At 40.7% G+C, this 139,327-nt stretch overlaps 15 protein-coding genes, 3 non-coding genes and 1 pseudogene across 24 annotated transcripts; 15 read left to right on the top strand and 4 right to left on the bottom strand.

Moving 5' to 3' along the window:
- The first annotated feature begins 45,345 nt into the window (after positions 1–45,345).
- Positions 45,346–48,000, top strand: LOC122015078 (subtilisin-like protease SBT1.4). The gene has a single exon (XM_042571755.1). The coding sequence runs from the start codon at positions 45,423–45,425 to the stop codon at positions 47,742–47,744; it is 2,322 nt and encodes a 773-aa protein (XP_042427689.1). The 5' UTR covers positions 45,346–45,422; the 3' UTR covers positions 47,745–48,000.
- A 473-nt stretch (positions 48,001–48,473) lies between these two features.
- On the top strand, positions 48,474–50,289 carry LOC122016445. Of its 2 annotated transcripts, none has more exons than XM_042573744.1 (3): positions 48,474–48,965; positions 49,043–49,919; positions 50,018–50,289. In XM_042573744.1, exons 1-3 carry the CDS (start codon positions 48,504–48,506, stop codon positions 50,125–50,127), a joined length of 1,449 nt encoding a protein of 482 aa, XP_042429678.1. In that variant the 5' UTR covers positions 48,474–48,503; the 3' UTR covers positions 50,128–50,289. The 2 variants fall into 2 exon arrangements, with proteins under 2 accessions (XP_042429678.1, XP_042429677.1); XM_042573743.1 differs by having other exon boundaries at positions 49,040–49,919.
- Positions 50,290–50,422: 133 nt separating this feature from the next.
- Positions 50,423–55,498, bottom strand: LOC122016446 (probable ethanolamine kinase). Its single transcript, XM_042573745.1, has 11 exons — positions 55,250–55,498; positions 53,806–53,897; positions 53,396–53,502; positions 52,711–52,816; positions 52,059–52,181; positions 51,743–51,834; positions 51,468–51,552; positions 51,259–51,364; positions 51,109–51,175; positions 50,844–50,936; positions 50,423–50,753 (listed from the first exon to the last, which is right to left on the bottom strand). The coding sequence occupies exons 1-11, from the start codon at positions 55,414–55,416 to the stop codon at positions 50,625–50,627; spliced, it is 1,167 nt and encodes a 388-aa protein (XP_042429679.1). The 5' UTR covers positions 55,417–55,498; the 3' UTR covers positions 50,423–50,624.
- A 1,858-nt stretch (positions 55,499–57,356) lies between these two features.
- Positions 57,357–68,435, top strand: LOC122014842. Of its 2 annotated transcripts, none has more exons than XM_042571298.1 (19): positions 57,357–57,632; positions 57,966–58,127; positions 58,218–58,445; positions 58,679–58,765; positions 58,923–59,012; positions 59,086–59,212; positions 59,338–59,438; positions 59,551–59,719; positions 60,266–60,387; positions 63,145–63,273; positions 63,385–63,483; positions 63,708–63,765; positions 63,849–63,924; positions 64,045–64,171; positions 64,646–64,803; positions 65,595–65,667; positions 65,760–65,954; positions 66,285–66,378; positions 67,398–68,435. In XM_042571298.1, the coding sequence occupies exons 2-19, from the start codon at positions 58,053–58,055 to the stop codon at positions 68,222–68,224; spliced, it is 2,835 nt and encodes a 944-aa protein (XP_042427232.1). In that variant the 5' UTR covers positions 57,357–57,632; positions 57,966–58,052; the 3' UTR covers positions 68,225–68,435. The 2 variants fall into 2 exon arrangements, with proteins under 2 accessions (XP_042427232.1, XP_042427233.1); XM_042571299.1 differs by having other exon boundaries at positions 57,954–58,127.
- A 1,110-nt stretch (positions 68,436–69,545) lies between these two features.
- On the top strand, positions 69,546–77,495 carry LOC122015723 (annotated as a pseudogene).
- Positions 77,496–78,425: 930 nt separating this feature from the next.
- Positions 78,426–82,314, top strand: LOC122015724 (probable protein phosphatase 2C 59). The gene is made up of 9 exons (XM_042572745.1): positions 78,426–78,538; positions 78,662–78,864; positions 80,066–80,193; positions 80,373–80,471; positions 80,559–80,720; positions 81,318–81,404; positions 81,483–81,574; positions 81,655–81,729; positions 81,799–82,314. Exons 2-9 carry the CDS (start codon positions 78,791–78,793, stop codon positions 81,985–81,987), a joined length of 906 nt encoding a protein of 301 aa, XP_042428679.1. The 5' UTR covers positions 78,426–78,538; positions 78,662–78,790; the 3' UTR covers positions 81,988–82,314.
- Positions 82,315–82,876: 562 nt separating this feature from the next.
- TRNAR-UCU lies at positions 82,877–82,949 on the top strand. Its single transcript has one exon. It is a non-coding gene; the product is annotated as a tRNA-Arg (tRNA).
- A 458-nt stretch (positions 82,950–83,407) lies between these two features.
- LOC122014406 lies at positions 83,408–89,971 on the top strand. Of its 2 annotated transcripts, XM_042570633.1 has the most exons (9): positions 83,409–86,513; positions 86,600–86,710; positions 86,803–86,910; positions 86,986–87,138; positions 88,694–88,857; positions 88,972–89,119; positions 89,215–89,337; positions 89,439–89,526; positions 89,613–89,971. In XM_042570633.1, the coding sequence occupies exons 1-9, from the start codon at positions 84,249–84,251 to the stop codon at positions 89,777–89,779; spliced, it is 3,327 nt and encodes a 1,108-aa protein (XP_042426567.1). In that variant the 5' UTR covers positions 83,409–84,248; the 3' UTR covers positions 89,780–89,971. The 2 variants fall into 2 exon arrangements, with proteins under 2 accessions (XP_042426569.1, XP_042426567.1); XM_042570635.1 differs by lacking the exons at positions 89,215–89,337; positions 89,439–89,526; positions 89,613–89,971 and having other exon boundaries at positions 83,408–86,513; positions 88,694–88,882; positions 88,972–89,110.
- Positions 89,972–90,639: 668 nt separating this feature from the next.
- Positions 90,640–93,323, bottom strand: LOC122017625 (probable phospholipid hydroperoxide glutathione peroxidase). Its single transcript, XM_042575282.1, has 6 exons — positions 92,905–93,323; positions 92,331–92,407; positions 92,164–92,225; positions 91,733–91,851; positions 91,455–91,622; positions 90,640–91,002 (listed from the first exon to the last, which is right to left on the bottom strand). Exons 1-6 carry the CDS (start codon positions 93,169–93,171, stop codon positions 90,973–90,975), a joined length of 723 nt encoding a protein of 240 aa, XP_042431216.1. The 5' UTR covers positions 93,172–93,323; the 3' UTR covers positions 90,640–90,972.
- Positions 93,324–93,448: 125 nt separating this feature from the next.
- Positions 93,449–97,430, top strand: LOC122017830 (stromal cell-derived factor 2-like protein). The gene is made up of 6 exons (XM_042575535.1): positions 93,449–93,749; positions 93,855–93,995; positions 96,166–96,306; positions 96,486–96,535; positions 96,621–96,750; positions 97,188–97,430. The coding sequence occupies exons 1-6, from the start codon at positions 93,657–93,659 to the stop codon at positions 97,269–97,271; spliced, it is 639 nt and encodes a 212-aa protein (XP_042431469.1). The 5' UTR covers positions 93,449–93,656; the 3' UTR covers positions 97,272–97,430.
- Positions 97,431–98,130: 700 nt separating this feature from the next.
- LOC122014241 lies at positions 98,131–101,428 on the top strand. Of its 2 annotated transcripts, none has more exons than XM_042570416.1 (5): positions 98,131–98,390; positions 98,478–98,551; positions 100,162–100,294; positions 100,599–100,910; positions 101,012–101,428. In XM_042570416.1, the coding sequence occupies exons 1-5, from the start codon at positions 98,142–98,144 to the stop codon at positions 101,282–101,284; spliced, it is 1,041 nt and encodes a 346-aa protein (XP_042426350.1). In that variant the 5' UTR covers positions 98,131–98,141; the 3' UTR covers positions 101,285–101,428. The 2 variants fall into 2 exon arrangements, with proteins under 2 accessions (XP_042426350.1, XP_042426349.1); XM_042570415.1 differs by having other exon boundaries at positions 98,133–98,390; positions 100,159–100,294.
- Positions 101,429–101,663: 235 nt separating this feature from the next.
- TRNAR-ACG lies at positions 101,664–101,736 on the bottom strand. Its single transcript has one exon. It is a non-coding gene; the product is annotated as a tRNA-Arg (tRNA).
- Positions 101,737–102,577: 841 nt separating this feature from the next.
- On the top strand, positions 102,578–110,237 carry LOC122015540 (gamma-tubulin complex component 2-like). Of its 2 annotated transcripts, XM_042572496.1 has the most exons (21): positions 102,578–102,791; positions 103,080–103,140; positions 103,270–103,315; positions 103,421–103,555; positions 103,636–103,767; positions 104,991–105,074; positions 105,162–105,260; positions 105,936–106,027; positions 106,134–106,206; positions 106,278–106,430; positions 106,552–106,671; positions 106,759–106,812; positions 107,861–107,944; positions 108,034–108,108; positions 108,193–108,342; positions 108,415–108,540; positions 108,634–108,741; positions 109,038–109,100; positions 109,190–109,264; positions 109,484–109,686; positions 109,757–110,237. In XM_042572496.1, exons 2-21 carry the CDS (start codon positions 103,127–103,129, stop codon positions 109,881–109,883), a joined length of 2,013 nt encoding a protein of 670 aa, XP_042428430.1. In that variant the 5' UTR covers positions 102,578–102,791; positions 103,080–103,126; the 3' UTR covers positions 109,884–110,237. The 2 variants fall into 2 exon arrangements, with proteins under 2 accessions (XP_042428430.1, XP_042428431.1); XM_042572497.1 differs by lacking the exons at positions 102,578–102,791; positions 103,080–103,140; positions 103,270–103,315; positions 103,421–103,555; positions 104,991–105,074 and having other exon boundaries at positions 103,640–103,767; positions 105,075–105,260.
- A 1,131-nt stretch (positions 110,238–111,368) lies between these two features.
- On the top strand, positions 111,369–111,441 carry TRNAR-ACG. The gene has a single exon. It is a non-coding gene; the product is annotated as a tRNA-Arg (tRNA).
- A 216-nt stretch (positions 111,442–111,657) lies between these two features.
- Positions 111,658–112,962, top strand: LOC122017013 (trihelix transcription factor ASIL1-like). Its single transcript, XM_042574464.1, has one exon. The coding sequence runs from the start codon at positions 111,964–111,966 to the stop codon at positions 112,813–112,815; it is 852 nt and encodes a 283-aa protein (XP_042430398.1). The 5' UTR covers positions 111,658–111,963; the 3' UTR covers positions 112,816–112,962.
- Positions 112,963–114,358: 1,396 nt separating this feature from the next.
- On the bottom strand, positions 114,359–116,199 carry LOC122017011 (probable carboxylesterase 12). The gene has a single exon (XM_042574463.1). The coding sequence runs from the start codon at positions 116,197–116,199 to the stop codon at positions 115,204–115,206; it is 996 nt and encodes a 331-aa protein (XP_042430397.1). The 3' UTR covers positions 114,359–115,203.
- Positions 116,200–125,270: 9,071 nt separating this feature from the next.
- Positions 125,271–126,006, top strand: LOC122016477. The gene is made up of 3 exons (XM_042573776.1): positions 125,271–125,480; positions 125,564–125,645; positions 125,747–126,006. The coding sequence occupies exons 1-3, from the start codon at positions 125,403–125,405 to the stop codon at positions 125,920–125,922; spliced, it is 336 nt and encodes a 111-aa protein (XP_042429710.1). The 5' UTR covers positions 125,271–125,402; the 3' UTR covers positions 125,923–126,006.
- Positions 126,007–132,013: 6,007 nt separating this feature from the next.
- LOC122017833 (cold-responsive protein kinase 1-like) lies at positions 132,014–134,919 on the top strand. 2 transcript variants are annotated; one of them, XM_042575538.1, is made up of 5 exons: positions 132,014–132,256; positions 132,347–132,492; positions 132,613–132,826; positions 133,695–134,107; positions 134,210–134,919. In XM_042575538.1, exons 1-5 carry the CDS (start codon positions 132,196–132,198, stop codon positions 134,693–134,695), a joined length of 1,320 nt encoding a protein of 439 aa, XP_042431472.1. In that variant the 5' UTR covers positions 132,014–132,195; the 3' UTR covers positions 134,696–134,919. The 2 variants fall into 2 exon arrangements, with proteins under 2 accessions (XP_042431472.1, XP_042431473.1); XM_042575539.1 differs by having other exon boundaries at positions 132,015–132,256; positions 132,353–132,492.
- A 1,246-nt stretch (positions 134,920–136,165) lies between these two features.
- LOC122013521 (protein WEAK CHLOROPLAST MOVEMENT UNDER BLUE LIGHT 1-like) lies at positions 136,166–138,066 on the top strand. The gene is made up of 4 exons (XM_042569792.1): positions 136,166–136,232; positions 136,400–136,491; positions 136,570–136,686; positions 136,765–138,066. The coding sequence occupies exons 1-4, from the start codon at positions 136,166–136,168 to the stop codon at positions 138,064–138,066; spliced, it is 1,578 nt and encodes a 525-aa protein (XP_042425726.1).
- The last annotated feature ends 1,261 nt before the right edge of the window (positions 138,067–139,327 follow it).

Genomic DNA, 139,327 nt, shown 5'->3' with positions numbered 1-139,327 from the left:
AACTATATAACATTAAAATGCAGGAAAATGAGTCGGCTAGTCAACTCCACGCCCGGATTTAAGATCTACTCAACAGGCTTCACGCGATCGGATAGAAAGTGGAGAACCGCGATATATTGAGGTATACTTTAAACGCCTTCCCGAGAAATGTCTTGTGGGCATCCATAGTAGATGCCTACAAGGTTTCTAAAGATCTATCTTCCATTAAATTATATGAACTTTTTTTTGAATTTGAATTGCATGAGTAGACTAATGCATGCCCGGTCGAAAAGGGTATAGCTCTAGTTGCAGGTACTAGCAGAATGCGTGAACCGAGACCGAGGCGCAGAACCAAACAAGAGTCAGAAGAAGAACCTGACTCTGACGATGAAGACGACGAACTTACGACTAAGCTCGTCAACCTAGTAAGGAAACTCTACAAGAAAAAGAAAGGCTTCACCAAGAAGGATCTCAAGAAGGCAATTCAATCCAAGGAGGCTCAACCAAAGTCAAAAGTAAAATTCGAAGTGACATGCTACGGCTGCAATCAGAAGGGGCACATCAAAGCCAACTGCCCAAATCAAAAGGACGCAAAGAAGCAACAACGGAAAAAGAAGGCTCTGAAGGCGACCTGGGACGAGTCATCCTCGGAAGAGTTCGACGACGAAGAACTCGAACAGACGAGTTTTCTCGCGATGACAGCTCGGGAGTATATTCAAGAATTCGGAAGCGAGGACGAATCGAAAGCTGAGTCCGAGAGAAGCCACGGATTCGTATCCGTTTCCGAAGGGCCTGACCCCGCTGTAAGTATCCCGCGTTTACATAATTTAGTAAACTATTTAATGCGAAAATTAGCAAAATCGAACATTAGGATCAAGTCACTTCTAAAGGAGGTAACAACCCTCAAAGAAGTGACCAACTTCGAATCCTTGCCTGACCCAGTTCAGACTAGAAACTCAACTCAAGTCCAAAACTTTGAGGAAGAAAACTCCAGTCTGAAAACTCAGGTTAAGGACTTGAAGAAAATGTTGGAACGGTTTTCTTTAGGCTCCAAGAATCTTGACCTAATTCTTGGGACACAAAGAGCCATTTACAACAAATCTGGATTAGGTTTTAAGACCAAAAAGAAATATCGATCTCATCTAACCTTAGTCAATAGATCAAATAAAAAGGTAGTCCAAGCATGGGTACCTAAGTCCAACTTGGTCAATCAAGTTGGACTTGGTCGGTATTGGGTCCCCAAGGATCAAATCAATTACCTTGATAGACCTTATCGAGGCTATGATCTAGGGGGAACAAAAAGAAAAATTATCTTAAGAAATAAATAAATTAAATAAATAATTAAATCATCTTAATAAACAAACAATTAAATTGAATCATTTTAATAAATAATTAGTTAAATTAAAATCTTAAAGGAACATAATTAAAGGAAAATCAATAATGGAGGCTCCAGAATAGCTGGCACCTCCAAAAGAAATTTACCCGACAGGGTAACCGAATGCAACCTACCCGGCAGGGTAATTAGGACTAGAATAAAAAGGACTAAGTTTAACTTGGCCCACGGTACTGGTGAAGTATTGGATGATAGTACGTTAGGGAAGCTTAGTCTATGCATGTCTAAGAAGATATGGCTTCGACCTGGTGCATTTGGCTAAGTGGAACTGAGCGAAGCTACCCTTTATGGATCCTAACCAGTTAGACCAAGGTTTTGTACTAAGTTCAATGGATAGGACTATTTGGAAAACTTTGAAGCACTACAAGAAAAACGCTAATAGACAACGCTTTTAAAGCGTTGTCTTTGTGCCTAAAAAAGCGTTGTTAAAGGCACTGTTGTTAAAAGTCTGCTCAACGACAATGCTTTTAAAGCGTTGTCGTTTGTAGCAAAGACAACGCTTTAAAAGCGTTGTGTATTTTTTTTGCAAAAACATCATCTTTGCAACGCTTTAAAAGCGTTGTTGTTTTTGGCAAAGACAACACTTGTGCAACGCTTTAAAAGCGTTGTCTTTTTAAAATAAAAATAAAAAAAAAATCTATTTACAAAATCATTTTTTTTTATATTTACAAAACTATTAATTTTCTTTTACCATGCCTAGATTTGAATTTGACATATAAAATAATATTAATTAGCTCAGCTAATGATTTCAAACTCGTACCAAAACAATAGAATTCAATTACAAAGTATTAGTATTTACAGGAGAATTCAACTATACACAAAGACTAAATAGTTCTGTTTCAAAGTAGATAGTGACATTCGAATTTAAAACAAAAAAAAGCACAAAATAGCTAATCGGCCTCGAAGACAACGATCTGCATGCTTACTTCTACTAGATATACTGATCAAAAAGGATTGTCGGTTAGAGACTGGGACAAAACATCTACCACTGTGTATCTGCCACAGAAAACAATACCATCAGTATTATGCAAAAGAAATTTTCACTCTTAAAGTTGAAAACAAAGGTCACAGTTCACACCATACAGCAATGAGAAAATTTGGATTGAGAAAGACAGAAGAAAGAAATGGATCTTTGGCAGGTAAATTAGTGCACTAGAAAAAAGGTAACCAAAGCCACACATGATTCTATACATAGAACCTAGAATGATATCTTGGATTGGTTTTATATTTTACTGGCTACATTTCTTTAACAGGCATATTAATGCTATAAATCACATAGATATATTCTTCTCGCATTACTGAAATTCCTTCTCATTGTCAAATGTTTGACAAGATAATAAGTAGTCCTCGTCTATTGAAAAAGCAACAGTAAGATACATCTACAGACTATATTATTTGTCATTCATTGCATATCATTCTTTGTTTGGCAAATCATATAGCATAAAACACATTCTAGTACATTCACCAGCCATATGCTCACCAGGCATTCATCAATACAAATTGTTCTGAACATATGGTAAGGTCTCATAATTCATAAAAAAGCATTGTTTTCTTAGTAGAAGATAAGAAGTTTAAACTATTGTCTTTTAATACCAAAGACAAATAAAAGATAAATGAAAATAAGTATATTTTAATTACAGATGAGATAATCATCCAATGACAAAGTATATATGCATGTCAACAATTTGCAAGGAAAAGTAGGAAACTCACTTATTTGTAGTCTGGATTTTTTATTCAATCTAACCTAGAGCATGGAAAGTAAAAACACATCATGTAAACATCTAGTGAAACAAAAACTAGAGCATGTAACAAAACCTAAACTAATTGCATTCAAATAAAGAACAAACATCATAGGAACATAAATCACTAAACTAACAAGCATTACATGGAATTAAACTAAAGAAAATGTATCAACTAAAATCTATATAATGGAAGAGACATTTAATCAAACACTTGATGAGCATGAGTCAATGAAATCATAATGTGTGCAAATTGAAACATAGGAGGTCAAATTAATACAAGCACTTAACATTCACATAAAACATTACTCAATATGAAAGACAACATGAAGAAAAACATAGAACGAAACCTAAAGCATGAAATGAAATCTACATAAAGCTCTAAAATAGCAAAGACTCAATCAGAATCTAATGATTTTATCATTTTGAGTTCTCACTAAAAGAACTACATATGATACAAATCCAACTATCTAAACTAAAAACATCCTGCTATTGTAATTTAGAAACGTGATTTCTATTGCAGGATCAAGAAGAACAGGAGCAAATCTCCTTCATTTAAAGCCAATAAGAATACAAACTAATTTTCGAATTACCATCATAAGAAAAACTTTACACTTCTCAATGTGTACTGAGTCAATGTCTCAGCAAGCAGTCAACTCAAGCACAATAAAATGAACGTCTATGATGAACAAAGATTTCCTACGAGCACAAATGGTGTAGATAACTAACTTCCTGAGAAGCAAGATAACAAACATATCAGCATCAGGTGAACATGCATGGATTCTAATTCGCATAGCACATCTTACTATATCAAAGGAAACATTGCATAGTAGTCATTGTTATACCCCGAACACCAAAAGGTAGGGGAATTAGTTTTGACTTCACTTACCGAACAAGCAGGCATTAAAAATCATGGGTAAGATTCGCAAACACCAAAAATCAGTCTTGCTAATACCATAATTCAGAATATGTAATCACACAGACAGAGAACACACACCAAAGAAAGGAAAACAAAGGGAATGTCAAGTACCTTGCTCCATTATCACCTAGGCCATGAAGCCACACGACAGTGGCCAAATGCCTTCCCTTGGGTCGAACCACATGGGTCCTTCCGAAATCAAATGCCCTGGCAGAAGCCTTAGCAACTTGATTTCAATCCAAAAGCATAAGATCAATTAATCCCCACTGAAAACAAGAGATCGAAAGTGGAAGAAACACAGGGAAGCAAACCTGAAGAAATCGAACTGCTCCCATAGTTCATCTCCCTGACAGCCCGAAAATCCCCTCTCCCTCCAAGCACTCCCCGGATTCTATTAACAACGTCTGCACACCCAGCACGCCCTACCTGCGAAAAGTAGCACCAAACACATATATCCATTAATTAAATTCATCGGTAGGGACTAGGCACACAGAAGCTGAATAAGAATCCACTAGGAGATGTTCCTCGTATAAACCAAAATCCAACTTTGAAGGAGACGGAAAGGACGGGGAATAGCGAAAAGGAAATAGCCTTTCAGACCTGAGGCAGAGAACTCGCATGATGCATTGATGTGCTTCAACCACATGGCGTACAGGTGAGGTGGATGCTCGAAGTCGTCGTCGGTGCTTACTGCTGTCACCGCTGGAATCAAGAAGAAGGGTGGGCTATGGAGGTCCGGCCGGCGACAATGAAGAGAAGAAAGAGCTGCCGGCCGGTGGTGAGGAAGAAGAGACGACCGGCGGTGGGAGGTCGCATGCCCTAGCCACGCGAGAGGAGATGTCGCGAACAGAAAGGAATGACAGCACTGTGTCGTCGCATGGGTTTAAGGAAACGAAGTTTTCTCCTCCTTTAATCTGGACTGTCCATATTGTGATGAAGATGGATGAAGATCCAGCCGTCAGATCTTGAGATAAGTGATCTAGATCACTTAAGATTGTGATGATAACTTGACAGTAGACAACACTTTTTAAAAATCGTTGTCGTAGACACTAAAAAAAAGACTAATAGACAATGCTTTTTACGAAGTGTTGTCTTTGACCCATAAAAATCACTAATAGACAACGGTTTTTAGAAAATTGTTGTCTATTAATAACAAAATAATGAAATAGACAACGCTTTTCACTAAAAGCGTTGTTAAAAAAAAATAGACAACGCTTTTTAAAAAAAGCGTTGTCGTTTAAGTGTTGTAGAATCCCAATTTTCTTGTAGTGAAGGCATGGCTACTTTAATGATATCCAAGTGACTCACCATAGCCCAGAGGTTTATCGAAAGAATGCATGTTTGCTGAGCCCAAAGCTAAACCTGAATCTAACACAAAGTTAAATCAAACCCTATAATTGAACCTAATTCATCTCACAAAATTATAGGATCCCCTAATTAAAAAATCTAGATCGGGTGAGATGACTAAGGACAAAACTAATCAAATTAAATTCTCTTAAATTAAATTAAAATCAAATTAAATTCTTTTAAATCAATCAAATTAAATTCTTTTAAAATCAAATTAAATTCTTTTAAAAACTTATATAAAAAATTCTTTTTAAAACTCATTAAAAAAATTCTTTTTAAAAACTTATTTAAAAAATTCTTTTAAAAACCTATTTAAAAATATTTTTTTTTAAAAAATATTTAAAAATTATTTTTACCTTAACCAATTTAATCAACTTAACCAATACCTACTTAAATCCAATTAGATTAAACCAATCATCTCACTTTAATGGAGCTAACTTCAATCGAACTATCTTTTCATCAAAATGATTCCAATTCAGATACTTTATGTGTAGGAATTGGATCAATGGATGTTGGATAGTGGATGCTCCAGACACATGACTAGAGACAGATTGAAGTTCACAAAGCTCAAGTTAAAGAATCTAGGCTCAGTTGCATTCGGCAACGACGGTAAACTTAAGGTAATCGGAAGAGGTAACATCAAACTCAACTCAGACTTTATTATTCGAAAAGTCTTATTAGTTGAAAACTTTAACTTTAATTTACTCAGCATTAGCCAATTATGTGATAGTGGGTACTTAGTTAACTTTACCTAATCTGGGTGTACAATTAAAAATGCTTATAACCCTGAAATTATACTTAAGGGCATTAGAAGAAATAATGTATACACAATTAACCTACCAACATTCTCAACAAAGTGTCTCCTGACACAACAAGAAGAAACTGAGCTATGGCACAGGAGACTGTGTCACACTCACACCAGACTTATTTCAAAAATAAGCTAAAATGGTCTATTTAAAGGTCTACTTAAATTAAAAGTTGTTGAAAATTCAATTTGCAATGCTTGTCAACAGGGTAAACAAACCAAATCAACCCATAAATTAACCAACTTAAATATAACAACTTCAATACTTGAGCTCCTTCACCTAGATTTGTTTGATTCGCATGGAGCCAAGTCACTAAACAAAAACCAATATTGCCTAGTAATAATCGATGACTACTCAAGATATACTTGGGTAAAATTTTTAAAAACTAAAGATGAAACCTTTGAAACATTTAAAATATTTTGCAAATTAATAGAAAATGAAAAAGACACTCACATAAAAAGAATCAGAAGCGACCATGGGGGAGAATTTGAGAATCACAACTTTACTGAATTTTGTGAAATAAATGGGTACAAACATGAATACTCCTGCCCTAGGACCCCTCAACAAAATGGTCCAGTAGAACGGAAAAACAGAACCCTACAAGAAGCTGCTATGACCATGTTAAACGAATATAAACTATCTAATGAATTCTGGGTTGAAGCAGTTAATACAGCATGTTACATTCAAAATAGGATTTTAATTAACAAACTTCAAAATAAAACACCGTATGAAATTTATTATAATAAAATTTCCAACTTAAACTATTTAAAAGTATTTGGGTGTAAAGTCTTCATTTTGAACACTAAAGACTACTTAGGGAAATTTACATCCAAAACAACCCCTGAAATATTTTTAGGGTATTCAACAACCAGTAGGGCATATAGAGTGTATAACAAAAATATCCTAAAAGTAGAAGAAACAACAAATATAATATTTGATGAAGAAAATAAATTACCCGACATAATAAATGAAAATACAGAAAATGCTAACTCAATAAACAGAGAAGATGATGAAATTCAACCTGAACCTATTGAATCTGAAGAACAAATCACTAACTCAAATGGTATAAGACCAACAAGAACAAGCACAAATCACCCATCTGACCAAATTTTGGGTGATCCAACTTTAGGAGTCAGAACTAGGTCATCTTATAGGAACCAGAGCCAAATAGCCCTGATTTCAAAAATTGAACCCAAAACTATAGAAGAAGCCCTACTAGGCCCAGATTGGACTCTAGCAATGCAAGAAGAATTGGCCAAATTTGAAAGAAATCAGGTCTGGGAATTAGTGCCTAAACCCGTTAATAAGTCCATAATTGACACTAAATGGGTTTTTAGAAACAAATTAAATGATCAAAGTGAAATAGTTAGAAACAAAGCTAGGTTAGTAGCTAAAGGGTTCAGTCAAGTAGAAGGGTTAGACTACGATGAGACCTATGCCCCTGTAGCAAGACTTGAATCCATTAGGATGTTGCTGGCCTATCCAGCACACAAGGGATTCAAGCTATTTCAAATGGACGTAAAATCCGTATTTTTAAATGGATTTATTAAAGAAGAGGTATATGTAGGTCAACCCCCAGGATTTGAGGACTTAGAACAACCAAATTATGTCTTTAGACTAAAAAAGGCCCTATACGGACTAAAACAAGCACCTAGGGCTTGGTATGAACGCCTGTCCAATTATCTAATATCAAAAGGATTTAACCAAGGTCAAATAGACCCAACCCTTTTCGTAAAAACCTTAGAAAACAACATTTTTATAGCCCAAATTTACATCGACGATATTATTTTTGGATCAACAAACTCTAAATTTCTAAAAGAATTCACCAAACTAATGGAAAATGAATTTGAAATGAGTCTGGTAGGTGAACTTAATTTCTTCTTAGGTTTACAAATTAAGCAAACTAAAGATGAAATTTATATTTATCAAACTAAATATGCTAAGGAATTAATTAGAAAATTTGGAATGGAGAACTCAAAATCATTAATACACCAATGGCTACTAATGCTAAAATTGACTCGGACTTAGAAGGTAAACCAGTAGACTTGAAATACTATCGAAGTGCGATAAGAAGTCTACTGTACTAACTGCGAGCCGACCAGACATTATTTTCCCAGTAGGTATGTGTGCATGATACCAATCTTGTGCAAAAGAGTCTCACTTAACCCTTGTCAAAAGAATCCTTAGGTATGTTAAGGGAACCCTAAATGTAGGACTATGGTACCCTAGATCTGGTACCCTTGACCTAACCGACTACTCTGACTCAGACTATGCCGGGTGCAAGCTAGATAGAAAAATCACAAGTGGTATCTGTCAATTTCTAGGACAATGCCTAGTAAGTTGGTCAAGTAGAAAGTAACACTTTGTCGCTTTATCTACCACTGAAGCAGAATATATAGCCTTAGGTGAATGCGCATCTCAGTTGCTATGGATGATGCATACCCTTAAAGACTATCAATTGGAATATCAAAAAACAAAAATCTCAATTGATAATATAAGTTCAATAAATCTAACAAAAAACTCAATTCATCACTCAAGGACTAAACATATAGAAGTGAAACACCATTTTGTAAGGGATCACGTAGCTAAGGGTGATATTGTACTCAACTATGTTGAGTCAAAATTAAACCTAGCTGACATCTTCATAAAGCCCTTACCTGAACTTGAGTTCAGCTCACTTAGAAGACAAATAGGGATGTGCTTAGTAGAATAGAACTTATCTTTTCTTGAAAATTTTGTCTTTAAATCAGTTTGACTTTAAAATCTTAGGAAAAATGATTTTCAAAGCTCCAAATTTTTTTAGTTTTTCAAAACCTGGTTTAGCATAGGATTTCCCCCTAGAAATCTTGTACCCCTAATTTCAGCCAGAGCATCTCACAAGCACACTAGGACTACCTTGCTTGTGTTTGAAAATACTTAGAATGGTGTGAGATGCATAGGGTACTGTCTAGACTTAAGAATGATTATGTCAGTGCATCGACATAAGTCTGGGCGTTAAATACTTAAGTTATAGTAATGAAGTCAAGTCATCCAGTCCTAGTCAAATCTAACTGGACATATTGACTCAACTTGACTAACCAGGTGAAAGCTGTTGTCCTCTAGGCAATCAGCTAGTAGCTAAATGGTTAGACATGTGTGGCCAAGAAATTAAGTGTTTGATTTTTTCGGTTACTCAACTTGCACATTAGGGCTCTGATACCTCACTAAGAGAATTGAGTTAACTGGCAATCAATTTAACTCGACTCATGCTTGGACATTAAGGTTTGAACTTATTGCTCCTCCTTGGCCCTGTTAAGTATTTTGGAATTAATTATTTGCTTCAATATTTTTTTTATATTTTTCAAAGTCTTTTGAAAACTTAGTGAAGTTTATTTGTTTCTCTTTCCAAGTTATTGTTCAAAAAGCTTGTTCAAACTTAAGAAAATATTTACCAACAAAGCTTTTCGAATCTATCTAACAGAGTTTAAAAATCTATTTTTCCCCAAAGATTTCAACTAAGTTTCAAATTTGGCTAAAGAAAATTATCTCTTTAGACATTTAGCTAAGAGTCTAACAATGAATATTAATTATAAAAGTGTTTTCTTAGCTAAGTGTTTTCTTTAAAAGTTTTTCCTTTCTTTAAAAGTTTTTTTCAAACTTAATTCAAATTTCGTACTTAAGCAAATCTTAAGTTTTCAAAATTTTGGCTAAACAGAGTTGTTTTGCACTTAAACTATTTTCTTAGCAAAATTTTTCTAAGTTTTCCTACAAAGTCTTCCCTACAAAGTTTTAAAAGCCAGGTATATTAAATGTCATTGGGCTTCAACATTTTTACCAAGTTTTTTCTACAAAGTTTTTTGATGTATGGCAAAGGGGGAGAGTAGGACAAAAAATCAAATTAAGGATAAGAGTTCTTTTATTAAGGGGGAGCCTTAGCCGTACAAAGTTTAAGTTAGTTTTAGCTTAACTATGCTTGCATTCCTTTTAACTTACTTAAACTTTGAAAAATACTTATCTATTTTTCTTAACTTTGAATTTCAGTTGCCATAATAAAAAAGAGGGAGATTGTTGGTGCGGGAAGCATCCGACGATCGAACCGTTGTTTTGATAATGACAAAGAAATTCAAAGTTAAGGTTATGTTGTTATCTAACAAGGTTCATGGAGATTGCAGGAAAGTCCTAAGTGGTACTTAGGCAAAAGTCCTAACTGCGGTTAGGCGGGTGAAAAACCTTAGGGGGTGGTAACCCTAGGTCATAGGGAGTGGTAACCCAATGCAGAAAGTCTTGGCTGGTCGAGGGCTTCAGGCAAAAGTCCTAGGGGGTGGTAACCCAAGGTGGAAAGTCCTGGTGTCTCGAACCAGGTGGAAGACTGGATGAGCCGGGAAGCAGGAGTCCAGCAGAAAGTCCGGAAGCATCTAGTGCTGAGCAAAAGTCCAGTCGATCTGGAGGATCGAGCTGACATTAGGTAAACTCTCCTGAGAGGAGTAGGTGAGGACGCGTTCCCCGCAGAGGGAACAGTAGGCGTCGCGTCGACCTAGGGTCTTCCGGTCGGAAATCCGAAGTCAGACCCGGACAGTCTGGAGACTGTCAAATCTATTTTTATATCTTATCGTTTGTACTCTAACTCTGTTTTGCAGGAACCTAATATTTTTATGCAGGATTAGGTATGACCGGGATCGGTCGACCGAACATTGGGATCGGTCGATCGAACCCTCAAGCCAGCAGATCAAACTTCCAGAGATTGGACCAGGCTTGACCAGAGGATCGGTCGACCGAACCTTGGGATCGGTCGACCGAACCACGGATCAGTGCCGACTGGATCAGGCCAAGTTGATCGGGTCAGAGGAGCTGATCGGTCGACCGAACGAGGGGATCGGTCTACCGAACTGAGGATGAGACTTGACCAGATTGAAGTGGAGCGAGCGGATCGGATGGGAGAAGACCGTCTGATCGTTCGACATAACGCAGGGATTGGTCGACCGATCCGCGTCGGGTCAAGCCTGATCCCGAAACTTGGGGATCTAGATCAGCCTCACAGAACCTATAAAAAGGAGCCTCGGAAGCAGCTGAAGAACATCACGAACAGAACAACCTGTGCTCCTCCGTGCGCTGCTACAAACGCTCCAACAACGCTCTGCTACTCCAACGAATTAAAGCTCCAAATTTCTTTGTTCTCGTTTCGTTGGTATAGTTTTTCTTTTATTTGCACTTAACTGTAATTGAAATTGTAATCATCTTTTCGATACTATAGTTGTTGCCCACCGAAAGCGATCGACGATCGCGGACCTTGGAGTAGGAGTCGCCCTAGACTCCGAACCAAGTAAACTCTTGGTGTCCTTTGTCTTCTGTGTGTTTTTGCTTGTTACGCTTATCTTTCCGCTGCTTTAACTCGACACACTTTTTCTTACGATTTCGAAACGTGTGAAATACCCACGAGCGCTATTCACCCCCCCTCTAGCGCTTTCGATCCAACACTTCCCACTGAAAGGCGCAGAGGCTCTTTTAACTCCTTTAAGGGCACCTCCAGCAGCTTCGCAGCTCCCTTTCGGCTCTCTTGCTGCTCCGATTGCTTGAATGATTTCGACCAGCCGAAATAGAGCTCACCTGAACCCATTTTCCAGCCTTCTCCTTGAGCAGACTTCCTCCCCGATTTCTCGTCCCTCGGACAGCAGTGCGCTTCCTTCTCGTCTGTCGGTGTACTCTTTCACAGCACCTCGCCCCTCAGATACACCGAACCTGTCGACTTGCTTCTCGTGCCATCCTTCTCACTAGTTGCGTCTTCCGCTCGACTTCCTGTGCTCCTAAGCTCCTGCACACTTAGACACAGAGATCAAATACTAACAGGACCTAACCTGACTTGGTTGATCACATCAAAACTACCACGAGGTTCCAATAATCTTTCATTTTTTGACGTGATCAAACCCATGTTAAGTTAGGGTAAACCAAAAAAATAAATAGTTTAAAAAAATTTTCTAAGTACAAATTTGCAAGTAAGAAATTTTTTTTGCAAGTAAGACAAATTTTGCTAACTAAAATTTGCAAAAAAAATTTACATGTAAGAAAAAAAATTTCAAAGCAAAAACTTTGCAAGTACCCTAGTACCCTCCCCCTAGACTTGTTTTTCATTTCTCCCCCTTTTGATCACAATAAAAAAATGAGGTTCATTAAAAAATCTAAGGAAAAAAAATCAGAAAAATATTAAGGCGTAAGCCTAAAAATTTGAGTCAAAAGAAAATACTTTGAAAAATTTTCTAACTGTTAAAAAAATATAAGTGATGAAATAATAAAAAACTTCTAAATAATTTTTGATATAATTTTTGACAAACATTGAAAGCATTAGTTAATCTAAATGATTAATAGTTTGTCAATTAAACATTCATATCATTAATTAGCTTCCAAGCTGTGGCGAGACACTAGGCCTTCTTAGTTATTGGAGGAACAACCATTTTCTAAATAAAGTCTCTTAAAGAAATTAAACATTTAATTTTTTCTCTAAAAGCTCAAAAGAAAATTCAATCCAAATACGATTTTGGATCCCAATATAGGTTCCTTCCTACTGGGTTAATTAAAAATTTATGGGGTATATAATTTCTGGGGATTTTTCTAAGTTGACCCCTGTGAAATCGTAAATACCAGTTTAGCCTACTAATATGTCTAACATTTGAATGATTATAGGTATTTGTGCATGCAGAGTTTTGTATGAATAATTCTATTTTTTTTATTTTTAATTTTCTAACTTTAAACTATCAAATAATTCTAATGGGCATGCTTTGGCTAATTATCTTTTCAAATTAGTATTTTCATTTTCTAATTTGCATAAATTTTTAGAAAACATTTTGATAAATTGGAAAGATTGTTCGGGTGAAAGAGCACGTACCTCACTTACCTCGTGAACAGATGCTTCCCCTTCATCGGAGCTTTCCTCTGATGATCCTCCCCCTACATCGGTACTCATTTCTGAGCTACTTTCGTCTTCTTCTTGGTGGTCAATCAGTAGAGCTAGTCTAACGTAAGCTTCAATATTGGACTCGAAGGACGACGATTCATCCCATGTGGCCTTCAAATTCATATACTTTGGTATGTTGCCCTTGCCATTCTCCTTCTTCTTTAGTTTGGGGCAGTCATCCTTGATGTGTCCTTCTTCATTGCTGTTGTAGCATCAGACATTCCTTTTATTCCGATAGTCCCTTTTCGCCTGCAACTTAAATTTATTAGATCAAATAAATTTATTAAATTTCCTTACCAATACTACTGCTTTATTTGCGTCGATGGATGTTCCAGAGTCTGAATCCGGTTCGCCCTTTTGGTTGGCTTTTAGTGTTATATTGTGGGCTGTCTTTTCTCCTTTGTTTCGCAAGTCTGCACATCTTGATTCGTGAAGTTCAAAAGTGGGAAAAAGACTTTTTAATGAACTAACTTCGAGGTTTTTAGATATGTAAAATGAATCGACTATAGATGTCCACTTGGGTGTCCTAGGAAATGCGTTTAAAGCATACCTTAATGAATCTTGGTTCATTATCTTTTCTTCGAGATCCGTGAGTTCGGTGATGAGTTCTTTGATCCTCGAGTGCAGATGTGCAACTATTTCACTTTCTTCCATCCGGAGGTTCGCCAGTTGGTTTCGGATTAGGTCCCGTCTCATGAGCTTTGCTTCGGAAGTTCCTTCGTGCAACTCTAGGTGCTTCTCCCAAATTTCCTTTGTTGATTTGTAAATTCCCATCCGATTTACTTCCTGGGGTGGAAGTATGCTGAGTAGATGGAACTCGGCTCGTCCGTTTGCTACGAAATCTGCTTGCTCCTTCTTGGTTCATTGGTACTCTTTTTTTTTTTTTTCATTTCCTTGGGGTCTTTAGGAGCTATAAAATCATATTTAATTATTAATAAGATTTCAAAATTAATTTAAAAAAATACCTCCATGTGTTTCTTCTATAACATAAATTCTCCCTCGAATTTTGGTGGGAAGATTGTCGGTTCGGCCATCGTTTCAGTGCTTCAGCCAGCGGTTAGTGCTTCTGAGGCGGTTGGCCTTTGATACCAATTGTTAGTCCACTGGTGGCCGACAAGAGGGGGTGAATTGCCTATCAACAAAAATAACACCCTTCTCATTCTTTAAATTCTAATTAAAAGCAACAATAAATGTAAATTAAATTAACAACTAAAAAAGATGAGGCATAAGATTTACATGGTTACAACCTAGCTGGTTGTTAATCCAAGAACAATGAAAAAGCTCTAAAAGATCTCCTTCGGTGAAGGCAGAGAAGCCGCTTACACTCGTTAATTACTCAGACAGTTGTTAGGAAATGAATACTAGAGTTAATGTTTATTTCCTAGGTCCAGGGGTCTTTTTATAGCCCTTGAAAAATCTTATCTGGGGCTAGAAGGCGCCTCCAAAAGGCTGGAAGGTGACTCTAGCGAGACATCAAAGCATAAAGCTTTATCCTTTGACAACGACAATATTTGCCTGGTTAAAGGCGCCTTCAAGTGGTTGAAGGCACCTTCCATGGTGGGTTGAAGGCGCATTTAACTCTGTTGAAGGCGCCTTCCCACTGAAAGGCGCGGAGGTCCCTTTAACTCCTTTGAGGGCGCTTCCAACATCTCCGTAGCTCCCTTTTACCTCTCTTGCTGCTCCGATCACTTGGGTGGTTTCGGCCAACCAAAATATGACTCACCCAAACCCATTTTTCGACCTTCTCCTCGAACAGACTTCCTCCCCGGATTCTCGTCCCTCGGACCACCACACTCATCTTTTTAGTATGTTGGTGTACTCTTCCACAACATCTCTTCCCTCTGATGCACCGAGCCCCTCGACTCTCTTTCTATGTCATCCTTCTCACTAGCTGCGTCTTCCGTTTGACTTCCTGTGCTCCTAAGCTCTTGTACCCTTAGAGACAGATATCAAATACTAACATGACCTATCCTGACTTGGTTCATCACATCAAAACTATCACGGGATTCCAACAGATAAACAATCCTGTAATTTTTCAACTACTAGTCAACGCATGTCTTACCTTTTTAAGACCAACGAAGAACTTATAACTATTACAATTTCTATAAGTATAAAGGAACTAATCACAATCTTGTTTCAATCATCTATGTTCTAATCCTTATTTGATCATCTTTAAATTTTCTTACCTCAATAATTCTGCATCAAACAGATGATGAAAGACAGCACTGAAAAAAAAATTAAATCACTAGATCCATAAATAACTCCTCCAATATCCATCCAAATACTAGGGCACTGCAGCCATAGGAAAAAAAATATTAAAACTCTAAGTGATGCCTAATACCCATCTAGTACATAGATTTCCCAACAAGAAATAGAACAAATACTTGAATATACAGGACAACTGAAACTTTAAACAACAATTTGAAGCATAGTCTCCTTAACAGCTTCACAAATTTTCATTTTGAGTCACCAATAACTACCTTTTATAGCATTATTCTTGGTAATTTGTCATAAAATAACCAATATTGTCAGAAGCAATCTTAAGGGTCCGATGTGACCATGAGTTTTGATCTTTGGGCAAAGAGTTTAAGTTAGGTTTACCCTTGTATATGATATGTGTATTTAAGTTATGCAGGTTTATAGGATACACTATGACTTGGCTTGATAGCTTTGGGTCTAGTGAAGAATGAAGCATCCGAGGGACTATGGACAAAGCAGTAAGGACAAGCCGAGGGAAGCTCACTTTAAGGCATACGTGAAGGAGGCTTGAAGGCAAAAAAGAGGTCAAGGCAGTGAGAAAGAGTCAAGTGAGTCATAAGGGTCCGAGTGCGAGAGAAATGTACTCGGGAAGGGAAATCCTAGGTTTAGAATTTTATCAGTTGACTGGTAACTAGACCAGTTGACTGGGGCAAGACACAAAATGTTTTTATGTCCGACGACTGTGAAAACCAGTTGATTGGTACTATAGTAAATCGACTGGTACACTATAGCAGTTGATCCGGTGGTAAGAATCGGGGGCTCACATAGGGAGGGGTCGACAACACGGGGAGTCAAGGTCCCGATCGAGCGGGGGGAAGCCACCTGGCCGACTGGCCGGGGTAAATCCCAAGCCGACGTGTAGTTAGCTCGACCTCGGGTCGAGCTTCCGATGCTCACAAGCTCCTTTATAACGGAATCGTCATGCCGAGCTGCCGATCCGCTTGGCAAAACTATGGGGCAACCAGATCGCACGCCCGTCCGAGTATTTGACCGAGCGGCCTTCTCGCTCGGTCCGATGCGCATGCGCAGCCGAGCGCCCTGGAGGCCGAGCGGGCATCCCGTCCCAGTAAGAGACAAAAGACTTAGAAGAGGACAAAAAGGGCAGCTAGTGATATCATTCTTGAGACACCTGCCGTCGACAATCAGCATGGTCGGCGGCCAGGCTGTATCGAGGATCGTACGGTGGAAGTTTCCGTTGTCGTGGTAGAGATATGCTCGGACAGTTGCGGTATGGAGTCAGACATGCTTTTCTGACACAACCATTCTGAGGTATGCTTTGAGGAGCGTGCACGCCTCGGGAAGTGTGCGTGTGCCTCTCTGAGGTCCTATATAAAGACCTCCGGACTTCGACGTAGGTAGGTTTTTCTCTCATCTACTGTAGCCACAGTCTCGTTATTCTGCCTCTGCTTCATCTCGTCATTGCCTGACTTGAGCGTCGGATGGTCGTCGCCGGGAACCCCTTCCCGGCCCGGCTTTGTTGCAGGTTCACCGGAGGTCCACGTCATCGCGGAGATCACCCGAAGGCAGTAGAGAGCACCACGTCCCTAGCTTTCATCGACTCAGCACGCGGACAGGATCAATAGTCAACTAGTAAAGTGTCATTGGTAGAATCGCAGATTCTGTGGAGTGTCATCGGCCAGCACTAGTTGACTGGTTAATTGGTAACGGTGAAATCTGTTGGAACCCCAAGGTTGTTTTGGTGTGATCAACAAGTTAAGTTAGGTCCTGCGTTGTTTCTAACCTTGTGTCTAAGTGTGCAGGAGCTTAGGAGCACAGGTACTCGAGCGGAAGACGCAGCTAGCGAGAAGGACGGCACGCTGTGCGTCCGAGGGACGAGGTGCTGCGGAAGAGTACACCGGCGGACGAGAAGGAAGTGCGCGCGGTGGTTCCGAGGTACGAAAGCCAGAGCGGAAGATTGCTCGAGGAGCAAGAGATGCAGCTAGCGCGAAGGTCGGCACGGGGTGCGACCGAGGGACGAAGTCTGCGGATGAGTTCCCTGGTGGACGAGAAGGAACACGCGGCAATTCCGAGGGACGAGAAGCCGGAGGGAAGCACGCTCGAGAAGACCGGAAGATGGGTTCGGGTGAGCCCTATTCCGGATGGCAGAGATCACCCAAGCTAGCGGAGCCGGAGCGAACAGACCCGGACCAAGACGAGCTGAACTGAGACGAGTTGAACCGGAGTCGAAAAGTCAACTTATGTTGACCTTAGGGCTCCGGGCGCCCAGAACCGACCGGGGCGCCCGGAACCCTTCCGGGCGCCCGGAATCAACTTTTCAACAGGATCGAGTTTTGACTCGATCCGACCGTTGGGGGATAAAATTTATCCCCCCCAGGGCGCCCGGAACCCTTCCAGGCGCCCGGACCAAGACTATAAATATAGCCTTGGTCCAGAAGCTTAAATAGAACTCACTGATTGTAAATCCAGTGCTTGCACACTCTCTTTTAGTCTAAGCTTCTGTTTTCTGCACTTCAACGCTGTACGAGGCTTCTCCGCCCGAAGGAGTTTTATTGAGCTTAATCTTCCTTGGATTAACAACCACATCGGTTGTAACCAAGTAAATCTTTTGTGCCTCACTTTTCTTTATGCTTTTAATTTATCTGCTTAACTTAATTATGCAAGTGTTAGCCTAAAGAGTTCGAGGAGGGTTTGTTTTCTTTTTTGTGTTAGCAGGATATCCAACAACCCCCTCCTAGCCGGCCCAACGGTCCTACAAAATCAACAAGATCTATATTATGGAACTTGGGGTGGCTGACCTCGGTGACAAAATTAGAGATGGTTAACCCCTAATTAGAGTCTCCAATCCTTTATAGCAATCCTTGTATTCTTGATCGAATTGTGGTGAGGTTTTTCCATCGATAAGGAGGATTGTGCTAGCCAGAGTTTCCAGGGACTAATCCACCGACGGATTTTTGTCTTTGGTTTTTAGTTTAGCTTTCGTATTTGTATTTAGTTAGTATTACACTGCTATAACAAATAAATAGGAAGTGAACAATTTGGGGTGATCAACTATTCAACCTCTCTTCTAGCCGACCCAAAGATTCCCAATAAGTGGTATCAGAGCAAGGTTACTCTTTATCGGACTAACCGCCGAGGAAGCTATGGACGACCGACTTGATTGTTCCACTGAAGTATGAAGGGGGAAGTATATGGGATATCACCTTTTGGATGGTGAAAATGAAGAACTTTTTCAAGACGGATTGTGACACCATGATGATTATCAAGGAACCGTTTGAAGCTCCAAGACAAGAAAGGGAAGAGACTCCGACCACGTTATTGGACCAAGGAACACACCTCATGATCAAAGGTAAATGAGAAGGTAATATCGATTTTGATTGATATTTTGCCTAATTACGTCATGAGTGATGTAGATGAGTATGAGAACGTCCATGATTTATGGAGCAAGGTAAAGATGATTCTGAGTGAAGAACCTAAGCCTAGACATGATGAAGAAAAGTCTGAGGAAAGGGACGTAATGGCTCAAGTGGAGGAGGATCAACCGGAAGATGACGCATATTCAACTTCCGAGGAGAAGGAAGATGAGGAAGTGTCGTCCACATCTTCAAGAGTTGAAGAAGAATCCAAGACAAGTGAAGAGGAAGTCTTGGAAGTCAACCTTGCAAGCATCTCCACCGAAGTCAAGTCAAAAGACTACATCATTTGTTACAGTTACAATGAGAAGAGACACTATAAGAGTAGGTGTCCAATGGGTAAGAAGAAGATAAATCTTAAACTCACTCAAGTTGATTTAGATACTAATATGGGTTGTAAGAATGAAAAATCCGAAAGGAGGAAAATGTGCATTGTGTGCTTCACGTGTGGAAAGAAAGGTCACTACCACACCAAGTGCCCTAAGAAGAGGGAAATCAAGAAACTAGCTCATTTGAAGAAATGAGAGAAGAAGAAAAGCTCAAGTCAAGAGGGAGCTTCAAGGGTAAGGGAGGTATATCATAATTTGAATTGTAATTCAAATTGTTATTTTCCCATACATGCTAGGATTGATAATGTTTATCATCATATATCAATGAAAACTTTTAACTTTAGATATCATAATAGAAGTAGGGTAAATTTTAGAATTAACCCTAAGGTACCTATGCATGATAAATCTAAACAAGTTAGATTCTCATTACTTGAGGAGGAGAAGGTAATGGAGAACCTAGACAATAATCCCAAGAAGTGGAGACACATGCGTAAGAATGGTAGGCATAAGAATGCCCAAGGATGACAACAGGAATCTAGAATTATGAATCTAAAAAAGGAGAATCAAGCTTTGAAGGCAAAGTTTGATAGTTTAGAGAAAATCCTAGATATATTCAATGCTGGATCTAAGGCATTAGGTATGGTGTATTAGTACCCCAAGGTAGTTTTGATGTGATCAACCAAGTCAGGTTAGGTCCCGTTGGTTTTTAACCCCTGTGTCTAAGTGTGTGGGAATTTAGGAGCACAGAAAGTCGAGCGAAAGATGCAGTTAGAAAGAAGGACTGCACGGAAGAGAGCCGACGGGCTCGGTGCGTCTGAGGGGCGATGTGCTGTGGAAGAGTACGTGGGCGGACAAGAAGGAGGCGCGTAGCATTTCCAAGGGACGAGAAGCCAGAGTGGAAGATTGTTCGAAGGTCGAAAGTTGGGTTCGGGTGAACCCTATTCGGGATGGCCGAGATCACCCAAGCGAGCGCAGTTGGAGCGGAAGACCCAGACCATGGCAAGTGAAATCGGAGCAGAAGACCGAGACTGAAAGTCAATAGGATGTTGACTTTCTTGATCCGAGCACCCGAACCCAGTCTGGGTGGCCGGACTCACCGGACTCCGGGCGCCTGAAACCCTTTCGAGCGCCTGGAACCCTTCCGAGCGCTCGAACCAGGATTTTTATCCGGATGACGTCAAACACAATTTGTTGGGACGGGGATAAAGCTTTATCCCCCTTTAGGCACCTAGAACCCTTCCAGGTGGCTCAACCAGGGCTATAAATACAACCCTAGTCCCAGAATCCTAGATAGAACACTTGTTTGCCAGAAGCCTAGATAGAACATTTGTTTACAAGTGTTCTATCTAGGCTTTTAGGACTAGGGCTATATTTATAGTCCTGGTCGGGGCCCCTGGAAGGGTTCCAGGGGCCTGGAGGGTGATAAAACTTATCCCCATCGCAACGGATCATGTTTGACGTGATCCGGATAAAAATCCTTGTCCGAGCCCCCGAACCAAGAAAGTCAACATCCTATTGACTTTCAGTCTCGGTCCTCCTCTCCGATTCTGCTCGCCTTGGTCTGAGTCTTCCGCTCTGTCTCTGCTCGCTTGGATGATCTCGGTCATCCAGAATAGAGCTCACCTGAACCCAACTTCTGACCTTCGAGCAATTTTTCGCTCCAGCTTCTCATTCCTCGGAAACGTCGCGCGCCTCCTTCTCGTCCGCTCGCTACTCTTCCGCAGCACCTCGACCCTCAGATGTACCAAGCCTGTCAGCTCTCTTCCATGTCATCCTTCTCTCTAGCTACATTTTTCTTTCAACTTTCTATGTTCCTAAGTTCCTGCACACATAGACACAGAGGTTAAAAACCAACAGGACCAAACCTGACTTGGTTGATCACATCAAACCTGTCTTGGGGTACTAACATGGTGTTGGATAGACAAAGATCTAACAATGATAGATCAGGCTTGAGATACCGATTTAGTCCCTCCATTGCTTAAAGGAGATCATATGCCAAGGCGGCATATGAAAATGACAAGGGAGAAGCAACCAAGGGCAAAGGAGAGTCATCTAAGGCCAATGAGAAGGAATATGCAAGAGTTGCATATGATTATGACAAGGATGAAGTGTCTAAGGTTAAGAGATATAAGGGAAGCTCAAAGAGTTATGTTGGGATCCATGGTCAATAGATCTCAAGTGGAGCTTACTTGGATTCTAGATGAGCCATAAAATGTGTCAAGTAGTTTGAAGACGGACTAGAGTCTCAAATCCAAGGAATTGACACAAATGAGTTGAGTTGTCATGCAAGAAATATGAAATTGGATTCATATTGTACGAAAATTAGTTTTAGATGTATATATGTCATATAAACTAATACTAGGGATGTATTATGGCTTAGTATGGGTAGATACATCAAGAGGGAGCCAAGACTAGGACTTTAGGTTAAGGTTCAATTGAACCATTTAAATAGTTTTAGATTTTATGTTAATCATGTGATCCATGATAAATATATTTTTAAATATATTTTTTCTAAGTAGGCAATGGTAAAATAGACCTTTCCATAGAATTTAGGATAAAACATTTTGTAAACTTATTTTTTTTATAAAACATGATGTTTTCTATCATAATATTTTTTTTACTTTTTTAAATTTTATCTGAATTATTACAAATTATTTTTCTAAAAGATAATTTTTAATACTAAAAATTTAAGAAAATAGAAATTTAAAAAATTTGATTTTTCTAGTATTAAACTATCTATTTTACATATTCAGAAAAATTAACAGAATTTTTAGAGTTGAAAATATATTTTTCAAATTTTATTTTCAAAAATTAGGTTGCTTTGATAAAATAAATCAGTTCTATTTGATTAAATACATTTTTTTTGTGACAATATTTTTTTAAGATATAAATTATTTTGTTTAAGTTTGACAAAAGATTTAGGATTTTTCGAAATCAAGAAATAATTTTTAAAATATTTTTATCCAACCCGACCATTAATTAGAAAAAATAAAGTATTTTTGAAAAATATTTCTAAAAAAATTTGATGACTAGTAATTCTTGTAATGTACTCCTAAAAAATTATTTCAAAAATTTCTAACTATTTATTTTACTTTTTTCTTATTTTTTAATGTGGTCAAAGGGGGAGAAATAAGTATAAGTTAAAGGGAGTTAGGATAATATTTTTAAAATTTAGAATTTTTATCCTTGTACTTAATTTAGTAAATTCATTCATTGTATTGTAATTTTTTATTATAATTGCAATTTAGTTTACATAATCATGTTATTACATTATGGCATAATCATGTTATTGCATTATGTTTTAACCGTAACTTTAACTTATATTGATGCACATCAAAAAGGGGGAGATTGTAAGTATCCTGTTGTAGTTTTGATGTGGTCAACCAAGTAATTAAGTTAGGTTTTGTTGTGTTGATCCTTGTGTCTAAGTGTGCAGGAGCTTAGGAACATAAGAAGTCGAGCGGAAGACGTAGCTAGCGAGAAAGATGACACAGGAAAGGAATCGACGGGTTTGGTGCATTTGAGGGACGAGGTGCTGCGGAAGAGTACATCGATGGACGAGAAGGATGTGCATGACGTTAGAGGGATGAGAAGCCAGGGAGGAAGTCTGCTTAAGGAGAAGGTCGGAGTTGAGTTTGGGTGAGCTCAACTCTGGTTGACTAGAGTATCACCCACACGAAGAAGACCAACTGGAGGCTGATATGCCTTGTGGAAGGCGCCTTCCATAGGTCATGGAAGGTGCCTTCAATGCTTCATGGAAGGCGCCTTTAAGCATATGGAAGGCGCCTTCCATAGGTCATGGAAGGTGCCTTCAATGCTTCATGGAAGGCGCCTTCAAGCATATGGAAGGCGCCTTTACTAGTTTTTAGCCAGAGATAAAATTTTATCTTCAACGAATAAATCTTATCCTATTGAAGGTGCCTTGGACCCTCTTAAAGATGCCTTCCAATTACGAATAGAGTTTTCCATTGGCTATGATCCTGTCCGAATGCTGAATCAACGGACGCTGGGCACGTGGCGCTCTCCGGGTTGCTGATGTAGATCTCCGGCTAGTCTCACGAAACTCCGGCGAACCTGCACAGAAGTCGGGCCGGGAAGGGGTTCCCGGCGACAACCCTCCGACGCTCAAGTCAGGTAAGCAAGTGGTGGAAAAAGTAGCTCCAAAGCTTGTAGAACGCGTACCTTCGGTGAAGAATGAGGGCCTTTATATAGGGCAGCGAAGAAGTCAGTGTACACCTACCGAGGTGTACACGTGTCCATGACCCATACCCCAGTAAGGGCTTGTCAGTGAGCTTCCCTAACCCATACTGCTACAGTCTCAGCATGTCCTCGATGGGACAGCGGAATCCCCTGCCACAAGATTTGGAGCATGGCCTACACGTGAAACATACCTGCTGTCAGAAAAAGACGTCCCTTGTCCTTTTCCCCTTTGCTCCAGATCTGGCGTCCGGGCGGACAGCTCCCCCAACATCCGGCCGGACATATGCGGTGGTTTACTTGGGGAGATTCTCCCTCACGTGCTTTGTGGAGACTATTAGCAGTATGTTACCTTATCGCTTTGGCAGAGCGTGCAGTCCGCTCGGCCCTGGGACCTTTTCCACTGAGCGCCGGAACCCTGATTTCGACAAGGCGCCTTTAACCATCAGCCGAACATCGTCTGGTCGGCCAACCGATCGGACCCATCCCTCTCCGGACGTTCGATTCCACCGGACGGTCGGCCGGTCGTCCGGTCGGACCCGGCCCTTTCCGGATGGACGACTGCCACTTTGACTTCCACGTGGCGTTGACTCCACAAGGCGGGGTCCCCTGTTCTCACTACCGGATCACTTGCCTCCCCTTCAAGTCTAGTCGAAGGAGGTGAATAGTCCGACTGACTGGACTACGAATCCAGCCGAACGACTCCTCCACGCTGGTATCCTCCGCTCGACCAACCATAGAGGTAGCCTTAAGCGAATCAACAATGGCATTCACCAGATCTCCTCGTGTCCTGCGCCAATCTTCGACATTAAGGTTGAGCATGCTTTCATTAAATGCTCCGAATGATTGAATGCCACATGGAGCACTGCTATCGGCGTACGTCAGCGGTGGCATGGTGTTTTGATGTGATCGAAGCTATTAGAAATGGACGGCTCGATGCATGCTTTAATTCCCGTGACCTGGATCCAACGGTGGAGGCCGCCTGGCCTTCACCCTATAAATTCTTCGTTTCCTTCTCTCCCTCACTTGCCTCCGCGATTTCAACCATTGCCACCTGCGCTTTGGAGCTCCGGCGATCCTGTTTCTGCTCTCCGACGCTCTCCGGCGCCTTTCCCTTGATCCCTTTCCCCTCAGCAAGGTTTTATATCTTTCCTTCCTCCTTTCCGGTGTTTCCTCCGCATTTCTTTCTCAGTTTCGCTCCTTGAAACCTCCTTTCGTTTGCTGTTGTTTTTCTCCTGCCTTTTTGCCTTTTGATTCCTTCCGATCGGCCCATGGCTAGCTCTTCCAATCCCGAAGATCAGTCACTCGGCCCATGGTACACCACCATGCAGTCCCGATTCGAACAGCGGGACTTCGATATTTTGACAGACAATTTCGAAATTCGTTTAGCTGGTCCTTCCGCTCGGCCTCACAGGCCGCCGCGCGGAGCTTTCTGTGTCTTCCGAGACCAGTTTACCGCCAGTCTTCGCTTCCCTGTACATCCTTTCATCATAGATGTCTGCAATTTTTTCGGTGTGCCGCTCGGCAGTCTAGTACCCAATACCTTCCGTCTCCTTTGCGGTGTTGTCGTTTTGTTTAAGATTCACAACATCCCCCTCCGACTGGAGGTCTTCTTTTATTTCTATTACCCCAAGCAAGCCGAGCGGGGCACCTTCATGTTCCAAGCTCGGCCCGGCTTGGTCTTTTTCAACAAACTTCCTACTTCCAATAAACATTGGAAGGATTATTTTTTCTATATCCGTATGCCCGATCAGGCCACCTTCCCGACAAAGTGGCAAGTCAACTTGCCCCTACTCCCGAGCTGAAGAAATTCAAGACCGGACCGGACTACCTCCATGCTGCAAACATACTAGCCGGTCTGCGACTCGACATCAATAAGCTCCTTCATGAAGGAGTGATGTACATCTTCGGTCTGAGTCCTATACGGACTCCTCTTCCGACCGGCTTCGGTAAGAACTTTACTTGGGCATTTGCTTTGATCGCTAACTGATTTCTTTTCTTTCTTTTGCAGCGGACATCGTCATGGATTCGGTGATGGCCGGCGTATTGAAGAGAAGGGCGGCAGCGTTAGAAGTCGCGGCCGCTAAAGAAATGGAAGCACTGGGTATCCAGCCGGTCGGATCCCATGAAGGAGAGAGCGGGACTCAGGCTGAGTCGGCCGCTCAAGCTTCCCAACAAAATGTGGCTAGCGGCGCCACCCCCTCAAGAGAACGAACTGCCCCCGAGGAAGGTTCCGCTCGGGAGGAGGAGCAGCCCTTACAAAAGAGGCGTCGAGTGGAGACTCCCCTACGCTCGGCTACCTCAGCTGTCCAGCCCCCGAGCGGGCCACTGCCACCGCTCGAGGCAAGGCGCCAGAGGTCGAAGCCATTTCGTCCGACCGGACGCCTTCTGAATGGGACGAGCCGGCCGCGCCAATCGAAGCTGTTCCGGTCAGCACCCTTCCGCCCGTTCGCCAACCAGTCCAACACTCGACCATTCATTCGCAGTTTTCTGCGCCGACTTCTGATCCCCTCCCGACAGCCGGTCGGACGACCCCCGGTCATGGTCGTACCATTCGGGTCACTCTTCATCTCCCGACTGAAGAGCTGCTGCCAGAGGCCGATCAACCGACTGCGCCCGAGTACACTATCACCCTGAAGGGGCCTCTTGCTGAGATGTGGGCTGACGCTCGGGCATGCGTCGCCCTGATCCCCATCGGGAATTTGGCTAACAGCCATATGCAGCAGGCCACGGGGGTAAGTTTGTAATCTACCAAGTTTTGTCTTCCTTCCTCCCGATCAGCCACTAATAGCTTCTAACTCTTCCCGTCAGAGATGGGTAGAAGAAATTGCGGTTTCCAATCGCTTGGCCCTGGTGGATGAAGAGCTGCGACAACTGAGGGCAGCGGTTGGTCCGTCCGGCCTGTAGGGCCCTTCATATTCCGATCTGCAGAAGGAGCTGAAGAAGGCCCAAGATATGCTGGCGGCCGAACGGCAGAGAACAGCTGACCAGGCTCATCATTTGGCAGAGCTCGAGCGACAAGTCAAGTCGCTCGACCAAAAATTTACCCTGGCCACCACTCGGAAGAATACGACCGTTTCTGACTTGGAGAAGAAGAATGTGGAGGCTCGAGGCCTGGAGCTGAAGGTCAAGGAGTTGATGGAACAGCTTGACCAGGAGAAAGTAAGCCGCTCGGCCGACGCAACCAAGCACAAGGACGAGCTGACCGCTTTGCAGGAATCCCTCTCTGCAGCTCAACTGGCATTCAAAGAGTACCAAGAGGCCGAGCCGAGTCGGGTTGCAGCTCTAAGACAGGGCTATATCCGCTCGCCCGAATTCTCGGAGAAAATCTGCGAGCGGATGTACGCCGCCTTTGAGTTGGCAATAACCGCCACCATGACTTATCTGAAGTCGAAGAGCCTTCTCCCCGAGTCTGCCTCTATTCCGGCCGGCGACCAGGTGGCTCTTCTGGATAACATCCCCAAGACCCTCTATGATTATATCGAGTAGTTTCTGTAATTGGGCCACTCGACTGGATGTCATCTCTTTTTGTAATTAGGCCGCTCGGCCTAAAGTTTTAACTTTAATGCAATGTTTTCCTAGTATTTGATGCCTCTTTACATAACTAAATTGTGTGTTTATCCGCTCGCCCATTATCACTTCTCGTGCTCCCGCTCGGCGAAATATACCATGCCCCTCTTTCAAGATGTTAGATCTCGTTTTCAAGATGTCAAGTACCTTTGGATACTGAGCCAATCGGAGCGTGGAGACGGTCGAACGGTATCGAAATCGCGTAGCTCAGACGTTTATAGACGCCGGCTCGCCTCTTGATATTTAACGTCGGAGCTCGACGGTCTTCCGCTCGGAGGGTTTATAGACGCCGGTTCGTCTCTCGATATTTAACGTCGGAGCTCGACGGTCTTCCGCTCGGAGGGTTTATAGACGCTGGCTCGTCTCTCGATATTTAACGTCGGAGCTCGACGTCCGCGCCGAGGGTTTATAGACGCCGCTCTCTCGATATTTAACGTCGGAGCTCGGCGGTCTTCCGCCGGAGGGTTTATAGACGCCGCTCGTCTCTCGATATTTAACGTCGGCTCGGCGGTCTTCCGCTGAGGGTTTATAGACGCCGGCTCGCTCTCGATATTTAACGCCGGAGCTCGACGGTCTTCCGCCGGAGGGTTTATAGACGCCGCTCGACATTTAACGTCGGATCTCGACGGTCTTCCGATCGGAGGGTTTATAGACGCCTGCCCGTCTCTCGATTAGCTCGACGGTCTTCCGCTCGGAGGGTTTATAGACGCCGGCTCGTCTCTCGATATTTAACGTCAGAGCTCGACGGCCTTCCGCTCGGAGGGTTTATAGACGCCGGCTCGTCTCTCGATATTTAACGTTGGAGCTCGACGGTCTTTACGGCTAACTTCGATACTGTCGATCGGCGGAACCCTTGGCCATCCTTTGAATTAATTTCGCTTCCTGCATTACAAGGACACGGGCGACTAGCATATACACAAAAATGAGTTACATTCATGCACCTTTCATCCAGCTCGATAAGGCTGGAGATGATTTGCACTCCACGGTCGATCCAGCTGCCGCCCGTCTTCATGCTCCAAATAATATGCGCCCGAGTGGAGCTTTTCAATCACCTTAAAGGGGCCCACCCACGGTGCCTCCAGTTTGCCGACGTCGCCGACCGGCTTGACTTTCTTCCAGACAAGATCTCCGACTTGGAATGATCTGGGGATCACGCGGCGGTTGTAATTTTGCTTCATCCGTTGCCGGTACGCCATTAGCCGGACGGACGCCTTGGCTCTTTCTTCTTCGACTAGATCCAGCTCCATGTTCCTCCGCTCGGCGTTGCCCTCATCATAGCTTTGGATCCGAGCGGATTCGACTCCAACTTCAACAGGAATGACCGCTTCGCCGCCATACACCAGGTGGAAAGGCGTGACGCCCGTCCCTTCCTTTGGAGCCGTTCGGATGACCCATAAGACGCCCGGCACTTCATCTACCCAACTCCCTCCCAAATAGTCGAGCCGAGTGCGTAGAATGCGAAGAATTTCCCGATTGACTACTTCGGCTTGACCGTTGCTCTCGGGATAAGCCACGGACGTGAAGTGTTGCTCGATGCCGTAGCTTTTGCACCAATCCTCTAGCATCTTCCCTGTGAACTGCCGCCCGTTGTCGGAAACCAATCGGCGAGGGATGCCGAACCGACAGATGATATTTTGCCAGATAAATTTTTTGACCATCTGTTCGGTGATCTTGGCTAGCGGCTCGGCCTCCACCCACTTGGAAAAATAATCAACCGCCACTAGCAAAAATTTCCGCTGCCCGGTCGCCATCGGAAATGGACCAACAATATCCATTCCCCATTGATCGAACGGACATGAAACTGTTGATGCCTTCATTTCCTCTGCCGGTGGTTGAAGTTATGGTACTTCTGGCATGAAAGGCATGTCGACACGGTCCGAGCGGCGTCTTCTTGTAAAGTCGGCCAAAAGTATCCAACTAGCAAGATCTTCTTAGCTAGTGCTCGTCCGCCCGGATGTCCTCTGCACGATCCTTGATGTACTTCTTGGAGGATGTAAGCCGAGTCCTCCAAGCTCACGCATTTCAACAACGGGCGTGAGAAAGCCTTTTTGTAAAGCTGATCGCCGATGAGTGTGAACCGACCAGCTCTCCTCCTTAGCAGCTGGGCTTCATACTCCTTGGATGGTGTGGCGCCCGAGCGGAGGAACTCTATGATGGGTGTCCGCCAATCGCTTGGAAATGTGAGGCCTTCCATCCGGTCGACGTGCGCTACCAACAGTACTTTTTCAATTGGCTGCAGAATGGCGACCGACGTTATTGAGCTCGCGAGTTTGGCTAACTCATCAGCTGCTTGATTCTCTGCTCTGGGTATCTTTTGGACAATAACTTCTCTAAAATCGGCTTTGAGCTTCTCGAAGGCTTCAGCGTAGAGCTTGAGCCGAGCACTATTGATTTCGAAGGTACCAGAGAGCTGCTGAGCGGCCAGCTGCGAATCCGAGTGGAGCGTCACCCTACCGGCTCCCACATGCCGGGCAGCCTGCAAGCCAGCTATGAGGGCCTCATACTCTGCTTCATTGTTGGTAGCTTTATAATCCAGCCAGACGGACAAGTGCATCTTTTCTTCTTGAGGGGAGAGCAGCAATATTCCAATCCCGCTTCCGAGCCGAGTGGACGACCCATCCACATATATTCTCCACATAGCTTCCGGCTCCGGCCTTTGCACCTCAGTCACAAAATCGGCCAAGGATTGCGCTTTGATCGCCGAGCGGGGATGGTATTGGATGTCGAATTCACTTAACTCTGTCGTCCACTTGATGAGCCGCCCGGACGCTTCTGGGTTTAGTAACACACGACCGAGCGGGCTATTTGTTTTGACAATGATGGTATGCGCCAGGAAGTATGGACGAAGGCGCCGAGCTGCAAGGACCAGAGCGAAAGCCAGCTTCTCGAGCCCAGTGTAGCGAGATTCAGCATCTTTTAAAATGTGACTAAGGAAATACACAGGCTCTTCTCCGCTCGCCCTCACTAAAGCCGAGCCGATTGCATGCTCGGTTGAAGACAAGTACATATAAAGTGGCTCACCCGCAGTCGGCTTGGCCAATACCGGGAGAGAGTTCAGATATGCCTTCAAGTCTTCGAACGCCCGATCGCATTCTTCATCCCAGTGAAACTTAGTGGCCTTGCGCAAGATTTTGAAAAAAGGGAGGCTCCGGTCGGCCGTTTTGGAGATGAATCTGGACAAAGTAGTTATCCGACCGGTCAAACGCTGCACTTCCCTTGTATTTCTTGGAGGCGGCATGTCTTGGAGAGCTTTCACCTTGCTGGGATTTGCTTCGATTCCCCGCTCGGTCACTATGTACCCCAGAAAACGCCCTCCTTTCGCTCCGAACAAGCACTTCTGGGGATTTAGCTTGACTCCATATTTGCGCAGTGTTCGGAAGGTTTCCTCCATGTCTTTGAAGAGATTGGCCGCTCGGACGGATTTGATGAGAATGTCGTCCACATACACTTCCAGATTTCGCCCAATCTGCTCTCTGAATACTTTATTCATCAAGCGCTGATATGTGGCTCCCGCATTCTTCAATCCGAACGGCATCACATTATAGCAATAGGTGCCATCGGCCGTGACGAAGCTGACTTTTTCTTGATCTTCACGGGCGAGCGGCACTTGATGATAGCCTTGGTAAGCGTCGAGCATACATATTAATTCGCAGCCGGCCGTAGAGTCCACCAGCTGATCTATCCGGGGCAGGGGATAAAAGTCTTTCGGGCAAGCTTTGTTGAGATCCCTGAAATCTATGCATACTCTCCATTTGTTGTCCGGCTTGGAGACTAATACTACGTTCGCCAGCCAGCTCGGGAATTGCACTTCGCGTATATGGCCGGCTTCCAAAATCTTCTTCTTTACCGGCCGAGCGTCCGGTCGGACATGCAACTCGTGCTGCGCTATGCTCGGCAAAATTCCGGGCAGCTCATGTGTCGACCAGACGAAGACATCATGATTTCTTCGGAGGCATTGGATCAGCTCCTCTTTCTGCTTTTCCTCTAGATCGGACGCAATAAAAGTCGTGGCCTCCGATCGGGTTGGGTGAATCTGCACTTCCTCTTTTTCTTCATAAATTAAAGAGGGTGGCTTTTCAGTGATGGCGTTTACCTCGATCCGAGGCGCCTTCCGAGCGGAATTGGTTTATGCTCGGACCATCTCGATGTAGCATCGCCGAGCTGCTAGCTGATCTCCCCGTACTTCTCCCACTTTGTCCTCCACGGGGAACTTGATCTTCTGATGGAAGGTTGAGACGACCGCTCGGAATTCGCTGAGCGCCGGTCGTCCCAAAATGACGTTGTAGGACGAGGGAGAGTCGACCACCACGAAGTTTATTGTCCTTGTCCTCCTGAGCGGCTCTTCCCCCAGCGAGGTAGCCAGTCGGATCTGTCCGACCGGCTGAACTTCGTTACCCGTAAACCCGTAGAGCGGAGTTGTCATGGGTAACAGCTCGGCTCGATCAATTTACAGCTGATCGAACGCCTTCTTGAATATGATGTTGACTGAGCTCCCTGTGTCAACAAATACGTGGTGAATAGTGTAATTGGCTATTACCGCTTTGATGAGCAGAGCATCGTCGTGGGGTACTTCAACTCCTTCCAAGTCCCAGGGCCCGAAACTAATTTCGGGTCCTTCCGCTCGTTCTCGGCTACAGCCGACTGCATGAATCTGGAGCTGCCGGACGCTCGCCTTTCTAGCTCGGTTGGAGTCTCCTCCGGTCGGCCCGCCAGAAATAACGTTGATCTCGCCTCGGGAAGTATTGCTTCTATTTTCCTCTTCTCGAGCGGACGGTCGAGACCGCTCCTGGGCCTGACGATTCTCCCGCCTTGGAGAACGATGTCGATCGGGAGTCTGTTCTTTGTTGTGGCCTATCACCGCGTCCGATCGGCTTCATGAGTTCTCTGTCGCCGTCGATCAAGGCGAGTCCCGGCATTCGGGGGCACAGGATGAGTCACGAAGGAAGACTTCGACAATCCCTTGTGTTGTGCGATTCGTCCGGTGGAAGGAGCGAAACATCGGGTCCATCTCTTCTTTGGCTTGGGTAGAGCGGCAGCTACCCGTGGGGGGATCGGATTGCTTCGCCCTTCGTCCTCTAGGAGGTCGATGAGCGGCGTCTTCGCTTTCGGGGGGAGCCCGCCCGCTGGAGTTTTTTTTCCTGCTGCGCTTCTTCCACGTTGATGTATTCGTTAGCCCGGTGTAGCATGTGATCGTCATCTCGGGGCGGCTTTCGGATGAGTGATCGGAAAAAATCCCCATCCACTAGGCCTTGTGTGAAGTCATTCATCATGGTTTCCGAAGTGGCCGTTGGAATATCCATTGCCACTTTGTTGAATCGCTGGATGTAAACTCGGAGCGATTCACGGGCTTCTTGCTTGATGGCGAACAGGCTCACGCTCGTTTTCTGGTAGCGCCGGCTGCTCGCAAAATGGTGGAGGAAGGCCGTTCGGAAGTCCTTGAAGCTTGTGATGGATCCGTCCGGCAGCCTCCGAAACCACCGTTGAGCCGATCCCGAGAGAGTAGTAAGAAAAACTCGGCACTTTACTCCATCTGTGTATTGATGGAGAGTAGCTGTGTTATCGAACTTACCCAGATGATCATCTGGGTCGGTTGTCCCATTATACTCGCCGATCGTCGGAGGCACGTAGTGCTTCGGCAGAGGATCTCGCAGAATAGCCTCTGAAAATTGGCGATTAATCCTCTCGGGTGATGCGTCCGCTCGGGGGGCTTTCCCCTTTCTGTCATCTCGTCTAGGCATCTCATCCGAAGAAGATCCCCTATCTCTATGAGCTGGTACGGCTTCAGGGGTGCGGAATAGGGCTCGATGAAATGCAACGGTGGCCGGTGGTGCTTCCGCTCGACCACCAGACGCTGATGTTGCTTGCTGCTCCGGCCGCTCGGCTGTGGCTTTCTGTTTTTGCTCCACGAGCTTGGCGGCCCTTATCTCGATCAGAGCGTCGAGTTCCTCGTTCGAAAGCGTCACCATGTGTTGTCGTCCAGCCTCGTCCATTGTTCCCGTTCGGATGCAGGAGCGTTCCCACAGACGGCGCCAAATTGATCCTGTCTGAACGCCGACTCAACGGACGCTGGGCACGTGGCGCTCTCCGGGTGCTGACGTGGGTCTTCGACTAGTCGTACGAAGCTCCGGCGACCCTGCACAGAAGTCGGGCCGGGAAGGGGTTCCCGGCGGCGACCCTCCGACGCTCAAGTCAGGCAAGCAAGTGGTCGAAAAAGTAGCTCCAAAGCTTGTAGAACGCGTACCTCCGGCGAAGAATGAGGGCCTTTATATAGGGCAGCGAAGAAGTCAGTGTACACCTACCGAGGTGTACATGTGTCCATGGCCCATACCCCAGTAAGGGCTTGTCAGTGAGCTTCCCTAACTCATACTGCTACAGTCTCAGCATGTCCTCGATGGGACAGCGGAATCCCCTGTCACAAGATTTGGAGCATGGCCTACACGTGAAACATACCTGCTGTCAGAAAAAGACGTCCCTTGTCCTTTTCCCCTTTGCTCCAGATCTGGCGTCCGGGCGGACAGCTCCCCCAACATCCGGCGGGACATATGCGGTGGTTTACTTGGGGAGATTCTCCCTCACGTGCTTTGTGGAGACTATTAGCAGTATGTTACCTTATGGCTTTGGCTGAGCGTGCAGTCCGCTCGGCCCTGCAACCTTTTCCACTGAGCGCAGGAACCCTGATTTCGACAAGGTGCCTTTAACCATCAGCCGAACATCGTCTGGTCGGCCAGCCGATCGGACCCATCCCTCTCCGGACGTTCGATTCCACCGGACGGCCGGTCGGTCGTCCAGTCGGACCCGACCCTTTCCGGATGGACGATTGCCACTTTGACTTCCACGTGGCGTTGACTCCACAAGGCGGGGTCCCCTGTTCTCACTACCGGATCAGGCTATAAAAAATCTCTGGAGTTAGGAAATAATCAACAACTCCTGTATTTATTTCCTAGCATATTTCTGAGCATTCAACAACTGTAAGAGGATTCTTCGTCTTCAATGAAGGAGACTTTATAGTGATTTCATTTACCTTGGATTAACAACCACCTACGTTGTAACCAAGTAATTCTTCCACCTTTTTTTATTTTTAGTTGTTCAATGAATTTATTATAATTATGTTACTAATCTGAGTTGAAAGATCAGGAAAGGGCTATTTTTATTTTATAGGCAATTCACCCCTCTTGCCGACCGCATTGGGACCAATAGAGTTGTGGTGAGATTTTTTGACCGACAAGGAGAATTGTGCTAGCCAGACTTTCTGTGAACTAATCCACCTACAGATATGGATCATCCACCTTACAGACAACCATAGAGTAGAATCTTTATTTCCAAACCACGTAAATCAAAGTGTCATTGTGGTTTACATTTCTTGTCTTTGGTTTTTAGTTTAACTTTCGTATTTGTATTTGGTTAGTATTCCACTACACTAGCCAATATGTAGGAAGCAAACAATTTGGGGTAATCGATTATTCAACCCCCTTTTAGCCGGCCCAAAGATTCCCAACAAAGATGAGATGGTTGATGAACCTATAACATAACAGTAAAGCCCTATTAAGTATATACTCAACCTTAAACTATTAAAAAAAACAAGCTAAATGACTAAATGGTGTAACTTGTATGAAAAATAAATGCCAGTAGTAAACTAGGTCATCTAATCAAAGATTGTGAACTTGTATGAAAAATAAATACCTGAGAAAGTTGTGATGCCAATAATGGTGGAAATTGAGTCTCAGTTATACTCAAACTATCAACAAAGCTACCAATTATTGACACAAAATTTATAGGCTAAAACAAGAAAATAAAATATAGTCTTAGATAGTTGTAAAATAAATTATCTTAAATTGACATAAGTAAAACAAATACCAACTTGATGATTGATCCGGCCGCATTGATCGCAGGTCATATTGGAAATAGTTTGATCTACACCATGTGTTATATATAAAAAATAGAATGACTTATGTTGTTCAAATTTAACAACAAATAATATCAAATAAAAAAATTGGAAGTTATGGAGTAGAAACCATTACAATTGTTGAAGCTTGGTTTGTTTTTCTCGTTGCTTTTCTTTTCCTTGAAATTTTATTTAACCCACCTTGAAACCTCTTACCTGAGTCTGTTTTCTTCTTCGTTTTAATTCCTTTCACTCCAATATAGTTCCCTTCACCATAATCAAATTTCCAAGATTCTTGGCTCACTTTTGATTGTTGGACATTTGATTCATTAACTTGTAATTTATCATCTATCATCTTACACAAGCTCAACATAGCATCTTTAGCAACATTGTAAGTGTCATCCCTTTCCGCTGTCTTGGTAACCAATTGAACATTCAATCCACACAACTCTTTGTACCGCATGTTTTGAAGTACTTTTGAATTTAAACTATCATTGTTGGCCATTAAATCATTAACTTCAAAATATCCAATTTTTACTTTTCTTATCCACCTTTTCAATACATACTCACTAGGGATCTTCATGATATTTTTTCATATAAATATTTTTAGAATATGAGAATATGAAATTCTAGCAAATTCATATTTTCTACAACTACACTCATTTTTTTAAACTTCTTATCAAGTGTAACTATATGATGATTTCTCTTTTTGTGAGGAGTAACTTTATATTTTGTAAATGTATCAACATCCTCACAAATTTCTATATTAGAATCATGAGATAAACACAACTCCTGTTGAAAACACTTGTATACCTCAGGAGTATAAATTTCACTAGCATGCTTTAAATTCTCAATTGGAAACATTAAATATGGAATAACTGTACTTGTCTGAAATCATCTTTTAATTCCTCATATCGACGATCATCAAGGAGTATTTAGAAGTGATTGAAGAAGTCTAAAAACTTGTGTTTATAATTGACGTATTTTTCACAATACTATTCATGCTCTCACTTCTTTGAGTTGTAGTCATATCTGCGCAAAACATTTGTCGTCCATATACTAAAGCCTATTTTTCCTTTATATTATACATGAGCCTCAACCAATCATTGTTTTTAAGTGCATACTTGGCCAACAATCATGTTCTGTGCTAAAATAAAATCTTCCTCTTCATCAAAATCACATACACATGAGGCAAAATCTTTAGTAAAGTCTCTAAACTGAGAAAAAACTCCACTCAAATGTATGACGACATTTTGATAAATGTGCCAAATGCACAAACGATGATGTGTTTTTAAGTGCATACTTGGCCAACAATCATGTTCTGTGCTGAAATAAAATCTTCCTCTTCATCAAAATCACATACACATGAGGCAAAATCTTTAGTAAAGTCTCTAAACTGAGAAAAAACTCCACTCAAATGTATGACGACATTTTGATAAATGTGCTAAATGCACAAACGATGATGTGTTTTAAGCCATCTGGAAGCTAACGCCTGAGCCATTGTTGCATCTTAATCTGTAAGAATAGCAGTTAGTTTTTTTTCACCCATAGCTCTAGTTAATGTATCAAACAACCACTCAAAAGTGAAACTGATTTCATCATATAATAAAGATGCACCAAAAAATATGGATTATTGATGATGATTAACACTTACAAACAACATAATTGAGCGACCTTCATTGTTCTTTCTGTAGATTGTCAAAACAAATAACATCTCCAAAATTAATATAATCAACTCTCATCTTAGCATTAGACTAAAAAATATTAGTAAGTAAATCATCTTCATCAACTTGAATAACATAAAAAAAAATTAGGATCATCGAACTACATTTTATGTAAATACTCTAATACACCCCATGTCTCCTCAACTCTCGTATTTATTATTTTTTGGATCACAGGTAATTTTTGTAATCCTCGGGAATAAATTCTAAATTCTTCCTCCCACCTACTTGCCTCACCATAAGATTATGAGATGCTTTTGGATGATTTCAACATCAGTTGCCATCTCAATCTGTATTGCTGTAGAAAAAGATATATTCCTATGACTTCTATAGAGGTGCATTTTGTTTAGACTTCAAAGATAATGATTATGCTCTTTAACAAATTGCACCACAATAACCTTGCCTTTTTTCCGATTACTAATTGATCCTGTCCGAAAGTCGAAGAGACGGAAAGCTGGGGATACGGCGCTCACACTGACCTCCTGTGGACTCCGCTCGGACCTGCAACACAAACTACGTTAGTACCGAGCCAGGGAACGGGTCCCCAGCGTTTGCCCTCCGATGTGCAAGTTAGTCACCGACGATGAAGTATAAGGCGGAGCAACAAGAAGACTGTAGCACAAATAGTGAATATCGCATACCTCCGCCGATACTTGGAGTCACCTTTATATAGAACTCCTATAAAGCGCATGCACACTCCCCGAGGCAAGCACGCTTCTTAAAGTTTCCCCTTAAATGACTTGTCATTAAAGTGTCCCTGACACAGTACCTTAATGGGTCGAGCATATCTCTGAAGTGACAGTGGGAGCTTCCGCCGTACGATCTTCTGGCTGTGCAACTCCCAAAAGGATGTCGATTGATATTAGAGAGAGTGTACTGCTAGGCCGAGTGGGTTGGCCGCTCGGCTGGCATTTCGTCGCTCTGGTACCCCGTCCGATCGGCTAGAACCTCGCTATTCCTCGGTGTGTGTCTGCTCGACCGAAGGTCCATTTTGTCACTGTCGAGACCTACTGTCAGGCCGAGGTTGAACTCTGCCCATATCAAGCTCTATTGTTTGGCCGAGCGGGGTAGCCACTCGGCTCGGCTTCTGCACATTGTCTCCCTTGAGCGTCGGTTGTTTGATTGCTTCCCGTGTCGAAGGAGGCGGCGAGTTGGAGCCCTCCCCCCGGTCGGGGCATGCTTAGCCCGATCGATCGATGCCATCTACGCATTGGCCGCCTTGACTTTAACCTCCATCGTGGCAGTGGGGTGGGACCCCTCATTATCACTGCATCACATGTCTCCCCCTCAAGTCTAGTCGAAGGAGGCTGCAAGTCCGACTGACTGAACAATTGTCTGAGCAGTTTTCCATCCGATTGGCCTTCGACACTATGTGGTTTCTGATCAAGATGCGACCGCTCCTCGCCGATCGGCCTGTTGAAGCTTGTCGTTCGACCGTAGGTATGCTCCCTTAATTCGATCGACACAACAAAAGTTTGTACTTGTGAAATCTTTGCTTGGAATGTCTTGGGCGAGCGCGAGCCAGGCTTGTGAAATCTTTGCTTGGACTGCCTGTGAAATCTTTGCTTGGACTGTACTTGTGGGGCACATTAAGGCTAAGCGCACCTCCATGCCCTCATTAAATGCCGACCCGTGGCGACGCGCCACGTGTCACACCCACTGTCGCCGCACGCCTGACGTGATAGGTGGATATCCGCTATGATGTGACGTTTGGCGGTTCAAATTCAACGGTCAGATCCTGGCTTAGGCTTTCGTAACCTAGATCGAACGGTTCCTATCGGCCAACCCCGAAGCTTATAAGCCCGTGCGCGTCGTCGCCTTTGCGCACTTTTCCATCGAGTTCGGCGATGCTTTTGTGTTCCGACGACGTTCCTTCTTCCTGCTCCTCCGGCGACCTCTTTCCAGTAAGCTTCTTTTCCCATCGCCCCTTGCTCTCTTCTGGCGTCTGTCCTTCCTCGTCTTCCGAGTTTTTCGGCGTCTTAGTGTTCTGACGTTAACTCCGCCAGTAGGTTTCCTTTCCTTCGAATCTTCTCACCTTTCCTTGTTTTGCGATGGCAAGCTCCTCACAGCTTCTCCTCGTCATCCCTAGGCTCTAGTACACTTCTATCGAGTCTCGGTTTGACGTCGGCGATGCTGAGAGTTTGAAAGCCGCTTTTGAGCTTCCTCCCGAATACAAAGTTGTCCTTCCTTCTCCTTCCGATTGGCCAAAGTCTCTACTGCCCGGCTGTATCACCTTCTTTCGAGATCAATTTATAGTCCGTCTGCGGTTTCCCATCTACCCCTTTTTTTTCACAGTGTGTAAATATTTTTGAGTCTCCCTCCATCAACTAGTGTCGAACTCCTTTCGGCTATTGTGCGGGGTGGTGGTCCTTTTTCACCTGCACGACATTCCCCTTACTCCCCAGCTCCTTCATTACTTTTATTATCCCAAGTTGTCCGAGCCGGGGACTTTCCTTTTCCAACCCCGAGTGAGCTTGATTTTCTTTGAAAAAATACCAACCTCCAATAAATACTGGAAGGAGTACTTCTTTTTTGTGCATTTTCCCGAGCAGCCGGACTTCCCAACTTTCTGGCAGCTCGACGTGGCGACTCAGCCTCTATTAGAGAAGTACAAGAGTCGATCGGACTACCTCAACATAACTTCGATGTTGGCCGGTCAGAAGTATGACATCCATAAGTTGCTGTTGGAGGGTGTCCTGTATATTTTCGACTTGAGTCCGATCCGTACCTGGCTGCTGACCAGCCTAGGTATGAAACTTCTTCAATCCTTCTTTTGATTCTAACTGATTTCTCTTCCTCTTTTGCAACCGAAGTCATGCTACGCGCATGTCTAGCCGGCAAGGTGAAGCTCGCAGATGTCACGATCAATGCGACTGTCATAGAAGAACGACTGTCATAGAAGAATTGGCGACCCACGACCTGCAGTCGGTCGGCTCACAAGATGAGCCACAGGATGAGAGTGAAGTGGCTCCTACTCTAGCAAGTGGTGGGGCGACTGGCGGCTCCCAACCTCCTTCCGAACGACTTACAGTCGTTGAAGTTGAGGGTGCTTCGTGCTCAGCCTCCTCAGCCGAGCCACTGATCAGGCGCAAGAGGCGCCGGGCGGAGCCTTCATCGCGCTCCACCACTTCGGGGGTGCGGTCTTCCAAATGGGTGGAGATGTCGACCCCCGCTCATGTCCAAGAGTCCACTGCCCCTGAGTCATCAGATTGGTCCCTCTCCCTATCCGGTCTATCTCAAGGGACAGTTTGCGCGCCGTCGGTGGCCTTCCTACAGTCAAAATCGAAGGCCAAGATGTCAGGCATCTGGTTGGTGTCTTCATCACGACCGTCCGGGTGGGCAACTTCTGCACAATCAGCCTCGATCGACTAACGCCATATCACGGCGATCCTTCACCTGCCGACCGAGGAGTGGCGCGAATCTAGCGCCGAGTCCCGAGCTCTAGAACACCAAATTATCATTCAAGAGCTGCTTGCCCAAATATGGGCCGGTGCTAGGGCCCATGCGACGATGATGCTTCCGAGGGCGCTCACGGACAGTCATACCCAGATGTCCACTGGGGTTAATTTTGCATCTTCATAGTTTATTTCCGATCGGTGCTAATGTTCGCTTCGTTTGCAGCACTGGGTGGAGAGCCTGGCCATGTGCCAAAGGCTCTCCTTTTTGGAGGAGTAAGTGAAAAAGATGACGGCATCGAGCGGCCAATCCTCCGTCGCTCAAGAACAAACGAACGCCGAGGTGGCCAAACTGCGAGCCGATATGGCGAAGAGCACCAAACTGCTCGAGGCTGAGCAGGAAAAGAGTTTAGGGCAGGCGACTCTCTTGGCTCAGCTCAATAAGCAGGTCGCCACCTTTGATATTAAAATTGAGTCGGCCAATGCGAGGAAGAACCGGGCCATCGAAGACCTCGAATTGAAGAATAAGGAGGCCCGGGCCCTTGCCCAAAAACTCAAGGAAGCCGAAGATTTTTTGGTCGCCGAGCGGAACAGTCGGTCGACCAAAGAGGCTGCTCTTCGTGGCCAACTCACGGCCAAAAACAATGAGCTAGCCACCTCTAAGGATGAGCTGGAAGCCTCCCGAGTGGCCCTGAAGATCTACCAAGATGCCGAGCCTAACCATTTCGAGGCTATGAAGAAGAATTATCTTCGATCGGATGCTTTCAACGAGAAGATCGCCGATCGGGCTCTGCACCTTTGTGATCTGACGATCGATGGGACGATCGACCAGCTCAGAGAGGGTAGCTACCTATCGGCTGCTTTGACTAGCAGCATCATTAGCCGGGATAAACTCACTGTGTCGCTGCCTGACGACACCTTAGACTACCTTGAGTGAGGCTGAGAGCTATTGTAATTTTGAAGTTTTGTAAAATGTTGAAGTCCTAATGAATTCTTGTCCGTTCGGACAAGAACTCGTGACCTAGTCACTCCGATCGTCCATGATTAGTCTGTCCAGCCGACCGATCCTTTTGTATTCAGAGTTTCATTATTATTCTACAAACTCTCGATCAACCCTAGGAGCATTTCGAAGAATAGTACCAAACGGTCACTATAGTTTGAAGACTTTGAGCTTTTGAGTACTCGACGCTTGCCCTCTCATTGAGCCAATGGTTTAAGGTCGCCGCTTGACCGTTGAGGAATATTATGGGAACACTGGGTTTAAGGTCGCTGCTTGACCATTGAGGTGGTCCCGGGTTTAGGGTCGCCGCTCGACCGTTGATGTAGACCCAGGTTTAAGGTCACCACTCGACCGTCTATTACGACTCACGTTTAGGTCGTCACTCGACCACCGATGAAGATAAGAGTTTAAGGTCGCCGTTTGACCGTTGATGGAGACAAGAGTTTATGGTCGCCGCTCGACCGTTGATGGAGACAAGTGTTTAAGGTCGCCGCTCAACCGTTGATGGAGACAAGCGTTTAAGGTCGTCGCTTGACTGTCTATTATGACTCGCGTTTAAGGTCGCCGCTCGACCGTTGATGACGACTCGAGTTTAAGGTCGTCGCTCGACCGTTGATGGAGACAAGAGTTTAAAGTCACCGCTCGACCGTTGGTGGAGACAAGAGTTTAAAGTCGTCGCTCGACCGTTGTTGGAGACAAGCGTTTAAGGCCGCCACACGACCGTTGATGAAGACAAGTGTTTAAGGTCGCCGCTCGACCATTGATGTAGACAAGAGTTTAAGGTCGTCGCTCGACCGTTGATGGAGACAAACGTTTAAGGTCGCTGCTAGACTATTGAGGGAGACACATTTCAAGAGGCCTTTGCTTTTTATTCATATTTTGCCCTACGTTCGGAAAACATACAAAAAAATACATGTATTCACTCACGCACCTCTCATCCGACCCTGTAGGGTTGGAGATGATTCGCGCTCCATAGCCTCTCGAGTTGTCTTCCCTCTTCCTTTGCTTCATCAGCCGAGCGTTCGGTTGGTCGGTACTCGAGAGGGGTCGGTGTCATCCCTCCGCTGATTTTGGTGGTGCCACTCGAGCACCCTTCTGTCGTCCTCTCGCCGCTCAGCAGATTGATGTCTTTGTCGCCGATCAGGAGAAGGAGATCAATGGCGGTATCCGCATTGAGCCGGCTGGTTAACAATTGGTGTTAAACCGCGGTAATCACACATGTCGTGGGTCGCTGACTGGTAGAAAGAGTAGAACATTGGCGTCCATACTTTACCTTTGACGGCTTCGGCCGACCAGACGTCACATGTTGTATGACATGCACCCTGGTCTCCTGGTGTGGCCACGCTCCTTCGGCCCTCGGCCCCTTGGGCGACTGATGGTTGCTTGATGGTTGGCGTCGAGGGTTCAGTCTGTGTCTCTTTCCTTCTGGCCGCTTGGGTTTCCTCCACGTTTATATACTCATTGGCCTTCTTGATCATGTGGTCGAAGTCTCTGGACGACTTCCTGATGAGCGATCGGAAGAAGTCTCCCTCGACGAGCTCCTGGGTGAAGGCGTTCATCATTGTCTCTGATGAGACCGAGGGGATGCCCATGGATACCAAATTGAAGTGTTGTATGTACGCTAAGAGCGTTTCTTTCGATCCTTGCTTCAAGGAGAAGAGGCTGACGCTCGTCTTTTGATAGCGTCGACTGCTGGCGAAGTGATGTAAGAAGGCAGCTCGGAAATCCTTGAAGCTACGTATAGATCCGTCCGGTAATTTTCTGAAGTAACGCTGCGCTGATCCGGAGAGGGTAGTTAGAAAGACTCGGCACTTTACTCCGTCTATATACTGGTGCAACGTGACTTTATTATCGAATCGATCCAGATGATGGATCGGTCGATCCGTTGTATGTCCCGATCGCCAGCGAGGAATAGTGTTTGGGCAGAGGGTCTTGTAAGATCTCCTCAGAGAACTGCTGGTTGATCCATTCAGGCAATGCGTTGCTTCGGGGCACCTTTCCTTTTCATGCATCCCGAACGGGAGCATCATCCGAAGATGATCCCCGCTCTTGATTCGGTTAGGCTATCTTCGAGGGGGTTTGGAACAAGGCGCGATGAAAGGGGATGGGCTGCGGCGATGTTGCAGGCTGCGATGCTTGTTGATCGGCTAACGCCTGTTGTTGTTGTTGCTCGATCATCTTTGTCGCTCGGGCTTGAACGAGCATCTCGAGTTCTTCCTGGGTGAGCGTTACGGTGGTGAGTCATCCAGCGTCCTCCATCTTCTCGGCTCGGATGTAGGCTACATTCTCACAGACGACGCCAAATATGATCCTGTCCGAAAGTCTAAGAGACGGAACGCTGGGGATGTGGCACTCACGCTGACTTCCTATGAACTCCGCTCGGATCTGCAACACAAACTACGTTAGTGCCGAGCTAGGGAAGGGGTCCCCGGCGTTTGCCCTTCGACGCTCAAGTCAGTCACCAACGATGACGTATAAGGCGGAGCAACAAGAAGATTGTAGCAAAAATAATGAATATCGTATACATCCGTCGATACTTGGACTCCCCTTGATATAGAACTCCTGTAGCGTGCATGCACTCTCCTCGAGACGAGCACACTTCTAAAAGCTTTTCCTTAAAAGACTTGTCATTAAAGTGTCCCTGACACAATATCTTAATGGGCTAAGCATATCTCTGAAGTGACAGTGGAAGCTTCCGTCGTACGATCTTCAGGCTGTCCATGCCCGATGTCGGTGGCACCAACTCCTAAAAGGATGTCGATGGATATCAGAGAGAGTGTACTGCTAGGTCGAGCGGGTTGATTGCTCAGTCGGCATTTCGGCGCTCTGGTGCCCCGTCCGATCGGCTAGAACCTCGCTATTACTCAGTGTGTGTCTACTTGACCGAAAGTCCACTTTGTCACTGTCGAGACCTACTGCCAGGCTGAGTGGGGTAGCTAGCCGCTCGGCCGAGGTTGAACTCTGCCCATATCAAGCTCTACTGTATGGCTGAGCGGGGTACCCGCTCGGCTCGGCTTCTATATATTGTCTCCCTTGAGCGTCGGTTGTTTAACTGCTTCCCGTGTCGAAGGAGGCGGCGGGTCGGAGCCCTCCCCTCGATCAGTGCATGCTTAGCTCGATCCGCCGATGTCATCTACGCGTTGATCGTCTTGACTTTGACCACCACTGCGGCCGCGGGATGGAGCTCCTCATCATCGCCGCATCACTAATCTTCATTTTAGCTTCACAATCAAATCTTGTTTCACCACGACTTGCTTTGATATAAAGATCTCGTTTGTCTTTTCCTCTTTTACCTTGGGCACAACAATAAGAAAAACCTTATCAAATAATTTATTTGATTTATCATTGTGGATTTACCTCTCGTTACGCTACATCCAATCTTTTTAGCATATGCCAAATAAAATTGATATGCCTCTTCTTCTATCTCAAATTATAGTCCCTTTATGGTATATCTAAATTTGTTTCAATGTTCATGCCTATAAAATCAAACAAATAAAACAAAATGGCTAAAAAGGAAAATTTGATATAGTGAAACTCAATACATTTCCAATATGAATCTTATTACCTTCATCAATAACATCAAAGTTACTTTCCCAACTATCTTCATTTCCTTCAAAATTCAAACAATGACAACTAGTAGATTTACCCTCTATGATAATTACTTCGATCCTACAGGAAAAAAAAAATTTAGGGGTAAAAAAAATAACAACAAAAGAGGCATAAAAATAATAATTTTATATCAAATTTCTGTAGGTTCAACTTCTCTTTAATTATCAAATGTTATGGATCCTCCCAAGAAAAATAATTAATTAAGAAGAAGACCTTTTGTCTCCTAAGAACTACAAGGTGGAGCTTGGAGTTTGGGCTGTCGAGGGTCGAGGGTAGGACGGGATCTTGGAACTAACCATCGTCATAGGAGTCGAAGCCTTGGGTCGTCAACGGCGTGCTAATTGAAACTTTGGACGATTGTGTTCAGACGTTGTTAGAGGTCACGGAGAGTCCGAGATCATGGGAGAAAGATCACAGGAGGTCATAGGAAGCCGCAAGAGATCACAGATCGCGAGAGATAGACTTTATTAGGATTTTACGTTGTTGCAATCTGTATTCCTACGTGCAAGTTTTGTACATGATCTAAGTTTTATATAAGTTATGTGGTCTCAGGACAGAGGACACGGTCCAGAGGATGCATGCGGATCATTGGGCACTCCAAAAAAAATCAACTTGCCCTAATAGTCAAATAAAACAATGAAGTACTCGACAGCGGAATCAAATGATTATCGAGGCAGTAGATATTCTTTGACGAAACTTTAGTCCTACGTGGGCCAAACACTGACGCTTCCGTGGGAATCTTCGCTTCTGTTCTCCCACTGCACCTCACCCTTGATTAGGAAAAAACTACTAAATACCACTATGTGACATTGTACCCAAAGTCATTGCAATGGCAGTCAGATGCTGAATGGTTCGTCCAGTAAATAACTTCAAATTGGGACCCTAAGTATTAGTAGTTGTCATTTAACTCTACTCGTTCTCCCATTGGTCAATCGGGTCTTCCTCATCTCCTCTCTCCTCTCCTCGTCGTTTCCCGGCGCGATGCGGCGGTCGTTTCCCCTGCTTCCCACTTCCGGCGTCCTCCTCCTCCTTCTTCTCTTCTCGCCGCTGCTTTTCCCTGCGAAGGGAGCTACCGACGCACAGGCCACCTACATCGTCCACGTGGCCCCTTCCCACAAGCTGGCCCCCTCCACCTTCCGCCACTGGTACGCCCGCACGCTGCGCTCACTCCCCGGCCGCCCCGCCTCCAGCCTCCTCTACGATTACTCCCATGCCATCTCCGGCTTCTCTGCCCGCCTCACTCCATCCCAGGCGGCCGCTCTCCGCCGCCTCCCCTCCGTCCTCGCTGTCCTCCCTGACCGCCCCTGCCAGCGACACACCACCCGATCCCCGGCCTTCCTCCGCCTCTCCTCCTCCTTCGGCCTCTGGCCCTTTTCCTCCTTCGCTTCCGACGTCGTCGTCGGCATCCTCGACACCGGCGTATACCCTGATTCCCGCTCCTCCTTCGTGGATGACTCCCTCCCCCCGCCCCCTTCCTCCTGGCGCGGCTCTTGTGAAGCAGGGAAAGGATTCAACACCTCCTTCTGCAATCGCAAGCTGATCGGCGCCCGGGTCTTCTTCAAGGGCTATGAAGCGGCCCGCGGCCCCATCGATGAGACTCTGGAATCAAAATCGCCGCTCGACACCGAGGGTCACGGTTCCCACACCGCCTCTACGGCCGCGGGCTCTGCCGTCGACGAAGCCGGCTTCTACCAGTACGCCAGAGGAGAGGCCCGGGGCATGGCCACCAAGGCCCGTATCGCGGTTTACAAGATCTGCTGGAAAGACGGATGCTACAACTCGGACATACTCGCCGCCATGGACGCCGCCATCGCCGATGGAGTTGACGTCATCTCTCTTTCCGTCGGCGCCAGTTATCCTCCCGCCTTCTACCGCGATTCGATCGCCATTGGGGCGTTCGGCGCCATGCGTCACGGAGTGGTGGTCTCGTGCTCCGCTGGTAATTCCGGTCCCGGATCGCGCACCGCCGTCAACATCGCGCCGTGGATACTCACCGTGGGCGCATCTACCCTCGACCGACAGTTCCCGGCCGATGTGGTCCTCGGAGACGGAAGCACCTATGGCGGCCTCTCTCTTTACTCTGGAGATCCATTAGATTCGACCAATCTTCCTCTGGTGTATGCTGGCGATTCCGGTTCTCGCCTCTGTCTCCGGGGCTTCCTCTACCCCGAGAAGGTCGCCGGAAAAATCGTCCTCTGCGAGCGCGGTGCCAATGCGCGTGTCGAGAAAGGGCTTGCCGTGAAATTGGCTGGTGGCATCGGTTTGATCCTGGCCAACGATGCTGGGAGCGGAGAGGAGCTTGTGGCGGATTCCCATCTTGTTCCAGCCACCATGGTCAGCCACGCTTCCGGTGAACAAATCAAATACTATATCAAATCGCAGGCTTCGCCTACCGCCACCATCCTCTTCCGCGGCACCGTCATCGGTGACTCGCCTGCGGCCCCCAAGGTGGCAGCTTTCTCGAGCAGAGGTCCCAACTACCGCGCGCCGGAGATCCTCAAGCCTGATGTCATCGCCCCCGGCGTCAATATCTTGGCTGCGTGGACTGGGAGTACCAGCCCAACCGACCTCGACATCGATCCACGGCGTGTGGAGTTTAACATAATCTCCGGCACATCCATGTCCTGCCCTCATGTAAGCGGAATCGCGGCCCTGCTCCGCGGAGCCTACCCGGAGTGGAGCCCGGCCGCCATCAAATCGGCCCTGATGACCACCGCCTACAACTCCGACAACGCCGGAGAAATCATTAAGGATCTGGCAACCGGTGCCGAGTCCACCCCATTCATCCGCGGTGCCGGCCACGTGGATCCCAACCGGGCGCTCGACCCCGGCCTCGTTTACGACCTCAACACCGGCGACTACCTCGCCTTCCTCTGCGCAATCCACTACACCCCGGAGCAGATCGCGGTGTTCACCAACGACGAGATCAGCGTCAACTGCTCCGACACCGCACTCGCCAGCCCCGGCGGCCTCAACTACCCTGCCTTCGCCGTCGTCTTCTCTTCTAACAGCGACGTCATCACCTACAAAAGAGTAGTCCGCAACGTGGGAGCTTCTGCGGAGGCGGTGTACGAAGCAAACATCACCAGCCCACCGGGGGTGGCCGTCACGGTGTCGCCGAGCAAGCTCGAGTTCGATGCCGTCGGGCAGAGCTTGTCTTACGAGATAAAAATCGAGTCTTTGGAGAGTGCGGCGGAGTATGGCGCTCAAGCCTTCGGCTCCCTCGCGTGGAGCGACGGAACTCACGAAGTGAGGAGTCCTATTGCCGTTACATGGAAGCAAAGCTTCGTCTCCTCCATTTGAGCCAGAAGATGGAATTGTGGAGGAGTTCAGCCATGAATCGATGCTTCAGGATGCGGAACTGGTCTGATTAGGTGATTCTGTCAATTAATTAGACATCACATCCAATTATCTATACTCGAACTCTGTAACTAGATCTACATGTTCTATTCTGTTCTATAGTACTTGTTGAATGTAGTTCTTGCATTTCGGATAGTCGCATCAAATGGCTTATAAGTAGAAAAGAACTACGTCTACTTGACTGAATATTGATATTTTACATCCATGATTCATTGTGTTGCCGCCTAGAAATAATTGCTTATATTTGAGGGAGTGCGATTGATGTAAGTACATGTATATCGGTCCCTAAACATTTTGTTTGATATGATTCTTTATCAAATGTAAGTAACTCGGATTTATATTGTACATTCTAACTTACGCATATATAAACACGCTCATTTACTTATAAAAAAAATAAAATCCAAAAAGAAATTACTAATTTTCGGAGCCATAAGGCAATGGACACGACGCGAGCATCACGTCACGCGCTTGAAGGCGCGGTTGGAGCGGATCCCCCGACCTCAACGGTCAATAACGACCTCCTCTGTTTCCAACGTCTCTTCGAAAGCTGGGGACAGAGTGCGACCCGCGCGCGTAGTTGATGCCAACCTCAACCCACCAAAAAATTCCCCTAAAATAGAAAAGCAATCCACGGAATGAGTCAATTTTGATCTTTCCAAAGCTCCCATCCAACCTTCATCACCCGCGGTCGAAATCCAATCCATGATGCTAAACGTGCACGCAGAGCAGCACGAAGTCCGGCCGTCCATGGAGATCTTCCGCTTCCAATCGGTCAGCAGAGACGAGCGCCGGTGGCTGAACCACGAACTTCAGGCGAAGGTAGAGGAGTTGGAGAGCTTTTATGCGTCTTACAAGCTAAGCACAGCGCGAAGAAGAAACCAAACAGAGGATTTTGGTGAATCGGCGAAGTTCGACAGAGACTTGCTGCTGAAGATGGTGGACGATTTGGAGCTAAACTTGAAGCTGAGCCAGTCGGAGGTCTCGAAAGGCAGGGCCTATGAAGATTATGCTGCGAGGCGTGGCGCGAAGCTACGGGAGGAAGAGGTGGGATGGAAGGCGAGTCAGAGGAGGAAGGAGTTGGTGGCTATGGAGAACAGGTTGGAGGAGAGTTGGGTGGAGCTGAAGACAAAAGGAAGAGAGGGTTCAAGAGTAGAAAACAAGAAGGTATTTTTGAGGAGTTGTTTTTTCTTTTAAAAAAAAATTTCTAAGATTTGATCCATGGCAATGAATTGTTTTAGCAGGAAGCAATTGATGATTCCCTCAAGAACCATAACGAAGATCCCTCAACCTCAGCAAGAAGTCCTCCTAAATCCTCTTCCAAGAACATAAATCTTGATTCACCAACGGCCTCGCTGCAATCTCTTCCAAGCTTTTCCTGCCTCAGTAAAGAAAACATGAAGCCATATGCGAGATCTAACACGGCTACTAATTCTACTCCTTCACAAACAAGCAAGAGCGCGGCTAATCTCGATGAACTGAAGCAAAGAATGGAGCATAGCAAGTCGAGCACAGTCCTGGAGGTTCGAAGTTCTATAGATAAGCCAAGTGAGTTAGAAAGTGTAAGTGAGATGGCGGAGGATATGATGAATCAACAAGTATTTATTGCTGAAAATGATGGGCTTGAAAGGCAAATCGCCGAGGAAGAGGCATTCATTTCTCACATTGAGTTGGATGGCGAAGAACCAAGACCGAGCGAAGAGTCAGGAACTTGTGATTTCAGCTCGGAAAAGACTGAGATCTCCCGACACGAAGAGGAAGCAGATGGTGAATTGGTGGATGCTTCCAAGTTGAATTCTTCTTTGGATAGTGAGAGGGAATCATCCAACCCAGAAGTACAAAATGCAGGTGAGGCTGCGGATGCTGCAAGGGCGAGGAAGAAGTGGGTAATTGCTGAAAAAACTACCATTGCAACTGGTAATTCCTCCAATAAGTTGTTAAAGGATTTTGTGAAACAATTCAAGAAGCTCATAAAATTAGGGAGGAAAGGCAAAAACACACACAATGCAGTTAGTGTTGCACTGAAGCTGTCGTCAGAGCATCTGAAGAAATCGAGAAACGATTACTCGGTTCCTGATCGTATTGTCGGCCTACACGATGGCAAGATCTTCCCCAGAAAAGGTTTGCTTTTGCTCCTAGAGTCTCTGGATTCTGATATTATCATCATGGAAGAGATGTTTTAATTATTACTTCAATGCATTGTACTACGTCGCCTGCAGATATAAAGTCGATGGAGGCTGATCAACTGGAAAGATTTCCGAAATGCAAGTTCATCCACGGGTTGATGAAGGCCAAAAGAGAACCAATTTGCGGTATCTCATCTCTCTAATGCATCATTCATTTCAGACTTTTACACCACGTTTTGTGTTTCCGTTTCTGCCATTTCAAGGTAGAAGCCAATCAAGGCTCAACGATAAACTGAGAGCTCAGCTCCAACCAGTAGGTAGGGTTCTTTAAATTTTAGATTGCAAGAAATTTATGATATGGTAGATTCATAAAGAAAAAGATGCATGGCCTGGAAGTTTTCGTGTCTACATTTTATATGATACTCTTTAGTGGTTTGGCAAAAATATAATGATTCAAGCCATATGTCTGCTGGCATGATTCTACCATACAAGAAAAGGTCACACAACCAAATAGCATTTTATTGATTGCCACTAGAGGATAATAGAATCTATTTTTGGTTACAAGCAATGGCTACAAGGAATCCAATAGATGGATTAGGGTTTCATGTGGCTATAAATAGAAATGAGGAAACTTAGTACATCTAATAAGATTTGTGGCATGCTCGCTATCATTTGATTTGTTGTTGTGGTGGTGTAACTTTCAAATGCTGCTGGAACTATAGAGATACTTGCCTGCAAGAGAGAAGCATGTTTCCTTCTGTTTCTTGAACTCGTTAAATCGCCTGAAGAAGTAGCCGAGATAATCAAAATCGATTGGGGATACCTTTGCCTGCTTGCCAGAGAATTAGGAAACTTTTGTTTAGAGGACCCAACTGAAACAAGATTCTTCCTTTGATCATCAGATCAAAAAGCACCATACCTGGATAACACCCCACAGAGCCCAATAAATGTGAGATGCCAGTCTAAAGGTATTTGTTTCGACAAAAAGGGCTTCGAGATCTTTGATGGGTACCTGGGAGCATAAAGAATTTCTATCAACATAAAATCCTGACAGAGACCAAAGCTTATTTTGTATATTGGTCTAACTATATTACTTCAATCTAGATTCTAGACCATGAAACGCAATGGAATCAGCAAACATGCTGCTCAATGCTGAGGGAAATACAAGTCTAGGATTTACATACCTCATATGGTTTGTCAGAGTCTAGATAATTCCTGAAGAAGTGATACTGTGTATACTTATCCGGATATCTACATTAAAAGCATCATTTTCCACATCAATATTAGTTTAAAATCAAGAGATCCAATATATTGTTTACAGAAAGGGAACCTACAAGTTGAAGTCACATTCAAGGCCTGCAAACTCATTAAAGTGGTTTGCAATGTCGTAGCCTCTATAATTGTATGATCCATACTCAAAATCAATGAAGTATAGTATCCCTAGAATATCAAGGGATAGGACACAGAAAGGTTAGTATTTCACCAGAAAATTAAAGTCATTATCTTGATCAAGAGGGAGGCATAAGGAGAAACTAAGATTCACCTTGTTTGTCATTGAACATCAAATTCCCAGACAGCAAGTCATTGTGGGAAAAGACAACTGGGGCTATGAAACGGTCTGTCATATTCTGTTAGAAAACATCAAGAGCTAAGGATATGATTCTCTTCAATACTCAAGAATCAATAATAACATCATTAGGTCAGTGAATATCATATATTACTACTACTCAGTGGTCATTGTTTGACCAATCTCTCTCTATATATATATTGCTGCCAGAAGCAGTAGATAGACATATAACATATTCGCAAGACAATTACCTTGACTTCATCGATTGCAGCACGGATCTCATTGAATGATATTGATTCATACGTGGCTTGCTTCTCATTGTTGTCAAATTTTAGTGTCTCCGCTGCAGTGTCATATATTTATTCAGATTGATCTTGAAGTAAACATTGTTGTCCCAAGAATAAAAAAAGCAGAAGATGCCAATACAACAACAACAGCAGCAGCAGCAGCAACAACAACAACCAAGTCTAGGTGGGGAGAAGATGACAATACAATAGCTAGAAAAATATTTTTCAAGTTTGAACAACAAAGAAACCAGGATAAAATAGGAAGAGTAAGTTTTGCAACCTTCATTAAGAAACTTGAATATGTCATTCCACAATTGTGGTTCTCTAGATCCCGGTATCACCACCTGATGGAAGCCACGAAGTTGTCTAGCTATCTTCTCAGCTAGTTTAGGATTTTTCATGTCTGAAACCAAATAACTAAGTTAGCTTATGTACACAGGACAAACAACATGCAAAAGGACGAAAAACTTAGAAGTTTCAATGGCGCAAAACATTAAAAGAGCACAAACATTGCAGACAGGTGCAAGCAATCATTGAACTTTCCTCATAAAGCTACTTACCACTTCAAAGAACATCGAAGGTGCAAGTATTGGACTGCTGTTACTTCAACTGGATACCAATAAAATCTTGACCAAAATTGAAGTCTTAACATGTTCTTCTATTTTCTTGTTTTCTTTCCCCTTCTTGATGTTCGGTTTTATTTAATTCATTCTACCACCAATTACAAAACGTATGCAGCCTCCATACAACTCTAAATATTTGTGACATAAGTTCTATTGTTCTAGTTGAATACTACTAAAATTGTTCAACTTAGGTTGTGAAGCTTAAGGACAGTCTGCAAAAAGGTCCTCATCTATGATCGAGAGATAGATTGCTTGTTTAATCATCGAATAAGTCACCAAGATCTAATAGTTAATGATCATCATGCTAACCTGATGGTGAAAGTGTTCGAGCATCAATGAAAGATTGAACCATGCCATTCTGAAACCATCCTAGTAATTTTGCACCAAATCCGGCAGCCGAGATATGTGGTAGGGCCTAAACATGAGTTGCCCAAAGGTAAGCACATGCATCTAATGAATAATAACTACTAAAGTTTCATTATGGATGATAATAAAAAAATATGAAGTTTTCTTGAATTAATTTTTGATAGAAGGAAGAACAGAGGGTACAGTTATCACTTTTTCCTTAATCACCCGTGTTAATTCAGGTGCCGAAAGCCCTAACATTAGCATGAAAGAATGGAATCCATATGGAAATGTGGTCTAGTCATTGGATTCTTTGAACCGCCCTACTAATGAACAAGATAGCCTTCCGAAGCTATGTTCAGTTGAGCAATCCATCAGCAGTCTGTTTTTATTTATTTTTACCGAACCAAGCTTCCAACCAAACTGGAGTACCATCATCAAAATTGTCCATCAAGCCAATCTAATCCAGTATTTTTAGACATTTATGTAAGCCATTCATAATGGTAAGGCATGTGCAAGGCAAAACATAATAAAATAGAACACAGGAATTTATTTAGAAGAAGAAATTCATTCACCTAGAAAGTTTTGGTTACTAGTAAAGTAGTGATGTTCACAGCCAATAAGTTGTTGGATAGAGTATAGAACCCACCTGAAACTCTCGCTTGCGGTCAATCACTAAATCCGTATTGGGGCCATACAACCTAACAATCACAGTATCAATCTTGACAGTATCCTCTCTTACAGAAACCTTCAGCACTACAGGAATTGCAAGGGTTAAAATGCCAAATGAGTAACTATAATAGATGCAGATCGGATAAGTCACCCAAAGGCACACAAATTTTAAGCAATGACAAGATCAAATAATGATATGAACACGTTATTGAGGAACTAATTGAGTTGCTTTGGATATTACAAAATAATACAATATTTGGAGTTTCGAACATGCTCTTTAAGTCACCTGAATTCAGCGTAAATTTGCTCCAGCACAGTTATTAAACAGTTGAAAAAGATAGAAAGGGAATAAAAGAGAAGGCAAAAAGTTCTTTGAGCAGTGCTTACAAAGATTTGTGATGCCACCAGAAACTGTCTCTATCGAGAAAACAGATTCATCAAGAGGTGACCACTTCTTAAACAAAGCCTTGCACAAATATCTACGAAGAGAAGGACAATGAAAAACCTGTCATTCAAGGCTAAGGCAATCAAAACACGTTCATTGTAGGTCATTTCCAGAACTCAAAAGTTTTGAATCAGAAAACAAATATTTAGGTAATAAGATTGATAATTTTTAAAGATGGCACTGGAGGCAATTACGACACCAAAAAAAGGATAAAAGATAAAAAGACAAAGAGACAAACAATAATAAAAACAAACAAACCCCAAATCCTAACTATTTAGGTTCACCTAAATGAATTTTATCACGTTACTAAACTCTATATCAATAGTGTTTATAGTTTATACCAAGTCTGCGTGGCCTATCCTCAAACCAAATCCAGGTAAAAAGAAACAATATTTATGAAATCTTTGTCTGCCAGTTTTCTTGGCTTAGTATAATCGTACATCCTCATCTGAGTTTGAGACCAATATGAGTGAGATAAATAACAAATCACCAGTCACCATTAACAAAGGGGAAAAAGGGAAAAAAATAATAAACGAACAGAATGAATGGAAACATATACAAGCTTACTTGCAAAGGCACGTGCTTGTGTCATTGAGACATTAGTTTCTCTCGTTGATCCGTTGTGCTCTTAAGACGAATTAGGAATTACAAGAAATAATTTGAAGATCCAATACTTGCAATGAAAAATTCTGAATCTGTGATTAGATTTTCTAAGATATCATCATAAATATTATCAATATGGAAGTCTCCTTAGTTTACCTAACAGTTAAACTACCTACCCTTGTGCCCAGATAGAATAGGCGAGTATCTCCCAGAAAACTCTTAAGGCCACTACTTTTTGACATCACTCTTACGGCCACACTTCTCGAACAACTTGAATTAAACACAACATCGCCGAGTCGCAATAGACAAGGTGCATACTATTTATCTTGTTTATCTACCAACAAGATCGATAACCGTCGAGAAATCTAAAATGTACACATTCAGCGATTCGACCGAGGATCGGAAACTAATAGGGAAATGAAGTGAAATGAAAAAAAAAAGAAGCTACTAGCATTTCTTTTCCTTGAAAAGTGGGCTGGGTGATAAGATTAAGAAAAAGAAAGTTGTTGCATGAGAATATTGACAAACGGAGAACAGAGAAAACTTTAGCCGATAATAAGTTCAATCGAGATGGTCAAACAACTAGCTTCCTTGGGCAATTCATTGGACTCAAAAATTAAGAAACCAAAACGGAGGCAAAACGACAACTTTAGGAGCAAGAAAGCTAACGCCTTTGTTCGCCCTAAAATCTAAATACATTTAAAAAAAAAATCAAGAGGAATGGATCCAAAGATCGAAGAATCAGTTACAAAACAAAAAATCGGGGAGGGGAGTCGAGCTGACATTATATGGGGCCGCATTTGGTGGAGCGGGAGGGAGATGTCGATGGTGACAGGGGAGAACGGGATCAGGTGGTCAGCTTCCGGTTGCTTCCGCTCGTCCTTCTCCTGCTCCGAGGATTCTTCTATGGCCGATAGCGCGTCGCCATTCTTGAGCTCCGTTGCTCCCATCTCTTTCTCGTGGTGGTTCTCACTCCATCCCGATCGACTGGCTTGTCTTAAAAACGAGGAGGCACGAGACAGAAAAGGCGAGAAGAAGACACCGAGGGGCCTTCCACTTATTTGGATTGGCTGATAGAGATGAAACAGGAAAACAAAATCAAATTAAGAGAAAACATATAATAATCATTTTAGTTTTTTTTTTCAAAAAAAGGAAAACTTTTTAGTGAAATATATTTTTTCCTTCATATGCTTTCATCTGATTCTAGAAGTATTAATAACAACCATTAGATTCTTCTTCTTCAGGATTTCCTGTTCTCGCTGAAATACATACAGCATTAACACAGCCTGAAGCAGCCAATATTACGTGACCACGTTTATCAACATAATGTATCCTGTTTGATCCCGACAGCGAATGGTCGGTTTCGTGACCCAAAATATCATTGTCTTAGATTTCTTGTAAGATAATTAACATTAGATTCTGCGAAACGTGCCATTAATTCAACTGACAACCACATCGATTCGTTGTAAGATTTTGTCCGTTAATAAAAATAGCATTAGAAAAGGCAAGGCACGCTATAGGCTTCTTTCACGAAAGTGCCATTAAAATTAGATCTGATAATAAGAAAAAATTTAATTACGACGGAGACCATATTTTAATAATAAATATAAATATTAGGTTAGTAATTCATTAATTTTAAAAATAACCCTTAATATTATGGTAGATTCTCTAAAATTTATAATAAAAAAGAACAATTATTGTTATACTTTTACAAAGTCAACAACGATGTGCGCACCAAATCCCACTTGTTTGAAAACGTTGCCCCGTTTAAAATTATTATAATTATACGTTTAAAACATATGTTAAAGATTTTATTGGCCTTACATTCCTCGAGGACAATCTTTAATTCTCAAGTTGCTCCATTTTCACGACTCGTGATTAAATTATGAAAATTTCTTTCCTAAAAATTTGATAACTTAATTTTTTTAATACATTGAATCATATTTAATGCATTTTATTATTATCCTCATCACCACATTTGCCGACTAGTAAACAGTCAAAGTAATCGGTTGAAAATTAATTCAAACATTGACTTTATCTGTTTGACTCTAAACCGAACGTTTCTGACATGCACCTTGATTGATGGGTCTGTGCTCGGCCACGTCACTCGGCCCACCAACTCTGACCCTGCCGAAGTCGTTGTTCCACGGCAGCAAGTCTCGGGCCGCATGGCCCGCATAGCTAGCCCAATACACTACTCTGTTAAGAAATTAAGAAAATTTTATTGTTCGTGCCTCCGGACTTATCCGATGAACGAAACAGAAAGTCAACTGACTTTAGAATTAGTTGAGTTAGAGGATCTGACATCTCGATTAAACATATAAGTTTCTCGATTCTGCACATACTTTTTATTGTGTCTTAGAAGATAAGGTTTATTCTCCTAAAGGATGTTGTTGTATAGTGCCTATTGCGAGTTGTTTACTTGTCTAATTTGCAAAATTTTCCATTGAGCACAACAATTTTTTTATATTTAAAATATTTTTTATTTTCATAAATAAATGTCTTAAAGGGTGAGATGGTTTTTTCTCTGATTCGTCCAGAGACTAAATGGCCATGTGTACGATTTTCGGTTGGTTCGGTTGAACCGTCCAGAGGTATTCTGTGGGTGTCAAGTCAAAATAACTCATCGTCCAAAGAAAAAGGAGTCTATATTTCTCGCGCGAGAGAATATGACCCGATCGTTTACTCTCGCGTTTAGTGGACGTAATAAGGCTATCCCACGCTTGATGTTGCTGGTACGTTTTGGATCTGTCGGGAAAGTTCGGACGAGGACGTCGAAAAAGCACGGCCGAGGGGCCCGCTGAAGATATGGACGGAGGGGATGAATCCTCGTGTGAACCAATGGTTTCGATCTCATTAACTTCGTTGATTCATTTGACCGCTTGGATTTCACGCCAATGGTCTTCGTGTGTCCACGACCCGTGCTTCCTCCTTCCGTCGCCGCGAGGGCCAAATCTGAAAATCCCCTCCATCTCCGTGACCAAATCTCCAGTATCTTCGGCGAAGAATCGATTCCCTTCGGTCGTGCGTGAGGTTTCGCATTTTTGTACCGCGGCCTGTGGTTTGTTCCCTCAGATTGCCTGCGGACCTGCTGGGGTTTTTCAAGTTTCGATTGCTTCTCGTGAGGTTTAGCTTTTGCCAATTTGGGCGTTTGGATCGTTTGAAGGTAGCTTATTTTGTTGTCTTTAGCCTGAAATTAATGCGCTTGCGTATTGAGCTGCTTCTTTTGCCACCTATTGTCCACCAGATTGCTCGAGCGGGTTGTATTTCTCGTTAGATCTTTGATTCATGCTGCTATTTTTTTTTTTTGCCTCATCAACATATATATATACGAAAAATCTTCGTTACATGCTGGTTAGAATAGTTTTGTGAAGGCTAAAGTTTTACTTAAGATACCTTCTGATGGACGCCTAAGCATTGTTTGATCTTTTTTTTTTTTTGGTAGCTGATCGATGAATCTACATGATTATTGACGATTTCGAAATAGTTTGGTTTACAGAAGTGCAATAATCTTTGGTGTTCGTTCAAGTTCGTGGTTGAGGTACCAAGATCCTCTGTTCGTTCACCTTCTGTCTTACAACTCCTAATGGGATGGGGAAACATCTTGAAGCGGCGGATGAAAGTATTCACTTTAGCATTGGTGATATACTTGGACTACAAGGTGTGCTTAGCCAAACAACTATCTTGTGTGATTAATTGTTGTTGTTCACTTGTTCAGAAGAGAGGTTAGTGAGGTTTTGTAACACTGCAGGGCATGCAGAAGCGAGTTAAATGGTTTAGCAAAGTCAAAACAGACTCTATATGGGAAAAAACTCATGAAAGAAATGCTAGACGTGTTCTTAATTTGATGATTGAGCTGGAAGGTTTGTGGGTTAAACTTGGTCAATATTTATCTACCCGAGCAGATGTTCTTCCAGAGGCGTATATACGTCTTCTCAAAAAGTTGCAGGACTCTCTTCCTCCTCGGCAATTAAAAGAGGTAACTTGTACAATTTGAATGTTTCATTAATGCATTCATACCTATAGGGCATTGAGCTACGAAGATAGTTAAAGTGTAGTTAGGAGATGTTCATGCATAATGGTCTTGCTTACATGGAAACTAAAAAGAGCCTAGAAAATTTCGCATTGAATAAAACTTTTGCTTTCTTATAGCCGACGTGTGTAGCTGCGGGTACTAAATTCCATGATTCTGAAAAGTTTGTTATCATCTAGGTCTGCCAAACTGTAGAGAGGGAGCTTGGAAAATCTATGAATGACATTTTCTCTCAGTTCATTGAAGCACCACTTGCTACTGCATCAGTAAGTCACATAACCAAATATAGAAGTATTGATCCTAAAAATTTTGTGCTTGTAACTATGTGCTATCATCTCTTCCAGTCTTGGTTGAGAGGATATGTGCAATTTACTTTTTTTTTGTTAATTATTTATTTAAAAAATCCTAAGTATTGAATTGCAGATAGCGCAAGTTCATCGTGCAACTCTGAGAAATGGGCAGGAGGTGGTTGTCAAAGTTCAACATAGGGGCATCAAGGAGGTCATATTAGAGGTTTGCAGTTTTCCTCTCGACACAACTAAATTTGAGGTCATCCTGCCATTAAGTTATCAGCACTTGTCTTCAGGACCTAAAGAACGCGAAATCTATAATCGATTGGATAGCATGGGCAGAGCCACAATATGACTTCAACCCTATGATAGATGAATGGTGTAAGGAGGCACCTAAAGAACTTGATTTCAATCACGAAGCAGGTTAGTTTGTCGTGATTGCTATCTTGAAATTGATTTTACCCTAATACTCTGAAGTTGCTGTTTCCTGATTAAGGGTGATCTTTTATACATGGATTGTTGACAATCATATTTCTTTTTCTATGTAGAGAACACTAGAAGAGTTTCAGAAAACTTACGAGTCAAAAGTGAGGATGTTGGTTTAAAATATGCTAATAAAGTTGATGTGCTGATCCCTGATGTTATTCAGGTGGAATAGTTTTTTTTTCTTTATTTTTGCCTCATCATCTATCTTTTCAGGGGCAATTCTTTTACTAGTTTAGCATTTATTTCATGAATAGTTTTCAAATTCCTACTAGCAGTCAACAGAGAAGGTCCTTATTTTACAATATATGGATGGTATCCGCTTGAATGATGTCCAATCACTTGATGCACTGGGTGTGGACAAACAGAAGCTTGTTGAAGAAATTACACGTGCATATGCTCATCAAATATATGTTGACGGCTTTTTCAATGGCGATCCTCATCCAGGTACACTTGCTTGTTGCAATTTTTGTTCCAGCCTTTTTCCTAAGAACCATGAAGTAGGAATGAAAGCCAAGCTGTGTAGTAGGTATATCTACCAGTTCGATTTGTACCTACTAGTAATCTGTGTATCGAAATGTTTAAATATGTCCCATACTTTAGGAAATACTGGACTTTGCTAGTCTGGGAGAACACAAAAATTTTACAACATGCAGGCAATGGTGGTTTAGAGGCAAAAAAACTCATTCTAGTTTTGGCTATGGAATAGGCAACGGGTAAATGAGGATCCTACTTCATTTTAAACACACCTTGCCCATTGCTCCAAAATCGACAATGTGGGCCAATGATTAATGTTACTTCCCATCTTTAAATTTAATATTCATAAAGTTCCATATGGAAATTATAACTAGGAAAGGATTTTTATTTTATTGTCTACCTCAAAATGGATACTTATTTCGTTTCTTATGTTTAATTTTTTGTTTTGTTTCGTACCTTTAAATTAAAGGAACCTGAATCATTGATTGTATAATTCATTGGGGACCATATTTGCAGGAAATTTTCTTGTTAGCAGAGAACCTCCACATCGTCCTATTTTACTTGATTTTGGTCTTACCAAGTCAATTTCAAGCTCTATGAAACAAGCACTAGCAAAAATGTTTTTGGCATGTGCTGAGGTATGTCATGTAACTTCTAGTTCAGATTACTAGCATCTAGATTGTAGTTATTTGCTTCATTTATAATGATTTGCATTGGTCAGTTAGGCTGATGTGGTTGAACTTTTTTGCTCACTAACAAAGTAAGCTTGTCAAAGTATTTCTTACAACTGGTGGTTGGTTCAGGATGTAGAAACATAAAAACTAAAAAAATCAAACTAACTGTAGCTGAAATTTTTCATTATGTTGCTCCATACTCTTAAGGTTGTATATGGTACATATCAAGGTTCAAAATCTCAAGCCACAATATTGTTTTGGTATTGTGTTAGTATTTTGTCATAGGGCGCCGGTGGAGAGTTAGAGAGCCGGTGGAGAATTGAGAGGAAATAGGTATGATTAAGGAAATGAAAAAGAAGATAACAAAATTGTTTAGCTAAATTTGTACTTTTTGTCCCATTTGAAAAAGCAAAGTTTGATATTGTATTATACAAACACAAATTATAAAAAACTAACATATTATTTCAATTCATTTTGATATGTTTTTGTAGCATTTCAAAGGGTGTCAAATGTGTGAGTATGATATAATACTCATCAACATGATTGACACAATGACGCAGGATTGTGTCGAGCAATATTTGATGATTTTGCTTAACATAGTATGAGATTTGAGACCACATGAATAGAACGGAATTAGAATGGTTTGTTCCATGTATCATTCTATTCCAATGTTTGGATGGACAATTTGAGGTGGGATGTTCTATAATAAGGAATGACTCAATCCACTCAATCCATTATATACTTTAAGAGGGGAAACACTTCCTTCCACAACTACCAAATATAGTATTTAAGTTGGTTAGTAGTGTGGATGGATTAAATCAGGTAGACTAGTTGAATTGAAAAATGCCAGTTGGCTAGATGGGTCACCCAAGCCGGGAAGTAGGAGAGATGGCCAAGCCAATCAGGTCAGTTGGTCCTACTAATGGGTGCGTCGATCAAGTTGGATGGATTGGTTAGAGTAAGCAATCCAGATTGGCCAATTGTGATGGATAGACTATAGACTTGGTGAGTCAGGTAGACTGATCGAGCTAGATGAATCAATTGAAACGATCAAGTGAATTTGCCAGTTTGGTGGTCCCAAGTGGGCCAAGCTGATTGATCAAGCTAGTTAAACGATTGAAGATAGGTTGAGTCAAGCAAGTTAGTTGAGCTAATTGGTTAGATAGACAAGGTGAATTAAATGTATCAAGTGGACTAACCAAGTGAAGCACAGTGTGGATCAACCAAAGAGGTGCATTAGATGCCCCCTTGGGGTGGTGCGGTGGTTGAGGCATGGGGTGTTGCCACATGAGGTCTTGGGGTGAAAACTCGGCGCGTCCGAGCATGCCTTCCCTCATGCCTTAGCCACCTGTACTAATGACTAGTAACTACCTGTGATTTACCTCCTCCGTGTTGGTCTAGGACGGGTTGGCGGGGTACTGGGGGTGAGCGAATCACCTTTTGCTACAAAAGAGGTGCATTAGATGAATGAAGTAGGTTGGCATTTTGAAAGAAGCTAAGTCAAATTGATCAGAAGAATTACATGAACAGAAGAGTTAAATATAAAATAAAGCATTTCACTATTTATACTATTATATTATGACAACCAAATAAAGGAATGAAATGGATCATTCTCCTTTTCATTTCATTCTATTTTATTCGTAATAGATTCTGATTCTATTCCATTCCATACCTTATCTAGTGATATTTTTATAATTTTGTCCAGGTTGCTTTAACCTACAAGGATTCTCTGCTCCGCTTGAATATTTTCTTAACTAACTCAAATCTATATAAAAAAAAGCCAAAACCTAAACCTCCATAACTTCCTTTTCCTTCTTCATTGCTGCTTTCGTCTTAATTGGTTAGCACTCTTGTCGCATCTCTACCTCCTCTGCCTCATAGAAGTTTCCTAAGTAATCAGAGTACAACCAGTGGAAATTGAGAGATAATTAGTTAATTATGCCACAACTGTGACTGTCCATGCACCATCACTTTCTTCTCCAATTTTCTCTGTCAGAATACCTTCTTCTTGCACATCTTAATGCATCAATGAATGCCCTACCACAATCACCTTGATTGGAATAACAACATTGTAATTGGATTCTTTATACCAACCCTCGTTGACCTTGTGAAGGGCCATAGAATATAATTACATGGGCAAGTAAAAAAATTTCTTAGCGTAAAACTGAATCATCATGAGCGCAAAGCATGTAGTGATGGATAAATTGCTTCCGCTTTGTCTAATTCTGTTTCTTAATCCAGCTAGCAAACTATATACATTGCCCAAACATAATTTTGGGCTTTGGTTGAGTGCACTTCTACCTTATAGTTCATTTAGCAGGCAATTTCTGCTAAAATGGCAGAGACTTCACTCACAGACAGGAAGCATTTATTAATGTCATCCATTCCATCTATGGAGAAAGCTTATAAAAAATGAAGTAGATATTTTGTGCTTAAATAAATTCATCTGCTTCCATAAGTTAGGTTTCTTTAGCAGGATAGCTTCATGTATGTATGGATTTTGTGCTATTGCTTCTGAAGGTTCTATCCAATGCAAAATTCAATGGAAAATTCAGCTTGTAACCTTTTAGGCTATTGAATTTTTGAGCAGTAAGCATATAAGATGCTAGGATAATATAAGCAAATGTGCATATGGCACAATTGTGGTACTTCAAGAAAGTAGAATTTTTATTGGTTATCCTTTAGGACATTCTTTTTAGAGTATGAACACATTTTATGCAGGGGGATCATGTGGCTCTGTTGGCAGCCTTCTCTGAAATGGGGCTTAAGCTGCGTGTTGATATGCCAGAGCAGGCCATGAACATTGCAACAGTATTTTTTCGTACTTCCACACCAGCTAGCGAGGCACTTGTAAGTATGACTGTTGTCTATTCTTACATTCTTCCCTTTTTTTCTATTTTGGAAGTGTCAGTTAGACGCATTATTGTGGTTTACATTATCTTGTATATTCTTTCCATCTAGGACAACATAAAAACTTTAGCTGAACAAAGGGAGAAGAACATGAAGGTTCTTCAAGAAAAAATGAAAATGAATAAAAAGGAAGTTCAACACTTTAACCCTGTAAGTGCTAGAAACTGTTCTTGGTACTTTGTAAATGTTCTTTTCAATTTGTCCTATGATGTTCTGCTGGCATTATTGTATATCCTCCTAGGGGTCATCAACTCATTAAATATATTATACAGCTTAGATGTAAATAATTGGTATAAATATATTATTATATTTAGACAATTGTGAAAACTTACCCAGTCATATTGTGAAAAATTAAGATGTTCACATTGTCCCAGGTTGATGCTTTCCCAGGAGATGCAGTCATATTTACGAGGGTAGTAAATCTTCTTCGAGGTTTGTTTGCACATAGCTCTTTAATACTTATATGTAAATGTATTGATATAATTATTTAAAGAGGTAGTATTTCACTTTCCCAGGGCTTTCATCTACACTTGATGTACGTGTCATTTATTTTGACATCATGAGACCATTTGCTGAGTTGACACTACTAGGGTGAATATTTTGGTTGCAACTTTTTAGATGCCAATCTTCTTTTTGTTGACATTTTCAAACATTTGAATCATTGTGCTAATATTTTAATTCCCAATTTTATGTGATATTCATGTGCATTAGAAACAACAACATTGGACCAACAAAAAGTAACCAATGGATATACGATTCACCGATTCAGTCTAATGTGGAAGCCAAGTTGAGGCAGTTGTTGATTGAGCTTGGAAACGAGAAAATACTCGGAATACAAGTAAGTTTATTATATTTAGTTTTTTGGCGCATTGGCAGGCTCTTTTATTATTTGAGTGGTATATTTCAAGTTCTTTAGACAGTTTATGTGGTTAAATTCATATAATGCTTTTGATTTATGTTCTGAAAACTCATTTCAATAGTTTAAACGCTCGGTTACTCTTTATGTTTTGGTTCTTTATCTTAGTGTGAAGGTTTAGACTATCTTAGTACTGTGTTTGGCAAAAACTAAAGATGTATAATACGGATGGAGAGATTGTAAGTTTATATCTAAAAATTCTTCTTGAGAAATAAACGATTGGATAAGTCTTATAGGGAGAATTTGATGCATATCATAATTCTCATGGAACAAGTTCCAATAAAATGGTAGTTGTTGGAAAGATGTTCCTCTTTTGGCAGTTGATCTGTTTACTTGAGACTTTTCTTCTTTCATATTTTTGTTTGGTTTATTGACTGTTGTTTCGTACATCTTTAGGTTTGTGCATACAAAGATGGAAGGGTTATAATAGATACCGCCGCAGGCGTGCTTGGGAGATATGATCCCCGCCCTGTTCAACCAGACACCTTGTTTCCAGTTTTCTCAGTAACCAAAGGAATCACTGCTGGGATGGTGCATTGGCTTGTTGATAAGGGGTATGGCATTATTAAATATTTTCTGAATTGAAGGTCAATATATGTAGTTTCACAACCTTTTACTGTGCATAGATGGAGATGGTGATACTTTAATGAGCTTTGGTGGTGATGGTTGCAATGCTTATTGTTGAATTTCAATGAAGCTAGAGACTGTACTGCATATTCTTACAAGGATTATTTGAGATTTAGTACCAACTAATAGCTTCATATCTTTCACAATGAGTAGTTGTGTAGCTATTCACTCCTGCGATTTCAAGACTAGATTATTCATTTTGCATTTTTGCGAACCAAGTTGCATGGTCTTGTCATTAACTATGGTTGACAGACTAAAAGGATTAATGAACTAGTATAATCTTCTGGTACATGCTAATCTCTCTCTTTTAGCATCATGCTTGAACTTTTTTTTTGCAGGATGCTAGGTGGAAATTGGAATAGTTTTCGTTATCTTGTAGGCTAATTTTATGTTAAAGTCAATCAAACTCATAGGAGCCATGCTTGTTCCAACTCGGTAGTGCCATATTTTAGTTCAGCAATGTGGATATCACTGGACAATGACATCGTAGATGGTTTTATCTAGTACTTTATTCACATGAATTCAATGTATGTAGAAATCTCTGCATTCCTCTTGCAAGGCAATTGAGTGATAAGTACATTCAGAATCTTGCAAATTCTTTGTTAAGTGTGAGAAATTACTTACTAATAATAATGAAAGAATTTGCAAAGTATTTCTGTTTCTAGATATCTAATTCTACAGTCATGAATGCTCTAATAGATGTGAATTTTTTTCCCAGAAAACTCAAGCTCACTGAAACCATAGCAAATATCTGGCCAGAGTTTAGCGGCGGCAATAAGGATATAATAAAGGTAAAGACAAAGGATCATGTGATTCACCAAGATTTTTTTTTCTTTGAACTAAGACATGGGTTTCACCATGCATTATATTGTTCTTTCTTCAGGTTCATCATGTTCTTAACCACTCATCTGGCTTGCACAATACTATGTCGGATGTTATTAGGAGCAACCCTTTGCTAATGTGCGACTGGGAGGAGTCTCTTCACCATATTGCTAGGTCAGTTCCTGATACAGAACCTGGTTCTCAGCAACTATACCACTACTTGTCTTTTGGATGGCTTTGTGGTGGTGTGATAGAGGTATCCTACTTTTTTTTTGTCTTTTTTGTGGCATGCTATTTATTAGTTTACTAGCATCTGGCATTTTAGTTCTAACCCTTTAATATTACACAAATAAGCAAATAGTTCGAGGTTGAATAGTGCCTTTCAGCATAGAAGTTAGATTGTATTCTAAGACATGGAAAATATTATTGTAATGAAAGAAGATAAGTTGCATTATACTAGCACAAGCTAGGAGTCTTCACTTGATATTTGAAGTTTTTATGCTTGATATTGTTTAATTGGAAATGTTTTTAAATTCTTTTTCTTTTGTGTATTTGAATATTTAAATACTTCGTTTCATTTAAATAGCATGCATCTGGAAAGAAGTTTCAAGAAATTCTGGAAGATGCTATAATCCATCCTCTCAATATCGAAGGCGAATTATATATTGGTATTCCTCCTGGTACGTGCAATCTCTACTTTTCTAGCCCAAGTAGTTAAGGTCACAAATTCTTACCTTGATATGATAGATAGGTGGATATTGACATTCTTTAATGGAAATTGTGATTAAGCATGTGTACTTTATGATTCCCTGCTTGGGTACAATGGTAGATATTACAATGAGGAATTGAGACTATCAAACATTTGAAAACCAGCACTACATAAAATGGATTCCAGTTACATTTAATTAAACAATTGACGAACATGATCTGCTAGTTTGAACTAGAAAGACGGTGCCCATTAATTCATTTAACATCCTGTTTTCAAATTAAATGGATCTCTCTTTACTATCTCAGTTTACCTCGTTTTTTTATAATCTGCAGTAGCCTACCAGTCACATAATACATTAGTTGGGTGGTATAATATGTTCACAAATTTTACTACATCCCTAGCGTATGAATGGATATACTATCTTAGATTTGGGTATTATAAAAGCTTCAACTGTATTGAGAATACCTTTAAGCTTTAATAATGATTTCTAAATTTCATATAGGACCTATGTGAAGAAGTTTTGAATAATTTTAGCTGTATTTGTTGGAATTTCAAATCAATCAAGGAAAAAGGATTTGAAGCAGTGCTGTATTTTCTATCTTGTCTTCAATCTATATTTTCTGATTTATAAGATATATCTGATATCATTTACCATCTATAAACTTTCCATTTTCCAATGCATTAAGGCATCTACTGCAGTTTTCTGAATTTGTATTGAAATGCACACTGTTCTTGAGGCTGAATCTCATCTTGCGGAAATTAGACATTAAAGTCAAACAATAGTTGTCGTAATGAAAGTCGTGCAATCTTATTTTTATTAATACTTTTCCTCCTAATTATTATTCCAATATCCTCTGTGATGGGTTCAAATCTATCACCATAATAAAATACATATTCTGAGACTACTCATTCTCTGTATATTACTATATTTGTTTTTCTTTTGGCCCAGCTTTCTTTTATAGTAATTTCCTTGTTTTGATTTCTTTCTAGGTGTGGAATCTCGGCTTGCCACATTAACCCTTGACAAAGAAGAGCTCCAAAATCTCCTTGAGATCAGAGGTAGGCCAGAAATGCCATCCAGCTTACAGCAGGCTAATTTCACCGAGATTGCATCCAACCTTCCCGTGCTCTTCAACACATTAAACATCCGCCGAGCTATAATTCCTGCTGCTAATGGCCACTGTTCTGCTCGTGCGTTGGCTCGCTACTATGCTTCCCTTGCTACAGGTGGATCCATTCCTCCCCCTCATTCGTCTGTTTCGAAGCCTCTCCTTGGAAGTCATGTCCACGTCCCTACATTTCCTTCAGTCAAACCACCTAAGAAGAAATGGAAAATCAAGGAGACTGTCAGCGCATATGCACAGAACAAGCGTTTGCTAAGTTCAAATACAAACGGGGACAGTTCAGATACTGCTAAGCATGATGGTTATAGCCTTGTAGCTAACTCCGAAGATGGAGACTCCAAAAATGTTTCCCGAATATTTAACAACCCCAAGATCCATGACGCTTTCATGGGCTTGAGCGAGTACGCTGACTTGGTTGTTCCCACTGGTAAATTCGGCCTTGGATTTCGGAATTTCAATACCGCAACTGGTAACCTGACGAGTTTTGGGCACTCTGGAGTTGGTGGGTCTACTGGATTCTGCGACATTGAGCATAATTTTTCCATTGCAATCACAGTGAACAAAATGTCCCTAGGCGGTGTCACAAGAAGTATAGTTCAGTTAGTTTGTTCTGAGCTGAACATTCCCCTGCCAGAAGATTTTTCAAGGTTTGGGGAGAAAGGACCTGACATGCAACTTAATCTGGCCCAGTAGCCGATCTCAGACACGAATAATATCCCCCTCTGAAAGGTATTCTTATACATATAATATTAACTCTTCATAGAGCAGCAATACATATAGGGCCAATATGAATGAATTGTCTTTTTATTTGTTGAAACTGTAATGCACATACTTGATTTGTGGATGCAAAAAATTGATACAACTCGTCATTCTCAGTAAGTTCGAAAGCATCGAGTTGTTTCTATCCTATTCTCAGTAAATTCGATCCTATACACTGTATAGGCACTCTCTGAACCCCACTCAGGTAGTGCCATGTGTATACCAAATACTCACTTGTATGTTTTTTTTTCTTAAAAAAATGGGTATTTGATGCACGAGTGGGTTCAAGTGGTAGTGCCTGTGCAGATATGATTTGAACTTAACCCTACTTTACTGTTCTTCAAACGCTAATTTAATGAACGTGTCAGTGATTGTCGATGCAATCATTTGAACATTTGTCTTGGATGCCCAATAGCCACTAGTGGGTGAGAATGAGATTTACTCTTCTCTGCCATATCATTTAAGTGGTGGCATTTGGACACGGCTGTAAGTTAAGATTTGGAGTCTTTAAATTTTATTTAAATTTATTTAATAAGATAATTAAGTTGAGTCAAATCGAGTCTAAATAAATTAAGTTATTAAGATGATTGTTGAAACTTAGCTTATTTTTTTTTATGAGTTTGAAATTAGTTTGGACTTAGTTTGAGTTTATTTGTTTAAATTTTTTATTTATTTAATTAGTTATTGAATTTGATAATTAAAATATATTTGTTTATTTTAAAAAATTTATTTATTTATTTTACATATTAATAAAAAATTTATTAATAAATATGATTTATAAATATTATTTATGAATATTATTTTTAATTAAATATACTTATATTTAAGTTTATTTATTTAATTAATTTTATATGTATTAAATGTATATAATTAAAATTTTATCAAATTGAACATCATTGAATGAAAAAAAAAAAAAAAAATTATCAAATCAAACATGGACTGAATGTTTAATCCGTAGCACTCCCCGTTACTCAAATTGAGCCGTTTCAATAAGCCGGGTTTGGTGCTGTCCAAGTTTCGAACTCGAATCGAGTCGAACTCTCAGTTCATCTTGTTCAAATAAACGTAGGCCGGAATCGACTCCATTCCACCTCCCCGCGCTCGCCCTCGCCCTCGCCCTCGCCCTCCTCCTCCTCCTCCTCCGCCACCGTCGCCTTCCCGATTCCTGGTATCATCTTCTTCGCCAATCCAGTTCCGATCCAGAGCTACTGTTCTCGCTTAGCCCCCGAGGCCGAGGAGCAATTGATCGCGCGCGATGGAGAAGTCTTCCACCCTCCTGATCCACTTCGACAAAGGCTCCGCCGCCATGGCCAACGAGATCAAGGAAGCTCTCGATGCAAACGACGTGGAGGCCAAGATAGACGCCATGAAGAAGCTGTCATGCTTCTCCTCAATGGCGAGACGCTCCCCCAGCTCTTCATCACCATCGTCCGCTACGTCCTCCCCTCCGAGGACCACACCGTGCAGAAACTGCTTCTTCTCTACCTGGAGATCATCGGCAAGACCGACGCTGGCGGTCGCGTCCTTCCGGAGATGATCCTCATTTGCCAGAACCTCCGCAACAATCTACAACATCCCAACAAGTACATCCGTGGCGTCACGCTTCGCTTTCTCTGCCGCCTTTCTGAGCCCGAGATTCTGGATCCGCTTGTCCCTTCTGTCCTCAGCAACCTCGAGCATCGACACCCCTTTTGTCCGCCGTCACGCCCTTCTCGCCATTTCCGCCATCTACCGCCTCCCTGGCCAGGCCGGTGAGCAGCTTATTCCGGACGCCCCGGAGCTTGTCGAGAAGGCGCTCACCTCGGAGCAGGACCCTTCTGCCCGCCGCAACGGTTTCCTCATGCTCGCTTCGTGCGCCCAGGCCCATGCCGTCGCATACCTCCTCTCCCAAGCGGACCATGGTCCCTGACTGGGGTGAGCTTCACCAGATGACTGCGCTTGACCTCATCCGCAAGGTGTGCGCTCCAATCCCGCGGAAAAGGGAAAATATATCAATATCATCATTTCTCTCCTGAATTCTCCATCTGCTGCTGTTATCTGTGAAAGCTCTGGTACGTTTGTCTCCTTCTGTTTCAATTTTTCTGTACAAAAAAAATTATACAAGAATGAAATTTTTCTTAACAACTCGCATATTCGATCAGTTATGTGTTTGATCAATCAAGCAAGTTCTTGAATGATCAAAGTACACCTTGATCGAAGTACAAGATCGGTGGACTCTTGTGTTGATATTCCAAAAACGAAACAAAGAAAATTAACTAATTACGCAGCGGAATAAAAGAACTAGTTGTACTTTTTCTTTGTAACTAAAGACCTCTTAATCTTCTGTCGTATTCCTCTTCTCTTCTAATTTTTTTCCTTCTTCTTTCCTCTTCTTCCTCTTCTTCTTGCCACCGACCACCAATGGATTGCTAGGAAAGGACGCCGACCCTAATTAGGAGAGGAAGGGGGAAAGGGACGCCGACCCTAAGCAAGGAGGATGGGGAAAGGGGCGCCAACCCTAGAGGGAGAGAGAGGTGCCGCCGACCACAAGCAACAGAAAAGAGAATTAGGAAAATTAAAAAATTAGGTTTTAGGGGTCACCACCTATTCTTTTTTATAGACTTATAGTTGGTTACAAAGAAAGAAAAATAACATAATTCTGTTTAGAAAAAATCTCTCTTTCTATAATTAAATTCTGTTTAGAAAAAATCTTTCTTTCTATAACCAAGTTAAATCAAACCAAATTAAGTTAAATCAAACCAAGTTAAGTTAAACCAAACCAAGTTAAGTTAAACAAAGTTTAACCAAGTTAAATTAAACCAAACCAAGTTTAACAAAACCAAACTGAATGGGTGGATGTGAGACTTTATATAGAGGTTACAATAGGGACATAGAGGAGGAATTGATTTAGGTCTCCTGATGGGCTTGGGCTTCCTGTGTTCGGCCCGAACATCCAACCTGAGTCCATCAATAATAACTCATACCACTACAGGGTTATTATTGAACTACCGCACCAATCCCATATTACAATATGGACTCCTTTTTATCATGAGTGTGTTAATCTCTCTGTGTTTAAGATATCGTATATCCGTTAATTAAATGAGTTACTGACAACTCAATTAATTAACATATGATTTCAAGAGTTGTACTACTCAACTTTATTATTATGTCAGACTAAGTCCACTTGTAGGGTTTAAATGATAATCCTTATGAGCTCTTCAAGGGGACATCATCAGCCTAAATAATTAGAACTCAAATTCCTTCTATAATCAACAACACACCATATAAATAATACTATCTCCCAACTCATTGGGTCTATTGATTTAACGAATAAATCTCACCCATTGATAAGTTAAAGAAATAAATACTAAGTATACATGCTTGTTATTATATAGGGATTAAGAGGACGCACATCCATAATAACAGAGGTTCTATTCTTTTATGTAGTCAGTACAAATCGAAAACCTCAAATGGTCATGCTCAATACACATATAGTGTACTAGTGTAATTTTATAATCAAGACAGACTAATACCAAATTACACTACAACTGTTCCAATGGTTTGCCCCAATCTATTTTGATTGTGAGCTACTATTTATAATTTATAAGGAACTGATAACATGATCTTATGTGTGACACTACACATCATATTATCTACAATATAAATTAAATGGATAACTGCATCGACATATATATAAATATAAAATATAAACATTTGACTAAAGTAATTTTTATTTCAAAATATTTTAAAAATAGATGTTCATATAAACAAAAGCTAGGCTTATGGTATACATCCCAACATTCTTATCCTCAGCCCCTACCGCCATCCGTGTTGCAACGAATACCTACTGCTAGCTTCTCCTTTCGCAGAGCGACAACAACGTGAAGCTCATCGTGCTTGATCGGCTCAATGAGCTTAAGTCGTCGCACAGGGAGATCATGGTGGATTTAGTCATGGATGTGCTTCGTGCACTTTCAAGTCCGAATCTTGACATCACTCGCAAGACACTCGACATTACTGTCGAACTTATCACGTCTAGGAACGTCGATGAGGTGGTGCTTTTGCTCAAGAAGGAGGTTGTTAAGACTCAGAGCACCGAGCTTGAGAAGAATGGGGACTACCGACAGATGCTAGTGCAGGCAATCCATTCATGCGCTATCAAGTTCCCCGAGGTCGCGAGCACTGTTGTTCATCTGCTGATGGATTTCCTTGGAGATACAAACGTTGCTTCTGCTGTCGATGTGGTTCTCTTTGTGAGAGAAATAATTGAGGCTAACCCGAAGCTCAGGGTCTCTATTATCACGAGGCTGCTTGACACGTTCTATCAGATCCGTGCCGCAAGAGTCATCTCGTGTGCTGTTTGGATTATTGGTGAGTACTGCCTTTCACTTTCGGAGGTTGAGAATGGCATGGAGGTAATCAAGCAGAACCTTGGAGATCTTCCTTTGTACAGTGCCGCTGAAGAGGGGGAAACAGCTGATGCATCAAAGAAACCTCAGCAGATCAACTCATCTGCAACTGTGTCTTCAAAGCACCCGGTGGTTCTGGCAGATGGGACCTATGCGACTCAAAGTGCCACTTCAGAAACTGCTTTGTCTGCTCCACCAGTGCTTTCTGGGTTTTCAGGAGCACCTGGAAATTTGAGATCATTGATCCTATCTGGTGACTTCTTTGTTGGAGCTGTTATTTCTTGCACTCTAGCTAAGCTGGTTTTGAGATTAGTGGTGGTCCATCCATCAAAAGCCGAAGCAAACAAGGCGTCTACTGGGGCCTTGCTGATCATGACCAAACAAGGCGTCTACTGGGGCCTTGCTGATCATGACCTCCATGTTACAATTGGGACAATCTTTATTTCTTCCTCACCCAATTGATAATGACTCGTATGACAGGATAGTGGTATGCATAAGATTGCTCTGCAGCAAAGATGACAAGGTTCAGAAAATATGGTTGCAGTCATGCCGCCAGAATTTTGTGAAAATGCTAGCAGAGAAACAATTCCAACAGGCTGAGGAGATTAAAGCTAAGGCACAAGTTTCACATGAACAGCCTGATGGTCTTATTGACTTCTACCATTTGAAGAGTAGGAAGGTAAGGCTTGCTGATTGACCGTAATTTAAAATTGACTTATTTGACTACAATTTATGATCACTTACCTTTCTTCATTCTCTTATTTTCCAAATTCTTCTTATGTGGCAAAAGGCGATTCGTTCGCCCCCAGGGCCTCCGCTAACCCGTCCTTAGGTCAACACGGAGGAGGTAAATCACGGATGACTACTAGCCATTAGTGCAAATGGCCAAGACATGAGGGAGGTTATGCTCGGTCACGCAGAGTTTCGACCCCAAGACCTCATGTGGCAACACCCCATGCCTTAACCATCGCACCGCCCCGAGGGGACCCAAATTCTTCTTATACTTCATATGTAATTGCTATTGATCCTTTTAAATTTAGCATCTAAGAAGAATTTAATAATACTACCACAGAAAAAATCGACTTTAAAGAATCCAATTTGCGTTCAAGACTTTGCATATTAGATTGTTCTCGTGTTTTCTCTGAAAGGAATTTTTCTTTTAGACCTACATAAAATTCTTAACTATTGTAAAATTTTCTAAGTTGATTTGACATGCAAAGCTTGCAATTGCATGGATAAGGTTTAATGAAAAACATTAGCTAGGTTCAAATGCTGTAATATCTATGGCATGGTATACTTCAGAGTATATTTTAGAAATCAAAACAGAAAATCATACCAAATTGATTCAATTCAGTTTAAATGGATTAAATGTATTCATGTGTTTCAGTTCGACAATTAGTTTACATTTAAACACCATCATTGTCATTATTATTGTTATTGAACTTCAGGAGCTCTATTTATGATGAAATTAAACATTCTTGGTGAAGTGCTAAATATCTAAATTTTGGTCAAGCTAAGTTTAGGGAATGTGCACCTATATACTACTCATCTTATATCTTATTACTGTATTATTTTTGCTTGAAATTTTGATGTGCACTTTTAGTTACTCTGCAAGCCCCTAATAAACCCAATGAATAATCTACCCACTTGTTGTTGACATTAGTTGCTTTTACCAGCTGCAAAAATTTAACATATCAATGCTCAGGACCTCTTTTTACTTGCTGGATTGAACTCAGCATAAGTATATTTCATGGCTTTAAATGAGTTCCTGTGGCCACATAGTTGCTTTCGTTAAAAGACTAATTTGTATTTTTTTTTTTGCATGAGCATTACCGAATTTTATTCATTTGACAACTGATATCGCTTAAGCTTAGATTGTACTATTATAATTGGATCAAATGTCCTTTTTTGGTAATATTTCTGATGGGACAAGAGATAAAATGCAAATAACCGACCCAAATGGTTGGGGAATTTTTTGTTATAGTAGTTACATAAGTGTCAAATCAAGATGTGAATTAATAATCATAATTTAGAGTAGTAGAAATGGGAATATTAAGATGGATGCATAAAGTATGGAGAGAAATTGAGTGTAACTCCACAAGATGATAAGATGAGAAACTGAGTTGAGCTAATATCACATGTTCTGAGGGAACCAATAGATTGTAAAGCAGCATTGATATATTTGCTGTAAAGTCTAATCCATCAATTTTGAATCCAATTTAAGATTTTTCTTGGGTGGTATTGAAGGAGTTGGAATGCAATAACATTGATTTCTTTACAAAAGAAGAGCAGTTTCTCTATTGATTCAAATGCTGAGCCTATGCTAGAGGGTAAGGGATAAATGGGGGCTAAAGAAAACATAACTAATGTAATAAAAGTAATTCAATTATTTTTGTTATTGCTAATGAACCTTACTAAAGGTTAATGGAGGAATAAAATTCATATTGCTCAATAGCTGACCTCAAAAAAATTTGGGACGAAGAATTAATTATGATTTGTGGCGTTTAAGTTCTTAACAGTATAATTTTAATTATATTTGGTTTTGGCTACAACATAATATGCCTCTATTTTCAGAAGCACAATTAGGCTCGCTTCTTTTGAGTCATATCAAAAGAATATCTTTTTTTTTATATTTATTCTTACACTCTAGAATTGGATTTTTTTTTTAAAAAAAGTTAGCTTTACTAAACGCAAAAAAATGTAGCTTTTGATATGCTAGGTACTCCATGGGATAATAATGAAATATACTTTTACTTCGAACCAAACTAAATATTTAGATGATTTTCAGTGACTGCATATTTAATATTTAGAACCAATTACTTTATAGCCACCATGGATGCAAATTATATACAATTTTTTGATATGGTTCAAGATGATTTCAACCTTCTACTAGAAATTAGATAGTTGTTTAAAAATTATCTAACTCTGCTTAACTGGGATGAAGCAAAAGAGGAGAGGGGCAAAAAAAGATAGCGTGCCCCACTGTGATAATTCAGAATAAAAAGCAGGCTTGCCCCTATTATTAACTTATTATGCATCCATGTGTACTGTCACATACTGAATATTTTGTAACCTGACCACACATTTCTTTCATGTGTTTTTTAGAACATGAAGTTTACTTCTTTTCTCATTTACTTTAACAAATGGTCCCTTCAATTGCCACTTCAATTATTGGCTGGACTTCATAAAACTTAAGTTTGGATTAGGTCATGCTCTGAGAAGAAGTTATTATTACAACTTTGATTTAGTTATCCATTGAATATATTTTCATAACCAATACAATCACGGAAGTTTTTTATTTATGTGTTAATATTTGCAGGGTATGAGCCAGCTTGAGTTGGAGGATGAGGTTCAAGATGATTTAAAACGTACAACTGGAGAATTTATTAAGGATGGAGATGATGCTAATAAATTGAACAGAATTCTTCAACTAACTGGATTCAGTGATCCTGTGTACGCTGAGGCATATGTCACAGTTCATCATTATGACATTGTACTTGATGTCACCGTCATTAATCGAACAAAAGAAACACTTCAGAATCTGTGTTTGGAGTTGGCAACCATGGGAGATTTGAAACTTGTTGACCGACCTCAAAACTATACTCTTGCTCCAGAGTCATGCTCCAGAGTCAAGCAAACAAATACGTGCTAATATAAAAGTCTCTTCAACTGAAACTGGAGTAATTTTTGGTAATATTGTGGATGAAACTTCGAATGTGCTTGAGAGAAATGTTGTTGTCCTTAATGACATCCACATCGACATCATGGAGTACATATCTCCTGCCACTTGTGCTGATGTGCAATTTAGAAACATGTGGGCAGAATTCGAGTGGGAAAATAAGGTATTTCTTTGCCTTTATAAACTCAGTTCTGTATTAATTGTTGCTGAAGTATGTCTACTTGTTTGACTTACCAGAATCAAGGATAAAATTTTCTTAACAAATATACATACAACTATTGGTTTAAAAGATCATCATAACTGTAAAGCATATCTGGCATCTGATGAACTTCGTCTTGGGTATTGATAAAAGTTATTGATAGTACAAAACTGTAAAATTTATTCTGTAAGGTGTTTTTTTTAATAAAATGCTTGATTCCTCTAATTTCCAAAAGTTTGAGCATGCTGCTCTTAGAGGCTATGTTCTGAAATAACAGGCTGAGTTCATTTCTAGGCTCATGGTTAAGTGATTTTTCCCTCCTTTGACAGCTACTGACCTTTAAACTTTTTTTTTCCCCTTGCTTTGTTTAGCAGGTTGACCATTGACAGATGGATTTTTGAACAGATCCATCTCTAAAACAGATGGATTTTAGTACAAATTAGCTTTAATTCTATCTCTAATTCGCATTACCTTTTAAATTCATTTCAGGTTGCTGTTAACACGATAATACAGGGCGAGAAGGAATTTTTAGATAACATAATCAAGTCAACAAACATGAAGTGCCTCACCCCACTGTAAAGTTCCTGAGCCATGTTAACTTTCACTCAATCAGTTCATGCTTTTCATAATCCTCTAATATTTATCATCGTCTTCTTTCATCAGTTCATGCTTGTCATAATCCTCTAATATTTATCATCGTCTTCGTTCATGTCTTCCCTTTTTTTTGTTTGCCAGCACTGCACTGGACGGGAACTGTGACTTCTCGCAGCTAACCTGTATGCAAAGAGCGTCTTCGGGGAGGATGCCTTGGTCAACATAAGCGTTGAGGAGCAGGCTGATGGCAATTTGAGTGGTTACATCAGGATAAGGAGCAAAGCACAAGGAATTGCTTTGAGTTTAGGCGACAAGATCGCCCTCAAACAAAAGAACACAAGTTAGCATTCTGTCCTATTCAATTTTTTTTTTTTTAACAGTGTTTGGTATTTCAATTCTTTCAAGCGGGGCTTCCTGGTTGATTCACTTCTATCGTTTCTTTCACTCGAGCCTACATTCTCCTCGACCACATTCTTTTTACATTTATTGCAACATTTCAGTGTACTGGCACAAGAAATTGATCCTGTGTTTTATGTAAGAGTTCATAATTTTTTTTTTTTTCAAAAAAGACTGGCAAAGACAAGAAAGCTTAAGAAAGAGTCTTGATACTTCCGGTCTGCCTACTGTAGAGGTTACCTTTTTTGGTATTTTGATCGTGTGTAATGGGTTGGGTCGATAATGACTTCGTCTGAAAAAGTCATCACGGATAAATGGTTGCTGTAATAGTTTTCGACGGAGAAAATGCCAATAAAATTTTACATTTTCCCCCTTACTCGTTACTAATTTTCCAATTGCATCAACTTTATTTGATCTCTTATTTTTATTACAAATATATATTATATATTATATTAATTTTACATGTATAAATTGAGAGTATATAGATGCACTAGAGTTTGTTTATTAATTTTAAAATTCGATAAGGAATTTTTAAGAAGAAATATGCAACCGGGAGTGAGGGAAAAACTATTCAACAAAGTACCCCTGACGTGTACTCCTCCTTAACGAACTGTCCTACAAATTACACTAATCAAAGAGCGGGTATCTTGGGAACCAACACGAATGATGTTGAAATTTGACCAGGTCGTCACGTCCTTCTCCTCCCTCAACTACTCGCCACGCAAGAGTTTCCAGGAGCACCATCAAATTATACATAAGAAACTTCGCGTACGATTCAAACAGTACCGCAAGGCTTACCTCTTGTTCCATTGGACCGTATAGTACCTCCCAGTTAATTCAGTGACCTTGCAGAAACGGGTACATTTTTGAGGTAGAGTGGATATTAGATTTTCCCGACACGCAAGTCTCTCGTCTTCTTCACAACCGCACAGCAAAGAAATCAAACCAGCGTCGCCTCCTCCTCCTCCTCCTCCGCCTCCAAGTCTTCTAGGGTTCGTCCGTCGTTCATTTTTTCCTTCTCTTTTGATTCACGTTTTGTTTGTTTTTGGATCTTTCTGATGGGTTCTATAAGGATTTTTGGAATGGCTGAAAGGAAATCGAGCCTTCTGTTGCAGGTGGTGATTAGGGTCGCGTCCTCAGCGCGGATTGCAGTCATATGCGGGAGATGGTTTGTTCCCTGGGTAGTTAGACCTACTCTGTTACTTCTTTTCTTGGTGACACTGTTCCCTTTCTGCCATAGCAAGATGGTGTTTTCGAATTCCGTCAGCGGGGCTCAATCAGGTGTAGCACCTGCACCGGTTAGTGGTGGGGGAATTAGGTAATCATCAATTTTTTTTACTCAACAAAATATATTTTTTCAATCCTTCTTTGGTATTGGGTTGGCTTTTGGTCAAGCAACTTTTATTTTTTTTCGGGGGTTAGATTTTTTGATTCTCTGTGCTATATATCACCTTTGATTAAGGATCTGTATTGTATGCTTGTGAGAAATATGTGACGGCGTGGGCTGTTATTTGAGGTGTTATTGTGGTCTAATTACTAAATCTATCATGACTTTGAGATATTCACAAAATCTATTACAGACTTACATTTTTAATAAGAGATAATAAAGTTTTAACTTAATAACAAATTTAGCGCATTCCAAAGTAACACAATGAATGGTACTTTTTTCACGAGTGCCACATCAAGCCATATATTGATTCATCAATCTTAACACAAGTTTGATTAATATAAAAGTTTAAAAAGGCAAGATTTGCTATAGTTCATTTTTTTAAATTGATGAAAATGTTAATATATGAAATATATCGTCTTTAATGAGGTGCTAAGATGACATGTCAAGCGAATATAACACTTTGATTAATGGACTGGTAAATTTGATAGTAGATTGAAAGTATGATGAATTTGTTAATAGTGAAAGTAGATTTGTTAAACCTCAAAAGTTTGTGTAGAATTTATTAATCAGCTCCACTCTTATTGTTGTATCAATTACATGAGAACTTTGATATAGTATACTTGGAATGCATAAGGCTATTTTTTGTGGCCTTGTAATTGATAAAGATATAACTCACAAAACTGCAAACTTAATCTATCAGAACATTACCTGATTAATGTGCAATTGTTAACAAAGTATTTAGTTGCAGTAACTAGTCTTGTTGATTTTAGACAGAACTGCACTAAAATTACTCCACTATATGCAGAAGCAAACTGTATGTTTAATTGATAGAGAAATTTCATTGGAGTAAATAAGTCCAGATTAAGAGAATAGCGAGCAATATAATGAGAGAACTAACCAAGGCATTTGTTACTTCATGTTCTGTTCTGGGTTATCAAAGCTAAGCTATGAGCAAGCAACACAAATAACACATTTATTAGCTAACTATCAATGATATATGTGGAATCTGGTTGGTTGAAGAGTTTAGTTTCTTACTTCCATAATATATGGATAAAAGCATTATCAATTTGGCATGCGTGCAATGGAGTTTTGAAACTCATCACCATTATGCTTGTTTCTGTCACTGCAGCCAGAATGCCAAGTTCAGTTATGGTTATGCAAGTTTTCTAGGGAAGAGGCCCTCGATGGAAGATTTTTTTGAGGCAAGAACGGATGTTGTCAATGGAGAAATTGTTGGTCTCTTTGGGGTCTTTGATGGTACAAACTCCTGCATAGAATTTGCTTTGGTGATTTAACTTTAAAATGATACCAAAAGAATGACTAGTTTATATTTACATCTACTAATGGCGGACAATTAAATGCTTCTCATTGAGCAGTGCATTAACTGTTTTTTTCTTCATTGTGGGTCTCCGGTGAGCAATTTTTATACTTGTCAGGTCATGGTGGTGCTCGAGCAGCAGAGTATGTGAAACAAAATCTTTTCAGCAATTTGATTCAACACCCAAAGTTTTTCACTGACACCAAAGCAGCTATAGGTTTGGTTCTTTTTTCAACGATGTGATATCGCAATAATTTCATATGCTATGTTATCTGTTGTTGGTATTGACTTTGTTATTTTTCAGCCGATACATACACACGGACAGACTCTGAATTTCTTAAATCATCTGAGAATAGTCAGAATCGTGATGCTGGCTCAACTGCATCTACTGCTGTCCTTGTTGGTGATCGCTTGATGGTTGCTAATGTTGGGGACTCTAGGGTTGTTATATGTAGGGGAGGCAAAGGTATATCTCTCTTTCTTAAAGTCCATATTATAAGAACCCTCTTAAGTTTTTGAGATTGTGAAATGATTTTCTCGACTAGAGACTTTATCTAGTTAATAAGAAACAGGAATTGGAAATGCACTGCAGTATCTATGATATTGCATGTTGGATTAATGGAAATTTGTTCATTAAGTTCTTTTTCTTTAAGCTGAACACATGGTACTGCTTTTAATTGTCCAGGAATAAATACGCAAATAGATGTATAAGGATTTTTTAAAGATACCTTAAATATAAAAAAAAAACCTGGAGAACAGGTGTTCCATGTACATTTTAAGTTTTGCATGTTGACACAACTTTGGAGTTTCGTTAATATGTTGTTATTTTGTTATCTATTCTTCTCGAGGTTCATTTATCTAGAGAAGCTCTATTTCATAAACTAAATTCTTCCTTCAAAAGATGGTATCAGGTAATCAGTAATAAGTCATCTTGAATAAGTGACATAATTTTTTATTGCTTGAATGTGTTGAGATAGGTAAAAGGATGGATGTTACCAAGGAATACAAAGTTAGCTTCTTTGTTTGCAGTTTTTTAAGATATTGATATTGTAAATTATCACAGCTATAGCTGTCTCAAGAGACCATAAGCCTGATCAAACAGATGAAAGACGACGGATTGAAGAAGCTGGTGGCTTTGTGATGTGGGCTGGTATCCATCATACTTGAAAAAAAATGTATTCATGTCTACGTCCTCTAATTTTCCAATCTAACAAGCGTTCAACTGCAGGGACATGGCGTGTTGGTGGTGTTCTTGCGGTTTCTCGATCATTTGGTGACAGACTCTTGAAACAGTTTGTTGTTGCAGATCCAGAAATACAGGTATGACAGTCAAGTGGCAAACTTATCTTTTGTATGTCCCGTACTCAGATTTTTACTCCTAAACCTGTTCGACCATCTAGGAGGAGGCAGTTGATCGCTCCCTCGAATTCCTTATACTTGCAAGTGATGGACTTTGGGATGTTGTCACAAACGAGGTACTCTCTGAAGTTATAGTATTTGTACAGCTGAAGCATAGGCCTAACTCCTCTTTGTAAATAACTTAGGATGCTGTTGCCATGGTCCAATCCATAGAGGAGCCAGAACAAGCAGCAAGGAAACTGATGCAGGAAGCTTATCAAAGAGGCAGTGCTGACAATATAACTTGCATCGTCGTGCGTTTCTTGGCGAATGATGCTAACTGTGCGACAGAGTTACAGGCGAGTGTTGGTAACTCTGCGGCAGAGTTACGGTAGAATTGAATTCAGGCGATGTTGTTACCAAGCGATACCGAGAGCTGGGAGACAGCAAAGCTCACTCGGGCATTGAGAAGCGCATTGATGCTATGGATCGCCACTAGGGTTAAAGTCAATAAACTTGTCTCACTTGTGAGGACATATATAGTATCAAAATTTTAGAAAGTCGTGTGTCGATATCCACTGCAGTCTCGTTAGAATAGTCTGATGAGCTATTATGGCTGCAGACTGGTGATATAAACTATTGAATGCATCTATAGAGGTCGCTTGTAGCATAATCGTTGACAAATATGCCATGCCTTCATTACTACACACTGAATTCTTCAAACTTCGACCAGTTTCATTGAATAGAGAAAAAATGGGAGTATACATTTCTCGATGGTTGTGTATACAATTATGTTGTGTTTTAAGTTTGTTTCTTATATTTTTTCCTAATTTATTTAAATTTGTTTATTACAAATTTTGTCCAAAAAAATTGTATTATTATTTTTTTACTACAGCTTAAAGAAGTATGGAGAGAGTTGACATACTACACCTTAAAGAAGTAGATTGACTCGATTTGATACGATGATTCAGAAATTATAACAAAGAAAGCAAATTCAAAGAGTTTGATATATTCAATCGATCAGAGGCCTAATGCAAGGTGAACTTTAAGATAGTTGAAAATGAGATGAATTCAAAAGGAAAAAGGTTGAACGGCATGAAATAACTTAAATGAGCTTAGTACATCTGATCAACTAAAGGTCTCTGTAAACTTTAAAGCAAGAGTATTAAAGAGGTTGAAGATATAGAAGGATAATAATGTGAGAAATTATGTCGTCATATATTACTAGGGAAATTTGGTCTATTTATATGACTTATAGTTTATTATACATAAAAAAATAACTGAGCGCCTGTGGCCTAATGGATAAGGCGTTTGACTTCTAATCAAGCGATTGTGGGTTCGAGTCCCACCAGGCGTGAATCTTTTTTTAACAATTTTTTATGTGATCGCATCCTACAAAATAAAAAAAACTGGATTTTTTTTAAAACGTTTAAAAAACGGAAAAAAACTTTATTAAGTAAACTCTTTGAAATACGATGAATTTTCATATATATATATATATATATATATATATATATATATAAAACTGGATTTTTTTTAAAACGTTTAAAAAACGGAAAAAAACTTTATTAAGTAAACTCTTTGAAATACGATGAATTTTCATATATATATATATATATATATATATATATATATATAACTCTTTGAAATACGATGAATTTTCATATATATATATATATATTTTTTTTTATGTCGAGTAACTGCTCGAAACCGACTACAAGATCATGAATTGAAGATAACGTATTTAACGTCATGTCTTAGACAGGTGGCGTATGACGTCATCCGAATGCGACAACCTCCTTTCGCCGCCTCGCGTTTCATATGACGGCGATAATGCGGGAGCGGTGCGCCTCTGGAGGTTCAACTTGAGGTCCATCGCCCGCCCGCCTCCCACTTCCATCTATCGGCTCACCGCATCCGCCGCCGCCTCTTGCCTCACGTCCCCTCCCTTTTCTCGTGACCAAGTTCGACGTGGTCGACAAAGACCGTGTGAGGCGGTGGTTCCACTTCTTCTTCTTCCTGTTTTTTTCCTCGATGCGTCCACCTTTCTCTGTTTTTCTTGATCTTTCTCGGTTTGTGTTCCATTTCCCCTCGAGCTTCCGGGGGAAAGATTTGATTTTGGATCGGAAAGATCGAGCGAGGAAGCCGACGTCTTTGGGGTTGCCATCATCGTGCATTTTTGGTGAAGAAGGTTGTGCTTGCTTTATGGTTGCAACTTTCCCCTCATTTTTTTGGCATTTGATGGCGGGGCGGAGGAACGAGAGAAAATTTTCATACTGGAGATCGATCTATTAAAAAAAAAGCTCTCAATTATTGATTTTTAGGGCAAAATTTTCCTTTTCCCCCCTTCGACACGAGCAAGAACAGACGAGTCGATTCTTTTTTTTATATTCGAATTCCACTGTGCTTGTTGTGTTTGATCCGGTGCGTTTTGGAAGGATCAACCATTTTTTTATCCATTAGTTTTTTTTTGTTTTTATTTTCATTCCCCTGCTCGATACGCTTTAACATTGAAAGAAGTTGGCATTTTTTTTGTACGCCATTCAAATCAGTGGGAAATCCCTTTTTTTTTGGAGGGTTTCTTGGAGTTGTGGGGATTGTGGCGGAGGATGCCCTTCGATTGCTCTTCATCCTGAACCCGTCGCCTGCTAATTCGATGCCGGAGATGGAATTGAGTGCCGCAGCCGCCGGTGATTCCTCTCGCGTTAAGCTGCTCTGTAGCTTCGGCGGTACCATCCTGCCTCGCCCACTGGACGGGCGGCTCCGGTACGTTGGCGGCGAGACTCGGATCGTGACCTTCCCCCGCCGCTTCTCCTACAAGATCCTCTTGACTCGGGCGCGTGAGCTCTTCGATGGGACATCCATCATCAAGTACCAGCAGCCCGACGAGGAGATCGATGCCTTGGTGTCCGTCGTGAACGATGAAGACGTGGTGAACATGATGGAGGAGTACGACAGGCTCAGCGCTGTCGGTAATGGGGGCGCGTGGCTGAGGATATTCCTCTTCCCGCCAGCTCTAGATCATGATCTGCCTTTTGCCGCTGCAGATTTCAATGCTGATGAACGGGAAAATGAGCGGAGATACTTTGATGCCCTTAACTGTCTTGCAGATGCGTCCGTTTCCCCTCCTAATATTTCCGAGAATTACTTGGGGGCAAACTTCAATCTGCAGAATTTGCATCGACTGACTATCCCTCACCATTCTCATTCACAAATGTATGATGAAGTGGATGCTTCCTGTAGATCTGCTTTCTTCTCCCCTGGCCGGCATGCAGCCAATGACGCAATTGAATTTCTATCGTCGCCATCATCTGCAATATATCAACCTGAGGCTGGAGAATTTGGTGTTAAGTTTATGGATGACTATGTTAGACAGACACCAGGATACATTTGTCAGTCTCCGCCATCGGTGGAGAATTTGGCGTGGATTCCTACAGGAACTGCAGTTCAGGAAATTTCTGGTTTTCCTACTAATTTGGAACATTTTAACACTATGACAGAGGGAAACAACATCTGTGATCATCGTCTAATGGCTTTTCATAGGAGTCAGAGTACTGTCTCTGGCACTTACTTGAAACATGGGCTGCCACACTTGGATCATCCAAACATGACGGACGAATGTGTGGGGATTTTTCAAAACTCAAGTGCTGAGTGTTTCAGTGGCAGGAATCTGTCCATGGTAAACCAAGATATGAAGATACAGCATGGTACCTATGCCAACATGCAAAAAGAACAGCATAATCCTTTAGGTGCCGGGCATGAATGGGATTGGGCCGCACATAATCATCAGTCTCCTTATTATGATATGCGGATGCATCATGATCAAACTGTTAGAGTGAATGAGCACTACATTGTTGATGGAACAGTGGTGAATTGCCAATTTGTACGTGGTAATACTAATGGTGGACATTTATTACATTCTAATTGCATTCGACATGATGATACACAATACCTTCAACACGGTGCCAAATTTGGGAATGACATATTTCTTCCTCAACAAACAGTTGGAGGTTGTAATGGTGCACAAGCAATGAGGTTTGAAGCTGCTGAAGCTCAATATCCCAATCAATGTTCTCCACATGGTGCAGAGAGTGTGTATCAATCCCCAAATATTTTTCATCCTAATCAATACCCGTGGAGAAGCAGACAGGCTACTACTCATCCTGGAACATTTTATGAACCCTCCACCTTCATGATGAGAAATGGTGGAACTGACACAAATTTTCTGACATCCATGCATGAGGTAAGTAATACGTTGCAATATGTTCCAGTGGAGGACCAAATTCCAAATGCCCTGTTAAACCAGAACAGTTGTATGCAGCAGAGGGTTCTTGACTTTCAAGAGCATGCCCCCTCAGATTTTCAATATCTCCATGGTATTCAACAGAATCCAGATATCCCTTGTCAACCACGTTCAAGTTATGTTCCTTGCTCTCCTGGTCAGGTACATGTCAAGATTTCTTCTGAAACAGTAGCTGTTATGTCTGTTTCTCATGCTACTGAGGTCCAAATGGTTTCAGACCCAACTTTTGCAGTTAATTCTGCATTGGCAAATATGATTGCAGATATGCAGCAAAGAAAGCATGGTTTGCTGGACAAACCTAATAAACCTATTATTCTTAGTCCTGAAATTAGTGCAAGTCTTTCTCCTATAGTTAGTATAGGCATGGAATCTGCTACAGATGGCCTACAGCTTTCTGAGGCCGAGGGAAACACACCTGTTAATATTGACAAAAATGATGTTCATGGACATGAGGTTGTGTCCGTAGATAACTCTACTTTCTTACCTGAGTCAATTGCTTTTGAGAAGAAAGCAGTACTGAAAGATACTGATGGTATATCCAAGGCTCGCTTAAGTTCTGGAGTAGATGTGTCTCCTACTCCTGGCAAGAAAGAGACATCACATAAATGTGGACCCGAGGTGAGTTTGGTTTGATCAATTTCTATATGGCCCATTTATTTTGAAGGTTGGCTGGTACTCTAATTGTTGTCTGCCTCCTTTTGCAGTATGCCCATGCTGATGTTCAGGTTGGCTCTGCTGAAAAGGATCAAAAGGAGAAATTTGGCAAAACTGAGCTCATGATAACTGAAGCAGAAGGGCCTACTATGCAATTCGAGGTTATTTGTGGTCTCCAATCGAATGTCTGTGCATTATTCATCATGTTTCTTGGTAAAGGTTTAGTAACATTGTTGTTTTGACTATTTTTCAGAACAGTGCTGAAATTCAGGCTGATGCTGAAGGAAATAGTGAACATGAGAAACTTGCAAAAATAGAACCCACAACAGCTGAAGCTGAAGCTTTGGCTAAAGGGTTACAGGTCTCTTTTAGTTTGAATGTTTATGCTTGAGTGTCTCTTGAATTTCTAAGCATGCCTTTTTTTTGCTTTCTTTAGACAATAAGAAATGATGACCTGGAAGACATTAAGGAGTTGGGTTCAGGCACATTTGGTTCTGTCTATCATGGAAAATGGAGAGGTTCAGATGTTGCTATAAAGAGAATAAAAGCTAGCTGCTTCTCAGGGAGGCCAGCTGAGAGAGAGCGTCTGGTAGTTTATGAACTTGTTTCCATATAATTATCATCTTCAGTTTGCTGATTTTATAGATCTAACTGCAATGAATTTTTCTGAGGATTGGAAGTCCCCACCAATAGCTTTTATGCATAGTGAATGTAATGCTAAGAGTAATAAAAAAACTACTAATACCTGTCCTCCTGTCTATATAGAGAGGGGAGTGTATTGAATTAGGTAGGAATCTTTTCCCTTCAATTTGATAATTGATCATCTTAATCTGAAACCCTGTTGCATTCCCCTTTACCCTTCCACTTCCCTTTCTTCATTCATTCTTTTGTCTGAGGTCTTTGCATTGCTATAACGCGATCTATCAATTTGTGATTATTTACTACTTTTAAAGGAAATAAAAAGAACTAGATCAGTCTCAGCAATTCTTTTCTGATCATTTGCATTGTAAAAACAATGATTTCTTCATGCCAATGTTCTTGTCTTAGTTGCATCCTGCTCTTGAAGAAGTTCAGTCCCAGGTGATGTCAGAAACTATTCAGTCTATTCACAATCGTATTTTGTGTACTTTGTGTGACTGTATTGCCTGCTGCTGACTTTTATGACCAGTGGTGTGATTGTGGTGGAGGGAGAAGTGGCTAAAATTCCTTTCCTTCTTGTACTCATTGTGGTATCTCTAGCCATGTCTTTGATTGCCGTTTGCACTAAGATTGATGACCTATTGAAGAAAATTCAGCACGCACTAATGGAATCTTAAAGGTCTACATGAATCTACCTCTTAACTGTAGAATCTATAGGTCATCTTTGGGGTATAATCAGTGACCATACAGACAATATCTTCTTGGTGATAGTTTCTTAACTAGTTGGGTGATGGCAACAATCATAACAAGAAAGAAATAAGAGATAGAGAATTGCCTAGGTGAACATCCTGTTTGAAACAGTTGCATAGAGAGTTATTGATAAGGATGGCTGGATAATATTAGGTGGATCAAAGACAACCAATGCTTTCAACAACGTGTAACATAGTGCCCTAATGAATGTTGTCGAAGGCCATTAACTTTTAATTTTTACTCATCTTTTGAAATTGTGTTAGTTTTATTACTAATGTGATTTCTTGTCAAATGCGCTAAATACTTGGTATCTTCACCATGGCTTCAATTCTCATTTTGTTTCCCTCTTTCTATGACCGATTATCGTGTGTTGGAGTGAAAGATAAACTCTATCCATCTGTCTTTTCTCCAATATTACGGGGTTTAGATACAAAAGGGAATATATCTTGCTATATTTTTCTTTCACTCGATACCTTATGATGTCCAGATTTTTCTTTTTTTTTTAAAGTTGTATGCATTATCCTGCATTTCCTGGAAAGTTGTTGCCATGTGACCCAAAGGTCACGGGTTCGAATCCTGGAAACAACCTCTTGCAAAAAGTAGGGTAAGGCTGTGTACAATGGATTCTTCCCCGGGACCCTGCATGGAGGGAACTTCGTGCACCGGGATGCCCTTTCTTTATGCATTATCCTGCGTTTCCTATCTATATTATTTTGTTGATTATATGGTTGCTTGCCTCCTTAAATGTTCTGCAGATTGCAGATTTCTGGAAAGAGGCTCTAATGTTGAGTTGTTTGCATCATCCAAATGTTGTTTCCTTCTATGGTGTTGTACGCGACGGTCCTGAGTGTAGTTTAGCTACTGTAACAGAATTTATGATCAACGGGTCACTTAAAAAATTTCTACAAAAGAAAGACAGGTGTAGTTAGCTAGTGTTAGTTCAAGTAAATTTCAAATTTTACTAAAATTTGATTCTTCAGTGGTAGATATATATTGGAACAAGTTTGTGATTGTAGACTTTTCTGTTAAACAGAACAATTGATCGTCGGAAAAGACTAATTATAGCCATGGATGTTGCATTTGGAATGGTGTATTTGCACGCAAAGGACATAGTTCATTTTGATCTCAAGTGCGAAAACTTGCTGGTTAACATGCGAGATCCACATCGCCCTATTTGTAAGGTACAGTGAGTTCACTTATGCGACATTAGAATTTCCAAACCAACGTCATCATGTTCCACTTTGATGTAACTTACAAGTCATTTAACTCCTTTCAGATTGGGGATCTTGGTTTATCAAAAGTGAAGCAGCATACTTTGGTATCTGGTGGTCTTCGGGGAACTTTGCCATGGATGGCACCAGAGCTTCTAAGTGGAAAAAGCAACAAGGTTTCCGAGAAGGTAATATTTTTCTTCAGGGTCACAATATTCATTATTCAGATAGTAACACTATCATCATTTCAATGCTTTCCAATACATCTGTTTCTTGTGTGTGTGTGTAGATCGATGTTTATTCATTTGGCATCGTAATGTGGGAGCTACTTACAGGGGAAGATCCTTATGCCGATATGCAGTGTGCTTCCATCATCGGTGAGACTTTTACTATTTGATTCATCTTTTTCTAATCAATTGTCTAGTGATTAATTTGTGGTACTTCTTGTTTGGATTTCTTACAGGGGGCATTGTGAACAACACTATAAGACCTAAAATTCCTACTTGGTGTGATCCAGAATGGAAGTCCTTGATGGAGAGTTGTTGGTCATTGGATCCAACATCGAGGCCATCGTTCTCGGAGATATCTCACAAGTTGCAAAAGATGGCTGCGGCGATCAACTTAAAATGAGGTTTAAATGCAGCCAAGCTTCCTTCATCTTAATTGGCCAGTAGAAATTTTTTTGTGAAGAATACGATGGTAACAATCATCCAGTACAAGGGTTATATAGTGTCTTCTTGTGGGAGTTTTTATTTTCCTGCACAATTAATTTGTATATATGTATCGTTTGACGTTCAGATGAAGGCTGCTTTCCATTTTGCACGGTCAAATTTTTTTATGAATGATATAAGAAATAAAAGAGAATGAGATTTAAATGGCATGGTTTGCTTGATGTATATTGTTCATTGGGAAGTTTTAAAATGGGGAAAATAAAACAGGAGATTATTAAACCGGGACCTCTAGATTATATTTTAATAATTTTAAAACACTGGCGAGCTCTTTCTAATTTATTTTTGTTAGATAAATTAATAATATTAATGAATGAAATAATTTTAAAGAGTATTTTGATAATTTTAACTTTTGAGTGTGAAGGTAAAGTTTAAAAAGATGGCATTTTATTTAATTTTCTATTTTACTTTTATTTCTCTGGAACAGATTTGTTGGAGGAAAAAATATATGCTATTTCATTTATAAGGAAAAGACAATTTTTTGGTAAAAATGAAATTTAACAAATTTTCTGGAAAATATAATTTTAAAGAAAGTGTAAGGATCTGATCCAATGGAATTTTAAATTTTAAATTATGTTAACTCTGAATATGAATATACAATTAAAAGTATCAATTAATTCAAACAAGCCATAATCAGTTGTAGGCATTCCTCAAAACATCAAACTCATCTTAAAATTTAAGGATCAGTGTACTTTGAGAAGAAATTATGAAAACGTCCCTTTACCAATAAAAATGCATTAACTCACTGATACGTTCATCCGCTAGAATCAGAGGCAATAATTTCCTTAATCGCAAACGAGACAATATCGTATATACAAATTACTTCTTAATTTATTCTAAAGAAGCTTGTAAATTATGTCTTCCAGTTCAACAAATACGCATTGAGGTTTTAGTAGCTGAAAATTTCATTTGTAAGCGGATCTGATATGATGGAAGAGGCACAAGATACTTGTGACGTTTACCAAGGAAATACAAGCATGTTACTATAATGAAGCTTTATCAGGGGACCCTGTGACCCCAGAAACGCCTCAGGGGGCCAAAATTTCGATAAAGCATGTTATGGCGCTTGATTTGCAGTTGCGTGGATAGAGTTACCTATACCGCAAGGAGTTTCTGGATATCCTTCTGCAAAAAGTGGAGCTGTATGAGAAGCAGTCTTAAGGGCTCTAACCAGATGCAAGAAACATATATATCAAGCAATGAACAACCCTTTCTTTGGTGAGTAACATCCTGAGTCCCAATTCTTTGGCGAGCAAGATTTATTCATTAGAATATACATTAGTTGGTATGATTAATTTTCTTGAGATTTGCACCAATCTAACTTAATATTGTCAGGAAACTTCCCTTATGAGCACACATCAGTCATATAATCAAGAATATCAGTAACTCAAAACAGATCCTGATCTGTATCTTAGAAACATTAATGTAGATTAGCTGCTAATTCTTATGCACACAAGGATCTATGTAGTTTATCAACTATCAAAGTATTACTATGACACCTTAATGATGCACAGAAAGTTAGCATGATTAAGACAAATTAGCATAATCATATAAGCATGTTTGTTTGCTTCACACACCTCAATCTGGAAGGGGGAAGTTGTTGGCATATATCTTTCCATCACTTTTCCATTCTTATCAACCAAGAACTTTTCAAAGTTCCACTTTATAAGACCACCCAGAAATCCTCCTGCGCTGGATTTGAGAAACTGATACAGCGGTGCAGTATTTGGTCCATTAACATCAATCTGACACCATATAAAATACTCCGGGAAGTAATTTCAACATACTTGAACAAGTGAATGTGCATTTTAAATGCCAGAAAGAATATGATTATAGAAGATCCAGTATGCCTAACCTTATCAAAAATAGGATATTCCGCTTTGAACCTTGTACAGGCAAATTCTTTAATCTCTGAGTTTGATCCAGGCTCTTGGCCTCCAAATTGATTGCACGGGAAGGCAAGAATCTCAAAACCTGCAGTTGATTTTGCAAACAATTTGATAAACATCATTGCTGGAGAAACATCATTCCAATCTCCATACATCTTTACATGCTCCCCCAGTATTATCATTCCAAAAGAAGATTCATTCAAAAACTGATGCACCGCATCTAGCCAAATACCTAGCCCATAAGATCCCTAACACCCTCATAAAGTTCAAAGATTTAACTATCAAAGTGACTTGTGTCACTAGAAGCAGATCAAGTGTGCTACATCAATACAGGCTCTGGTGTGAAAAAGCAAAAAAAAAAATAAAAAATCTTCATCCTATTGCTAATATATCATACCTTGTGTTTTGTACTTGTCATAAATATGAGAGAGCTCTGTGTAATTGGATGATGTCAAGCCACTAGAAATCAAAAGCAAAGCTTCATCGTTAACCTATTTTCATAATAAAAAATTTGCAACAAGTACTACCAAGGGAAAATTTAATTTAGGAATTTTAGAGCATTACCATTGTGAAGCAACATTAACAAACAACAAAACTTTCCCTTTGAATTTACTCAGAGAAACATCCTTTCCATCGATATCCTGCATTAGTTTTTAAACTTTCTTTAAGAAAATAGGCATTGGAGAGCCAAGATTCAATATATCATGTCTAACATCTTTTGACAAGAATAGCATAAAGATGCAGAACAACATTTAGATTTTATTTAAGAAAAAAGAAGGTATAACCTATAGATCTTTCAAATTTATTAACTATGAATACTGATTAAACAATCTGACAATTGTCGCCTGCAACTTCTCTACTTAATTGACAAAGTAATTGTGTGATCAACCAATATCTCCCGAATCTATCTCATACAGAATTTCACTTATCACACATTGATATATTTTAAGAACAAGATCAAAACGCACAAGAGATCCTACGTTTGGATTCTGAATAGATTGAGTAGAACCCATCCAAGATCGTTGAAGAAACCAACTATTATACTTCTCATTTCGCACCTCAAAATAAATTTGTCTTTAAGTAACCTTAATTATGGTGAAGTCATAATAAATGCTTGAAGAATACATAAAGGTCTCACCTTTACGGTGAAATCATAGATGCTCTTCTCCGTGGCAGCAGTGGCATAAGCTGCGCCGGGAGTTCTGACTGGTTTCGACACAACACCGACGTATTTGCGTAATTTGACAGCAAAATTGAGATCTAGAGGCACTGGAATGGGCAATCCAACCGAGATTTTGGCAGAGGCATGGCAGAACGCTGCAGTCGGCGGACTCGCCCTTATCGCCCGAGAGGCGCCGTGGAGGGCGCGGTTTGCGGAGAAGAATCGAGCCGCGGCGGAAGCCATGGATCCAAATCGACAGGGAACTGAGGAGGAGGGTTCCGGAGTCTGTAATCGGTAGGGCTTTAATCGCAACCTGACGATGACCTGAAAGAGAAGCAAGCTTCGGATAGTTTGCACTTTGCACCGACTCGATGATGCTCTTTCTCCCTCGACTTAAAGCAGCTTAATTTAATAATATTTTTATTTTATTATTTCAATTTTTATTATAATTATCAAACATTATAATTATTATTTATTAAACTAATCTCTCTCTGCCCGTTTGATCGGTAGATTGTATGCTGAACCGGTCACAGCCCGAGCTGCACGGTACCGAGCCAGTGTTCGTCCTAGGCCGATGCCGACCTTTCCCGGATCGATGACCTCGACCAGGAACGGCCATTGACAGCTCAAGTCGAAGCGGACGCGCTTCCGCACGAATCCTCGTCTTCCATCTCCGCTCCTCCGCCATCACGCGACCAGGACCAATTCGTATCTCGTCGCGCCTCGCAATGCGTCTCTCCCTCCTCCTCCTCCTCTTTTTCCTCGGTCTCCACGAGGGCCCTTTCCGCACCGTCTCTGCCGGCGCCAGCGACGCCGTTGAGGTACTTGCTTACCGATCCCGGATTGATATATATTTGCAATGATTTTCCTTTTTTTCCCTGTTTTACTCTTTATGGCTTCACTCCATTCGATATTTATTTGGGCAGATCACATACGGTTCTGTTCTCAAATTGATGCACGAGAGAACGAAGCACCGGCTGCACTCGCACGACTTGCCTTATGGATCCGGGAGCGGGCAGCAATCGGTCACTGGATCTCCCGATGTTGGCGATTCCAATAGTTATTGGGTGCGCGTTTACTGGAATTATTCGAAACGTTCGCTGTCCTATTTTGTTACTGTGCTTTGGGTTTTTCTTCCATAAAATTGAAAATTTTTTCTCGGGTCGCTTGTGTTTTTTTGGGTCTACATTATATCTTTCTTTCGTATGCATCTCCTTTCTAAATTACTGCAGTGCAAAGCAAGATCTGAATACCTAATGGCCAATTCGAAATGAATTTGAAAGGATCAAAGCTTCATGGAAAGTATTTGGGTGGAAGAATAAGGCAAAACGGGAAGATTATATCAAAATAATGACAACTTAACACTGTCATGCCGGTAGAGCGCAAATGCCAATTTCATGTGATTGTTAGTTTTATAGGATTGATGTGGTCTTGGTGATGTAATATGATTCTTCCCCCAGGAGAGTGAGTTATATCTAATTGATTATTGTGCAAAGGAGAGAGTAACAGAAATAGACCTGGTGGGTATGCTCAAAGTCGGTATCTGAGCTCAGAGCAGCTGTTGCTGAGGAGGTTACTATGGAAAATGTTGGATGGATGAGACCTGTTTAGACATCCTTAACCTTGAATCATCATTACTGCAGATAACGGGTGGGCGCTTTGCAGGTGTCAAATTACTGTTATCTGAGTGTAGGTCTGCTTAACCAGGACAGTGACAAGCATTAAATGCATACCATTGCTAAACTCGGAAAGTTATTATATGGAAAATACAATGTTCAATAATTGCACCTAAATCTCAATTAATTGGCCTTGCTACTAATTAATTATTGAATTGTTGTAGAATTCAATTCGTCACATGAAACATACAACGCTATTGCCAATGGAAGTTTTCTTCTGTAAACCTGAAAAATAAGTGATGTCTCTTTCAAAGTTTGAGCAATTGAACTTTGTTAATTGATAAAGTAATGCTTCAGACAAAGTGGAATTTGCATTGATTTGTCTTTCAAGCTATTTGAATCCCTTTATGAACATTTTTTAAATTCAGAGTTATAGTACTTCAGTTGCACAGAACCTGTAACAATTTAAGTTTTCCTCCTCACGCTATACTGTATGGCATATGTATATACATTTTTTTTGATAAACAACAAATTTATCAGGCTCCATGATTTTGTTTCTTGTTCAACTATTTTCCAGTTTATGGTTTTACTTATTCCTTCTACTTTTTTATTATATCAGTTTAGTGAGAAGCACACTTTTGTTTAGTGTATCAATAATCATTTCCATTTTTCCATAAAACCAATTAGCTAAATGACTTTCAAAGTTTTTATGTATAAGCACGTCAGCTAAGGGAATTGAGATACGTAGGGATTCTGAAATTTTAGATTTATCATTCAACAAGATATTGATGAAAATATTAAATGATAAAGAATGAGTTGTTGAAATGTAGCTTCTGGAGTTGGAGTCTATTAGATTACTTGCACTTTAAAAATAAATTAAAATGTTGGGCTATTATAAAATAACACATCTAAAAAAGAAAAATGAGAATGCTAAGAGAGATGTGTGAATTACTACAATGGCAAAATCATAATGCTACTCTATGAGAGCAACTAAATGTTACTCAAATACAAACTACAATAAGAGGAGATACATTAAGATTGTATGAACACAATGAATGTTGATCAACAAAATTGATTATAATCAAACAAGTTTAATCAATTAGAGTTGAAGGCATAAAAGGAAAGAGAGACCAAATAAAAATTTTAAATTGACATAATTAAAAGTGATTTAATAAATTTGAATATTATTAGTGATATAGCATTGCATTATTTTCAATGGAGTAAAAGAATACGTGTAGTTATCCCAAATAGTTGTGGCTAACATGATTGTGATCATCAGCTAAGCGGGCTAAGAAAGAGTTGTGCAGATGAAGTCTGTTCTTTTTGAGTTTTACCTTTGAATGAATATGTGGTTGATTTGTTTAATTGCTAATGAAATGCAGATTTTTTATTTAAAATTGCTTCTAGGTTCTTTTCTTTTTTGACATTTTAGTTTTAGGCTGTTGTGTTTACTTTCATTTTACATTAGATAATCATTTACAGAATATGTGATTGATTTGTTTAATTGCTAATGAAATGCAGATTTTTTATTTAAAATTGCTTCTAGGTTCTTTTCTTTATTGATATTTTAGTGTTATGCAGTTGTGTTTACTTTCATTTTACATTAGATAATCATTTACAGATTGTAAGGCCCCAGCCAGATTCATCAACCAGACAGGGTGATATCATTGAAAATGGAGCTGTCATCCGACTACAACATATGGTAACTCACGCATGGCTCCATAGCCACTTGTATGCTTCTCCATTATCTGGTAACCTTGAGGTTAGTGAGGTTATACTTTACATATTACATGTTAATATTTACCTAGAGAATATAGGTTTTCGTTTTCCATTCCATCTGATGGTCCAGTTGTCAAGATCATAGTTGATCTATTTATTGTTTATTCACATGTTTGCTTCTCTGTCTACTTAAGTATATATCGTGAATGACATTGCCTCTAGGTAAGCTGCTTTGGGGGGGATGACCAATCGGATACTGGTGACTTTTGGCGGTGAGATCTCCGTGCTGTTTTGAAATTACAGCCATCATCTAACTCAGTTGCGCTAATTCAGCTCATTCTTGGATTCATCATGTAGTCTTGAGATTGAGGGCAGTGGAAAAACTTGGAAGACAAACCAGCACGTAAGGCTTCTACATGTTGATACCAATGGTTACTTACACAGTCATGAGAAGAAGTTCAACAGGATAGCAGGCGGACAGCAAGAGGTAACTAATAAAATGATCCACTGCAAGTTTTCATTCAACAGATAAATATGCTAAAGTCAACAAAAATTTGAATGATTTCTAGTTATCTGTGCGAAAGAATATACCAAGGGTTGTTCGAACATATATGGAATATTTCTTGAAAGTATTATTATACTTTCTACTGATAGATAGCACCCATAAATCTCATCATAAGTGTCTAAAGATTCATATTGAACTTCAATGGAAAGCTTCTCTTTACCAATGACATGTTGATCCAGTTTCCATTGGAGCCACAAAGGACTATCTACTTTTCAGTTGACAAGCAACTTAAACATTTTGGTTGTTAAGAAATCTCACAGATTCAGTTCTTTTTGAGCCCTTTGTTTCATATTGCTATGCAATCAGTTTTTATGCTTATCGCGAGGAGTTAACTGTGGGTTTTTGTTTCTTTGCTGCAGGTGTGTGGGGTGCGCGATAAGCACCGTGATAATGTTTGGTTGGCAGCGGAGGGTGTGTACCTTCCAGTTAACGTAAGCAAGTAATGGAGGATGCATCCTTGTGGTTGTTTACAAACAAAATCCACAACGAGTTAACACGATGTTTTTGTGACTGTTTAATTTTGCTGCTGTTCCATTTCTTCATCAGCTTGTTCACGTTCATAAACGATTTGTTCAACTCGAGAGATTATCAATTTTGTTTTACGTTTTTTTTTTTTGGTGATTTTTGACCGAAGTCTTGTTATTAAGAATGATATTAGATGGAAGCCATATCATTAGACGGGTTTTCTAACCAATTATGCTTAATAAATAACTATGCTATTTAGCTTATATTAAACTAAGTAGGTTTTGGACTTAGTTTGAAGATACAAATCAAATTCACGGACAAAGTGAGTTGTCAAGAAAATTTGAGAGAAGAATTTTGCTTCACCACCAGCTGTGTAATAAATAACTCTTCAAGTTTTATTAATAATATCAAAGGAAAGGAACAAAGAAAATGCATTTCTTAGGACATTTAGGTTAGATTTTTATCCAATACCGTACCAAACTATGACTCAGATATTAATGACCTTAACGATGAAGCTGGACAGTGTGAGTCGATGAGGATGTGAATTTAAACTAGTTTTTTTTAAATATCTATTTAGATATAAAAAATTAAATATTAAAATAAAAATATGTAAATTATCTGTTGTTTTAATTTGAAAACAAGTCATGAGAGAGACGGTCCACTGACTCACCAGTATATCAACTAACCACGTGCCATCGCGTGCCGGAAAGTCCACTTGGCTGTCTTTGCGATCCCGTCACCTCTTAGCAACCCTACCGTACTAACTTACCACCCACCTAATTTCAAAATTAGAGCCAGTGGAGAACAAAATCGTGAGCTCCGAGGAGCACCTATAGGTGATCCGATCCATGTCTATAAAACAAAAGGTTTTCTTAAGAAGTGAAGGCGAGCTCGCTGTCTTCCTCCTTCCCTTTCTTCTTCTTTCAAGTTTCATTTACTGCTACGCTCGATCGAGAAGAGGAGGTGGAGGAATCGGAATGGAAAAGAACACGCCGGTGAGGAAGTCGCACACTTCAACTTCCGACCTTCTTACGTGGTCGGAGACGCCTGCGCTGGCGGCCGATCAATCGGTGTCGGCTACCCGCCGTACCTTGAAGGTAAGAGAAGAATTCTAGAATGTCTATATTTTTGGTTTTTTGGCTTCATTAGTGGATTTGGTTCACCTTCTTTATTTCTCGTCGTAGCCGGTGGGAGGGATCAGCCCGGTGATGTTCGGGGCGCAGTTGTCCTTAGAGGAGGCGGAGAGCGTGAACATGAGGTGACACATCTTGAGGGGTGGCTAGTGCTTTCGCAGATCTTTGTTTAGTGTTGGATGACGCGGTTTTTTATTTCGATTCGGAAAATGTTGTCTCTCTTTTTGAGCTAATGTGAAGCCCTGGTTTCTCTTTTCTACGTGCACCTGATCTGATCGCAAGATTCGATTGTCTTTATTCATATTAATTATGTACGAATGAGCTCTTAGTGGACGCTATTTTTTCGTTTCTTTTTTTCTTGAGCGGTGTTCTTTATGCATCATTAGGGATTTGGCAGGACGACACGGTTTTATCGCCTGGGATTTTTTTTTTTATTTTGCTATTTTAAGCGAATTAGAAATATTGGTTTATTCTTTTCGACGCGCTGCTTGATCCGATCTCAAGATGGATTTATCTCTATGCATATTGATTATGTATGAAATGAGCTCTTAGTGGACGCTAACTTCTGTTTATTGAGTGTTCTTTATGCGGTGTTAGGAATTTGGTTATAAAAATCATCAGGATACTTCAAAGAAGAAACCATGGTGGAAGTGGGTGTTTAAAATTTGTGCAGATAGATAACTGAAACAAATATCTAGATAAGTAGGTTAAGCACATGTCTTGGATTTCTGGAGGTGCAATGGAGATTAATCAGTGAAGAAGCACATGAAGGTGCTGACTGCACAGATCCCACACCGCAAGAACAATTCTAATGGACGACATATCTGCCAGATATATATATAGAGAGAGAGAGGTTAGCGAGCTTGTTGAAGCAGATCTACCATTCTGTGAGCATATCCAGTAGGCCCAATTCTTTAACATTTAGTGAGGTGGTAGGAAATAGCAACAACTAAAGTTGGAATGTGCTAAAGAAAGAAAAAAAATTGTACTTTGATGGATGCTCTAACTGGTAGTCATTCCATTCCACATCAATGATTCTTAAAATTATTGGCATGCCTGACATGATTTAGAATACTCACCTTCGGACACCATGCCAAGGAAGGAAATAATGACCAAAGATGGCTATTCGAGGGGAGTAAAGAGGGGAAGCCATAATTTGTGCTGCAATCTCCACTTTGTGAATAGATCTTATTGATATGCTACATAAACACAAGCTATATACCTAATTTTATACTAGGGGGTTGCATAGGTTTGGGAATCAAGCAAAAAAGGTACGGATTGAAGATTAAAGTTTGTGGGATTTGTCCTTAAACTGGATTCATGAATCTTATTTTGGGCTAGTAAATTTATAAACTCTATTGATCATATTATATGTATCTGCTCCATCACTTTATTCCTGTGAACTGTGGTAGTAATGCATAAACAATTGTACCACTGTATCATTTTCAAAATGCTTTGACCCATTAAGAATCATACAACTTATCTTCCTTCATCAACATATATTTGTTGCTTGGTTATTTCATGTTTTTTAGGGACAATTGAATCATGCACCATTCGTCAACCATACAAAAGAGTGCTTTAACTTTTCCTTAAATTCCAATTTTTTCTTGATGCATGTACTCAATGCCTCTGCTTAACAATCATGGAATCTCTTTTTTTGTGATTTTGCTTTGGATATTGGCATTCATTATAACAGAAAAATATCAAAGTTTTAGTCTCTTTTTTCTTCTAGGAGACCCTGTTCCAGCTCAAAAATGCGAGAAATGACTGGTAGTCGTATATTTGCAGCGGACAATGAGAATGAGGTGATAGAATCTAGTAATGCCGTCCCAAATCCTAATAATAAAACCAGTGTTCGAATCTGTCAGGTAATTTCTCTTGAATAGCTGGGATCCCATTGCTTCATGGCAATAAGCCAATGTTGGTGACACTTTACTCATTTTCTTTCTTGTTTCAGTTGAACTGCAAGGCAGTTACATAATCTAGCACTTTTAACTGCAACCATATATACCTGGTTTCTATTTAACCATCGGTTATTGTAGAACTTTTTTCTTCTCTATTTTCCTAAGCATTAACAGATTATAGCAATTATAGAATACTTCATTTGTTTGGATTATGATATCAAGGTTGTTACGGTGATTATATCAAATAACTTATTTATTTATATATCAGCAAGCAGTTAATGCAATTAGCCAAATCTCATTTAACACCGAAGAGAAAGTTTCTCCAAAGAAGCCAACGTCAATTTCTGAAGTTGCAAAGCAACGAGAGCTTAGTGGAACCGTTGAGAGTGAATTAGATGCTAAAGTCAAGAAGCAGCTCTCTGAAGCAAAGTCCAAAGAACTTAGTGGGAACGACATCTTTGGTCCTCCTCCTGAGGTTCCAGCCAGGCCTTTAGCTGCAAGGAATCTGGAGCTCAGAGGGAACTTGGATTTCACCCTTCCGCAGCCTCGAAACATGCATACATCAGTTAAAGTATCGAACGTGAGTGAAATCATTCTAACACATCGCTTTACTAGACAAATGATGAAATTTAGGAATGTGCTTTTCTGATTACTTATTGGTTTATTTACATGAACAAATAGCCAGCTGGTGGTCCTAGTCATATCACATTCAGTGAGGAAAGTGATACCAAGACAACCAAGAAGATACACACGCAAAAGTTTCAAGAGTTGACGGGCAATGACATATTCAAAGAAGATGCAGCCGCAGGTTCAACCGAGAAGACACTCAGCGAGGCAAAGCTGAAAGAGATGAGCGGCAGTGACATCTTCGCTGACGGAAAAGCTGCTTCACGAGACTACTTTGGTGGAGTCCGCAAGCCGCCTGGCGGTGAGAGCAGCATTGCTCTGGTTTAACTATATTTCTAACCATCCCCTTCTTTACCACAGTCTAGGATTCTATTCTGAAACTTAATTATCTGGATGGATGTCATGTTTGTTGTTTGGATTATGATTTAGTTGTAGTTTTTCACGGTCAAAGTTACTAGTTGTAGTTTTTACTACCCGGGAACAAAACCTTTTTTTTTTTTTTCAAAAATGAGTCTTTGGAATAAGGTTGGGTGGTCTACGTGGACAAATACTCATTCTCTCACTTTTTATTTTTAATATCATTTCTTGGAGGTAAAGGAAATGGTGTTTATTAATTGAATGCCTTATTATTTGGATGACCCAGAATTCATTTTTTTCTCTCACGCTAAATATTTAAATGGTATTTTATAAAAAAAGGAACCAGAAACGACTCCGCTGGGGATCGAACCCAGAATCTCTGGTTCCGTAGACCAGCGCCTTATCCATTGGGCCACGGAGTCGGAACGATATGTAAAATAATCAGAATAATGTAGTAATAAACTAATGGCGCCATAAATCTATCCTTACCATATTTCGAGTAAAATGTGATTCATTATATCGCCATATCAGACTGCACGAATAAATTTTATTGTTAATATTGCCACATGTGCAGGTGAATTTAATTTATTGTAAACAAATATCTAAACAAGGTAATCTCAATTTGTGAGTGCTTGATACGATGAATGACTGAAAGTATTCGATTTGGCCAGAAATAAGCAATGTAGTTCACATCCGCAATCAAAAGATCCCATTTTACAAACTAGATTCTTCACTCCGCTTAAACTATCCGGCAGTAACTTAACCCCGAGACAAGAATGAGTCAGAGAGAGAGAGAAAGAAAGAAAGAAAGAAAGAAATGTGACCAGGAGCAGCTGCACCAACGGATAGGGGAGGCACGCAGTCGCAGACGCAGGTGCACAGCCGGATGCAGATGCGGATGCGGCGGCGGCGGAGGAAGTGGAAAGAGGCTTGACGGTGGCGAAGCGTTTCTTGAATCACCCCTGCCAACTCGTCCTAGGTTAGGTTAGGTTAATACGAAGAAAGTAAATTATGGATGGCTACTAATCATTAATGTAAATTGTCGAGACATTGGGAGATTATGCTCCGCTCGGTGGCTCTCATGCTCTAGGTGAATGACTGCGATTTTTGGATAAATAATGTGTTGAGGAGCATTTATGATGGTAATTGTTGCTTAGTCCGAACCAACCGAGTAGATAAATAGATGAGCATTTTTCTAAAAAGCACCTTTCATTTCAATATTTCTTCACATGCATTTTTATAAGGTTTAGAAATTATTTTCTCTCTCTCACAGCGCACCTAAAACTTCTCCCTGTCCCGCTATCCCTCTCCCGATCCAGACCGCCCCCTGCTGCCGCACCCTCCGCTGCCTGCCACCGATGCCCCTGCTACCCATCTCCCCCCTCTCTCACCGATCCTCCTCTTTCTGATCCATCTCGGCCCTCCGCCCGCTGCCTCACTCGCCGCGTCCACTGCGTCTGCTGCCGCTGCTCCAACGGTACTTTCTCTCCATCAATCTCTCTCCTCTCCCCCTCTCCCTCTCTATTTCCTAAGAGAATCGCTGCTTCGTCGTCGGTGCCGAAGTGTTTCGGCACCTGTCGGCTGGCGGAACGATAAATTCCGCCGGTACCGACCGGCACGGCTGGGCACCTTAATTCTTGACCGGAAGTATTCTGAGTTTAGTTTTTTTTTTATTTTTCATTATTTTGGATCTTGCATCGAACAATGCCTGCCATTTGGTGGATTGACTTCGGAGGGATGTGATGTCTTCATAATTTTCCAATAGTTTGAGGAGACTAGAAGCTCAATCAGACTGTGGTAGTGAAGTCATCAATGGATTCATTCAGGTATAACAAACTGATCGGCCTTTCCCTTAGTATTAGTCAGGCGCTATGTCTCAAAAGGTTATATTTTGGGCCGTAGTCTAGTTTAAAATCGATATACTAAAATTTCATAATTTTAATATATGTGTGCAGTCGTGGTTCGGATAATGTTATTGGATCCTACCCAGTCTCAGTTCAGGTCTGTGTCATAATTCTTTATTGAACTTTTTAGTTGTTAAATTACAAGAAAAGTAAATATTTTTCTCTGGAAATGACAAAACCTGGAACTTTTATGAAAATGTAGGAGCTTTTGGTAATTGACGACCTGCTGTCAGCTCTGGTTGGTATTGATGGGCGCTACATTTCAATTAAAAGAGTGAGAGGAAGGGCAGACCATGTCATCTGCCAAATTGACCCTTCCATGGACCTTGCCCTGCAGGTTGTATCCCCAACTTTATTGTGCTTTAGCAGTTCAATAGACTCTCATCTCATGGCACTGATTGGCTTGTGTGGGTGCAGGAATTGACACAGAGGATTTTCCCTCTGTGTCAGAATTATGTGCTGATCAATTACTTTGTTGAGTCCAAATCTCATTTCAAATCTGGATTGGTTAACCATGCATTTGCTGCTGCATTAAGAGCCCTCCTTCTGGTATAATAATATTATTTTTTCTCTTTTAAAATCTTCTTTCTTTTTGTCAGAAACATTCAAACTTACTTCCTAATCCTCTCTTTGTGCTCTGAAACTCTTATTTTGATGCCATTAATTGTATCTTTTTTCTTATTAAAACTTGAAGCATTCTGCTCCATGGAAAATTAACTGCATGCTCTTTTAATCTATAAGGTGAAATACGTTTGTTTTCATTTTTAAATATCTGTTATACTACTAGTCTGGTCGTTTCTTCTGAGTGTATAGCTCATGTAAGGAATTTGATATTGTTTTATTTGACAATAAAGCAGTTTCTGTACATTGGAGGAGCTAATGGTTCCAAGATATATGCAAATGCTATCTATTTGTAGATGCATGCATATGCATATCCCTTAATGTTGCAAGTTTTCTCTTAGAAAATTTAAACATTCTAGGATTGGTCCTATAGATACAATGACACTGTTGGTATGCTTGTTTCCTAGTGCAACTTCAAAACAACTTCCAGTAAGTGGCAACAAATTTGTCTGTTAGTGCTACTTTTGTAACAATGGCAGTGGATCTAAAAATATGCATGTAAATACATTGTAGGATTTTTCATTTCTTTGATGATGATCAGATTACTGAGTATTCTGGGAGTAAATAATCTTAAGTTTCTATTTTACATTACAAGGTTGTGGAAATTGATATGTAGGTGTCCTTATCAAAGAGAGATCAATGAAGGGTGATATTCATGAAGAAATAGAGGGTCTTCTGATTATGGAAGATAACATCAGAAAAAATATTTAAGATTTCAAGAGCTCCCAATCAAACATGAACATGATCTATGTATGGGGTTAGTCAAGTAGGATTAGTGGTGTCATAGCCCATAAGAGGTCGTGGAAAGTGTAAGAAACCTGTTGTTAGAACTGTAAAATAAATTTCCCCTGAATTAGTTTTATATTCAGACAACAATAGGATATTGCCTCAGAACTATGGTACTTCAGGACAAGGACAAACACAACTATCTTTTCACTGTATATTATAATGTGAGTTTAAATGTAAAAATCAGCATAATAAATTTTTAGTTTTGATTAAGAAACTCATGTTTAGCAGTGATCTTGATCCTCATCAGAATTATTATTAGATAGGATGAAGATCTATTTTGTATGTATTCTATTGGCACTTGATGATCTTTGGTTTGTCTATCTGACATCTATCTTTACGTCTTCCTCCTATTACTATATTAGGATTACCAAGCAATGGTTGCACAGCTTGAACATCAATTTCGCCTTGGTAGACTCTCTGTTCAAGCATTATGGTTCTTTTGTCAGGTTCTCATTGTTCCAGCATTTCTTCACTCTCCAACATCTTAGACACGCAATAATAACTGTTTGGTTTTGATGTGCTCGACTCTCCAGCCAATGATGGGATCATTTAATGCCTTGTCAATTGTGGTTGAGAAGGCTTCATCCAACAATTTTTGTGGTGCTACAACTCTTAACCTCTTGCAAAGCCAGGTAAAATAATATAATACACTGCCTTTTGCTTCCAACTTTTATTGTATGCAAATATGCACTGACCATTTGGTGATAATATGCAATTGTGTCTTTCTATGCATGCTTTTCCTGGTCTGGTAGAAGACTAGTATCTCTTTTTAACTGTAAAATGTCCAAAAAAGTACTGCTACATTATTTGATGATAATTCATAATACATTTTTGATTGAGAGTTGTGAGTGGGTGGTTGAATTCACATAGTGCACTTATTTCCAACAAATTATGACTGGTAGTTAAGACCTTCAGTCATTCTTGTCTGTCTATCAAAATGCAAGGTATTATTACCCATATAGGATCAATGTTGTCGAACTCAAATAGGTGGAACTCCTTGTTTTTTGTTCTGGTTTATTAAAAATGTAATGTTCTTTGTTTATGGGCAATTTTTTAGGAATTAACTACATTTGTGTGTCGTTTCATACTACTTCTACATCTTATTTTTTTTATATCTGTGTAAGATTTTAGAGAACATTTTAATCATTTTTATTTTCATTTGGTTTGGATGATGAAATTTGTGGTGCTTTTCTGATATTGATTCTCACAACAAGAGTCAAATAGTTGCATAACCTTCCTTTTCAAACAAGTGTAACTTGGTTATTCTTCAATTACACTACACTGCTTGTGTATTAAATACTTTGTAGGCCAAAGCCATGGCAGGTGATAATGCAGTTCGGTCATTGCTTGAGAAGATGACCCAAAGGGCAAGCTCGGCATATCTAGCAATATTAGAAAGGTATTTATCTTAGCATTTCATTTTAGCTAACTGTTTTATTTGTTCATGATAAGATGAAGATAATTGATATTTTGTGCTGAAAATTTATTGTCAAAAATAATTCTAGGTGGGTGTATGAGGGTGTTATTGATGACCCTTATGGTGAATTCTTTATTGCTGAAAACAAATTGCTGCAGAAGGTACAATATATAAGAATAATTTTTCATGTTTTAATTCATTGTGCTGCTCTAAAGGATCTTATTTTATTTAGGAGAGTCTCACTCAAGACTATGATGCTAAGTATTGGGTGCAGCGTTATAGCCTTAAAGATGGCATTCCTAGTTTCCTTGTCAGTGTTGCTGGGATAATCTTGACAACAGGAAAATATTTGAATGTTATGAGGGAGTGTGGACATAATGTTCAGGTAGATTCCATTCTTGTGCTACTCTTTTGCATTTATTATGTTAAAGTGAATAAACCCTTTGAATCATGTTTCATTTTTCAGTTGTAAAATTCCTCTAAAGTGATTAGTTTTTGTATGTCAGGTGCCATTATCAGACAATTCAAAGTTAATGAGCTTTGAGTCAAACCATCATTATCTTGAATGCATAAAAACTGCTTATGACTTTGCCAGTAGTGAGCTCTTGAATCTCATCACACATAAGGTAAACTGTAATCTATACTATCTTTTATTGACTATATATATATGTTTTTCTTTCTTCATTTCTAATGTATATCCTTTCATTCTGCAGTATGACCTTGTGGGAAAACTGCGGGCTTTGAAGCGTTACCTTCTTCTTGATCAGGTAACTTAATAGTATTTACTACATTTCTAGTAAAGTTTATTGGGTGGTCATGTGCTTATCCTCTTCCAATTATTTAAAGCTTTAAGCTTTAAGTTATTAATGTGCTTTATTCATAAAACGAATTTTGTCATCTACCATGTTTGCATTTCAGTCATTTTTTAGACATTGATGATTTGTTTGATCCAGGTGCTTCACTGAATTGCCTTTGTGGCATTGGCAAGTTAAATTTTGAATGATTACTCTGACAAATCATGGCTCCATGTGATGTTGTAATCTCAGATAGATGGCGTTCTAGAGTAGCCAATATCTATTTGTGAATATTTTAATATTGCTAGGTTGAATGTAGGTGCTTATAGACATACCGTTTTGAACTTTATTGAATATTGATAAAGTATGATAACAGTAATGGTCTCACTGCACAAACATTGGCTCGTTTTTACTTCTTATTTGAAGCTCTATAGGTTGCACATGTGGTATGTTAATCTAGATGCATGTATTTATTGAAAAGGTAATATTATTTTAGTTAACTGCTTTCATCCGCTGTTCTTGTTCAATGTATAGTTTTATACTTTATTAGCATGTATAAACTTTGTTCTGATTTTGTTGGAACAATGTGTATGGATTTGAGGCGCAAGTCTGTATGAAGATGTCACTGATATCATTAACTTGTTTAGTATATATTATGACAGTTTGATGTTACAACGTACATGATATGAGAAATAAAATACTTGCATTCCAGTTGCATAAATTTATAAGATAGGCATGCATTGGCTCTTTGGAAGATCTTGAATCAAGCAGTGTGTTGGTAGATGCTGAAGTTAAGATTGAGTTTGGTGGGGAAGTTATTTTGGGGTTTCATTTTAGATATTTTACGAGGCTAGGAGTATTGTATTCTGTGGTGCATTTGAGAGGATTTTTCAGGGAAGCTTATCTTACTGGTCTTGTGCAATGATGAAACTATATGCCTCATATTCTTGTTTCAATGTATGGTGCCCTTTCGTTAGTTAGTGACTGCTTTGGTAAATTTACTAGTGGCTTTGTACTTTAGGGTGATTATTTGGTTCATTTTATGGATATTTCTCGTGATGAGCTTGCTAAAAGACCTGATGAAATTTCTGTCGAGAAGTTACAGGTATCTTTCTTGCTTTTATTTGTCATCTAGAATCTTTCATAGTAGTGAAACTCCACATCAGAGTAATGTTTTTGCCATTGGTTCAACAGTCACTTCTCGATCTTGCTTTGCGATCAACTGCTGCTGCTTCAGATCCTTGTCATGAAGAGTTAACATGTTGCATGGTACTTGCTAGACTTCATGTTATGGCATGTACTTGCTGAACCTGATGAAGTTTTGATTATAAACCCATATCCTTTGCTAAGCAGGAAAGAGTTCCATTGCTCAAAAGACTAAATACGCTTACAGATTTGGATTCCACTGAATCTATGGAGGATAATAAACCTTCTTTGGATCCTGATATACAATCTGAGCTGTTAAATATTACTGGTGTGGAGACGTTCTGCCTTGGATACAAGGTTTCATTCACATCTCCTCATGTTCTCTTATATTTAAGAACACTATTGGAAATGTTTCTTTGACTGTTTCAGGTTCCATGGCCCTTATCATTGATTATTCCCAGAAAAGCTTTAACAAAATACCAGTTGATATTCCGTCTCCTATTCCACTGCAAACATGTAAATCGCCAGCTTTGCATGGCATGGCAAGTACATCAGGTATGGAAGTCGTTAGTTCTTCAGAATCTTCAGAATGATTGCTCTGAATGATTTTCACCCAGCCGTATTCAATAACTTGTTATACTCATTCAGGGATTTCGTGCCATTAACATTCTTGGAAAGCCCATTCTCAGATCTTCGATTCTTTGCCGAAGCATGCTTAAATTCATCAATAGCCTTTTGCATTATCTAACTTTTGAGGTGATTTCTTCATTTGTTTGATCTATATTCTAGTCTATCGTCTTACATAGTTGATAAAAAAGGGCAGCCAGCCATGTCGGGTCATGGGAAGGATCCATTGTATGCAACATTATCCTACTTTTTGCAAGAGGTTGTTTTTAGGATTCGAGCCCGTGATTTTTTGGTCACAAAGCAATAATTTTACCGTTGCGCTAAATCTCCCCTTCAACGGAATATATAGTTGATATGGAATATAATTCAATATGTACCTTTTGGCTCTAATTGAAACTCAACTCCTAATGGAATATTCTTCCCAGGTCCTCGAGCCAAACTGGCATTCTATGCATGATCGACTGCAAACTGCAAAGAGTGTAGACGAGGTTTTATGAATTCTGACTCCCGAAGTACTCGAGTGATGACATCTTAGCAAGCTTATTAGCATGTCCTGACAATTGATTGATGTATGCAGGTAATTCAGTTCCATGACTATTTTCTCAAGAAGTGTCTGAAAGAATGTTTGCTGCTTCTACCTAAGGTTTTTAAGGTAACCCTATTTCTAGCTTATAGAATTTAGTAGATAAGGTCAGTAGAATGCATCAAGCATCTTTGATTTACTGGGCATTCAGCAGAGGTTCTTTTTATAATAATAAAAATTTCAAAAGTTTTATCTGTTTATGATGTTAAAAATCGTTTCATTTGAATGACAAAGCAGATGTTCTGAAACCTAGCTAGTGAAGGTGCTAACTTTTCGTCTTTCCTGCAGAAAATTGAGAAGTTAAAATTAATATGCCTTCAGTATGCCGCTGCTATCCAGCTTCTAGTACCATCAATCTACTCTATAGACGCCACTGCAGATGTTGCAACAACTTCAATTGGACCAGGAAGATCTAAACACCGAAGATTGAGATATCAGAATCAGCAATTAAAATCTGCAGCTGAAAATAAATTGATATGTGATTCAATCATGTATGAAACTCATGCATTCGATTACTTTGATACGTGATTTCACCTGTAATTTGGGTCCTTTTTTTCATAGGAGATTTGAAAAGGAGTTCAACGAAGAGCTGCAGAGTCTAGCCCCCATTCTCAGCAGCAGCTCTCAAGCAGAACCATATCTGACCCATCTTGCCCAGTGCATTCTTGGCTTAGGGAGCGATATATAGGTGCTTTGTATTGCCCCTCTTTCATGAAATTGTTGCCACAACTGGGTTTTGAGGATTATCATCCAGTATTGGCATTACTTTGCTTGGTTAGTGTTCCATCCTTAATTCCTTTGCGATAACGGGGGTGTGGAACACTGGAGGCGATTGATGGCTGTCCCTTAGGTTTCTACCTGTTGGATTAAGACTATTTCCGGATGAGCTTGGGACGAGTTTCTGGCTTGGTTGATTAAGAAGACAGGTTAGGCTCAAACCTGATGGATGACTGTAAACTAAGTACTAATTGTTGTGAAACATGAATTACTATTGCTGCATGCAACACTCGATGTGAGTATGATCCAAGCTGTTCATCCTCTACTTGTGCTCTTCCCGATGTATTTTGAATGTTTCATTCTCATCCCTGCTAATGGCAATATGGAACAGGGCCTCGCACCATCGGTTTGTAAGGAGTCAAAATCATTTGGTTTGAAAAAATCCCAATCCCAAACTGGACCAGCTTCGATTGGAGATGATTTTTTTTAAAAAATTTAGTTCACTGTTAAATTTAATCAAAATATAATCTATTTTCTAAAATCAATTAAAATTTAATTCCTAAGGGGGATTTCTATGCGAATACTATCAAATTACTTTAATTTAGACATTATTTGATTAAGGAACATAACAAATAAAAAAAATCATAATACTTAATATATAACTTATCACGTATATTTTACTATTTAACTAAAATTTTAATAATTAATTTTGATGAAATTTAAAATTAAATTATTTTAATATTATTTTTGCTTTTCAAGTTGAAAATAGGTTTAAGGTTTAGTATATTTTTTTGGTCGGTTTTTATATAAAAAATATGTATTGTCATAATTATCTTTAGTCTTATATTTGAGGATTGATACCATCATGAACAAAGAACTTTTTATAAATACTTTGGGCTAGTGATGCAACGTTAGAAAATATATATATATATATATATATATATATATATATATATATATATATATATATATATATTTTGACCTTTTAATTAAGGTTAAGTACAATATTTATTTTTATCTGATAAAAAAATTAAATTAATTTTTTTTATGAAAGAGAATTTGGTATAGTAACTTATAAGTGGGATTCTCAACTTATCATTCTTGTGTTACATTATTGTATAAATATATCTCAACTTTATCAAATCTAATTTATAGATATATTTATATATTATATTACACTATATTATAGTGTGTGTGATAGTCCGTGCACATTAACAATGAGGATATACGATGTGTTATTCACATAGGTATCTTCCTCAAAATATTATTTTATACTAATAAATATTTATTGACTTTTTTTACCTTGGTATATAATCAATACTATATCTCCAGCGTTTTAAATCTTTTGGCACTAGTAAAATATCATTAGTATATCCTTAGGTAATTAAACTACAATAAGTATGAGAGTACATTACTATTAATTAGATCAATCTATTGGATAGCTTAACAACAATATGACTCCGTGGCCCAATGGATAAGGCGCTGGTCTACGGAACCAGAGATTCTGGGTTCGATCCCCAGCGGAGTCGCTTTTTGGTTTTTGAATTAGTTTGGATTTTCTTCGTTCTTTATTTCTTTTTTATTTTTTTTTCATATTCAAATACCATTTAAAAGCGTGTAGACACAACGTTGAAAAAATATCGAACGAAAAAATTGGAAGTATCAATAGTGGAGTGGTCCAATTCAAAGTCGCTTTATATAAGTTAAGAATTATATATATAGAATTTGAAATCCCGGACTGATAATCCATGTCACGTGCGAGCGCCAAAGCATCCCTTCCCTCTTCACGATGTCGCCGACTCCACCGCCGCCACCGCCACCTTCCCACGCCCTCCCTCCTCCATCTCGACCGGACCGGTTCGGTCTAAATTACCTAATCAAGTCGGATCGGACCCGCCTCCACCACCGGCCCACCCAATCCTTATCCCCACCACCGCCACCACCACTCAACCACCACGCCACGCCACGCCACCACCCATCCCCGTCGCCCCCCTTCCTCCTTTCCCTCAACACGCAAACCCTAATTTTCCCTTCGCATTTTTTCAAACCACATGGCCGCTGTCGGTGGATCGCTGGAGCGCTGGGCCGGCCCCCCGCCGCTGCCTCCGTCGCGGAAGTCTGCCTCTGGCCAGCCCTGGTCCGACATCGAGACAGCCCACCTGATCGACGCCTACGAGGAGCGGTGGTACGCCCTGAAGCGCGGGCAGCTCAGGGCCCAGCAGTGGGAGGAAGTCGCCGCCGCCGTCGCCGCCAGATGCGGCCTGGAGGAGCCCTCGAAGACCGGCACCCAGTGCCGCCACAAGGTCGAAAAGCTTCGCAAGCGGTACCGCGCGGAGCAGCAACGTCCCGTCGCCTCCGCCTGGCCCTTATTCAGTCGCATGGAGCGAATGGAGCGCGGCCCCCTCCCCATTTCTGTACGCCCGCCGGCCACGGCACGTTCTCTCGATGTACCCTCCACCGACGAGGACGATGACGAGGAGGAAGAGGAGGAGGAGGAGGAGGAGAGAATTGGAAGCCACGTTCGAAGTATTAATGGGATCCTTCGGGAGCCCCACTGGGGCCCTTCTAGGTTTTCCAAGAATCATGTTCCTTTGAAAAGGAGCCATTTTGAGGTTGAAGAAGAGGAGGCTGAGGAATCCGATGAGGATGAATCAGAAGATGAGGCTGTGGGCAGTGGTGCAAAGATCATGTCACAGTTGGCTGCTGTTGTGAGAAGGTTCAGTGATGGCTTGATGAAGATTGAGAAGCGAAGAATGAAATTGATGCGGGAGCTAGAAAGAGATTGGATGGAGATGGAAAGAAAAAAGGCTGATATGATAAGGGAGTCACAGCAGTGCCTCTTAGACATGATTGCTGATGCTTTCCCTTCCACCAAGAAAGCCAAGAAGTCAGAGGATTTGTAGGGCACTAAACAAGGTGAAGCAAACTCACACGTTAGTCCTTGTTATTTTCATCACTCTATTAACAATAATTAGATGTTGAATGCTGATGGGTCATTGAGCCTTCATATGTTGATGGAAAGTTATTTTGTTTTCATCTTAACCTCTTAATTTTCCTCTATACTGATCAGTACTTGGGAATTGTAGGGTTCAGGTCATAGTTTACTGTTGTTTGCACCATTTAATTTTCTTATATACCAATTAGTAGTTGGGAATTGTTATGTTTGAGTAATAGTATACTATTGATTGCACCTGAGGGATTAAATCCATTTAGGAGGGCAATTTTGACTTCTTTCTTGCCCTACAATAGGGTAACCACTCGATTCTTGAAGAATGTATAGATTAGTTTAACTTGTGATATTTCAAGAACAAAATAGATCTATTACTTTATTTATAACAGTATCAATATTAAATAGTTGAAAAGTATCACGCTATCAAGACTTGGAAGAATTCTTGATTGAATGTATCGAAAAGACAAGTGTCATGATTGAAATGATTTTTTGAAGTTTGTGAGTAATGAAGAAATGTGTTACTGAAATCCTTTTGTGACAATTTAAATGCATTTCTATTTAAGCATTCAATGTTTCTCAGTTTGATCTTTCAATAGATTCAGATTTCAACTCAATTTGTTCACTAGTCCTAAGATAACATGCCAACTTGAATTGTTGCACAATGGTATCATGGTGGATAGCCTCACACATTTGCATCTTTTACATGTCTCTTTTTTTAAGTCTTGCATTAAGTACTCCAAAGTGTGCCACTATGCATTTCCATTCAACACAATACAGTAAACTCAAATAATTGTATCTATAGCAGAATTGTCTCACCTATCATGTTGTTATCTAATGCTTTTGTGGCTTCTGAAACATCATAATGACTTAGAGAACTGAAATACATGCTACTTTCATATGAATTTATTCATCATGATCATCAAACCATATTAGTCTCAACTAATTGAAGTTGGAGACGTGAATCTTACCTCTCCATTGAACTCTATGCAAGAGTTATAATTTTATTCAAATTTCGTTGCTTATGGAAATTATGAAGCATAGAATATATATGATTATCCCAGCTTGTTTGAGTGTATCTTTGTCCCGTTGGTTTGATACTAAATGGGAACCTTACTACAAGCTAACGTAAATGACCTATGAATGTATTTTCTTTGTTTTTTTCCTGCAATGCCTCTTTTGCTAAAATTTTATCATCTATCTTTCATAATCTTTAATATATTTTTTTTCTCTCATTGTAATTGAGGTCTACATTTTATCCTAGGCTTCTCGTTTGTCAATCCCCTATCTAGCATTTGATAGGTTATTTGATCCTTTCGATTCTCATTTGTTCACTATGACCAAAACATGGTTTTATTATTGTTCATCTACTTGGTTTAAATGAATTTGATTGTTCATATATAAGGTTTTCTGTTGATATACCCTATATATGATAACTATCAGACCATCCCACCGACTTTGTGCCAAGTCATTGTTGTTGAAATTTTAAGAACTTGTTGATTTTTCTCTGCTTTTTTTTTTTTGGGTCTCCTATTTCAGTGCATCATAATACTAAATATCAAGAATAAATTGTTCATGTTGTGTATGGAGCTTACTCTTTTGCGTAATTATTGGCCTTCAAAAACATCTACAAAATGTCTATGTTTCTGAAATCGAGAGCATGAATGGCATTTAGATGGTGAGAGTTTATTGATTCCAACTCCTTCCCTGTATTTGATCGGAGCAAAATATCCAAGTTGATTGTATTTGTAAATACTATTTCGGACAGTGAAAGTTCATCATCTCATAATACTTGTCTTCCCTTCGTTTCTTTTGTTGAAAGAAACTTTTGCTGAGACAAAATAAAAATACAACCAATTACCCCAGGCAAGATATGGACGATGTCGATTTCTACTTAAGAATGGATACAACATTCAAGTGGTTTATCTTTCATCTTGATTCATTGTTGCATGAAACATATTCTGTCATATGTATTGACAACTTAAAGAGAGACTTTGTGATTAAACAAAAACCGGATTAAAACTTCGATTTGTTGTTTTACATGATTGCACTTGAGATAGATAGTGATTATGCTCTTATCGTTATAATTTTTGAAAACTGGAATCACGTGCCAAGCAACTATCTTCTTTAATTTTAATTGCAGTTTTGACCATTGTTTGATCACTATTTCTTCATTCTTAATTGCTAATCTTAATGTGTAGAAGTTTTTAATTATTAGAAAATATTTGAATATCGTTTATTTTAAACAAACCATTCCAAATTTACAATACGCTGGAAGATATACTTAGCCGTGAAAGTAAACCAGGGTTGACGGCAGATTTGTATCCTCTGGAATTATTAATTGCTATATAATGAGGAAGTTGCAGATCGCTTGATCCAGAGCCAAACGCTGCTGACTGTCGGCTTCCAACAAGTGAAACGCATGGCCTTTCGCCGGTGACTCGTACAGTTCTGACTCTCCCTCCCACCCGCCCTCCCTCAGCCGCTGGAAGTACTCCCTCCCCCTGTCCCTCATCACGTCTTCTTCTGCCAAGCACACCAGCACACGCCGGCTCCCCAGCCCGGTCAAGCTCGGCGCCCCCTCCGCCAACGGATTTATCCACGGGTGGTCCACGTCGCCCGCCCCGGCTGGGTACGCGATCTCCCACATTCTCTTTAGCCCGGCGGTCATCCCCGGGTTTATTTCCTCAGAAGGCAGAGGATTCGAGCCCAGCAAGTACGGGTGGACGAGCACGATCCCCCGGAGTCCCACGCTGCCGGGGTGCAGCGCCTCCTTCGCCGCTCGCATGGCCGTGTGGTGGGCGATGTTCGCCCCCGCGCTCTCGCCGGCGAGGAAGACGCGGTCGAAGTCGGCGTGATCGGCCAGCCAAAGGTCCGCTGTCGCGCCTGCGGTCGCCCACCGGAGGGCGGTCCACGCGTCTTCGTAGGCAGCTGGGATCGGGTGCTCCGGCGCGAGGCGGTAGTCGACGGAGACGGCGACGACGTTGGCCTGCTCGACGAGGGAGACGACGTAGTCGTGGAAGCAGCGCATGAAAGGGTTGCCAATGCAGAAGCCACCGCCGTGGAAGTAGAAGAGGAGGGGAACTTTTCTAGCTTGCGTGGCGACGCGTTTGGGGAGGTAGAGGCGCGCCGAAACGTGACCAGTGTCGGACGAGATCACGAGGTCCTTGAAGGAGACGCCGGCTGTGTCAGCCAAGTCGGCGAGGTCGGCGGCATCCGCCGGGACGATGACGGCATCGAGTGGGCGGTCGACGCGGCCGCTCTTGTAGATGGTGAGTAACGGCGAGACTTGGTAGACGATCTCATCGTCTTCGACACGGCCAGACAGGGACGATGCCATGGAGGATGGATGGATGGATGGATGGATGGATTAATCTTACCGTGGCCGGCGTGGCAGAGAGCGGAGCAACCAATTGGGTTGGCTCGTTACAGATATATATATAAATCACGAAGGTTTTATTAGTCGATGCGTCAATTCTTCGTCGGCAATTGTAAATTGTGTTTTCAAAATCAAATATGATTTTCCAACCCGAGAGAGAAGCTACTCCGGTCCCGAATAAAATAAACTGACATTGACTTCTCAACTAGAAATCGTTAAAATGCAACCAAAAATTTGCTGGCTTTTTTCTAAAAAGATGGATACTATCAAAATTTTAGTATCACCAACTAATATTTCCTTATTCTAGAAACATCTCTCCTCTCCTCTTGGTGGAAAATTAATAGAGTGGTTAAAAAAAACAAGGAGGCATTTTGAGGCAAGATGAAATCTAGAGCACGCAGAAAATTTCTAAAAATGCCTTTCCCGTATAATCTTGTCGTCGCTTTGGTCGTTCAATAGGTTGGAGCTACCTTGGACAAAATTAGCTCCCATGCGCTTGAAACTGAGGGCAGAAGCAAAAAAGATGAAACGTCTCGAGACGATGCAAGGCCACCTGTGATCTCCAAAGTCACATCAACGTCCTGCGCAGAAATAATTTCCAAGACCTGCTTTGTTTTTAACCACCCATCTCCTTGCCTAGCGTTTAAAAGTAAAGGGATGATGGCAAGGAAGTTTGACCTCGTCAGCCATCTAGAGATCTTTTGAATAATGCTTGATTTATTTGCACAGAGAGGGACTAGATGCATCGAGAGAAAGGTTGTCAACTTGGCCCAGATCGATTAGGAGAGTTCAGTTGTAGAAGATGAACAAAGGAAGCCAACTTCTCGAACATGTTGTCATGTTGAATTGAACCACCCCAGCATTGAGAGAAAGAGACGGGTTTGACAGAAGTGGCTCGTCGTCGTTCGGATGATCGGATCAGCTCCCACACCCGCGGGGGTGTTCTAGCGACATTGTGGATGCCACGTTTCCTACAGACATGGAGTCAAACAGCGTGGGTTTGACGTAAGCAAGACGTTTGTCAAACATCAGATATGCTTGGTGTGGCGTTTCCGTAGTTTCTCTTCAAAGTCGGGTCTTCATTTTGAAAAGAGGGGGCTTGCTGCCTTAATCGTCGCGCTTTAGATCTCAACCGTCAATGCTCAAAAGCGCATGCTCGTCATATGATAAAGGCAAGGTATTTAAGAATGCCGTCTTGATCTTGTTCTGATTGCGGAGAGAACAAGAGACAGAAGTCGGCAAATTTCTAGGGTTAGGATGAATCCGTTCCGAGATCAAAGAGGAAGGAAGCACTGAGAATGAAGCTGGTGTCTTCTCTACGGATCTCAATAGGCTGGACATACGCCAGCTTCGAGGAATCTCTGCAACAATAGAAGATAATTAGAATGAAGGCTAGGAGAGATCTTCGCTCAGTCATTCCGATGGACAAATTACTTTATCGAAGAATAGGACAAGAAAGAGTGATATGGTGATAAAAAAAGGCTCGGTCAAAGGAAAAAACAGTCTACTAAAGTGGAGATCAATATTAAAAACGATCAAAAATCCTAATCGACTGATCGGACTAGACGATCGAGAGCGCCCGATCGACTGGACGAGGATGTCAAACGGCTATCCTTCGATAGCGGCACCTGAAGTTAAGAGAACGGCAGTCCATGACAAACCAGTCCTCACCGATCGAGCGACATGGTCGGTTGGACAAAGGTAACCACTGAAAGTCGGGAAGCAAAGAAGAGAACAAGCCAGAAGCTCCGAACGGCAAGACCAAACAGGGACAACCTGTCCGAGCGAAATCCGGTCGATTTACAGTGGGATCCAATTACATATCTCATCGTATCCTTTTGGAGATAGTGTCACTAACAACTGAGCATGTCTAGCAAACAAATTATACTTTATAAGCTTCTTGCCTGTCACATCAAAAATTTACACGCTTGCTTAGGTGTTAGGGACACTTTTGGACTTGTATTTATCTAGGACACTTTGGAAAACATGTGTATGATTTGGGATGTGTGCCCAGACATTACAGTGACACTATAAAAGAGAGTTCTCATCTACAGGCATAAGTACGCGTAACTTTGTTATTCGACATGTTCTTTACTACAACATTCTTACTATTCTCCACTATGCCATAAACTGACTAGAGCGTCAGAAGGTCAACGTTGGGAACCCTTTCCCGGCTCGGCACTAATCAACCCCACATCCACGCCCCTAGCTTGTCATCTTCTCCACTTTTGGACAAGATCATATTTGACGTCGTTTGCAGAAAACTCTACCTGAATCCGAAACTTGAAGATGGAAGATGTTGAATGACTTACAACGATAATGCTAACACAAAAAGACTTGGAGATGTTGATATAAGCCTGAGTCATGAAGATAGTGGAATAGCAGCAAATAGCAACTGATTGCCAAATGAACGACCCCGCGGCGTTAATAATAGGACAGCAAGTTGATCTCATAGCCCAAGCAAAAAAACACCATCGTTCGCAAGCTAAAAAACAGGTCGACCAATGCCTTCCGAGATGCTCCGATCGAACATGCCAATCCCCTACCACCGCGTATTATTCCGCATGCCCTCGGAAGAGCAAGACCGAGCGAAAGGACATAAGTGTTATCTTTAGAGGACGCGCCCGTCCAGGACGGGTGGAAAGGCAAAGAACCCCGACTCGACGACTCTCTTGAGCATATTAATAGGCAATTCTCTCAAGAGATTCTGGAACAACCTTGGAGTGCAAATCATCTACAGCCCTACCGGCTCGGGTAGTAAGTTTGTGATTGAATTCATGTAAATCGTAAAAATATTTATGCCATGAATGTAAGAAAATTTGAAGGAAAAATTAATAAGCACGCCAGACTCTTAAGTCGTTCGACAAAGTTATAATCGAGCGAAGCCCTGCGCTAAGTATCAAAAACTCTCGACTCATTCGGGCAAGTTATAAGTGAGATAAACTTTCACGCCTGCAGACTCTTGAGCCGTTTGACCAAGTTATAAGTGAGTAAAGCCCTCGTGCTAAGTGTCAAAGACTCTCAACCCGTTTAAGTGAGTTATAAGTAAGCTAAGCTCTCACGACTCTAGACTCTTGAGCCATTCAGCCAAGTTATAAGTTGTTGGTGCGGTTAGCACTAACGGTCTAACCCAGATTTTGATGAATGACAAAGTAGGTTAAGTTAGTTTTATTGTGATCTAACACTTTAACTAAGTGTGCAGGAGAAGCCCAGATTGGTCGACAGGCTGACCGAATGTCTGACACGAAGTCCATCTAGGTCAACGGGTCGACCTATAGTTGGCACGAAGCCCAGAATGGTCGACGGGCTGACCGGATGTCTGACACGAAATCCAGTTAGGTCGACGGGCTGACCTGATAGCTGGCACGAAGTCCAGACAGGTCGACGGGCTGACCGGATGTCTGGTAGGTAAGTTAAGATAAGTCACTGGAGGGGAGTGACTTGGTGAGGACGCATTCCTGATTAGGGAACTTAGGCGCCGATCCAACTTAGAATCATTTCGGAACTCTAAGTTGAGATCTTGATTAGATTCCGGTCTCGGTGAGACGAAATCTAATTACTACTCTTTTTCTATTGTGCTAACTTCTATTTTACAAGGTAGTTTAAAATATTATTTTTTCCTCGAACTAACTCTTTCTTGCAGGAGAAGGACATTCTGGAGAAAGGTGGTCCGGGTGCCCGGAGGCAAAAATTCTATCCTGTCGTCACGGGGGAGCGCGCTGATTGGCTGGACCTACGTCACGGTCCAGGCGTCCGGAAGGGATCCGGGCGCCCGGAGCATCCTATATAAGGAGGTCTCGTCCCAAAGCAAAATACAACGACATCTACTCTACTGCGTTGTGCCCCTGTGACATTGCAAAGCTTCTCCGATAACGTGCTTTTTTTCCTTTTCTCTATTGTTGTCAGTATTTTTTATCTAAAGTTCTTGTACTCAAATTTGTAAATCTTTTACGAACTATTAGTGATTGCCCAACGAAAGCACTCGACGAGTGCGGACCTTAGAGTAGGAGTCGACCAAGACTCCGAACCAAGTAAATTGGTTCTTGTTAGCGTTGTTCTTTTACTTTTCCGTTGTGCACTCCGCTACGATAATTTTTCGATCGATATTCACCCCCCCCCCCCCCCCCTCTATCGATTTTCACGATCCAACATAAGTGAGCAAAACCCTCATGCTAAGTGTCAAAGATTCTCGACCCATTCAGGTGAGTTATAATTGAGCTAAGCTCTCATGCCTCCAGACTCTTGAGTCGTTTGACCAAGTTATAAGTGAGTGAAACCCTGACTTCAGACTCTTGAGTCATTCTGCCAAGTTATAAGCAATCGAATCCCTCGCGCTAAGCTCTCATGCATGTGTTGCTCGACCGTGTTATAAGCGAACTCAACTATCGTTCTACATATCACACGGACAAATCTAAAAAGCCAAGTCTCCTACGTTAAGGATAAGCTAAAAAATCGCAAGACTCTAGAACAGAGAACTTAAAAGTGGCGAACGGGCGTGTATGGGGTGTATGGATTCATACTTAGAAATTTTTACAGAGTGCCTTTAGCGGGTACAAGAAGTTTCTCACAAACTGATAAAAAGAACTACGCAAGATAGTCAAGCATATCGTCCGGGAGCGAATCCGCGATCTTCTCCCTTTTTATAATTTTGGTTGACATCTCAAGCGGGAGGTAGCCGCCGTCCTTCAACTGTTGGAGGTACTTCACCCTAAAGGATTCTAGCCGATCAAGCTCCTCCTCCTTGAACTTGTTGAATTCAGCCTTAGATGCCTCCAACTCGGCCTTCAACGCGACCTGCTCAGTGTTTTTCTCACCAAATATTTGTTTGTGCTCCTCGAGCTAGAGCTCGCTTGCCATCTGCTCAGTGGTTCGATTAACCTACTCGGCCGCTAACTTGGCTTTTGCCTCTTCAAGCTTCTTTGCCTAGACCCGAGCCTCCTTGTTTTGATATCCAGGTCTTCAATGGCTCAGTGCTTCCTGATATTGGCATAATTAATCTTTGACTCAAAGTAATTAGGAGTGAGCATTCGCTTAATTCGATCTATAAATTAACCTAATTAACAAAAAATTGATTTAATATTGGCTAACCGAATCGAATCAAAGTTTTACTAAAATCGAATTAACCGAATCAAATTAACAATTGATTATTTTGATTAACACAATATTAACCAAATTTATTTTAAAAAATAATTAAAAAAAATTATACAAAATTAATACCAAATTAACTGAATTAATCAAATGCTCACGTCTAAAAGTGATGAGCCTGCTTGATTAGCCGATCGAGTTGAAGGGTCTGATCATGATATATTCTTGTTATTTTCTACCGTGAGTGCTCGTTTGGACCCCAACAGCTGCTCAGAGCTCGTGTCTAAGTATTTATTTAGTTGGGTCACCTCTGCAGTTAGCTGCTCTACTCGAGCCTGTGAGATTTTTGTTTGCCCGACCATGGCTTGCAACTACTGGTTCTCGTGTTCCAAGAAGGCCAGCCTCTAGCTAGTCAGACTCTCCACCCAGAACTACAATCAAAAGAAGCTAGTTAGCGCCGATCGGGAAAAGTAAAAAACAGATTCGGCTAAACTTACCCCAGTTGTTTTCTGACTAAAACTGCTAACAAGCTCCCTATGCGAAATGGTCGTTGCTCTGTCCCTAGCGTCTGCCTAGGTCTGTGCTAAGGGACCTTGAATTTTGATTTGATGCTCTGGGGAGCAAAGATCAGCATCGTCTGAATGGAGCCACTCATCGATGGGCAAGCGGATGATGCCCCTGATATGTCTGCGATCGCTCGGATCTAAGGGCTCTGAGGTGGCCTGACCCTTGGGCTTGGACATGGAGGATGGACAAATAATGGAAGTGAGGGCTTCTGTGTTGACCGACGGAGGCTGCATATAGGAGATTGGCGGCGCGAATATCGTCCCGACCGACAGCCCAGATAAAGAGGGAGTTTGGTCAGAAGGAGGAGTCGGTAAGATAGCCTCCCTCTCGGAAATAGCGGAGGAAGAAGTCTCATCCCAACGGAAATGGAGACCTGTATAGTAGAAGTTGCCGAGCGGGAGGAAGACTCTGCTCGGTGCCTCTTACAATATATAATGGCATGCCAAAGATGGCCGACCAGGACCACGATCGGCGAGAAGGCATTGTGATACGAAAAGAATCTGCCGGGCAACTGAACGTATACTTTCCGGGTAATATATGGAGTGTTATGACTATGCAATGCTACCATTTTTTATTAACACGGACTTAAAGTTGTGTGACTAACGTCAAACCTTTGTTAATTTGGATCGTGCAGGGGGAAATTATTCCTCTATCTTCAGTGATCGCCAAGCTGCGGCAGTCGCAGGATTGAATGAGCAATTGACACTGCAAACTCTTTGCTGGCTGGTATAAAGGATTCACCTCCACCTGCCTCAACCTCCAAAGAAAACCTCAGGGTAGAAATATTGGTTAGCAACAATTTTTCAGCTGACCGCATGCTGAGTGGGGATACCTCAAGGGAATGGGACGTTGGCATTCCAGACCTGCCCAACGACCACCAGTTCAAGCTGAAATGGAGTTCATCTAAGAAGAGGATATATCCAAGAGAAGTGAGTCTTGAAGATGTTTTCCCCCTTCAGAAATAACACACTGTAATGCGCAGATGTGGATGTTAGGGCTCACTCACAGGAGCATATCCATGTGGAAGCTTTGTGCTGACCAAGTCATCGACAGTGTCGATCATGAGAAGTGCAAGATCAGTAGTGGCCCCCATTTCAGTGCTCCTGTGATTCTTTCGAGCTTGGTGATGTCCCAGTGATGTTTCCACAATTGTACATCCCCTAAACCTCGGGGGAATGTGATACTTATTTGAGGATCGTCCACAACCTTGGTGGATGCAGTTTTCAAGCATCTTCATGTGTTGTCACGCAAGGAATTTTCAAAAACGAATAAAGTCCCTGAGCTGACAAATTCAACATTTACAATTTTGGATATTTTGTCGCTAGTTTCTTTTTTTTTCCTTTTCAAAGTGTTTGACAAGGTGAACATTCAATTAATTTGATTCATAAATTAATTAAATTAATCAAAAACTAATTTACTATTGGCTGATCGAACCCGTGGTTCTGCTACAATGAAAATGACAATTTTGACTGTTTGTTATAGTAAAAGTTGATTGCGTTCATTTTAGATGTCTCTCTTAATTCGTTCTTGAATAATGTGAGGGGAGATAAATTATAAGATTAATTTATAGTCAACCATCAAATAAGCAGGGCATGGAAAGAGACTTTTTTTTTTTTTTTTTTTTTTTTTTTGCTTTGACTTATGAATCAATATCTAAAAGCGATGACAGTGATAATTATAAAGTCAACCGGGTGTCCCTTTCTACCCTCTATTTCACAAATTTAGCATTTAATTGGTCTCCAGGTCAACGAAATTTCAAGCCAATATCGTCTTTAATTCGTCCGCTCGACCTTGTGGCCGGTGTTTAAAGGAGAGTGGTTTGAATTTTAAAGCCCTCCTATTTACCTGACTGAATTTCCAGAGCAAAGCAGATTTATCTCCTTTGGTCAAATTTGCTCCAAAACCACATCCACCAAAACCAGGTAGAGATATCCTCTCCACAAAATCAGTGGAAAAAAACTTTTTTGTCCTATCTGAAGCATGTTAAGCTTAGTGGACAAGCTCAAGTCACGGCAAGGGGGAAAAAGAAAATCCAGGGAAAAGTGGTGGTCCATGAATGAGTTTTAGTGGTACGCAAGCTCGAGGATGGCAAGGAAATTAGGTTGGACAGCAATTGGTAAGCTTGTGCACACCATCGAGCAATAATCTGCAAGCATAAGTGCATGACAAGGCGATACAATCGTATGATCGACAAAACATCGTCCCCACGAATATAGTCCGGTTGGTACTTGGATTTGGATGATAAATTTTCATATGAAAGCAAGGACTAAATTCTCACAGGAACAATCCTTTAGGAAATAAAATTTCTTCATGTTTCAATAGCTTCATTTTATTATTATGGGAGCAAGAGTGAAAAACGTTTGAGATGAGTGAGTCATCCTATATCATAAAACATTAACAAAAAAAAAAAGTCAAAATCATAATTTTCTCTTTTTTTCTATTCTTTTTTCCATTCTTCCACCTTCCTTATTCCAAATAAACATAGTCTAAGGATTTCTTTTCCCTCTCTTCTCTTCTCCTCTCCTCTCCTCTCACTGCAAGTAAGCATACCCAAAGAGCAAGAGAAAAGGTATACGCATTTACTCAGCAGCTTGAGTCCACTCTAGTTCACTTCTTTTCCCATTTCCAAACTCATCAAGAAAAGGGCAAAGTACGACAAGTGTAAGAGAATCCACAACTCATCAAGACAGCAATTAGACTATAGCCCCAAATTCTGATAAAGCCAGAGTGGTTGATTGAAACGGGATTCCATCTCTGTCCAAGCATAGCATATTACACTGTCAGCAGTCAGATGGTAAAGAATATCTAATATCGGTATCTGATCCTTCTCTTCATTCTCTTAATGATGAATTAGACGCCACTGGAACTATAACAAAACACTACCAATTTAATGATGAATTCAAACAGGACAATTTTTCAAAATCTACATACCCAAGTTTCATTTTGCTCAAATCATGCATCCCAGTTTCTAAATAGACAATAGGCAATTTTTTTACACATTTTTTGCCATACCCAAAATACAACTACTAAACACCTTAATATGAACCAAAACAACTTCAAACTATAAAAAAGACTAAATTTACAGGAGTATGGACGATGAACTTAAGTTATGTACCCGGGAGCCTAAAAGGTTCAAATCTAGTTTTACTTTGTTATTTGAAGCGGCTTTAGTCCATTAAATTGTTTTGGATGATAAAAACAATGATAATAGAGGTATTCTGAGTTTAAAAAGAGTAGGTGAGAGAATATGCACCTTTTGGGGCATTTGCAGATTGGAATGGCGTAATTGAACAAAAATGAAACCTTCCTGTGTGATATTGAAATTTTACTTTTATGGACTAGCCCATTCATGGTGCAAGGAAAACTGAAGGATGAGGCAAAGGACTAGGATGCAACTCAATTCTCTTGCCTTCAACTAGAATCAGATTCTTCCACAGAGACCCAAGAAGGGTGACCCCAAGCTGAAGTAGATGAAAAAGAATCCATGATCTTTAAATAAATGCAACAGCTTTATGTTCACTTTTCAAGCATCTCATCTCGCACTCCTCTGCCAAACAAATACATCTGCTATCTGCATCATGTCACACAAGGCAAGTTTCAGTAGAAAACAAGGAAACAGTTTTAATTATAGCTTAGAGATGATTCAGCCTGATGACTCTTTCATTTTGCTCAGTTTTACTGCATGACTATGAGGATGAATATCGATTGCAATGGCTGCTACAGGAGGATCAAGCGAGCTTTGATGCAGATGCAAGGTTATACATGACACAATCCTTCATAAAATCATGTAAATAAAAGATCTATGTTGTAGATGTGCAATAAGGTGACCTTCTACTTATTCGTTTGGGTACTGAAGAGTTGGAGAGCCATTTGGTGGAGAAGCAGCACTGCAGGGTAAGTGTGTGCGGAACCTTCATCCCCCAAGATATTGCAATTCAATTAAGGAAGAAGATTAATCGACGAGTTGAGATCATGGAGATCAAGGAAGTGGAGGTTACCAACGATGGAGCTGTAGCTCTGAAGCAACTGTAAACTTGTCCTTATGGATCAGGCATGATTCTCTAATCTTAATTGTGTAGGTAGATACATAAAAGAAGTTTATGATGATGATAGGCATACCATAGTGTAATGTTTGCATGAAAGAGAGAGAAACATAAACTTGTCCTTATGGATCAGGCATGATTCTCTAATCTTAATTGTAGGTAGATACATAAAAGAAGTTTATGATGATGACAGGGATATACCATGGTGTAATATTTGCATGAAAGAGGAACGTATCTTGTGGCCAAGTTATTTAGTATGTATTCAGGGAAATGGAAACCTACAATCTACTGTGTAAAATTATCTTAGTAAGTAAAATTAGAGACCATGTAATGTCATCTGTAAAGGAAATATCTAGACTAACAAGGAGAGTGAACAGAAATGTTACCAGCTAATACTGTTAGAAAAGGTTGTAAATGGATTTCTGATTGGATTATTCATATCTGAAGAAATTACGTATTGGATTGATCAGGATCATAAATGATTCTAACAATTCTTCACTGGGTCTGGTATGAGTATAAATCTCCAATTCATATATCTCTGTTTGGAGAAACTCTTTCCCTAAAAATGTGGTTTGATTAGTAAATTAGTAACAATATTTTCAATCCATCCAACTGCATCCACAAATAATATAAATTTTTCTATCTAACATAACAAGATGATATAAGACCGACAGCAGTTCAAACTTTAATACAAACGGATGAATCTCTAGAGATTTTGTTTTTCCAAGACATCGATTTTGGTGAATCATAGTAACATTCAATCTCTATGTTCATCAAATGAAAGGAAGCTATAAAGGCAAGTGAAGGAGATACATTTACATGCTTACTTTGTAAGGTCTAGAAAAGTTTATAACAGAAAATATGACACCTCTAGAGAGGCACTTCAAGTTGCTCAAAATTTAAACCTACTAAATGAAACCCTAATAACTTCGATAGAATTTGATTGTTTATCAAATATATAAATATATCAAACACCATTGGTATTAGTCCAGCAGCAAATGAAAACCAGATATGGAAGGGCAACCTTATCATGACTAACCATCAATTACTAGCACTAGTTTGTTTATCTCTCAATAGTGTGCATGCCTTGTATGGATGAGCGCTCATATGTATCTCCAGCAGTGTGATAGCATTAGCTCGGTGTGCATGGGATTCTTTAAGCTACAAAAACGTCCAATTACTCATTCGTTGAGAGAACCTAAACAAGTAACTAATCCTGGTAAAATCATAGTCATTTCTACAAATTCTCTAATCAAAAAACATATAACCACAATAGCCTTGTTTCCCTAGATAACTAAGATTTGAAATTAAATATTGAATAACTAGAATTTTTAAAATACATAAAGAATGAGATCCAATTCATTTTACATAACTGAAATATTTATAGTGATGAAATTCATTGTGACCGTTCCCAAGGTATTTCAAGCACATTGTTGTCGATCTACACAATCAAGTCAATATTTTGCCTGTAACACCAACATATCTCTAATAACTCAGAGAATCTTTCAAGTTAATCCACGAGTGAAGAACCAAAGAACACTAATCAATCAGCAGCATGTGGTAATGTTGTATTATTTAAATCAAGTCAAAATTAAAATAGAATATGTCCGTATTTAATAGATATGTTTTGAATTAAGTCAAAATTTAGATGCATAATTAAGGATCCATGGCATGATTTTAGGACTAGATTAGTTTCTCCTACTACTATATAAAGGCATGTATAGCCTATGTATAGCCTATGCTTGTAATCAAGTTTTAGATTATTAGCAATATGAAAAAAAAAAAATTGATTCTCAATTTTTTTTTGTCTCTTCCTCATCTAAGTTCTGCTATCGAGTGTTCTCTTTTTCTCTTCTTCATCTGGTAAATGCTTATTCCGCCAGCACAAAAGCTTTCAATCTACACAAAGCCAAGAGCATCATGGATTCAGAAAGATAATCAACACTTGAAGAACTAACCAAAAGCAAAAAAAACAGTCTTTGTCCGCTAAGCGAAGAAATGAAGTGGCATGAAGCTAGAAAAGAATTTTGTGCGGGATCGGCATCAGTGTCTACGCCTTCTTATAGCGGGCTACCGCGACCCCATTGGGGAGGAACCCCATGAGGCGGTACATGAAGAGGCAGGATCTCTTGGACCATTTTTTATGGTCCAGGGGATGTGCTAGTCGTATTTGTGGTCGGATCGTGGTCGGGATTCGGCCACAAATTGTTACGATCCCTTCTTGGGTTCATCGCCCCTACCAGGTTATAGTTTTTGTTCGAAGTGGACGGCCGGAGGTAGTCCGGAGGCCTTTGGTGGTGGATAAATGGTCAGGTTACTGGACGCCGAGCGAGGTGTCCTCCGGACGACCTCCGACCGTTCGCTTCGAACAAAAACTATAACCTGATGGGGACGGTGAACTCAGGAAAGGATCACAACCATTTGCAGCTGGATCGCGACCACAATCCGACCGCAAATACGAGTGACACATCCCTGAGCCACAAAAAAGTGGTCCAAGAGATTTGTGTTAGTACATGAAACCACTCGTGAATCCGATGAGACCACTAGTCATCATAGAGGGTCCCCGGAAGTTGAGCTTGATCCTGACAGCGAGACCGATAAATTCTTCTCCGATTTAAGAGAAACAACATACCTAACCCAAATTTGAGGAATTTAGGCTACGTTTGGTTGGGTGTAATGTAATCTAGCTGGTAATGTAATCAAATTTGTAATGTAATGTAATGTAATCTTGATTACATTACTACGTTTGGTAATGTAATGTATGTAATCTTTGATTACAAACGTGATTACATTCTTTTGTTTGGTATCCATTATTTTTTATAAGGAATGTAATTCATATTATTATAAAATGACAAAAATATCCTGTGACCTCTATCGGCGGTCGCCACACCTCTGTCGGAGTTTGCGGCAGTCATCGATAACCAGCTACCGTCGCCACCGTCGGTCGCCGCAGCAGGCCACCGTCTTCGCCAATCGGCGGCGATGGGCGACGATAGGCGGGCGACGGCGAGCGACGACCAGCGGGCAACGGTGGCGGACGGCGATCGACGGTCGACGATTGGCAGCGACAGTGGTGGCCGATTGCGGGCGGCGACGAAGGTCAGCGACCGATGACGGGCGACAGTCGACAACAGACTAGGGGTATATTCGGCATTTAAACTTTGGTGAAACAATGAAATGTAATCGGATTACATAGCATTTGCTTTGTAATCCAGATTACAAATCTTCACTACCTTTTGTAATCCAGATTACATTACATTACAAGTTTTAAATCAAACCAAACAAAATAATCAACTTTATATTGTAATCTGAATTACATTACAAGATAGATTACATACTACCAAACGCAGGATTCAGGGTCAAGGAGCAGAGAGGTAAGGGTACCAGATAGGTAGTCGACGGTGACAAAAACGCCGGTGATGGTGAAGACGCGGAGGTAGCCGAGGGTGTTGAAGTTGGTATCACCGTGTATTCTGACTTCTCCGCTGCCTTGCTGTCCGTGTTCATCCTATCGCCACCACATTGCCCCGCGATCTTCGAGTTCTCCCATGAACATGCCAATATGCCATGGAGCGTACCTTGCGATCCGAGCCTTATATCAGAAGTGGGAATGTGGGATGCGAGGCCCAAACTTCACACACCTTACCCCAACTGCTTTTAGTTACTTAATTTTTTTATAATCTAAAGATAAAATTCTTATCGGATTCTATAAAAAATTCTCAATGGTTTCTAAAGTAAATCACAGAAGCAGCAAGTCGTCGGTAGTGGACCACCAGTCTTCGTCCATGTATGACCGTCTAATATCAAATCGATATTTCACTTGTGAAGATAAACTTATGAATTTTTTTTTACCCAAAGGTACTTCGGCCCATGGCCGCTTAACCTAAGTTTTCTACTAAATTCAATATCAACGTATGTCCCAGTAAAGAATCAATCTGTGACACTTTCTTTAGCTTTGCTACGTCTTAATCATTGCCCCATGTCCAAGAGGTGGCCCAACTACTTTTAAGCACTTTACATACATTCACATGAATGTTTCTCTACAATCCCATGAGTTGATGTACTTAATATTTATATGAGACGGTATAAAATATCTCATTAAATATTTAACCTCTTCATGCAATGGGTAAAATAAAATGTCTCTTATCTATATCTTGAAACCACTTGACAGAACGATATCATTTTTACTCAATCAAATTAGTCCACGGTGTTTAATTCATTCGCATTGCAAAATGGAAATTCAATAAATTGTATTAAATTTATCAGTATATTTGTTTTCTCTCAAAATTAATAAATTGTATTAAAGTATTGTTATAATAATTATGAGTTCATAACTTTTACATAATTATAATAATTATTAATCCGGTGATAATCCAAGAGGACCCATCTCCAAGGAAGTTCAACGCTTAGGTGGTCGTCAAAGTCAAGAGGTGGTCAGCCAAGGGACTAACCGAGCTGGTCGACCGGAAGAGCTCGGTGAAGGTGGGTCAAGCCTACAACCCGATCGGCCGGAAGAATTCGAGAAGGGTTGTTTGAGCCGACAACGCACTGAGACCAAAGGCACTCACGCCGTTTGGCCCAGATATACTCGTAGGAGGTTAGAGAATTAGCTGGCTAGGTCGATCAAGAGAAGTTCAATCAGACTAACGGCCGACGAATCAGACGGGGAATACGTGCCAACATCCTTTTGGGAGTCGATGCCGCTGGCTGACGACGTTGATGGATAGAAAATCGTACGGGAGAAGATTCAGCCGCCTTGACAGGGATGCGTTCGCCCCATTATAGTAAGACGTCAGAGATCCTTTCTCGATGTTAGCTTTTGGGAAAAGTTTGGGAATGCGCGTCTGCCCGGGAAGTGTGCAGTCATCAGCTTGCCGGAGCTCTATATAAGGAGGGAGGTGGCCATCCGCGGAGGTACGCACATACGTCTTTGGCACTACTATTCACTTCTTTGCTTCCTCTATTTTTCTCCTCCTACCGTTGTGTGACTTGAGCGTCGGAGGGCCGTCGCCGGGACCCCTTCCCGGCTTGGTACTAACGACTTGTGATTACAGGAGCGGAGCACATTCAACGCAGACAAAGACCCACATCAAAGTTATTTTCCGATGACCATCTACTCAGCTTCAGGGTAGGATCAATTATGATCTAAATTTATTATATATTTATAACACTTAATGCATAGTTATTACAATATGAATACTTCATCTTTAATTAAATTAATATTATATTTTTAATAATATTTTAGTTTTTATCAATACTAATAATACTATGATATAGCAATTATAAAATTATTATAATATGAGCATTTATCTCTCATCAATATTGGTCAATACCAGTTAATTTTGATCAATATTATAGGATAATAATTATAAACCATAATTGATATTTGATGTCTAATAAACACTAATCAATATTGTATAGGAGAAGTTACAATCTCGTACATAGTTACCATAACTATATAATTATAGCAATTATAAAAATTATAACTATCATAATCCTAGCTATAACAATTATAGGATGCAACTACTACGAACACTATCAAAAATATACATTTTTTCAAAGAATAAAATATACAGTAATAAAATATAATGTTTTTTTTATAATAACTGAAAGAGGCATTTTGTGATGATTTCCAATAAATGTCCTATTTAAAATAGATCGAATAATCTCATTGACATTCAATCCGAACTGGGAGAGCGCAAGGTCTTCTCCCACCCACGGGTCCACCTCTTTTGTTCAATTACACGCGGTATGATCGTTGACTCGGTTTTTCTGACCTCATGATCCACGTCGATGTTAATTGCATCGATCTCGACTATTCTCCGTACCTTTCCATGCTGGAGGTCTGATTCATCAAGTTGCGTACGTTACGTACCGGACGATTATTTCCTGCGGCTGGGTTGAGAGATGGCGTGGGTCCAAGTGTCCTCTACCTGTCGGGGGACGACACGCCCTAATGCATCCCATAGCCACCGGTCTCATCTTCGCATCAACTAGAGGATCTGACTTCAACAAGCGCGTTCGCATTTGCGTCAAGGGTTCGTCTACGTCTTGCTGATTAAAAAAAGGTAAAGCGGAAAAAAAAAATTGAATAAAATGAAAATGGGAAGAGAAGGGCGAAGGAAATTGCGATCGGTGGGTTAATGTAACTCACCGTCTTCCTCGTCTCGCAACTCAACTCTTGGAATTGGTATCCATCTCTCATCGGACAGTGGATCGCCGGCGCTGCCCCTCCATCGATTCGTCGTCGCCCACGCTGACCATGAGACGCAAGAAGTTCTTTACCAGCATCGCGAAGTCCCTTTTCGGAGGTAGAAACAAAGGTTAGTTACTTGTTCTTCTTTTTTTCTTCTTCTTCTCGATCGATCTGGAATTTTGAGCTTGTTTTCTTGTACTTAAGGTTGCTGTGGTAGTTGCAGCGGCGAAGGAGGAGGATGAATTGGAGAAAATCGCGGCGAAGGAGGAGAAGGTGTTCCAGTACGAGACGCTGGTGGCCGCCACACACAACTTTAGCCCCAAGGAGAAGCTGGGCGAAGGAGGGTTCGGCCCCGTCTTCAAGGTGAAGTACCCAAAAATAAAAAGTGATCGATCGAGTCGATGACCAATATAATTGGGGGATTAGCGTACTGTCATGATAATCGATGGCGGAGACTGAGTGCGCATGATGTGTTCGATGCAGGGGCAGCTGGCGGACGGGCGGATTGTGGCGGTGAAGCGGCTGGGGAGGGGATCGCGGCAGGGGGCGAGGGAGTTCCAGAACGAGGCGCTGCTGCTGTCGCGGGTGCAGCACAAGAACATTGTGAGCCTATACGGTTACTGCACCCACGGCGAGGAAATGCTCCTCGTCTACGAGTACGTCCCCAACGAGAGCCTCGACAAGCTGCTCTTCTCCCGTAAGCGCCATTGCCCTTCCCTTGATTCTCTTCTTCCTCCAACTCTTCCCTTTCGGATTCTTTTGCCCTTTTAATTTTACATATTAATCCTCACCCAAAGTGGTTTGGAAAGAAGGTAAGTCAAGGAGAGTTTCGTCCACCCATTGTATAGGTGATCCGTGATATATTTTACAGACGACCCCCGTGACACACTGCAGCAACGCCATATATAAAATATTAACTGTGAGGGCTAAGTAATAGTACATATGAAACATGTCTTCTGCGTTTTTTTTCATGGTCAACTGATAGCTTAATTTCTCTGCGATGTTATCAAAGAAAAACTGTTACGCGTTGTCTGGTGAGTTCAATCGTTCAATCTGGAGCAGTATCCTAGAACCCATGCATGATTCATTAATTCTGGTGTAGCATTTCTTAGGATTGATATGAACTTCGATTGATAATTTACCCCCAAATCCAGTAGAAAAGCCAATATATAAAATTATTTTGAATTTTCAATACTTCTAAATATGACCGTTTACCAGATTGCAGTCTTCTAAACTTAAATCACAATCATCATAATTTAATATCACAATTGACCCCGGACATGGAAAAAAATTATCATTTGGATTTTTATATGCGACATTTTGACTTGGATAAAAAATGATTTTTTGTTTGACGTGACTGAGGACTCTTTTGAATAGAGCTACCTCACGAAAACGATATACTATTTTTGATTTTTAAAATTCATTTATCTGTTGTCATAATCCTATCTTATTCTTTAGTTGATCAATGGTTCATTTTTTAAATTTGTTTTTACTATGAACAGACTGCAATTATTGGGCAAATAGGAGTTCTAATATTTTTTTTTTACTGAACTGGAATCGAGCAGGAGGAGAAGAGGGAGGTCAGTGGAGGAGGAAGTCGACGGAATTGGACTGGCAGCGGCGGTTCCAGGTGATGATGGGGGTGGCGCGGGGGCTTCTGTACCTGCACGAATCGGCGCACACCACAATCATCCACCGCGACATCAAGGCCAGCAACATCCTGCTAGACGAACGGTGGGTGCCCAAGATCGCCGACTTCGGCATGGCGCGGCTGTTCCCGGAGGACCAGACATACGTCCACACCCGCATCGCCGGCACCAACGGCTACATGGCCCCGGAGTACGTCATGCATGGCAAACTCACTGCCAAGGCTGACGTCTTCAGCTTCGGTGTCATCCTCCTCGAGCTCGTCTCTGGCCGCAAGAACAACGCCTTCAACCTGCTCCCCGACCCCGATGCCAACTCCCTCCTCGAATGGGTACGCCACGCTGATCTCCGTTCGATCCTAGTTTCTAAACCAGATTAACTGGAAGTATGAAGCTCTTCTAATTGATTAATTGGGTATCTGACATTATCTCAGGCATGGAAGCTTTACAGGAAGGGGCGTAGTGTGGAGATGATGGATCCTGCCCTGCAGCCCACCGCAGACGAGGAGCAGGTGGCGTTTTGCGTGCAGGTGGGTCTCCTCTGCACGCAGTCCGACCCCAAGCTGCGGCCTGACATGAAGCGAGTTCTCATCGTCTTGTCGAAGAAACCGACGGCGTTGGAGGAGCCGATGAGGCCCGGGGTTCCGGGATCCCGCTACGCAAGAACATCGCACTCGGCCACCGGCGGCTCCCGCACTTCCGCTGGCGAATCTTCCTTCGTCTCCGCCTCCACCTCTGTCTCTGCATCGTCGTCCACTGCACCCTCGACGTCGGTCTCCACAGCTCCGTCGACATCGTCCTCCACAGTTCCGTCGACGTCTTCCTCCACAGTTCCGTCGACATCGTCCTCCACCGCCTCTTCGAACACCCTCATGCGCCATGGGTCGCATCAGAAGCAGCGCCGCCTGCGACGGCACTAGCTTCGTTTTGCTCTTCATTCATTCTTTGTAGTTTGTTGGTATAATATGAGCATGTCTGTTGGTTTAATCGTTTTTTTTCCAGTGTGTATAATTTGGTGGAGTCGAGTGGTTTTCTTGTAGTGGGACTATAGTACTAGACTGTGTATAATTCTATAGGATGAGCATGCATGATTAATGCGCTCATCCTAAATTCTTAATTTCAATATCAAGGCCAACTTACTAAACTTATATTTAACTTAAGACAAATTAAACCTTATCTATTAAGTCACTGAATCTCACAATAAGAATTTTGAGTTCAACAAGTTGTGTCCAAACTAGATGCTGCTGCTTTAGCTATGACATGGCATTCTCATTGAAACCAATTCAAATCTGACAGATTCAATATCCTCAGTTTCCACACTCATCTCAAATTGAAATGGACCGTTCTCATGTTGGAGCTGCAGTTTTAACAACATAACCGAATACCACATATGTTCTTTCTGGTTTGATATGTTGAATTGCTGAGATTAGGTGCATCCACAGAAGTTGAATGTTAACATGAGCATATGAGAGGTCATCTATTCTAATATCTCTATTCTAATATGAGAGGTCATCTCCATACTCTTATCAAGCAGTCACTCCGAATGGACATTTGATATTTTGATTAGTCATACTGACACAGCTGGAGCTGCATTCTATCTTAAAATTTTAAAATGCAGTAAATTTACAAACAGAATTCCAATCAAGAATTATCAATGTGATTTTGAGTTAATGAAACATTCAAATATACTTACAAATGCACAATTCAAAAATATTTGATCAAGCTGAGACACGTTACAAAGGGTTCATTGATTAACCATTCATTTTTCCTTGTGAATCTCGATCTCATATGCTTTGCAGTAAACCATCTACGGAATGATCAATAGACACTCAAATATTGCAAGGAAAAAAACACATCTATGAAATAAACTCAATCAAAATTTACAAACAAAATAAATATTAACAAATTAAAGAAAAAATAAATCTCACATTGCAGCAGTACTACATCACCAGCCGCCAGCAGCGATGATTGATCTCACTTCGGTGTGTTCTCTGTTTTAAAAACATGTATTTTATATATATACACACACATACTGGTAAATTATTTAAATCTTCTAGAAAAATGAATTATGTTACATAAAAACAATTAAAAATATTTCAACATCATTCATTAATTTTATTTAATTGAACAAATTCAAATTAAAACGCTTGATTTGATATATATTTTTTTAGAAGTATACATGTTACCCAAACGTTAAAAAAACAAATTAAATTATATTCAGTCAAAATTATTTTCTTATATTTATCATCTAATCTTAAACAAGCGCATTGACTTTCACTAAATATAGATCTTCTACTAATCCAAATTTATCTCCGTATTTTGCGCTTCATTAGAATAGAATACTTTTTGACACCTAAAACCTTCGAAAACAAGGTGTCAATGAAGTGGTCATGACGTGGCTAATGACCAAACAAAGTAAAAGTTGCAAACAATCTTATCGAAATTGCCAAAATGAAGGTAAAGACAGATTATATATAATCCCCCTCATCATATTGCATCTTCAAACTCTTTTCACTAGGGAATCAAAGACTCAAGAAAGGAAGAAGGTTCATGAATGTTTAACTTTTTTATTCATACCCTTTTCAACCATGTGTAATTCTTATAAATCATCAACTTCTGTGCAGAACATAATTTATTTGCGAAGATGCTCGAGGCAGAAGCTAATCCCCATATGATGGTCAAGGAGATTTACAAGTCAGCCCGGAGCAATAGAGAAGTAAATTTATTTATTTATTTTTATTTTTTTATAAAAAATTTAACGTTTTTCTCTAAAAATTTAATGTTTTTTCCCAAGGATGAAATGATCCGAGGGCATATTGACACTGCTGCACCATTTGAGTCAGTTAAGGCAGCGATCAATAAGTTTGGTGGTGTTGTTCATCGTGAGGCTAAAACAATTCCAGCTGCAGAGGTAAATTTAGCTTGACTGGTTTTACTTTTAAGATAGCACTCAATTCGACCATTATTAGCTAAATTCTTTTATACGCAGAGGCAGAAAACTATACAACTTGAATTTGAGAAAGTACAAGAAGAAATTCTAGAGCACAGAAAAGAATATGAAGCTGTAGAAGAAACCAAAGCACAAGTGGTGAAGAAGCTAGATGATGCAAAGAGATATATCGAAGAGCTGAAGTTGAGCTTGGAGAAATCAGAAAGTTCGGAGAGAAAGGCCAAGGAGGAAGCTGAGATTGCAGATGTGAGACTGAGACAACAGCATCGAGAAATCGCCAGCTGCGCAAGTGTTGCGAACATGGGAAAATTGGAGGTTGCCAAAGAACTCATTGATGCAGAGTTAGCATCAGCAAAGGAAGAGCTAGAACTGATGATGAGGGCTAAAAGGTTGGTTTCTGAATCAAATGAGATGGAGGTGAGAACCAACAAGGAATTGCTTGAGCTGGCTCAATCTGCACATCTTGAAGTTGAGGAACAAGATTTTCAAGTTGAGCAGGACAAGTTAAACTGGGAGAAGGAATTGAAGCGAGTGGAGAATGAGTTGCAACAGTTCAATGAGTTGCAACTCCGGCAAACAAATGAGCTAGAATCAAGACTAGACAAAGTTTCTGCCGCACTCTCTGAGAAGAAAGCTGAATTGACTTCATTCAAAGAATTACATGAGGCGAGGGTTGACATTGAGGAAGCAAAAAAACGAGTCGTCGATCTTAAAGCTACTGCTTTTTCACTCTCTGCCGAGTTGGAGACGAAGAAGAGATTCCTTGAAAGCTTGAGAGAAAAGGAAGGTTTGGCTATTGCCTTTGTGTCATCTCTTGAAGCTGAACTTGAGGCCATGGAAACCAAACTAGAACAGGCTATGGCACATGATTCATCCGATAGAGTCACCTTGTCGATAGAAGAGTATTTCAAACTTAGCCAGAAAGCGAACGAAGCGGAAGAGATGGCGAGAAGAAGGACCATCTCTGCCATTGAGCAACTCAAAGAAGCCAAGGAATCCAAAGCGAGGAGGTTGCAGGAGCTGGAGGAAGCAAATAAGAAGATCCTAAGACAGAAGAAGACATTGAATGCTACATTGGAAGAGATAGAGAAGACGAACGAAGCTAAACTCAACGTGGAGCAAGAGCTGAGGAGGCCGAGAGGTCAGGAGAGGATGGCGACGAGTGGCGTTGCAAGGAGTTTATCTGCCGTATCGGATCCCGGTGTCTTGTTGGATAAAAAATTCCGCGTTGTCGAAGCGGATGAAGCACGCACGAGGAGGTCGAACAACTTCAAAGCAGCTGGATGGGCGAGGAAGAGGAGCAAATCACTGCTTCCGAAGATTTTCAATTTTTGGGGATAACAAAAGAAGTCCGAAAGGATTAGAAACACAACACGCATGATCTTGCATTAAAAGGAACATTTTTTTGATCCATTCATGAACTCGATGTTGTTTTAAAAGGGTTCAAGTGTTGAGCATTTTTGGATGATTCATGTCGAAATTGGAACAGAGATGAATGCTTACATTTGAACTTTCTTCCCCCATTGTACTTTTTTTCATACTATTGATTCTTTCAATTATTTATTTTCCTAAGTTTTGCCAAAAGAAATTATTGGGGGATGTTTTATAAAATATAAAATATAAAACATGAAAAATAGTGAATTATAGAAAATATGTTAAATCGTAGGAAAGTATGATAGTAAGTCATAATATAAATTAATAAGGGCATTGCAAAAAGTTTAAAAATATATAGAGTAAAAAGCGAAAATTTCACTGGTTGGTAGAATTTTTTTTATTGTTATTTTTCAATATAATTTAACAACATCCACAATAGTTAGAAATATTTCTTTTAAATATTGGTGACCCCACTTCCCCATTATTTTTCAAATATTCCAAATCTTATAATAAAATATCCCACCAATCAAATATTTATGGATCTCACCCATCAAATATTCACTCTAAAATATTTCCAATTCAACAATCAAATATTTCACCAACCAAATATTTATAGGTCCACGTCCATTTAATTAACTTACATTTAATTTTAAGAAAAATACAATAAAAGCTATATAAATTTAAGAAAAATACTACTTCATACGAATACAAATATTTTATAAATTTGGAATTGAAATACAGAGATACAAATCATATTAAATTAATAAAACACATAACAATAAACTACAATTAATAAAATAAACATAGAGCATATAAAATAAACTATAGCAATTAACTACATGTTCAATTTTTTCTTCAGCTATTCACATATCACTAGATGATTTTGAAGTTGTTCATCTGTCATGCCTCGTGTGTCCATTATGTGATTGGATGAGTTGATCCACTTTCTTATTGTTATTATACTCTTCCAAATGTGTCATTGATTGTTGCATAGCCTGATTCAATTCATCAATTTAGTCTACTCTTTTTTTGCCTTTCCGCTCTGCAACCTTTTGTCTTATTGGACGAGATCGGATTTCTCTATCATCTATATTAACAGTTGTGTTAGGATTAGAAGAGTTAGTATGTGCATCTGATGATTCTGATGTTCTTGCTTTCTTTGTAGCCCGTCGCTCTGAGGATTGAGGAGCATACATTGGATTATCTTTCACGATTCTCCACACATGCT

The sequence above is a fragment of the Zingiber officinale genome, chromosome 8B (assembly GCF_018446385.1).
Source record: "Zingiber officinale cultivar Zhangliang chromosome 8B, Zo_v1.1, whole genome shotgun sequence".
Lineage (NCBI taxonomy): Eukaryota > Viridiplantae > Streptophyta > Magnoliopsida > Zingiberales > Zingiberaceae > Zingiber > Zingiber officinale.
The sequence above is the reverse complement of the archived record's forward strand: the minus strand, read 5'-3'. Positions and strand labels throughout refer to the sequence as shown.

Coding starts and splice junctions, on each gene's coding strand:
- LOC122015078 (XM_042571755.1), top strand. CDS start 45,423: ATGCGGCGGTCGTTTCCCCTGCTTCCCACTTCCGGCGTCCTCCTCCTC.
- LOC122016445 (XM_042573743.1), top strand. CDS start 48,504: ATGATGCTAAACGTGCACGCAGAGCAGCACGAAGTCCGGCCGTCCATG. Junction 48,966..49,039: donor CAAGAGTAGAAAACAAGAAG/GTATTTTTGAGG, acceptor GAATTGTTTTAG/CAGGAAGCAATTGATGATTC. Junction 49,920..50,017: donor CAAGATCTTCCCCAGAAAAG/GTTTGCTTTTGC, acceptor CGTCGCCTGCAG/ATATAAAGTCGATGGAGGCT.
- LOC122016446 (XM_042573745.1), bottom strand. CDS start 55,416: ATGGGAGCAACGGAGCTCAAGAATGGCGACGCGCTATCGGCCATAGAA. Junction 52,817..53,395: donor ACCGCAAGCGAGAGTTTCAG/GTGGGTTCTATA, acceptor ACTCATGTTTAG/GCCCTACCACATATCTCGGC. Junction 51,835..52,058: donor ATTCAAGTTTCTTAATGAAG/GTTGCAAAACTT, acceptor ATGACACTGCAG/CGGAGACACTAAAATTTGAC.
- LOC122014842 (XM_042571298.1), top strand. CDS start 58,053: ATGGGATGGGGAAACATCTTGAAGCGGCGGATGAAAGTATTCACTTTA. Junction 63,274..63,384: donor CACCAGCTAGCGAGGCACTT/GTAAGTATGACT, acceptor CTTTCCATCTAG/GACAACATAAAAACTTTAGC. Junction 63,766..63,848: donor GGTAGTAAATCTTCTTCGAG/GTTTGTTTGCAC, acceptor TCACTTTCCCAG/GGCTTTCATCTACACTTGAT.
- LOC122015724 (XM_042572745.1), top strand. CDS start 78,791: ATGGTGTTTTCGAATTCCGTCAGCGGGGCTCAATCAGGTGTAGCACCT. Junction 80,194..80,372: donor TCTCTTTGGGGTCTTTGATG/GTACAAACTCCT, acceptor TATACTTGTCAG/GTCATGGTGGTGCTCGAGCA. Junction 80,472..80,558: donor TGACACCAAAGCAGCTATAG/GTTTGGTTCTTT, acceptor GTTATTTTTCAG/CCGATACATACACACGGACA.
- LOC122014406 (XM_042570633.1), top strand. CDS start 84,249: ATGCCGGAGATGGAATTGAGTGCCGCAGCCGCCGGTGATTCCTCTCGC. Junction 87,139..88,693: donor CAGCTGAGAGAGAGCGTCTG/GTAGTTTATGAA, acceptor AATGTTCTGCAG/ATTGCAGATTTCTGGAAAGA. Junction 88,858..88,971: donor TTTCTACAAAAGAAAGACAG/GTGTAGTTAGCT, acceptor TCTGTTAAACAG/AACAATTGATCGTCGGAAAA.
- LOC122017625 (XM_042575282.1), bottom strand. CDS start 93,171: ATGGCTTCCGCCGCGGCTCGATTCTTCTCCGCAAACCGCGCCCTCCAC. Junction 92,408..92,904: donor TCTATGATTTCACCGTAAAG/GTGAGACCTTTA, acceptor AAACTAATGCAG/GATATCGATGGAAAGGATGT. Junction 91,003..91,454: donor CTTCCCCCTTCCAGATTGAG/GTGTGTGAAGCA, acceptor CACTTTTTGCAG/AAGGATATCCAGAAACTCCT.
- LOC122017830 (XM_042575535.1), top strand. CDS start 93,657: ATGCGTCTCTCCCTCCTCCTCCTCCTCTTTTTCCTCGGTCTCCACGAG. Junction 93,996..96,165: donor GCGATTCCAATAGTTATTGG/GTGCGCGTTTAC, acceptor AATCATTTACAG/ATTGTAAGGCCCCAGCCAGA. Junction 96,536..96,620: donor GATACTGGTGACTTTTGGCG/GTGAGATCTCCG, acceptor TTCATCATGTAG/TCTTGAGATTGAGGGCAGTG.
- LOC122014241 (XM_042570415.1), top strand. CDS start 98,142: ATGTCTATAAAACAAAAGGTTTTCTTAAGAAGTGAAGGCGAGCTCGCT. Junction 100,295..100,598: donor CCAGTGTTCGAATCTGTCAG/GTAATTTCTCTT, acceptor TTTATATATCAG/CAAGCAGTTAATGCAATTAG. Junction 100,911..101,011: donor CATCAGTTAAAGTATCGAAC/GTGAGTGAAATC, acceptor ATGAACAAATAG/CCAGCTGGTGGTCCTAGTCA.
- LOC122015540 (XM_042572496.1), top strand. Junction 108,541..108,633: donor TGGCATGGCAAGTACATCAG/GTATGGAAGTCG, acceptor ATACTCATTCAG/GGATTTCGTGCCATTAACAT. Junction 109,687..109,756: donor TTGATATGTGATTCAATCAT/GTATGAAACTCA, acceptor TTTTTTTCATAG/GAGATTTGAAAAGGAGTTCA.
- LOC122017013 (XM_042574464.1), top strand. CDS start 111,964: ATGGCCGCTGTCGGTGGATCGCTGGAGCGCTGGGCCGGCCCCCCGCCG.
- LOC122017011 (XM_042574463.1), bottom strand. CDS start 116,199: ATGGCATCGTCCCTGTCTGGCCGTGTCGAAGACGATGAGATCGTCTAC.
- LOC122016477 (XM_042573776.1), top strand. CDS start 125,403: ATGTTCACTTTTCAAGCATCTCATCTCGCACTCCTCTGCCAAACAAAT. Junction 125,481..125,563: donor TCTGCATCATGTCACACAAG/GCAAGTTTCAGT, acceptor CATTTTGCTCAG/TTTTACTGCATGACTATGAG. Junction 125,646..125,746: donor AGCTTTGATGCAGATGCAAG/GTTATACATGAC, acceptor TGGGTACTGAAG/AGTTGGAGAGCCATTTGGTG.
- LOC122017833 (XM_042575538.1), top strand. CDS start 132,196: ATGAGACGCAAGAAGTTCTTTACCAGCATCGCGAAGTCCCTTTTCGGA. Junction 132,493..132,612: donor GGTTCGGCCCCGTCTTCAAG/GTGAAGTACCCA, acceptor TGTTCGATGCAG/GGGCAGCTGGCGGACGGGCG. Junction 134,108..134,209: donor CCAACTCCCTCCTCGAATGG/GTACGCCACGCT, acceptor ACATTATCTCAG/GCATGGAAGCTTTACAGGAA.
- LOC122013521 (XM_042569792.1), top strand. CDS start 136,166: ATGACGTGGCTAATGACCAAACAAAGTAAAAGTTGCAAACAATCTTAT. Junction 136,233..136,399: donor TCGAAATTGCCAAAATGAAG/GTAAAGACAGAT, acceptor ACTTCTGTGCAG/AACATAATTTATTTGCGAAG. Junction 136,492..136,569: donor CAGCCCGGAGCAATAGAGAA/GTAAATTTATTT, acceptor TTTTTTCCCAAG/GATGAAATGATCCGAGGGCA.